This window comes from Plectrocnemia conspersa, unplaced genomic scaffold (assembly GCF_051122295.1).
Source record: "Plectrocnemia conspersa isolate PC_06_02 unplaced genomic scaffold, ASM5112229v1 ptg000006l, whole genome shotgun sequence".
Classification (NCBI taxonomy): Eukaryota; Metazoa; Arthropoda; class Insecta; order Trichoptera; family Polycentropodidae; genus Plectrocnemia; species Plectrocnemia conspersa.
The window spans coordinates 11,734,466-11,847,718 of record NW_028277170.1 but is presented as its reverse complement, the minus strand read 5'-3'; the positions used below and the strand labels follow the sequence as shown (position 1 = coordinate 11,847,718).

General features: G+C 29.9%; 6 protein-coding genes and 1 long non-coding RNA gene across 11 annotated transcripts; 4 read left to right on the top strand and 3 right to left on the bottom strand.

Annotated features, from left to right (window-relative positions):
* Positions 1-4,648: 4,648 nt before the first annotated feature.
* LOC148234246 (transcription initiation factor IIA subunit 2-like) lies at positions 4,649-6,523 on the top strand. The gene is made up of 4 exons (XM_088187818.1): positions 4,649-4,811; positions 5,018-5,145; positions 5,209-5,315; positions 5,401-6,523. Exons 1-4 carry the CDS (start codon positions 4,740-4,742, stop codon positions 5,424-5,426), a joined length of 333 nt encoding a protein of 110 aa, XP_088043944.1. The 5' UTR covers positions 4,649-4,739; the 3' UTR covers positions 5,427-6,523.
* A 4,272-nt stretch (positions 6,524-10,795) lies between these two features.
* LOC148234245 (selenoprotein K-like) lies at positions 10,796-13,956 on the top strand. The gene is made up of 4 exons (XM_088187486.1): positions 10,796-11,014; positions 13,423-13,507; positions 13,574-13,651; positions 13,721-13,956. Exons 1-4 carry the CDS (start codon positions 10,996-10,998, stop codon positions 13,827-13,829), a joined length of 291 nt encoding a protein of 96 aa, XP_088043612.1. The 5' UTR covers positions 10,796-10,995; the 3' UTR covers positions 13,830-13,956.
* A 1,953-nt stretch (positions 13,957-15,909) lies between these two features.
* Positions 15,910-30,362, bottom strand: t (C45 family peptidase tan). The gene is made up of 8 exons (XM_088188074.1): positions 30,177-30,362; positions 26,547-26,741; positions 23,618-23,722; positions 20,520-20,621; positions 18,506-18,638; positions 18,191-18,431; positions 16,690-16,895; positions 15,910-16,618 (listed from the first exon to the last, which is right to left on the bottom strand). The coding sequence occupies exons 1-8, from the start codon at positions 30,261-30,263 to the stop codon at positions 16,512-16,514; spliced, it is 1,176 nt and encodes a 391-aa protein (XP_088044200.1). The 5' UTR covers positions 30,264-30,362; the 3' UTR covers positions 15,910-16,511.
* Positions 30,363-35,685: 5,323 nt separating this feature from the next.
* Positions 35,686-46,312, bottom strand: LOC148234243 (putative sodium-dependent multivitamin transporter). 3 transcript variants are annotated; one of them, XR_015809915.1, is made up of 13 exons: positions 46,225-46,307; positions 44,813-44,968; positions 43,677-43,898; positions 42,611-42,767; positions 41,992-42,172; positions 41,825-41,921; positions 40,542-40,642; positions 40,243-40,462; positions 39,948-40,172; positions 39,114-39,286; positions 38,709-39,042; positions 37,364-37,497; positions 35,686-36,699 (listed from the first exon to the last, which is right to left on the bottom strand). XR_015809915.1 is itself a non-coding variant. In XM_088187525.1 (12 exons), the coding sequence occupies exons 2-12, from the start codon at positions 44,930-44,932 to the stop codon at positions 36,655-36,657; spliced, it is 1,875 nt and encodes a 624-aa protein (XP_088043651.1). In that variant the 5' UTR covers positions 44,933-44,968; positions 46,225-46,312; the 3' UTR covers positions 35,686-36,654. The 3 variants fall into 3 exon arrangements, 2 of the variants coding, with proteins under 2 accessions (XP_088043651.1, XP_088043652.1); XM_088187525.1 differs by lacking the exon at positions 37,364-37,497 and having other exon boundaries at positions 46,225-46,312; XM_088187526.1 differs by lacking the exon at positions 35,686-36,699 and having other exon boundaries at positions 37,341-37,497.
* Positions 46,313-50,073: 3,761 nt separating this feature from the next.
* Positions 50,074-66,420, top strand: msl-1 (male-specific lethal 1). Of its 2 annotated transcripts, XM_088187522.1 has the most exons (9): positions 50,074-50,275; positions 57,519-58,198; positions 58,264-58,528; positions 60,854-60,948; positions 61,016-61,686; positions 61,759-62,346; positions 62,832-62,956; positions 63,037-63,270; positions 64,492-66,420. In XM_088187522.1, exons 2-9 carry the CDS (start codon positions 57,670-57,672, stop codon positions 64,583-64,585), a joined length of 2,601 nt encoding a protein of 866 aa, XP_088043648.1. In that variant the 5' UTR covers positions 50,074-50,275; positions 57,519-57,669; the 3' UTR covers positions 64,586-66,420. The 2 variants fall into 2 exon arrangements, with proteins under 2 accessions (XP_088043648.1, XP_088043649.1); XM_088187523.1 differs by lacking the exons at positions 50,074-50,275; positions 57,519-58,198; positions 58,264-58,528 and adding an exon at positions 58,809-59,876.
* LOC148234242 (uncharacterized) lies at positions 55,121-57,521 on the bottom strand. Of its 2 annotated transcripts, none has more exons than XR_015809914.1 (5): positions 56,736-57,521; positions 56,522-56,657; positions 56,313-56,445; positions 56,084-56,242; positions 55,121-56,021 (listed from the first exon to the last, which is right to left on the bottom strand). It is a non-coding gene; the product is annotated as an uncharacterized LOC148234242 (long non-coding RNA). The 2 variants fall into 2 exon arrangements; XR_015809913.1 differs by having other exon boundaries at positions 55,436-56,021; positions 56,084-56,253; positions 56,736-57,353.
* Positions 66,421-75,360: 8,940 nt separating the features above from the next.
* Positions 75,361-94,642, top strand: LOC148234240 (transmembrane protein 26). The gene is made up of 8 exons (XM_088188384.1): positions 75,361-75,554; positions 86,696-86,817; positions 86,966-87,115; positions 91,000-91,183; positions 92,519-92,678; positions 93,867-94,135; positions 94,199-94,300; positions 94,363-94,642. Exons 1-8 carry the CDS (start codon positions 75,361-75,363, stop codon positions 94,640-94,642), a joined length of 1,461 nt encoding a protein of 486 aa, XP_088044510.1.
* Positions 94,643-113,253: the final 18,611 nt, after the last annotated feature.

Genomic DNA, 113,253 nt, shown 5'->3' with positions numbered 1-113,253 from the left:
AAATGTTTCATAAAAAAAATTATATATGTTTGGATAATATATTGCGGGATTTATTGTAAGGAAACTTATCAATGAATTACATTATTAACTGCTTTAAAAGAATTCTTCACGAGAGACTAGTTTCATTCCATCTAAATTGCAATAACAATAATGTGCCAAATAATTTAAAGGTTAATTTTAAAAGAGGAATTTTCAATATCTAAACATATTTAATACAATGTTACATATATATTTTGATTATTATAAAATGTTATTAAGATTATGGATCTTATTATTTCTGATGGGATCGTTCTAGCCTTCTTTGGAGCAGATTCAATCAAACTATTGTTTTGCTTGTTGCTTAGTTTCCGGTGTATGATGGTGAATAAAGGTCTCATCGAAGCAAAAAATCCTTCAGATCACAGCTGCAAAGTTGAAAGTCGCATCCGTTTGTTGCCCCCTTCAAGCAATCACAGCACGCATCAGGCCGACAACTTTTTCATCGCTAACTTATCATGTAAAATATCAACTACTGTTCCCGTCGAAACACCTATGGCCTCTGCTACATAGCGCAGTTTCGTTTGACGATCAGAAAGAATCACGACGTGGACTTTTTCAGTGATTTCTTTGGTAACCATATTTGCTGGGCGTCCTGGGTGATCCTTATCAAAAACGAATGTTCGACCACGTTGTAATTCGTTGAACCAATATCTAACTGTTGTCGTTGATGTCGAAGAATGCCATAAACAGCATCCAGTTTCGCTTTTATCCCCTTACACGTTTTCCCATCCAAAAGCGAATTACTAAACGATACTGCACTTTCTCCATTTTAGTGAAAACCGCGTTGCACTGCTTACTGCAATGGTTGGCAAATACAAACTAGTCTATAAATCACTTTTAAATTTGTTTTTGGCGTCGTTTAACAGATGGCACAGCACAGTAGAAACAGCAACTTGCTTTAGCAACGCTATCTATCATAAAACAAGGGTACTTGTTGTACCACCCTCGTATTTCAATAACAAAGCTGTAAACTCTATACCAGTGGTTCTTAACCGGTGCACCGCGGTGCACCAGTGCACCGCGAGCTTATTGCAAGTGCACCGCGAGAAAATTGGTAAAAACAAAAATTCCGCAAAATAGTAAAATTTTAATGTTTCAATCAATTTATATTTTATTATAGCCGTGATACCCCACAATGGATAAATTTATTACCAAACGAAATTGTGAATCAGACCAAAATATTAATGAAACTGGGAGTACAAGTGGAAGAAGTAGTGAAGATGTTACTAGACATCATACGTCTCTTACAAAAGAAAATATATCCAATAAAATCAAAAAAAATAATGGACAGTATTCTGAAGAATATTTACGTTTCAGTTTTTCTAGCATCAATGAGGAAGGATATCACATTCCACTATGTGTTGTATGTGGAGAAAAACTGTCCAATAGCGCGATGTATACTGACAAGTTAAATCGCCACTTCACTACGAAGCACGCCGATCTTGCATCAAAAAGTAAAGATTACTTCAAAAGATTGTTAAGCATGCAAAATAAGCAAGCGAAATATTTTGAAAAAACTGTTAAAATTTCCAATAAGGCACAACTGGCGTCATACAAGATTGCTGAATTGATTGCTGTACAATTAAAACCACATACTATAGCAGAGTCTCTAATTTTACCTGCATATTGTGAAATAGGAAAAATTATGTTTGGTGATGAAGCAAAAAGGAAGTTATGAAAATTCCTCTTTCAAACGATACAATAAAAAAAAAATTATATATGTCGGATGATACTGAGAAAACAGTTAACGATAAACTTTCCAAGCGATATTTTGTTTTACAAGTCGATAAATCTACTGACATTAGCGGTAAGGCACAAATACTAGGATTCGTTCGTTTCATAAATGAAAACAAAATAGTGAATCAATATCTATGCTGCAAAGAACTTACCGAGCATACGACAGGACAAGATGTTTTTGATCTTATTTATTCATATTTAGAACAATTTAAAATATCATAAAAGTTATGTGTAGGAATTTGTATGGATGGTGCTCCTTCAATGGTAGGCTCATTTAAAGGATTTGTAACCCTTGCAAAGACAAGAAAACCTAATATTATATCTACGCACTACTTTTTACATAGAGAATCTTTAGTTTCGAAAATATTACCAGCAACACTAAAACCTATACTAAATCAAGTTGTAAATATAGTGAATTTCATAAAATCAAGACCTTTAAAAACACTCATGTTTAAAAAACTTTGCATTTCTATGGAAGCTATGTACGAGTGTTTGCTTTTTCACACTAAAGTCAGGTGGTTATCTAAGGGTAAAGTTTTATGCCGATTCATAGAACTTAAGAATGGATTGTTAAATTTTTTTCGAAATGAAGGTATGGATGATTTTGTAAAATGTCTTCAGAATAATGATTGGTATGCTAAAGTGACATATTTAGCAGATATTTTTAATTACTTAAATAACGTTAACACAAGCATTCAAGGAAAAAACGAAAAATTCATGACATCCATTGACAAATTGACACGATTTCGGAAAAAAATAACTCTTTCGAAAAATCGAATAATAGAAAAAAAAGTAGATATGTTTCCTTCACTTAACAAAAACATTCCCAAGGGAGTTATTTCCGCAATAATAGAACATTTAACTTTATTGAAAGAAAAAAATGCACATTATTTTCCATTCTTAAATATAGAAAATTATGACCGGATACAAAATCATCAAATAAGTCTCATTGTCGACTGATCATACTCTAAAAATTAAATTTTCCGAAATAACTATGAAGAATTTTTGGATTACTGTCCAAGAGGAATATTCACTTCTTTACATGAAGGCACTGAACATTTTGTTACAGTTTTCAACATCATATTTGTGTGAGATTGGTTCTCAACAACAACTAATATGAAAACTAAAAATCGAGAAAGACAGAAAAAAATTTAAACGAAGAATTCAGGGTAACTACATAAAATATTCGACGTAATATTTCTGATATCTGCAAAAGCCAACAAGCTCAGGTATCACGTTAATTAATTTTTGATTGATCGTATAAATTCCATTATGTTAAGCAGGAACGTCATTTTGGGTAAGCAAAGGGGGGAAAATGCACCACTTAGATTTGCCACCCAAAGAGCACCTTTAAATATTAATACAAATATTTTTAATAAAACACGTAATTAAAAATTTGTTCTAGGGCAAAATTAACTACCTAAATTTATTTTCAATACTAAACTTTTTTATATAATTTAATTTAAAAAAATATGTAAAAAATTTTGATGTAATTTTGTATGTAACTATTATGTTTTTAAAATATGTAATAAAAATTATGTCCACATATTTTTTTCGACCTCCTAAGGGCCCATACGCACTGTAGGCTAGCCGCCGGCGACTAGCCGCCCAGCGACTGTACTTTATATGGTTTTAAATGGGTGCATACGCACGCAGGCGCCGAGTTGCTGGAGCGTCAGGCGCGATCCTGTGCAGGGGTGATGCACAGGCGACTTGCCTGTCGCGGCAACCTATAAAAGCATGGGTTTAGATGAGTGCATTCGCACGAGGAGCGACTTTCGAGGCGACTTATACATCATTCACAAAAAATGGCTTCGACACAGAAACGCTCATCGTAGAAATTGAATCCCGAATCGTTTACAATAATTTTATATGAATATTGATAACGAAAAAAAAATATTGTGAAATAATATGTATAATTATTTTATATTATTTCTTGCTTCTCGATTTAAATTAATTTTATTAACATAATACAGATACATTTATAATTGCATTTGGGAAACAAAAAGCGTTTCATACGGGGAAGTTCAATATTATATTGAAATTAAAATATTTTTTTTTCTCTTTAAAATTAATATTGCAATTTCTTCGCGAATGTACTACCCGACCTCAAGTCACTCGGGCCGCCTAGTCTAGTTACCTACGTTTTTGAGCCGGCGGCTCGCCGACAGTGCGTATGGGCCCTAATTCTGGTGCACCGCCACTTTTTTCCATGATCAAAAGTGCACCGTGACTTTGAAAAGGTTAAGAACCACTGCTCTATACTATATAGAGCAATCCCCCGACTTACGCGAACTCGAAGTCACGCGGTTTTTGAATTTTTCGTTTGGTAGCATTGCCGCCCGCTATTTTTAGTTAAAATTAAAAAAATCATTGAATGGTGTCTAGAAGAAGCTTTGTTCATTTTTTTTCCAAAATGCGACAGAAAAATCGCCAGAAATTAATAATGTCACACATGTGATAGACGAATTTGTCGATCTTGCCAGGCAGTTAGATTTGGAAGTCGACGGTAATGATGTTAACGGGTTGCTGGAGTCGCATAGTCAGGAGCTGACAATCGACGAGCTTATAGAGATGTGTGAGCAAAACGATATTGAGAAATCTGACCTTTCAGATCCAACTTAGTCACAAAAAGATGACAATTGCAAGCTTGAGAGAAAGTCTCAGCTCCAAGTAGACCCGGGCGGCTCGTAGGGCTCCAGGGGAACCATGATTTTTTTTTCTTAACAGCAAATTGCTTTAATGTTTTTCTTATTGATAATTTTATTACGAAAACCGTAAAAATTGTATATTTTTTATCCCCCTTATTGAATAGGAAGATTTATATAAATAATTTATTTACTCACTATTTTTACTCTTGGCAACATTTAACGTTTGGTGTAATGCGTTGTTGACGGCTTGGCGCGTTTTTTCCGCAGATACAGAAAATCAACTAAAGCAACTTATACGCAGTGTAGTCGAAAATGTCGTACCAACTTTATAGAAACACAACCATCGGTAATACACTGGAAGAAAGCTTGGACGAACTTATTCAAGTGAGTATATAAACAATATGTTTCTAAAGCTTAGGATGGTTAAAAATTGATTACCACAAACCAAAGTAACCCTTATTTATTCACATTATGGTTTGCTACAATCTAAATTTAGATCAAATACGCCGATAATTCAGTTTCAGCAATATTTGTTTATAAATCAATATTTTGAGGTTATGTTAAATTTTGACAAAATGAATTGGTTTCAGTTTGGTCAAATAACTCCTGCTTTGGCTATTAAAGTACTCTTACAATTTGATAAATCCATCAATCAAGCTTTGTCTACAAGGGTGAAAAACAGGATTACGTTCAGAGCTGGAAAATTACACACATATAGGTAAACTTTAAAATTTACCTCTTATTAATGATAGATTTTAATGGTTTCTCACATTTCTTTTAGGTTCTGTGATAACGTATGGACGTTCATGCTGCATGATGTCGAATTTCGCGATATTCAAGAAATCGCAACCGTTAGAAAAGTGAAAATTGTTGCCTGCGACGGAAAGAGTGAGATTGAATGACATTTTTTAACGAATTTTATCATTACGTTTTTATTCAATAATCTTATTTCAATTTAATTGTTTTTTTTCAGATGCTGAGGAAGCTTCCAGACGTTAATATACACCAAAAATTACCATCTGCTGCTAAGATGATATCTTATTATCATTCCAAAGAACTGAATCTTATTAATCATTATGAATAGTTATTAATATATTATGAAAGCTCTTATATGAATAGTACATTTGAAGAACATGTAATGTCACGCAAATGTGAAATTTAGATATTGCTGATTAACCCTTCAGGCACGTATGACGTGCACCGCAGGCGGATCAAAAACCACCTACAGGGACGTATGACGTGCACCGCACGTGCATAAAAAATCTTTCAAGCACATATAACGTGCACCGCAAGCCCATCAAAAATCCCACACATATGGACAGAAGAAAATAGTGCCCTGTTTTATTATCTACTTAACAGAACAATGCTTTCATTCAAATAACTTGATTACTATAAAAAATGGATTCAAGCTTTAGATGTAAAAAAAAATTTTATTCGAAAAAATGTTCAATTTATCGTTTTTTTCAAAATAACGACCCCAACTTGTCGGCATACATAAAGGATTTCAGTTTTTGACACATTCAAGTCACATAAAGAATGATGTTTATTATTGTATTTCAAGTATTATTTTTTTTCGGTTTTTATACATATGTATGGCATCTTATTCGAAAAAACCACTATTAGAATCAGCAAAAGATCGCGATTCATATTCAGATATTGTACATCGAGTGAAACTGATGTTGAAGAACAAGAGCGCCACGAAATAGACAATTTTTTGATAAACCTCAAATATTAATATGAATTTTATCTTTATCTCCATTAAAAAAAAATATGACGTCCCTGGGACTGAAAATCTGTTTTAGGCATACGAGCCTGAAGGGTTAACACTAGATTTACGGTACTCTTCAAATTGATAGATTTCTGATTTGCTTTGTATCAAATCAGTATTTTTACGACTATATTTGAACAATGCAAATACATTAACACTATTTTTATTTTCGGAAACTTCTTATTTTTAAGAATCTGGTCACTGTATATATATTTTTAATGACATCGGTCAAATTATCGGGTTTATGTCCATAAATCTAGTGTTAAAGAGTGACTGAACAACAACAAAAAGAGCTGTAAAAATCAAAATAAATTTTGTACATAATTAATTAATGTTTTATTTAAAGTCCTTCTTTAAAAAACCAGTTATCCATAGAAATCCTGTACTATTATATATCCACCCGTTTTTCTGTAATATAATTGACATTAATTACATCCAGTTACTCCCTGAGCTAAACATAGAATTTTAATAATTTGCCAGTGAACTTCATTTAATTGATTTTGTCTAGTTTTGAGATTGAAGGGATGTGACTTCGCAGCTAGATATACACCGGAAAAGATGTTTATTTGATAAGTACAATCAACCACAGAATGCAACTCCTGGAAGTCAGTGAGTCTTTACTCTTGTGTTTGTCAGCTGAATATTGGTGGAGTAGCTAGGGTTGTGTTCTCAGGATGCTTTCTTAACGATCTGCATATGTCTCTGTGGCTCTGTCTAAGCCTTTATGCCTTGGTGTTTCTCCAGAGTCTGCATCGATGTGACCAATTGTCATTTATTTTATATTGTTTGTTCGAGACAGCTCTATGGATGAAGATATTTATGTACCAATTGCATCGCTTTTTAAGCACACCTCCAACTCTGTTCACGCCTTAAGAAAATACACAGCCTAGAAGGCTACTTCGACGATCGGTAACCAAGGAGTCTGAAGAACAAGTCATAGATGCAAGGTCGAACGAATTGTTAATGGCCTGCGTCTTCTCATACAAAGGGTTGTTTTTATTAACGGTGATAATGAGTGGTTAGCGTTATTGAAAGGAATGTGCTATTGTGTCATATCTGGTGTCCGTGCACAGTTTCTATGATTGATGCTGGTCTTTTGTGGTGTGGAGAACTCTCTTCCATTATGTAATAAGTGATCTTAACTTTCGAAACCGGGTTGATAATTTTCTACTGTACGAATTTATCATTTAATTTTTATGGTTATCTTTCAATTTGTAATTAACGGCGCAGGTGGTTGAAAACTCCATAATAAGCGGCGCCCCTGAAGCTCTACAAGCAGAGCTAACGTCGCCGCACCATACGTCACGACTTTGTTACTTTTGTGTCGCCAGCATTTAATTATCAGCAGTGCCAAGGTTCTCATTCTCTCTCTCTAGTTGAATATCGTGATTGTAAATCGCTAGGGCAGGAGCCGTGTGGGAGCCTAGATTTCTTATGGCCAAAACTTGGCGGCACTTGAGTAGCACTGACGTGACGGTTATGGGCTCGACTAGCAATCTTCGGGCGTTCGGTTTGTCTTAATCGGCCGCTGTAGCAACAAGGTTGCAAAAACAAAATCTCCCCAGTTTGTGAAAGTATATAAATACGACTATACATGGCCTAATTAAAAACTTCCGCTCAATGCACTAGCCCTACAACATCATAAAATACTTACACCAGAGCTATAACTCCATTTTTAACTAATTAATTTTGTCTAAGCTTTTAACTAAAGTCTGATTTACACGGTGTCAGTCGAAGTTGCCAGTCACTGGATGCCAGCGACTAGCACCGCCTCTGGCATGCTAGCAGCTGACAGCGCTAGTAGAACAAATATATTTTTTTTGCTGGCACGCCAGCTCCCCTTTCCACCACACTACCGTACTGGCGCAATGTGAGTAGCGCTTTTTCGCAACAATAACTCTATCACTTGCTGGCACTGTCACCAGTCAATTTCCAGCTGGCATGCCAGCAACTGGCAGCGTGTAAATCAGCCCTAAAAGTAGTCGACAACCAACAATAGATGGAAACGTTAAAAGAAATAACCACTTCCCTCTTTACGTCAGCAGCCTTTGATCCATCTTGACGTCTGGAAGCCAGAGTTTAACGATTTGTAGAGCCGATTGATCCTCCGAATGAAGACATGGGGAAAAGGACTCGTATATAATAAGATAAATATACAAACTTTACGTTAAAGCGATTAAAATTGTTGCACAATATTAAAAATCAATAAAGAATATTATTTTTGTCTGATGGTAGGATATTTAAATTTAACCAGAGGTATATGCTATTTCTGTAAATAAAACAGAGGGTATAAGCAGGCCCACGCGGTAATATAAGATAAGGTAAGAGCGTCAGGCCGCACGCTATTAATTTTCACTCACTCTCGTCACTTAGCACGCGAGCGAGCGAAAGAGAAAAGATCTCACCGCACGGACCTGTGTACGAGTATAAGGCGAATACCTCTATATACCTCCCTCTGATGTATAAAATATTTTACAGAATATCAAAAGAGTTTTAGTATTGCTATTACTTATCAAATCGTATGGCAAAATTGCGTAGTGTGCAGATCAGACTTTTAAAAATATCAATGGAAAAGACTGAAGAGAATTTTTTTATTCGTTTAGCAGGACGATTTACGATAAATATATTTCTTTTATCTTTAAAAATATTCAAATATGTATAATTTTTTTTGAAAATGCATGGCTGATATTTCGGCCCGTAAAAAAAATGTTTTGCCCTTCTAACATAAAAAGGGATAAGTAGGCAGGATTTTAATAACACGATTATTATTTTATATGCATGGCATATTGGCGGTGTGCAGTTAGAGGCTACATATATAAATTTAGATAAATAAATAAATATTTTTTTATTTAAATTTAATTTAATATAAAACAATTTATATTAAACCCTTAGACCGCCGACCGGTAAATTGTTAATTACTCGCTGTACGCCATGCGTTTTTAGCGATATAATTTTTTGGCTACTTACTCTGTTTAACACATCATTACAGGCAAAATACTCAATTTTTATATTTTAAAATTATATATGTATGATTAACATGGTTTAAACATTCTAATTATATCAATAAACAAACATTTTTAGTCGTATTGTTGGATATATGGAGTGAACAAAAAAAAATCTATTCGTCGGTCCGCGAGCTGGCTCGCGTACGCACACCTACACACACATGAACGCGCGCGGCACTATACAAGCGAACGACAAGCAGGGTCATGCTCACACTGAGACAATTTTAATATATAAATCTGCAACGCATTTTTTCTTCGTCTGAACTACATCCTGTTATAAAAATTTACAAATCGACAAGATTTCTTTGATGCATACAAAATCACATATATCGTACACAAAAATAACCCTAATAACCTAACCGTTTGTTTTTGATCAATGGTGTTTGCAATTGGTTGTTGTTGAAGGTTGTCATATTTCTTTATATATAAAAATAATAAATAATAAAACTTGATAGCAAGATACGATATTACATTTAACTATATATAATTATATGTATAATTTATAATATATACATATTCTTCTTCTTCTTCTTCCACGGCACTACAACCGGTGATCGGTTTTGGCATTTCCACCTAATTTCTTGTAGGGCTTCTAGATATATCTTGAGTTTTAGTATTTCTTCCGATATTGTTTGTATTTTTCCTGGTAGTAATATTGCACATTCCAGCTTCCAAAATTGAAGTCCAATCGTTTATCTAGATTTCGATCGTCTAGGTCATTATGAATCGGGGCGGATTTATTATTTCTTTGTAATTTTTTCATAACTATTTGGATTTATCCACGTTGGTTGGTTTGCTCCATGATAGAAACCCTCCTCCTTTATCCGGGCTTGGGACCGGCAAGAGTGCAACATATCTACACTCCAGGCGGAATATGTAATATATATTACACACACACACATATATATACAATAAATAATAAACTTTTCGACCATCGTGACGCATTGGGGTAACCTGTTAGGTCACGATGGTATTAATTTAATGTAAATAAATAGAACAAGTAAAATAAAATGATTCTACGACAAGGAATCGTTTTTGTTATTATTATTATTATTATTATTTAATATTTACTAAGAGTTAATATTGATATTTTATTAATTATATCTTATTTATATTTATTAATAAGAATTTAATAGTAATTATTATTATTATTATGTAATTATTACAAACAATAAAAACCAATCACAAAAACAGTTGACAATATTAAAACAGTCGAAATAACGTATAAATATATTCACAAGTATTTACAAATCACAATTATCATTGAAATATTGATGACATAATTTAATTTCGATTCATAAATTAAAGTATAAAAAAACGAATTTCCGCGATGCGTTTGTGCTAACCCTAAAAGTGGTCTAAATAAGCACGATCGAAACCACGCGCGAAATACAAACGACTAAAATTAAGGCGTGACTTTATAATTATATATACCACTGTTTCATCGCAAATTCTATAAATAAAATCACTGAAATCGTTTACTAGGAACTCAAACTGATTTTTAAAACATATATTGCCAACTTTTACCTTTCCGTTTCTTTAAAAAATGAAGGTTTTAACGAGCGCATCATATCATGCGCTTGGCGTTAGACAGTAGATTTAGTTGCGCATGATATCATGCGCTTGGCGTTGAAAGGATTATATATTGAATAATGTATATTTTAAATGGCCGTTTTAACTGGTGCTAAGGCCACACCCATCTACACGTCAGATTACACATAGTTTTGTCTGGTGGTATTGTTCTGTCTGGTGGGATTGGTTTTTCTTCCAATTTATTGCAAAGTAAAGCGTCATAATGGTGTACGTAAACTCGGGTGAGACATTTATTCATAATTTTCGCTTGCCAATGATCTGCCACAATCCAGAGCAGAAAACATTAAAAGTCGCCACTGACGTTTTGCACGACTTAGTTGTGATTTTTGTTTTTCATTCTGTACATTAAGTGTTGCGAACATATAAAGCTATGCTTTATTGCGTTTCTTTATTTTCATTATAAAATCGAATCATATATTGTTTACTAAAGATATGGAAAAAAACATTGCTTTAATGACTTCCTGTTTAGATTAAATATGCAATTTATAACAACATGTTTAGTTAATAGATGTTTAAACGTGTATATATTTTACTGTTTTGGCGATTTATTTCTGTTTATACGGATTTTTGTCAGATTTGACGTTGTTCTTTTTATCAAATTATTTTTATATTTTGCGTTGTTACCAACGTGTGAAATTAAATCGAAGATTTTGGAGATTTATGTTTTTAATATATATTTTTGCGATTTATGATTATAATTTAATAACATTGTTTAAAAACTTAGCGCATTTTGCAACAAAGTTATAATAAATCAGTTAATATTTAAAATTTCATGCCGATTTCAACTGTGTAGGGCTTAAGAAGTACGTCGACGTAATAAATAAAACAGCAAGAATGGACAAAACATTATACAATAGCTTGCATTCTCAATTACCATAAAAAGAGATGTCGCTCAAATAATCTGAAACAATCTACCATTTTTTATGTATGAGTGAAATCTTTAAAAGACACAACCTACCGATGGAAATATAAGTCTGGGGTAGTGTGTTATTCTTATCCACTTAAATCCAAACTTCCGCTGCGACTACATCCCATTATCTGAAAATAAGGGCCGATTTACACGCTACCAGTTGCTGGCATGCCAGTTGGAAGTTGACTAGCGGGTCACTTACCGTTTACACTGAAAAGCAACTGAAAGAATTATTATTGCGAAAAAGCGTAACTCACCTTGCGTTAGTACGGTAGTGTGGTGGAAGGGAGAGCTGGCGTGCCAGTAAAACAAAAATATTTGTTCTGCTGTGGCGCATTGGCTTTTCCAGTGATCGGCGTTAAGCGTTTACACGGTGCTACTCGCTGGCATCCAATGGCTGGCAACTTCGGCTGGCATCATGTAAATCAGCCTTAACAAACAGTCGCTGCTTCTTGAAGTGTCCTACGTGACTAACGTAGGACGTGTTTGTTATTTTCGCGTCGCGCCGCTTTGCATGGGAACGGCGCCGACACGATTTTATTACTTTTGATGTGGATTTCTGACTTCTGAGAAGGGATAATTGTTTTTGTGCCCTCCTATTGACCAAAATCCGGTTTGAATATACTATGACGAAGGCTCTCATATCAGAAATTCGTAGTAATATTAGTAAGGATAGCTATCATATTTTTAAAACATAGTGTAATATCCAAGTGCAGACAAACTATGAAACATTTTGTTTGTACTTCTTCTGCTTATTATTCCCCGAGAGATAAGTTGACTTAGTTTCTATTTTGGACTTAACCCAATGAAAGTTTTAAAACAATAATTAGTTTCAAAACTTTCATTAGGTTAGGTCTGTGTTTGAACAGAAAATGAACGTTTCTCAACTATCAAATTGAGTTCCACAGACATTTTAGAGCAGCATATAAATCATATTTTCATATCAGTTGAATTATATTTTCGCTAGTAGAAATATATGTATATCTGCTGGTGAAAATGTACATTGACTTCACTAGTGAAAATATAACTTCACTAAAAAATCCACACTCACTGTAACATGTGAATAAATAATGATCCATAATATTTCATCAAATGACATGCATTTTTCTGGCCAAATTTAATTTGGGTCAACTGGTCGCCAAGGTAATATATTCATAAAATTATCTCTGAGTAACTAATGAAATAATATACTGTAAATTTTATCATCAAATTATTTAAAATGGCTTCAGAATATATATAGATTCCTTTAGATTACAATTGAAAAACTTTTTTATGCATGACATACATGCCTTTGGACTTCTAAAAGTTAAAATACTTTTCAAGTATTTTTAATATACACAAGTTAAAACGATAAATTTTAGATTTTTTTTAAAATAAAACAAAACCATATTAAAAAATCTAAATATACAATTGAAATCGCCTTGTAATTTTGTTAGATTATCGTATTTTTATGGCAAAATATTGTGCAATGAAATAGTTAAGAATTATTGTAATTTATATATTATAATGATGCTTGTCTTTTTTAAATATTGTCTGAACGAATGTGCATAAATGCTCGGCATTTGTCAAAGGTCATTGGTTTTCAGGCGATAAATCATAGTTATGATATCAATATATTAAGTATATATATATATAATTTATTAAGTATATATATATAATTTATCGCCGTGATGATAAATTATATATACATATATACTTCAATTATGTTTTTTTTTAAAGATGGTACCGTGAGTAACGAGCGTTCCTTCAGTCTCTCGTCTATTTCTAACTTCATCTGGGGATTGTTCAACTTTACTTATATGTTGTGAGTTAAATTAATCAAATTAAATAGTCTGCATATATATTTCATATAATATAAATATTTTTTCAGCGTATGGACATTGTTTAATCCAGGTCAATCAGCAACCGGAAATAGATACTCGACTGATTACCGTCCACCAGGCAGCGGGTAAATGTGCTTTATATAAATATGACTGTTTTATGGAAAACATAAAAGTGTAATTTTTTATGTATTTAGATATAGACCTGGTGATAGATTCCGAACTTTCCCACCATCTGGTTCTCCCAATCCTCCACCAACAGGTGGATGTGCAGGAGGTGGATGCTCAGGAGGTAGCTGCGGTTAAGATGTCATTTGCAAATTCCAATAATAACTTGTTTAATACAAAATATTATTATGATAAATTCACTTATATATCTTTTTTTTTAATCAATGTTAACTAAATAACGATACATTAAATTATAGTAACTAAATGCTATGTTTCATTTGTAAAAAAGGCGTAATATGATATAATACTTGTTGAAGAAGGATAATTAAAATGGTACTCCATTACAGCTTGGATTGACACACATTTGTCTGTGCATTCTTCTTTTACAAAGAGTATATTGTGGTTTTTATATTAAGATTGGAAGGTAAATCCACATTGGAAAAACCTAAGTAAAACCATGTCGTGTTCCAGTGGTAGATTTACTCAAAAGTAATATATTTTCTTAAGAATCATTTCAAAATTTTCAGACATATCCACATTTTGATAAGGATAAATAATGGAAATAAGTTAAAGACAATGAAAGATTGATATTTTAAGTTATACTCAAAACTGGAATTCCTCAAGAATAGTTATATAATCAACTTCAGTAGTTTGAAGAAATGTTTAGCGGCAGACAACTCTGCAAGAATGCAACTAATTGTATCCCAATGCTCCTAAATGAAAGAAAATAACGTAGGAACAATCTAATGCCGAACAATATCAAGAAAGAAGATACAGTATGACACTAAAGGGCAGATGGTTGTTGGAAGCCCATCTTCATAGTAAATTTAAATCACTGTAGAGAGAAAGAATCTGCAACAAATCGAATGCATCTAAACAATTTAAAATCATTAGCATACGGTAGAAATCTGGAATTCGTAACTGTTGTGCTTATGTCATCAATAAATATCGTAAAGACCCGATGGACATTTGATGAACCCCCTAAAGAGTGAAGATTTCTTTCGACAATTGGTCGCCGTAGGTTTGAGCTGTACGATCGTTTCAATAACTCTGACAATTTTTTATACTAATAAACCACGACAACCTTTAATCAGTATATGTGTACAATTTCTCTTGTATTCCCATATCAAGTTATTTCGTCACTGTTTTAATGAAAGTTAGTAATCGTGGAACGGGAAGAACGAAAGTCATGCTGTTGATCCAGCAAAAATATTTGTTTTACTAGCACTCCACCACACTACCGTACTGGCGCAATAGTTCTTCCAGTTGCTGGCACTGTGTCTTCTAGTCCAGTCAAATAAGGCGAAATAAAGGCTAAATCTCGGAATGAAAGGTAGAAAACTGAAATTTTGCATAAACCTTTGTTTTGACGTTTTAAAGACAGATGGGTGTCACATGCAACAAAGAAAGAGATTAAGAATGCAATTTCGTGTAACGGTACTTCGTACAGACGACACGGGAATCTTATGAAGCAAACGGTAAGGCGCCAGTGATCTGGAATGTCAGTCGCCGCATGCCAGTGACCCTTCAGTAGACCAGCAACTGGCAGCATGTAAATCAGCCCTTATTATGAGAAGAAGAAAGCGACTGAGCAAAAGGAAAAAAGGTTCCTCGAAAATAAAAATAAAATATTGCGTGAAACTTTCAGGTCCACTAAAACCGTTGTATCTTACTTTAACAGAAAAAGTCAGTGATGAATCTCCATCGAACAGGTATTAATCATAGCATCTCAAATGTGCCGCTTTCGGATTTACCGTTTCGTAGTTCAATTAGTTTTGGCAGACGGATAGCAATTAGAGACAGATTGGGCCACTGCAGTAGTAATTTATTAAAATTTGTAGAATAGTTACACAGTTATAAAACGTTATGAATGATGCGCCGGTCGTCGTCTTCCTTCGTGGTCAACCAAAGAACAATGTTGCTCTCGCCGCCACCACGTCATTGTTACCAGAGTGCTGCCAGTTTGTGGCCAAATAAATCGGCTCCCACATTTTATTAGAATACAACCATAGGACTGAAGGCTGAACTTGATGTTTAACTCTCCCATTCCTCAGGGGTATATGAAACAGCACTTTGTTGTCACTTTCGTCAGGAACTCTCATAATAACTTCAAATGTACAAGCTAAAGGCTTTCCACTCATAATTTTCTCATATTCACGTCACCTTTTACTGTTCACTGTTTACTATAAAGGTATTAAGGTCGTGTAAAATAAACAAATTTTTTCGTGTTAATAAATAATTTAATTGTTTAATATACTGTAAAATCACATTTTATTTGATTAACAAAGTAACATATTTATTACAATGATATGTAATATATCTTTACTTGCAATATTTAAGTAATATTGCTTTATATTAATATGCGTTACACTAAAAAAATGTAAGTTATTTATATTATGTACTACGTCTCTAATAACAAAGACGGCTGTATCCACAGAAAGTCAAATATTAGCTAAATGGCACTTAAGTCGTTCAGTTGCTAACGAAATTGCATTTTAATTAAATACGAATATTTTCTAAATTTGGTAACCACGAAACAACAGGTAATCAATATTAACAAGAAATTGGGTTTACATTTATATTTAGTGCTTAATATTAATTTAAAATTTTATTAAGAAAATTAATATATAATAAATACTGCAGTTTCCATCTATATTGGAATCAAATGTGATAGTTTCAGTGCATAAAAACAAAAACATAATAATCATGTTCATGATAAAAATAATAAATAACTAAAGTGTGCATGATAAAAATAATATTTAACTACTATTATATGCTTTACTAACAACTTCATTGCTATTAAAAGTATGTATCGTTTCTTCATTTCGTAACAGGTTTGACTTGCAACGGCAGAACTACCATCGGTTCGCTGCAATTCGGTTTATCAGCATACAAACTCCACGTCTTATTGCACAAATCAAATATACCTGTAAGTAATTAAAATACATTAGCTTAATTTTGTAATACTAGACCTTGTGGAGATTAATGTATGCCGTACCAGCTGCAATTGTCTTCACTACGTTATCTGGATTACTACTTTTGATGTCTTGGAACACGTCATATTTTACTCCGCTCTGATCGGACAGCATCTCTATAAGATCTTCTTTTCTTGTGGGATGCGCATGTTTTTTCAAAAGAGTCATTCTTTCTTTACTGCTATCGTACATAAGTTGACGCACTTCTGGAATCTTGAGTCTCAAATACCTAGAAAAAATGTGGTACGATTGATTCTAAACGAGACGCACTATTAAATTTGCCGCATAGAATAGTACAACAATTATCGTTTAGTTTTATTCGTCCACAAAATACTAAAAACATTCGCAAGCAGAAAGTTCTGGGTCAGATATTTTGGCAGAAATAAGATTAATTGCTCTAAATATATTACAATCTAAAGTGGAAAATGCAATTAAAAAAGCTAAAAATAAAAAATGGTAATATATCTGCAAATTTATTAAAATTACTGGACGAAGAAGGTATTACACTATTGAAGATTATTTTTAATCAGAAGTACGAGACTGGCAAAGTTCCACATGAATGGTTACAGTCAACGTTTGTTCCCTTACCGAAGAAAAACAAACCGACCAGTTGTGATGATTATAAATTGATTTCAGCAGCATAAAAAACGTTTTTGTCGCCGGAAAATGTCTGTAAAATTATGTTTGCAAATTTTACACTGCTGTGTATGGTCTGTATATAATGTATGGATGCGAAACGTAAAAATTTCTAGTGGCAAGCATAAACAGGATTTATGTAGTCTTTTGAGAGTGGTGTTACTAATTTTATAAAAGTATTTAAATAAGGGTTATTTAAATTTATTTGATGATTCTACAATTCCATAGTCAAAAAATTATAATATAATAATTTGCCATACAATAAAAAATGGCATTATTAGTATTTTGCGGCAATAACATAACACAAGAATCGTGAAAACTGAACACGATTCTCAACATTTAGATAAGTTACTTAGATTATATTCAAAGCGTGTCATGGTTACTCAGGTTTATATAACTATTTAAAAACATGGAATGTAATATCCGACTAAGCTAATAAAGATTTTATCCGATTAATATGTTAACGTTTATAAATATAAAAAAAAAACATATTAAAATAGGTATGGACCACATATAAGGAAAATATAAATATAATGTTATTAATTATCTGTCTGTAAATAAATTATAAATTTTAAAATGTAATATTTTGACTGTATAAGCTTAAGACATAGTTAGATATTTTTAATAATATACAGATGCGGCTCGTCTTTAGGGGTAATTAGGACCGGGCCCCACATTTTTATGCTTACCTAAAATAATAAATTTAGATATTCACGGGAATATTCTGTTTTTGTGTGTACTTTGCTATTTTTAATTAGAAGCAATAAATTTGTGGCGATTTATTTGGTCCGGTGAGCGTTATTATATTTAAAAAGTATATGTTTTCTAAAGCTTGTTTTCCTTTTCTGCTATTAAAAAGTTTTATGATGTAGAATTTAAAAGTCTTACATGTTGCAATGAATCATATACTCTCCGGGGCTGAGTGTCAAAATACTGAGCTGCGAGCTATCCTTATTCTCCAAAGCAGGACCCATTTCGATGTTTGAGAAGAGTCGGTCGCCTTCTTGGTTCAGGAAGGTCATATTAACTGAACAACCGTCGGCGGCTCCGCATCCCTTGTCTGTCAGTATCTGTTCCACTTGCACAATGTTCTCGGCCGACAATAGAGCCCTGGTCAGGAAAGTCCTGGCTGGAAAGCGAAAACCATATTTGCCAAGCCCTAAAAAGCAGCGAATCGATAGAAGGTTTAAATTTGGTCCTTACGCATTTTACCAACGTTGCACTTTTTGGCCGACAGGGTGTTTATCGAATAGACCAGTCCATGGTGGTTATAGCCCATGGTGTATCCGGGCAATTGGCCGGCGTAGCACAAAGACGTGAACTTTTCCTCTTTCACCTATACATTTTGAATCACATTATTGTTATCATAACAAATTTTATAATATACAAAGAGTTCATTAGTCGCTTCACCATTTAATACCTTTAAATAAGGTCTCGTGTTTTAGAAGGTCGATTTACATTTTTTTTTATCAAATAATTCGTACTTAATAATTTTTGCAAAACGACTAATATCTTATTCTAAGAATTAGCCAAAACGATAGTGATAAAAGCCGCAGACTATTGACCTGAAAGTTTTAGGTACGAATCCCATATGAATCTTAGTGTTTTTAACTTCTATCGTGTCTGTGAGATCAGAATTAGCGAATATTATATAATTATAATTTCGATTGATCATAACCGATTAGGTTTACCAAGATTTTCCTAAGCTTATGGATGAATATCGGGATGATTACTTAAATTATAGCTAGGTTGTACATATTAGGTATTGAAAATTCTCTAATAATGAGTTATTTCAGCACATAGAGAATATGTTAAAAAGATTAATTGATGATTTTTGCATTATTGCAATTATAAAATATCTCGAGTTTCAATTGTATGTACTTGAAAGCGTTTAAAAGGTTAATAAAATGCAATGCTTCAAGCTGGTGAACTATTAATGAATGATGGAAAAGGAAAAGGAAATAATGTCGCTGCAGTAATTGATGACAATTACAACTTGTTAATAAGACTTTTTTCATATTAAATTAGACTCACAGCCATTTCAATCCATGATTGATTTTAATTATGATTATTAAAAGAAACATCTGCTAAAAAGATAGAATATAAATATTATTAAGAAAAAGAGAAAACCTGTGTGCTAATATCATGAAAGAGTTACTTAAAATTATACGATGATTTGGCCTTTGATAACCTTTAATTATATGAATTTTCAAAAAGGGTATTCTTATAATAGCAAAAAAGTGGTCAAGCAACATATGGACTATTTTATAGTAATAGTTTATAAAAACACTTATCTTGTAAATACATACATAATATAATAAATTAACTTAATTATATAATACACACATAAATAATACTGCGCATAGATTAATTTTAATCGTCTTGCTAATAAAATATACTTACTAGACGGTGGTATAATTGATATATTATTCATAAATTTATAGCTGTTGCAATGTTGTAATTCTTATAAAATTCTTATACAAATATAAATCTTGATAAGGAAGTTGTCATTAAAAATATATTATATAACTGCAAAAAAATATTTTTTATAAAATAATGACTTCCTCTATAGATTTTTATTTTAATAATTATTTTTTATCGTATATTTATTGTCGTGTACTTAATTTATATTTACACATATCTATAATCATAAATACAATTGAAAGGTTTGCAGAAGAAACGATTTGTATCATATCGTTTATTAACTATAAATGCTATTTTATATATTATAGCATAATCTTTTGATAAGTAAACTTTATGATAAATTAAATTCATTTGCTGAAGAATTCAATTATATTTCCCTGTGAGAAATATGAACGAATAAACGATACGGAATACGTAAACTTTTAGCAACGTTTATCATGTGTCCTTTTTGTATTTACCCACTCGATAGTAATTAAGCATTTCAACTGTCATTAAAAAACAAGGTTCTTACGAAATTACCAAATAACACAAATTATAAATTATCTACATATACACATTGTTGAGGTCACTCATATTATATATTAGTATAACGACCTTGCGACCACGCGATTATCGTACTATTATTATAAATTTATGTCGATAGTGATGACTGATGACTAAGTCACGCCGAGTTACTCTGTCAATGCGCATAGCAATATTGTATTGTTTCTTTGCAAGGTCGCGGTAAAGAAACTATAGATTTCCGTTGTGCAATCATAAATGGTAATTGATGATACATCTATAATTGTTATACCTTCCATTTACCCATTGGCTTTTCGTTTATGATGTGAGCTGATAAGATATAGTAGCGGTTCAAAGTTTCGAAAAGAGCATCTTCAGTGTGCCCCAAGAATTCCTGAAATGAGAAATTATGGTAAATTAAAGTACCTACTATCAAACACGTAATTTTAATCTGTATACAATGGTCGATAAATTTGATTGATATTTTACTTAATAACATTTGTGATAATTCATATGATTGACTATGACGATATTTGTCAGATAAAATAAATATTTAGTTAGTGCTCAATTGCCAATTGATTAATGTTAAATAATTCTGTACTGGAATCCGTAATAACATAGCACTAACAATTTATTCTCTTTACTTAACGTGTGCTTAGTATAACTATTAGTACTAGCTGTCGGTCTCTCACTATCATGAGGTACCACAGCTGGTGGATGAACAAATACCGGACTCTCAACTTTTCAGGTTATAAATATTTTTTTGTGATTTGTTCTCATTTTTTTAATATAGTTTTTAAATTTCTTTGCTAAACTTATATATTCTATCCACTATATAGCTGTGCGCTATATTGTGGAGTATAAATTTTATGAAATGGTACACTATATTGCACACCTTTATTGTTATTTACTGATTGGCTTAGTTTTAACACATTAAAATATAGTGGATGCTCAAGTAATTACTTATTACCAAATTGTAATTTTTGCACAATAATAAATAATAATATTAAAACAATTTATATTATTTAAAATTTTTTAACGAAATACTATTATGAACCGTTAAAGATTATATTTATTTAAGGTTTCATACAAATATACAAATAAAATAAATTTCTAGTACCGGTAGCTCTGTATTTTAAAAATGCAATACTATTTTATGATACTATATTTGATTGCTATTTGTTGTTTGTGCGATTTACAGTTTACAGAATACGTAACGTTAAACACACTAGTATTCTTTATTTTACTTACAAAATCGAAGGTAAAATAGGAATATAATTAGTACTAAACACATAATTCTAGTCGTCGCATATGTATTCATTCCATTCCAATCCGCATTCGGATTTTCTTTCGCAACCTCCATTTTTCTAAATAGGAGCTCCAAATCATTAGGAAAATTGCTTATATTTAATTGTTCGTATCGGTTAATGTTTAAAAAGATATTATTTTATCTCTTAACCATTTTGCTTTAGGTTTATCATATTGGTTATTAATTTTAGTTGTATTATCTGTAAATAGTATGCTGGAAAGGTTTTCTTTATTTAAATTGTAACCACTAACGTTTTATTTTATCTTATTATATGGTAAGTAATAAAAAGATTTGTAAACATGATTAATTCTGTAACATGTATTGTACATAATAGTATGTTTGTAACAATAATTATTTTGTTAAAATAAACGTTTTATTAAAAAACTAAAAATTGTTTTTTATATTCTTTTAAATTAACACACTCGCATTGCCCTCAAACAGCTAAAATATTCGGAACTAAATTATTTATGTTAACAGGTCACATGTATAATACATGACTGCACTATTCTTTGGAAGCCCAATATATTATTTATGGCAAAACATGTTCTTACCATAAATACGTTCGCACGTGGTTTTTCTAATCGAGAATGACTTCATGAGGGAAAAAACTGTTGTTCTGTTTTATGAATCCGTGAATGAATTAAGTGAAAGATGAATTTTGACATAAGAACCAATTAATAACTGAATGTGCGATATTTAAAAATCAAAAAAAGTGTATAAAAAATAAAAATCTCGTGATAATGCCAAAAATATTTTGGCGAAATATATCGAAATTGAGACTCCAAGAAAAAATGCAATCTTAATCACGTAATTATAAATATATTTATCGCGTATAAAATAAACAATTTACAGTACATTAAACTATTAAATTACAAGTAATTTTGATGTCACTTTAACGATCGTTCAAACAAACGAAAAGAGATGACGGAAGAGAGATCTCAATAATTGGAAATATTGCTCGGACCAACTAATAACTGATTCGTCCGAAACGCTAACCGCCGAAAAAAAATTATTTTGGAAAGGATGCGCGTGAGACAATACACCTCGCCCACATTACTATTGTTATTCAACTCTTTGATTACCAGTCGCTGGAGTAGACATATGTGAGCACATTTTGGGGATGTATCCAAGAAGCGATACAACTGGATCACAGACATCCTCATCTGTGATCCACCAGAGCTATCTCGAAGCAGCATTATAAAAGATGTGACTCTTGGTCACAGAGGAGAGACGCCACGGAGTCACAGCAGCAGGGACGAAGCAAGAAACGACACGAGGGACATCAGCGAATCATCCAAAGAGCATCGATAAAAAACATTACGACAATCCTAACCGTTACGTTACAAGACCTGCTATTTGAAATCCGCCGCCTGATAGTGTCATTTACATTTCTCTATATATGTGCTAATTTATATATAGACTTATCAGCTTTTCCGGCGTCTATTTGGCTGTAAGAGGTCACGCACCTTTATCCTCAAAATCCGAAACTATATGATTTAATAAATTTCGACCACCAATCCTGTTATAACAATCACCATATGTTTTATATATTCTAATTTATATGAAAGTAAACTAGATAGATTCAACAACTATTCTAAATGCAAAAGTATAAGCGACTTATATTTTATTTTTCTGTCTAATGGTAATGCATAAAAATCAGTAATTTTATTACATGATTGAATTGATTTATAATAACAATATATATAAATTAGAATAAAATTATAGTAATACTTCTATAATATTAAAGCAACTCAAAAATGCTTTGATAAAAACATTCCCAATCGTTATTATTATGCTCATTACGTGACTAAATTATCTATTATTTATTTATTTATCATTAACCAAACAGCGATTATTTTAAAATATCACTGATCTTGACAGACGGCCTGTTCCTATCTACCAGAGATACGCTATCTCGACGTCATTCAACGGGTATCCTAATATTAGATTAACAAGACGTAAACGTTATGCAACGTATTCTATTTAAACGATCAATATAAAAAAGTTGTATGGTATCTTATTAAATATATCCAAACAAGTAATGGCAATACGAATACATGTTGAAATATGCTAGTACTTACGTTTCCAGGTTCGTTTACGCATACGGAAGAACATCCAATTGGAGGGGGGTTGACATCTACTTGATCCGCATGATTCGTTATTTCATCCATTTGTAAAAGGAATAGCTGAAACGAGAATTCATATTTAATTTTGGCATAGAGATAAATCTAATCTGATATATGCAGGGAGCAATTTTAATAATACATAAACGTTGTGAGTTAATTAACCACTTTTTTATACACATTAATTGTAACGTATCAAATAATATTTTTAGAAGATAGACGTTAAAGTTATTCATGTAAAATTTTAATTTCAAATTACCAAGATTATAAAGTCAAACGACATTAATTCCCATATGTAACGCTGATTATATCACCATTACCGATTATAGGAAAAATTAAGCCTAATTCAGATGCAAACATCAACTAAAAAGTGTACAACTTTTAATTAAGTCGATTCGAAAATCAAAGGTATAAATAATGTGCATAGTATAAATAAATAATAAATCCGCATTATATTGATTTCCGTACAGATTTAAAATGTATACAAAAAAATCGATAATGTTCTATTTATTTTTGTAAGTACATATATTCCCTTATATACAGGTATCTGAGAATCATTTTTCGGAGCTTTTTTATTAAAAGTAAGTGATTATACAGCGCATTGATTTGTCACGGTGCCATTCTTACTCGCGCTGTTTATATGGCGCTGTTTTGTTAGCGCTATTTTGTCTCGTGCCGTTTTGTCGGGACACCAAACTATAGGCAGTTATGGGTCAAATTGTATTTTAATATTTTCTGAATTATATTTAGATGTTTTTGTATGTTTGTAAATAGTATTGAGATTTTATTTTTTTCAATTGATATATTATACAATACATACATTTATACTCTGGCAATTTAAAAATATATCAATTTTGCAAATTAAATTTTATAGATAATTTACATATTTTATTAAAGTGAATTGTTAGCTATTGTATAAAAATATATGAAACTAATAAAAAAACTTGTTTAAGAAAGAAACTACATCCCCGGTTATCAAGGAGTTCTTGCAATTGAGTGGTTATTATTTCATATATGGAAACATGGCAACCTGCAATCCACAGCGTAATAATTAAATAAAACATTTTACGCATCAGACAGACAGTGTCATTTATAAATTTTCAAATTAGCTAAGTGCTGATCTATGCAGACCATATGTGACAATAGAGGGATTACAAAATATATTCATTTAATGGCCGTCGAGGCACAAATGTCACAAATTTGAAGGGATTATTCATCGAAATGATACCACATTTAAAATTTAGATTATTTTAAATTGGAACGTGTTATTATATATTATATCGACTATTGTGTTTTTAATATGTCAGTCATAAATTTTAAGAAATGTGTTTCCCATGCAACATGCGCGATAGATTAAAGAATAAACTATCTAAAGTTTAACCCGTTTTGGACGCATAATCTATAAAAGATTTGAGATAATTTTTCGAGAGTTATAACATTACATATTTTTACGAATATATAGACATCATTACCAGATTAAGGGTATAATTTTTAAAAGATTTTCTGATTTTCGAGAAATAGAAAATCGGTTGTTGTTTGTTCCTTAACCATTTTCCGTAGACGCTGAAAGCATACCAAGTGAATTTCAAGTTGAAATTACAGACCTGCAGTGTAATAATAATTTAAAAGATTTACATCACAATGGAGAAATATGTTCATTCTATAAATCGTTGGACTTGAATAGCTTTGCCTAAAAAAATGGATCGAGGTACATTTGCGAATAAACATTTTCAATTTTAAATTACAAAAAGTAAAGCATTTAAAATCAGTGTTAAATAGTTTAACAACAAAATTTACCCCAGATATCCGAAAAATTATAAGTAATACGTCAGCCATTAAATTTTGGTATGTATAAAAGTTGTATGTTCTGCGAAATATTGTGTTTTAAATTTCATTAGCCTTGATAAATTAGTTTTATATAGAATTCTTGTATCGATAATAAATTTAATATTCTTCATGCTACGTTTTAAAAAAATAAAATTCTTTAAAATTTAATTCTGGTCATTTTATGGTTTAATAAAAATTTTAACTTATTATAAATTCAATGTTATATACTTTTATATATGTAAATATCATTCTTTCAATTACATTTTGATAAAAGAGTTAATATGTATTTTGCAAAAAAATATTTATCTTGTTTTATGTTATAGTATTTTGCATACATTTTTATTAATCTTTTTGTTTTATATAAGAATTGTACATTTTGATAAATATCTAATTATGTTTAAAAAAAATCTTTTCATTTTTTTTCCATAAATTCTTTTACAAATATTGCTTTTGAAATTGATAAAATAGCCTAATGTGTCCCGCCGGCAAATTTTCATCCTCAATGTGACCCAGTAGCCAAAAGATTTGTCCACCCCTGTTCTATTATAGTTACTAGAATTAAGTACAATATAAGATATCATAATATATTAATAATTATTTGTTTAAGGCAATATGATATTATTAATTATATGCACAGGTGATTGCTATTATACAAACGTATTAATTGCTACAAACATAAAGTATTTAATTGGACTTGTTATTTACATACATATTAGTAATGTTCCTAAAAAGATAATATATCACATGTACAATACCCAAAATTATGTACATGTTTATATATTATAATTGAATTATAATTGTAAATATATACACGTAGTACATAAATTTAAAAAAATATAAAATACATAATTTCGTTTAGCAAAATATGAATATGCATACGTATGCTAATTGATGTACATTATACACACTTCAAATATAACTAGGTGTTATTTGTTGAAGACACGCTTCTTAATAAATTATTCAGTATAAATGTTTTGAGGTAGCTTAAAGAAAATTATCTTATGGAACGGTACTCAGTAGTCACGGTACAAATGTTTTGAGGTAGATTAAAGAAAATTACCTTATGGAACGGCACTCCAGCTCCGTCGGCTGTTCCTTGTATTTCTGAGACATATTGAGGAAAATTTGCTTTAGCCAGAGCCAAAGTGTCCTCATATGCCTTCCGGACATGATCCTTTTCATACTGTTCCAAATATTCGTCCAAAGAAGAGGAATTCGCTATGTAATCCTTTATCATACCGCTGAAGCTCCGACCCTATAAAATAAATTAACTTTAAAAACCCATCCTGTATGTTTAATTTTTAGTTAGATTTTATTAAACATAAATATATTTTTGCCACATTTTTATGGCGAACGAACTTAGCCTAGATATGTACAAGGTCAATTTTTCAATAAAGTTTTATGAAAATACGATCAAAACCCAACAGTTCTCATGTTAAATCCCATGTACGTGCATCTATACCATATATCACACCTTCATTTTAAAAGCTATAGTATATATGATACATACATTGTACATATATATGCAATAGTTGAATTCCACAAACGGTATATCGCCTAACAAGTGAAGACCTTCAACGGATCATTGCATAATCTAATTTGCCATGAATTAATACCGTCCGCCATATATTATGTTTTAACGTATGCTAATTTTTGTGATGGTGATAAGAATTTAAGTATCTATTTTTCACATTAATATTGCAGACTTATTATAAAATACTTTTAACACCTCTCATTTGCATATTACTATATAGTGACTAATAGATTTTCACATTCTGTTGTGTTTTTTATTTATTTTTAAAGATACTTTACAGTACATCAATTTCCAATTTCATTGAAAAATTCCTTAAATTTCATTTAAATATAATACATTTAATTATATGTTTTTTATTGCAAACCAAGTATTAAAGTGATAAAAAAAAATTGAAAAACTTTCTACTATAAATAGTTATTTTTTATATGATATTTTTTATCGGCTCAGTTTTATCACAATTATTGTAATTTTTAATAAAAATTTAAGCGCCTCTTTAGCGTCAATTGTACAAGTAAATTATTTTGATTGAAAAAAGAGACCCACTATAATATAACTGTGCTATATATCATGTAATTACGCTGCTTATAAGCTTATAACATAGGTCATTAAGATCGGAATAGCAGTCCGTTACGTCTCAGACTGGTAACCCAGAGGTTGCGGGTTCGAACTACGGAATCAGGCTCGAATTATTTTATGAAAAATGCGCTAATATTAAAAACCGGACCAGCTCCAAAGTGCCATCTATTAATTATAAATTATATTACATATATTAATTTATAATTAATTATATAAATGTCACCGATTACCAGACTTTCAGTCTAGTGATTAATATCTGATTGACTTTATATAAGTCCATCCAAGATGTTGGCGCTCATCGTCGTTGTGTTGGAAATAAGGGTGTACGCATGCATGCATACATATACAGTTTTCCGCGAATTTGTTTCACCAATAGGAGAACGTTACCAATACTAAATCAGGATTGTTTTAAGGGTAGAGTGACCATACGTTGGAAATTTAATTAAAAATTATAATGTGTTATATTTTTATTATAAATTATTGACATGTTGTGTAATTTTGTAATAAAAAAAAACAATTCCTGTAATATTTAAAAAAAATATTATATTAAACTAATATTCAACCTGGAGAGTGATTCCAAAACTGCTATCATGTTTTTGAGTTAAATATGTATATAAATAAGCAAAATAAATAAGAAAGTGATATTTTACACTTTCCTCAACAAATGAAATTAAAAAAGTAAAAATTATTTGCACTTGTAATTTTACATGTTCACCCTAATTTTACATGCGTGTTCATATCTTGGACGGACTGTACCTAGTTGTAACATATTTACTCCTTAGTAACGCATTGGGCTTACGCCTGTCAGGTTAAAATGAAAGAATAAAAAAAACTGCTAACGTTAATTATAATATTAGATATTATTACCATAGTTTAATTATTATTTATTAAAGATTTTATTAAAGAAAATATAGGTTTATGTGTGCATATTAACATATTAATTTTTAAAACACAATATTATTATCATGCATCATAATTGCCTTTAGAAAATTATAAAGTCCTATATTATAAAACACAACAATCCAGTATCAGTTTATATAATATATTGAAACAAGATTATTATTTTTAAATTAAATTAATAATTTGATATATTATATATGATCAAGAAAATATATTTTTCATATTATAAGAATAAAAAGAATACTACTAATATTTAATTTATATAACCCCCCTTAGGGCTTTCAACGGATACAATACATAATGACTTTTCCCCGTGGAAGAGTAGATGATGATTTTTGTACTTAAATCCTCCCGTAATGAACGAGTAGCTACGCATTGTCGTTTTAAAGATCAGGCAACGGAAAATTACAACTGTCTGAACAATGTCATGCTGATTAAAAGTCGTTGCTGATTGTTATATTCAGTATCAAGGGTGTAATCATGATTGAATGGATGTCTGCGGTTCAAACTAGAGCTTTCATAACCGGATAATATTTTAAATGCTAATATTTCGATATTTTTTTATAAATATAAAATAGAAAGTACTAATATTATGGAAAAACAAATACATTATTGAATCCATTAAAATGGTAAAACATACTAAATTAATATTTCAGTGTTATTTTGGGGCGTCTTTATTTCGATTTATAACGATAAATATTAAAAGTAGAACAAAAATTAACTTCTTTTTAATAAGTTAAAAAAAAAGATAAATGGGCTTTATCTACATCCCACCTACTGATAATAAAGATTTGCTGACTCGGAAAAGTCAATAACAAACGTTATATCTTTAAATAATGTTATCTGAATGTCGAAAGAATTCTAAGAATAAAACACAATATGTACTACAAACTAGCCATCTGGAAATCATATATCAGGTCGATTTAAAATCAAACATATACAACTATAAGTAAGGAATTTAATAATAAAATAAAATCATACAAATATTTATACAATTATTAAAAAAAAGTAGAATGAGAATTCATTATTTTTGAGTGAAATAAAAATTGCTGTTAAAATTTACAAGCTGTTTTGCCTCAAAACTATTCCTTCTACATACAAACCTAAATCTGAAGACGTTAGGGAATATATAATATCAATACAAAATTAGATATACAAAACTTTGAACATCTCATTCTATTTAAAATAAATATTATTTATTTAAAATAAATTATCTAAAAAATGTCATCTTTATTTTATTTACTTTACTTTCAACATCCTTTATAACTACTAAAAAACCGGTATTATGGTATTAAAAATATGCTTTTTAATTGAAGCCCTATTTGTATAATATTTTTTTTAAATCATCTTGTTACTCGTATGTATTATAAATTAACATAAATATTTGTATGTCAATTGTTTATATTAATTCCTATATTACTCATTTGTTTATATTATATATATATTTAAAATATATATCAATCCTGAATATATTTTATGTATATAATATAATGTATTTTAAAATATAAAACTTAATAAATTATATACCTCTAAAACGTTTGTATTTATTTTCATTTAGATAGCAACTATGTAATTTAAATGCTTAATTCAATAATCGTGTATAGCAAAATTATATATATTTCTGTCACTACGTAACAAACTATGTATACAACTGAAATAATAATAAAAATTGCTACTAACCACGCTGAATCCCACTTCATAGTTGGTTCCCTTTGCATAAATGACTGGAATGCTTTGCCTGCGATCATTGGTCTGTCCTTTTGACATTTTTGATCAATGTCTATTATATTTGAGAGATTTAGAGAAGAAAAAGCGTGCTAAACGAACGACTTGTTGACGTTGACTGGCCGCCGACTGGTAATCACCGGCGAAATTATCAGAATCGAAGCAATTCCATTCTCAAGGCAGTTTTTCTACTTCTATGTGTTGTGGGGCTTCTTCCTCTAGAAAAAGCTTTATATAAGTGTTTCTCAAACTTTTTTGTATAAATTTATGGACAGAGCCGCAGCTCTCACAAAAAAATGTGTATATAAATTATCACATATACAGAGAAATAAGATTAACGTCTCGGAACATATGTGCTATTGGTTGATACACACAAGATCCTTGACCAATCTAAGAGATTTTGCTTGGAACTGGAATCTCTGTTTTAGCTATTAAATATCTTAATTAATAAAAATTCTAGCTGTTTTAACATGTGCCTTTGTTTCGGGTTGCATAAATTTGTAGTATAACTACCTGCTATCCAAGAATTGTATATTATATACGCGGTTTTGAGTTGCATTTATAAGCGAAAAATGAAAAAGCGAAAATGGTTCAAATGATTTTTTTTGCAGCATATGTAATTGTGAATAAAGTAAAATATAACAATTCTCACCAAACTTAAGCTAATCTCTTTTTATAAAAGTTTAGCTGTTTAGCAGAATGTCAATCTGGATACATTATTTGTAACCCTTTTTTAATTCGAGTTAATTGGGCTGTAAAGGAGGTAAAACGTCGACAATATATATATTTTAGCCAGGGTGCTAAAACTGTAAACAAATTTTTTTTAAATACTGATATTTATATTCATAAACTTGATGCAGTTTCCTTAATAAAGAGTTTCCTCAAATTTTGCTATAACTCGGCAATTAATTTTAGGTTTAAAATAGATTATGCAACAATAGTATGTATAATCCATATGAATATCATCAGTGAAATTGTTTACTTAATAACAATAGCAAATTAGTTACTAATTATACAAAATTAATTTTGTAACAATTATAGATAGTTTCATATAATCGGTGTGATCATTAAACAGTTTAGATAAACTGTTTTGAACTATGAGCAAATATATGTTTTGTTATATTAGAAAATAACGTATCTAGTTATTGTGATATTACTATAGTTAAATTTTATATTATTTTTGTTTTATGTAATAGTTTTTTTCTTTTGCAATTATAAATTCATAGAATAACTGATTCACATGCAATATGCCATTTGCTAATAAATTAAAATCGTGTTATCATTGTTGAGCATTTAGATTTGTTGTTATACCTACTTATCTGCATAAGTATAATATAACGAGGTCAATTTACCACTATCAAATATGCTATATTGTCATGTTTTAACGTTGAATAGGGACTATCGTAAATTAGAATATAAAATATCATGGTCATTGATACCATATGATTGATAGGTGAAATGCGTGTATTTCTATATTGTCATATGAGACGAACGTACTGAAATAAATTAACAAAAAAACCCTAGGCCATTGTTTTTTCGAGGCCTGTCGTGGGTTGAACTATCGATTGCTAATTTTACTGACATGGCTTAGAACAGCGATGTCCAATCCGAAGCCCGCGAGCCGCATACGGCCCGGTCAATGTTTTTGTTCAGTCCAGCTTACTAGTAGTTTGAAAGATACAATTATCGGTAAAATATAAAAGAAGCTGTCATAAAATGCATGCATGACCATGGACTCATAGATTCAATGAACTGCAAGAATATTGGAACTGTTAAATTATTTATTGAGTATAGAGATACTAAAATAGAAGACTCGATTATTTTTTGTACCTTGAAAATTTATATGCCTGGGTATTTCATGTGAACTATACGATGTTATTTGTTGTTAAAAAATAATTATTTTAAGCATCGTCAGTAGTCAGTTGAGTAATAAGATATTCTTTTTTACTCAAAGATTCGATGGGTAAGTCACGGAAAATGCTGAAGAAATTTAAATTTATGTGAATGAAAATGACGAGAATGCTTCTGAGTTATACGATGAAAAATGACATTTAGATTTATATTTTATTACAGACATCACAATAAAAGTTAAGTTGAATACAAATTGATTACAGATTGTTATCAAAATATAAAATCATTTATACCAAAATTTACGCTTTATAAAAGTTAAAATAAAAATATAGGGCTCATTTACATTTTTTATATTTAAAGAATTACGAGAATATGTACAATATTTTCTTATCTTCATTTTACATTATTGTAGAATCAGCTCCAACAAATTTGCAGATAGAGTTATAAGAACTCCAGTCATCCTCTGAATTGAAATATATGTATGTATGTTTGATGTCTTAAAATAAATATGTATGTTTGATGTCTTAAAATAAATTAAAAAAACAGTCTTTAATTTTGGTTTTGGTCCAGTAAACCATTTCGGTTGGATACTACTGACTTAGAACACATTTATGGCTCTCAATAAATAAAAATCTAATTTAATGAAGATTAATATTGTTTATAATATATTTAATTTATAATCAATATAACTTCATATATTAATTCATTTTTTATTAATCATTTCAAACAATCTAATAATACATCAGAAATAGTACAGTTCGCTTAATTTTAAACAAGGTCATAAGGAAACGTGGAAACCTTACAAAAACAATGTGCTATAAAAAAAGAGCGAACTACGCTATAATGATTGCATTAATTTATTGATATGATATAATTTTTACATATTAACAATGTTGGTTTTCGTTTGTAATATAACTACATAGTTATTTTTAAAACTATTTACATTTTTATTAAAACTTTGTAGTGAATAGACGCCTTTTTAATCTACCAGCACATCTAAGTGTTTTAGTAGTTCCTCTCCTAACATTACGAATTTAGTTTATTATGAGAAAAGCATTAATTTCTTGTAAATTACTGTCACGTAGAGCAATGGTAGAGCAAAACCGTAAAAAAAGATTTCTAAGAATCTTTAAATGTGTCATGATCGTTTCCTCAATCATTATATTATATTCGTTCAATGCATTAACAACCAGCGTATCATTTAATAGTTTTAATATATTCGAATTTCTTAGCAGTATTATAGGGCTATTAAACAAAGCCTTGTTTGTGTTTTGTCGATTTACTTGGATACAGGTAATTTAAAATCTCCACTGTATAACTGCTAGCTAGTATAATATCAATTAAAATAAACGTGCTACAACTGGAATTTCTCAAATTGAAAAATATATTTCGTCGACTTTACATTGATTGGTTTTAGAGGTTTAGATAATTTTAAAGTTTAGATTCCTTAATAATTATTTTCGTGTGTTTTTATTAAGACAGAAAAACCTGAATATCGATTTAGTTATCAAGTTAGCTAGTAGTTTAAACTATTTTTATACACGTTTTTATTTTTTGTTAACATAAGTAGACTACGTCTACGTCAGAGAATGAAACTAATATTACTGGACTTATTTTGGTACATCTAAAGTAAAAAACAATTGTTTTTATTCGTATAATTTTTTTGAGATACATCTGAATTTGAAATAATCTTTACATTGAAATTAAAAACAATACTCTTATAGATACTCGTTTTCTTTAGTTTTATGCATATAAATAGTAAGCAAGCCATGAAAATTTTATATATCGTATAATATATTAAAATTCTACAGATTCTATTTCACATTATACTAAAAACGATTTAATTTTCTTGAAAAAAAGAAACCTTGTGCCACTTGTCAAATTTTGGTTAATTATTCAGTTTGACGTAACGAAATGTTTAACTCTGTGATACATCCGTTATTCGATATGCTATTAGTTTTTCGAGCGAATTTTTTATTGTAACACAATATTTGCCAAAAAAGTGCTTATTTATTATTTATGAATATGCGGTTTTGTCTTGACCCAAAAAAATACAACAAAACTAGGTTCTATAATAATTATATAACAAATATGATTAGGGTTAACCTCACATACATTTTTTGTCAGTTATGTTGTTGGACAACAGTTATTTTTCTAGCATTTTCCTACAACGCATAGTGGTTTGTACCAGGAAAAACGCATTACAAATATTCCATATCAACATCATACTCATTATAAAACAACAAAAACATTAAGCTAGCCGATAATACAGTTATACTATTATAAATAATATTTACTAATATAAATAATATAATAGTTTATCAACAAAACGAATTATTACATTACAGTTTATTAACACAATAATCAGTTCACGAATGGCCAAATTTAAATTAAAGATATTTTACTAAGAAACTTTCTCGGCTTTTATTACTAAAAAGCATTAACAGAAACATCAAAACATAACAGTTTATAACACGCTTCTAAAAATTCCCAGTTCCGTATTTTTTTTAGAATGTGAGACATACGAAAATTACAAAAAATAATATTTAATAAAATATAAATACAAATGTATTGTTTGAATGTGGATTATTACCAATTTCGTTTCGTTGATCTGACCCTTTGGGCTACGGCTCTGCTCCGTTGTAACGCATTGGGCTAACGGTTGTCATGGTGTAACGTAAGATTTAAAATAAATAAATAACATCAGCACTATTGTTCGAGCATTTTCATTTTTTAGTTTTCAATTCAATGAAAAAGTAATAAAAAAAATTAACGTAAATATGACAAATTACCTCAAGTGGAATTGTGGTACCGTATGTAAAAGTTTTCTTTCGAACTTTGTTTTTGTCTTATTGATTATAACAGGTGGATGTCTTTCTTGTATATCTGGAAACAATTTTTACGTTATGCAATGTTGCAATTCGACGAAAATATGCTCCTTTGTTAGGGATATAGTACTACGGTTTTAGTGCACATTCCTTGGCGCCAGCACTACTGATCTCTGCCAGGAAATGCATAGTTTGTCTATTATTCGCCTTACATTTCGGAAGACAGAGAACCGCTCCGATTGTTATCAATATTTTAACAGATCTTGCACAACTGATTTAAAAACGACGATTATGTGTGGTCCTTATTTTTAAATAAAGAAAATAGTTTGCCTTTCCATACTGATGTTACAATACCTACTCTTAAGTTTTTGAAACTATAAATATATATATACAATAATATTTTTCTTTCAATGCGACTTTAATGACTGTAAATAAAATATAGTAAAAACAATGATGATGTTCTACTTTTTTTAAGATTTCTGATTTTCTCTCACCGATCCAGGGATTTCTACCATATTCAACAATAAAAATTTATGTGAAAAGTATTTTTCTAAATTTATGTCGCAAAGCAATAATACTTTTCATTGACACACATATTTGACAGTTCTATAGGTAATCTATGTAATAAATAGACAATAAAATGAAAACTTTATTGATGTTTGATTATAATCAAATTAACTTAGGTTCTCCGTTACGCAAAACTAACATAACACAAACATATTATGTGTCATCTGCTTACGAAAGCTTTGTTGGGTTTCTCTCTTATATAATAAAATAAAAATACATTTTTTTTAACATTTATATTCAAAATATATAAAATTTCAACATGTGTATAGTTATTTTACAAGGATTTAAAAATAAAACATTTAAATAAATTAATAACAATTTTCTGACCATATAATTTACTGCATGGAATGGTTTAATTTTCTTATTACAAATTTTGTAATTTCACAGCCTAAAAGTTTATGCTAATTAGTTTTGATACATTTTTTAAAACAACAAATAATAAATATTACAATGGTAACAAGTAAATAATGTAGTTATAAAGCATTTTTATAGAAATGAAACATAAAATGTGTTAATTAAAAATCTTATTTTAATCATAAGATTTAACCGTTTGGAAAATATTTATATTTTTTTTGCTTTAACATTGTAGAGATACATTCTTAGAACAACCAGTGTAGGTATGTCGCATAATGCTCCAAAAAAATAAGTACATATATAGTGAAGCAGCATCATTACATTGAATGTAATATGGATATTAAATACTATTGAAAGTGTGATGGAGGACAAAATGTAGAAATCAACTGTACTACTTTCTGGAATGTGGTATGTAGATAGTAACAGATTAGATAATATCTTCAAAAAAATTTGTTTTAACAATTTACTACAAAAGGGCGGGACCCTCAGTCGTTAAATTTACGACCGAAGAAGATATGTCATGTTCATAAAATGTCTTTACAAAGTATGAAAAAATACACATTAGAAACTGTTACAATATGAATATGAAGTGGCATTAATGTGCAATTAAACATAATCCTACGGTCACTGTATATAAAAGCCACATAAGAATTGTAATGCATAAAAATAGTATACAGGTTATAAAGGCTACCATGTATGTTAGATTTCATGCTTAGAAATGGCTTATAATCATAGCTTCGTTACAAATGTGATTTAGTTCATGATTTAATTATATAAATAATGTTGTTCATAAAAGCTCTATTAATATAAATTGGAGTTCACATGTTAGTAAATCAATTTAAAAATCTTCCGTTGCTATTTAAAGGCGCATATTCCATCTGGAACATTACAAATGGGCACATGTAATAAAATTTGTATCATGTATGTATATCTAAAAATTGTCACAGATTAAAATGAGGTCTGTAAAATTATAAAGTGACAATAATAGCTCAAATTTTGTGCAAAAAAATATTATTTCAAACACCTTAATTCAGCGCCTCCCAAGCTTTTTCAGACTGTGGGTCTAATTTTTTGTGAATTTATTTTTAATAAAGATTTAAAATAAAAATGTAGGGTACAAAAAATATTTATTGGAAAAGAATAACTATTTTTTTTTCATTTCACTTTTAGAAAGTATTAATTATTTGAGAAACGCTGACTTAATTAATTAATATTAATAGCAATCAAAATAAAAAAGCACCTAAAAACCAATTTCCTTATCCATGAATTTTATATAATCAAAAGCAAAAAAGGTCTACAATAGGCATTTTATGAAAAAAAAAATATGTTACATTATTATGGCATAAAAAAATATTTTATTTTATTGCATTTTCAAACTTTTTTGGTGAAAATGTATACAAAATAAAATCACTAATCTAATATCACAAAATTCATATTATTTTCACCATTTTTGTAATTTTTGCCATATTATTTATTTATATACTATTTTTAAATGCACTATATTAAAGAATAAAAATTTTCAGTATATATATATATACACACAATTATAAACCATCCACCATTTTGTACACCGAGAAAGTGTTTATATAGAGTGAGTAAATCACACTGAGTGTTTATATAGAGTGAGTAAATCACAAAGTCCAAGCGAAAAATCAATTCTCATTGCCAGATGTCACCTATAAAAAAGATTAGAGTAATTTGTGATTACAAATTGATTCAAGTGTATAATAGTAATAAACATACATATGTATTAACATGCAAAAAAATTTAATTATACGTGGCAATATTGTGTAATATATAATGAGTTCATATATATTATATATAAAACACACGTAAAATACTTGTTCCATGAAACGAATTACTGTTGGACAGATTAGGTGTAAGCGAGCGGTAGCGACCGAGTATTGGTCAGTACAGTAGACCCCTTATGAATAACCCTGCAACGAATCCTTTTCGAAGAAAAAATCCGAAGATTTACCTTACATAAATGTACAAGCAATTCATTTTATGGAACAAATCATTTATTTAAAAGCACACATATCTTAAAATAATTCCCTGTTAAATAGTACCCGTATACAATGCAGTATAGTGTATGTTACTTTGAAAACCTTATAATTTTCAAGATTTAAAACGTTATGATTTAGAGAAATATCAATTTTTTATATAGAGACAAAAATAATGAATTTTTTAAAAAAAACATAAAATTCAAAAATTGAGTATTTCAAGTAGATGGATGAATCACTTTTGGTATGCTTACGAGTTAGTCAATTAAAAACCTTAAAAATGCGATGATAATTCAAGATCCCGCTTTATTGTTCTGTGAAATGGAAGCAACAGTATTGTGATACAAATCTGTTACTCCAGCAAGTGTACTAGTGATCTAGAACGTTCGGAATCAGTGAGTTCGTTAGTAGACTTCTTCACCTGGTCAGACACATCGAATAGTGAAATTTTTATGGTTTTTATTTGACTCACTATCGTATAAGGTTTTCATAGCTATGTGCCTTTATACTTAAAACTGTTTGTTCATTAATTAAAAACACTATTAAATTTTAATTTAGCTCTATTTCATTTATATAATATCTTAATAGTATGTTGAATATAGAAATAAATATAAGTTTAAGAAATAAAATAAAAAGATATCCTTTAACTAAAAGAAACCAATTCATATTATCACAAAATGTTTTTACGCTTGTTGAAATATCAATCATCTGAATTGTATAGTATTTTAAAAATTAAACAACTTATAAGCAAACTATTGTTATTATAATAATTCGTTATAACTGTATCTTGAATGGCATGTGATTTAGTTCCTTTCAATTAAGTGATTATTATGTAAATTGTTATTTATAAAAAAAAGCTGTTAACTATTGATTTAACTACTAACCTCAGTCTTTAGAGATTCTATATGAGCCAGATTATTTTTTAATATTCTCTTCGATAACAGAGGAGTGAACAAATCCGGATTGGGCAATCCGTGATAGTTACTGTACGCTTGTTCTTCCGACACAATTTCGCTGCTTCCATCTCTGTTTGAACTACTTTCGTTCTCTATGTTTTCAACGGTGCGTTCTTTCTTTTTTTGCCAATAATTTCCGAATGTCTGAGGAGAAATTCTGAACAGAACTAATGATGTCATATAGCCTACAAACATCGTTATCAAAAAACCGAGCAGGCCTGACCACAAATAGGACAATCTGTACAAATAGAAATAGTAATCTCTGAAATGATAGATATGAAAATTAATAATCGACATAAATTACGCTTTATATTAGATTTATAAAAAATTTACTCTTCTTCCAAGCTTTTTATTATTTTTTCTGCTACGTGCATCTGAGATGTTATTCTTGAAGTCATGTTACATCCATCTGTGCGAGTTTCCAAATATGGTGGTGGAGGTTTTGGTCCTCCAAATCCGATCCAGAGTGAAAATGCAAGACCCGTTAGTAGTCCAGTGACACAACCCTGTTTACATTTTTCAGATTAATTATTTATAAAAATATTATTTGTATATTTAATCTTTTATTTCATGTGATTGACCGTTTAAGCCATTAATTAACATTTTTTAATTGACAAATCGGGCTTATAACGTCTCTAGAAGTCAGCAATATTCTTGGCGCTTCATTTGTAAGCAGCCGCTATCTATCAAAATATATATTGGTGATGTATTTTATCTTTTCTTTAATCATCCTTATACGAAAATCTCAATGAATCGTCTTGTTTGTCACATACCATGAATGCAATTCAATGTTTTTGATTGGAATCTTTGGATTATTTCTAGGTTTAATTTCTATACGAATTCCATATGTCTATATTGGCTTTAAAAATGTTTTATACAGCAACGGTTTGTTTCTCAAAAGCATAAAAAACATTCTACAGTTTATATTTTTATAGATGTTCTATGATCCGATTCAACGCAAACTTTATATTTTTTCTTCTATATTAGCGGCTCAAGGTTTCTATATTTTAATTTAATAAGAGTACATCCATACTTATAAGCACAGTCAATCTGTAGTCTTTTATCTAAAGTGCAATACTATTTAAGTGTCAGGTTTTATTCTCAAGTGACGATTTAGTATAGCTAAAAATTTTAAACTTGAACAAATAAAAAAATGATAGAAATTACAGCTTCATTGGCCGACGTTGTGAACATTCCAAGAGTGAAGATGCCAAGGAGCGGTCCCCCGACTACTCCAAATATGGTGAGCGCTGCCTGCAAGACTCCGCCGAGGTATTGAGCGATGAAAGCCACCGCCAGACATATTAAGCCGTAAGAAGCTGCCAAAAATTTTGATAACACCGCTAGAGATGTTTCGGGGATTGTCCTCTTCTTCAACGATTTATAAAGAGGCTGTTGAAAAATTGATATTTGGTATATTTACGGGATCAACGTCTACTATAAAATCTTTTATAATACTTACTTGAACGTAATCTTGCAACGTGACGGCCGATAGACTGTTGCATGCAGCCGAAACCGTCGATAAGGAGGCACTGAAAATTCCGGCTATGAACAGACCAGCCAGACCGGGAGTTCCACCCATGGTGTCCACAACGTAAAAAGGCATAAGCTGATCGACTGAACTGATGGTTCCGTTTTTTACAGGATCACAGTTGTAGTATTTGGAGAATATTGCAAGGCCACTAAAATAAACATATTAATCAATAATTTTGAGGCCGTTAGGCTGGAATAGTTTTTAATTATTTATTTATAAATAATAACCTAAACGATGTGCTCAAACTGAGTAGTGTCAATATAGGCCAGTTCCACCACAAACATTTCTGAGATGTCTTAAGATCTTTTACTGTTAGAAGTCGTTGAACCTTAAAAGAATTAAAATAATACTTAAGTAATGAACTGTAGACAATTACAGTTGCGTTAAAATTTACATAACAGCGCTAGCAATTTCTTATTTCTAAAATACATTTCGCTTTTATTACTATTTGTGAAATCATCGTAAATTTAATAAAATTATTTACAAGTAACGAAAACTTCAGATAAAGTAAATTAACAATTAACGATGATAAATTTGAGATTGTAATCAAATGTATTTGTTGAAAATCAATGGACAATGTAATAGTTAAAAAAAATATATTTTAAATCTAAATCTATTTGATGGATTTATTATATTCTAAACTATTCTCTAAAAATTATCCATTAGCAACATATGTTAATTTTGTCAAAATACATAGGATATAAATATTATTATCAATATTAAAAGCAAATTTGATAAGATTCAATAAAAGCATAAGCAAAAATGACAGTTCTTTGACAATAAAATTATAGTATTTAGAGTTTAGGGAATTAAGAACATAAATCAAAATAATTTTCGTTTTAGTAGAGCATTTTAAAAATAATTAGTAAATTAAATTTGGTTTAGGTAACATATATAAAGGCATTAAATAATATTTGATTTTATGACTTGTACTCATAATTCCATCTAAATCACTGATATCATTCAATATCAAACACAAGAACTTGAAGATATTTAAAATTCTAACATAATACATGTATATTATAATAATAGCATTAACTCAATCAAAATTGAAAACAAAAACAATGTCAACAAAATAAATTCACATAAATAATTAATCTAAATCATTCTTCTTCTACATATGATGTATTTGCTGTAAAACATTTTTGAAATGCTTCTATCACAAAATAATAAAAAAAAATTAAAAAAAGTTAAATTAAAATAATTTCCATCAATGTATAATTTTAATGTCGGTATATTGTTGTAGTCATTCAAAACATCACAAGCAATATAATAAAAGTTATACTTTTAAATTATTAAAAGAACTGTTAAGTTATAAAATTAAAGTATGGAAGTACTCATTGATTTAAATTATATAACAGTCAAGAAAAGTATTTTACAAAAAAAATCAAAAACTATTAATGATAAAAAAACCTAAACAAAAGTTCATTTCAACTTCATTTAATAAATATGTTTGGCTTTTCTTTAGACATCCTGTACATATGTATACATATATAAATATATTTTGAACCTGTGTTTGGTTAACGGCGTATAATGATAGATAAGTAATCATCCCACCGATGATGAGAGACCACCAGGTGTGTCTTACAGTTGGATCAAAGCTGAAACTGATCATTTATCACAGTTAATAACTTATTAAACTCAAATTTAGTCAATAAGCATTTTGTTATATATTACTTATCAAACTCTATACGTCCTCCCTCTTCAGCTATCTTCCAAATTCCGTCAAATCCGGAAGCTATGACTGCGTAGATGATTATACTATAGACTGCGGCAAACATGAGGATAGATTGAAACACGTCTGTGATGAGAACAGCTTTCATGCCTCCAATAGTAGAATAAAAAGTACACACGAGTCCTAAAACATAACTTTATTTAAATAAAAAATCTTTTGCGAATAAATGAATTGATTATACATTTTCTTTATGTCTTTAAAAGTATTATTATTTTTTAATCTGAATGTGTAATTGATTGAGATTACTAAACATACATTTTAGCTTTTTATAAATTCACAACCTCTCCTTTTCATCCATACCCTCATTATAGATAATATGCATCATTGTCCGACACCCTTTTAAAGTTGAAATGATTGCGAAAAATTAACATCCACAATTACACACAAAAATCAATTACAACCTATTCAATACATCTCTTAACTGAGAGCATAATATATATATATGCATATATAACACTGCAGTTAACATTGGTCATATAAAATAATTTTTCATGCACATTGCAATGAGTAACCAAAATTTACCATTCGTTAAAAAATATTTATCTAAATTTGTTTACTTACCTATTAGCAGTATAGAAAACGTTTTAGAGAGCCCGGTAACGGCTTCAAGCGTTATCGCCGGAGCATACAGTACAATTCCGATGTATAAAACCATTTGTAGAGTGTAAACAATAGAAGCGAGCAATCGTATAGTTTGACCAAATCGCATACCCAAATACTGTTTAAAAATAAAGAAAATCATTAATTGTATATGACAATTTTTTAATTAAGTTAATCGGAAAGCAGTAGCCATAGATTTGTAACAATAAATTCTATTCAATAGATTCTAAAACAAACTGTCTTAGCAATAATTTTGTATAGTTGAATGATACTGTCGTGGGTCAGGCTTTGTATTATATGAAGTTTAGTCTATAGAAATTTTGAACAATCATAGTCGGATTACCTTTCAGATATTTTTGCAATGTGAATCTAATTTTTAGGTTGGCATCTGTTTCTTTATGTCAAAAGGTCATTGTTTGCGTTACTAGGTCAGTTAAGGTGATTCTGGGTAAACAATAAATAATGGTTTTGATTTTAGCGTTTATTATAGTCCTTTTGCCACGCAAATTAAACAGATGGGGTAAATGTTGTTGTTTCGTCTAATGGTGTTAAAGCAGTAGCATAAGAACACACGACTTGTTTTCTTCACTATGCATTGTTTATAAATTCTATACGTTGTTCTATGTATGGACTTTGCTCCTAATATATTTTCAGAGCTTTCTGGCTACTGATTATGCCATGGTGATTTATATTTAAGACCTTGTAGATCGATAGCAATTTATATCCGATGCAACAATATAGCAATTCTATGATTTTGTGCAAAAAACACGAAACAAAATAAATTCTAGAAAGTGTAATGGTTTAAACGAAGTTTTACGGTATTTTTTTAAAATAATTAAATTGTCCAATAATTACAATTTTTCTTACTTGACTCATTGTATCGTAATAACGTAACTTATAATCTATGTGCTATATTTAACTCAATTATCATTTTATAAAGAGCTTATATAGACATAATATATTCGTTAAAACTACAATTGTTTTCCCTTAGTGACTATTGCTCTCGATGTAATCCAACGATACATACCTCGTAAGCGCTGACTTTCTGTAGCTTAAAAAACACAGGCAGGTAAAGATAAGCAGCGATCGGCGTTGCTATTCCATACGAAAAGTTAATCACGACGAACTGCGTTCCGTACATGTAATTTTCGGTAGACACTCCCAACAACGTAATTGCCGACATAAACGAAGCCATCAATGAGAAGCTCACTGGCAAAAACGACATGTTTCTATCAGCAAGTAGGTACTCCTGTAAATCAAATTGATTTGCTTTATTGAGGTCGAACTTTTTGATCGCAGATTGACTGTGACAACGAAGGTTAAACAGTAGCCACTTTCAAGACGTAGACATTAAAATGATATATATAAAAATATATATTTGCATCATACCCGTTTAAAGAATCAGCATAAAACTATCAACGAGGCACGAAATATATTTTTTTTCACGAAATACATGTGTTTTAATTTATGTTAAAACTTAACTAACACTTCAGATAGTACCTATCCGTCACATTCGTTAATGTTAATCTATGGGACGGGTAAAATATATCTTTTTCGACATCTTATAACTAAGGATTTGATAGTATCTACACGCAAAAACTAAGGCTTATTGTGCTACCATCTATAGAATGAATGTTTGCACTATATAAAAAATATAAAACGCAAAAAATATGAAGCGCATTTTTGTACACACGTAGAGATCGTAAAGTGACAACGAATTTTTTTTCTGGAGTGACAAAGTTTTAGTTAGTTTTGCGTCCCACGAAATAATTGCAAAATTGTCTGTTGCTATGCAGTAGGTGGCGAAAAACGATACGTCGATTAAGTGTCAACATTAAATTTAAACATTTTTTTCAGTTCAACATGCATAAAAATTACTTTGAGTTTTTATACCAATTGTTTGAAAATAACAGTGGTAATTTGTTATTATTATCAAAATTAGGTGTATAGTAATATTTTTTAAAAATCTAGCTTATTAGCCTATATAAATGTATATTGTGATGAAATTTAGTTAGTTTATAATAATACTTTGTACCACTCATACATTATATGAGCTAAACGTTTAATTACTGTAAATATTTACTTTACGCTACTTCAAACAAGTTGTAAATTGTACGTAATTAACCTTAGGTAGATATCATTAAGATTAGTAAAATTTGTAACCTGCGTCGTCTTCTGCTTTCCGCCTGTGAAGCGATAATAAACTCCTATCGCGACAGACACTATTAACATTATGACCAGTATTGTATAGTCCCAAGCGTCAAACATAAGGTTCACAGCCATCTTTGTTCAGTTGATTCGATTACGAAACAAACAGTGCTGAAATAAACAATAATCAGATTATTTTGAGATAAATTTACAATAAAAACGATAATAAATCAAAGGAACCTAAGAGATTTTCGCATAAGATATGATTTTAAGAGCCATCGTAATGTCAAATATCTAATTCTGGCACGACCTTGCTTCAATATATCAAAATAAAACTATTTTTGTAAGATTTCATATTTGACTTCATAAAATATACGTTCTCTAAGAATATTAAATTTAAAATAAATATGAAACTTCAGTGTTTCAACTGTATTACAATACAAAAGTTTAGGACCAGTGATAGTTAAATACATATATAAACACGATAAGAACAATTTCGTTTAATTTAACACTTTAATTAATGAAGTATTCAATTCAAACCTTTATTTATGATAGTTTAGGTAAAATACTTATTAGCAAATAAGGTTTGCTTTATCAAATCAATTTTCATAGTTACTACATAATGATAAACAATATTAATCATTTAAGTAAAAAAAATATATTTCATATTGCCTATTATTAATTGTCGGTATAAACATGTGGGTAAAAAATAATTATTAGCTAATATTGAAATTATAATTGGATTACTTAATTTAAATATATTTTTATAGTAAAGAAATGCAACATCTGTACAGTACGTAAGAAATGAATTTATTTTTAATAATAGATATAAAGCATATAAAACAAATAATTTTATTTTTAATAGTGAAATGATAATTTGATCTTGAACAATATTGACATTTTAGATAAATAGGGAAACAGTTATTATAAATTACAGATATACATTAATGGTAGGTTAATTTATCTTGAGGAAAATAATAAATATTATGCAATTTCACACATTCTATGACACACATTTTATTAAAAGTTTAAATATTTTAAATGTTTTTTACAGACATTATAGTACAAAAATATTTTAAAGTAAATAAAAAAATGTTCAATTAGATATGTTTGTTTTCAACTCTTACTAAGATTTCTAGAATGTTTGTATTACCACTGCTAATCATAATTACATAAATATTGCATAAAATTAATAAATAAGATTATTCTTTATCGCACAATTAAATGTAAATACAGGTATTCCAATAAAACCCAGATTGCGAAATTTTTCCTTGACTGATCTTTTCCGCAAATATTTGCAATTTTACTATAAATCTGATTTTATCGAAGGTTTTACAAAATCTCATAAATAAAACGATGTTTATTTTCAAGGTTAAGTTATTTTAGAGAGGTTATGAGTCAAAATTTAAGTGTATTTATGAACGTACATGAATGTTGAATAATGTCGACCGTCTGACAGGTACATGTGTTAACATATGCGGTCAAAAGTCAGATACTCTAGTGTTACCACAGTACAAAACAATATCAATGTTGACATTCAAATAAACTAAAAATTTAGTCTAATTTTTTTTTCTTATTTTCAACTAAAATATAATAATAAACATAATAGTTTAATAAGTACTATAGCGTATTACATCTTAAGTAAGTAAGCTTCACAAAATATAAGCTACTTCATAACCGTCGACCACCCATAAGGCTGATTTACACGATGCCAGTCAGCTCGCTAGTCGAGGTCACTGGATGCCAGCGACTAGCACCGTGTAAGCGCTTAACGCGTCACTAGAGAATCCAGTTCGCCACTGGCACGCCAGCAGAACAAATATTTTTTGTTTTACTGGCAAGCCAGCTCCCCTTCCATCACACTACTGTACTGGCGCAAGGTGAGTAGCGCTTTTTTACAACAATAATTATTTTAGTTGTTGGCGCTGTGTAAACGGTAAGGTGCCAGTGGACTGGAATGCCAGTTAACTTCAAGCTGGCATGCCAGCAACTGACAACGTGTAAATCAGCCCTTAGTGTTATTTTAACATATAACATAAATTGTGAATTCCACTACAACTAAATTCTTCAATAGATTCTACTACAACGGCACAATTTGTATCTAATTGCCACCTGTCACAATCCGTCCGCTAAGCCCATAACACAAGGTAAAACTGATTATTTTAGCAAAAACCTAAATATTAGTTTCATTATCAATTGAATTATTACTCAGAAATTAAATTTTGAGGACTTTTAAAGTAAGAAGACACCATATTATTATAATAATTTAGTATTTACTTGCTTTTTAGTGCTGAAGGGGGGGTGCTATTTATTTACTATGGTCAAATAAACTAAAAAATTATTAAAAAAAACAACAACTTTCTTATTTTTTTGTATAGTAAATGTATAAACAAAAAAATATTCGCAAATTTTAATCCCTACCTCATAGAAATTATAGCCATATTTTTATCTTGCTGAGATTACATTTTATAAGAAATTCACGAATTTATAAATTCATCTACTGATTTTTGGTGTTCTGGTTACGAGCACAAAGAACGAACTCGACAATATAATATCTATCTCTCTCGTACCTACACAGTAGTTACGAGAGAGATAGATAGCTGTTATCTTCGCCCATATATAAAAAAAATAATCTCATTTTTCTCGAAATTGTTATTTGTCGAGTTCGTATTTTGTGCTCTAAGTGCCTTATATTTACGTGTTTAGTTTTAAAGATAAACACATATTGCTTATCATTGGTGTATGGCAAACATAATTCAATATTATTTCTTAAAAAAAGAACAATTTTCGTTATGCGCCAAATAAAGCCTCAAAATATCTAATTGCAAGATATTAAAATTAATTAGATATAATAATCCTTCTGAAAAATATATAAAACGTATAAATAACTATTACACACGATTACATAAATTAAATGAGATCCAATTCAAACCTCATAAGAACCTCCCAATCAAGGGTATCAGAAACATCAGATCAGATGATGAACAACATCAGATTCGACTAAATGACCGGTTGGAAGTTATTTTTACAAAGTCCCGCCTAACTGTGCTAGAAATAGAAAAAATAAACTTAACTTTCTTTTTGAATATGTATTGTGATATGTGCGATAATAATAATCATCATTGAAATATTCATTGTTATTCTGGTTATGCTTTTAAAATCAAAATATACTTTAAAATCTAAACTCAGTTTGTATAATCATTATAATATCAATATAATGAGATATTTATTTATATTTATGGATATAGAGTCTTATATCAGTTGCGTAGCTATGGGGAGGGGGCGAGGGGGGAAATAAGCAATTAATTATTTTAAGAAAAGCTGATGTTATGACCCTGCAAAAAAAATGATGGGGGGGTGGCAATTTTAAGGATCGTCCCGGGCGGCACATACCCTAGCTACGCCACTGCTTATAATAAAGTAAATAGTAGTGTAAGCTTGACAAAGGCAGTTTAAAAGGGCATCTGATTTTACCATAATTTAATTACCGAAGTAATATCACAGCATCGAATAATTTATTATTCAATATAGCTTTAATTTTATTACACAAGCAACCTGCTGTTGAAGAAGTACGTTAAAAAATAGTTGCTTTAATTATGTTTATGGCGAAAAACTTCAATGGGACTAAGTCACATAAACGTATAAAATCTTATTAAAGCGTTGTTAAAATTTCTGAACATTTTGTGAAATCAAATACGTGAAATTGCAATTTCCAGAAAGAATGTATTCTATCCAGAAATACACGTATATACAAAAATATCAAGAGAATATAAACTTAAAGATAACGCAAACGATCTAACTCGGGCTGAATATTTTACTACTTTTGAATTATTCTTTCTTTTTAGAAAAGTTGACTCTTTTGAATCAGAATCAAAGTTTTCAAATAGTGACAAGCCGTTTTCCTCAATTAAAAGTGCTCTGTTATTGATTTAACTAGATTTTTAAATTAACTATTTTTTGGTTTCTACGATGAAGTTTTTGCATTAATGCATATATTATTTTTTCCCTTTTTTTAAATTAACTTAACATGATTTAATTTTTGTAATAAATTTGTTTTTCTAGGAGAATTGTAAGCATCAGTATTCGAAATTGACGTTGACGGGAGTGGAGCACATGGTTGGTTTTGTAAAGGGACTGAACTTAGTTTTAAAATTTTATGAGAAAAAAACAATCTGGGTTAAAATGGTTCGAACAGATGACGCTTTTTACGGATAGCTTCCATAAAGGAGTAAAATATTTTCAAGCCATATTTTTCGCAATTTTAGTTCTAAATGAAATCTAAAAACGGTGTATATTATTACTAACCTTAATATGTGACAAAAATTTTTAGTAATGAAATATTATTTTCATAATTTATATTTAATTTGAAGGTAAATTAAATATTAACTCGAAGTATGGAGTGCGCAACCCTAATTCGCACGTGTAGAATGACGTGTTTTGTACGCGTCTCTTTTAATATAAAAAAAATTAAAATAACACAAATAATTGCAAAATGTAACATGTAAAATGATAAATTACATTCCCTCTGCTGTTTTGCACTGTTTTTACATGGTAATACCGAACAGGATGTCATATATATATTATATAAAGAACGAGCATTTTTGTATGATATGAGTTACAGTGGTTATAAAAACAATTTTAAAAACGATGGCTTGGGGAGAGATTACAAATGAAAACGGGCCAACGTCCTTTTAAAATTATTTTTATAATCACTGTAAATCATATCATACAAAATTGCTCATTTTCTTATATCATAAAAATAATAATGACTAATAATAATATTACTGTAACAAAATAACTAGATTCAATTAACCCGTGTACAAATTTGAAATGACACCTGGGCACCGTAATTAAATCCTACCAACATCTAAAGTTTATTTAATTATGTTGTTTTAAAGGTCGAAAAATAATAAGATTTCACTGTCGGCTAGCGCTTCGTATCGGTCCGGTTTCGTTTCGCTTTCACTGCAAAAAGGTGTGCTAAGGGCGTTATGTAACCCACCTTACCATTGATATGCTTAAATTTTGAATATTAATAAAACGTCTTATTTTCATATTATTATTTTTCGACCTTTAAAACAACATAATTAAATAAACTTTAGATGTTGGTAGGATTTAATTACGGTGCCCAGGTGTCATTTCAAATTTGTACACAGGTTAATTGAATTTAGTTATTTTGTTATAATAATATTATTATTAGTCATTATTATTTTTTAAATACTTTTAATCAACGAGTTTTAGATCAGAGTATTAATGTATAACAATAAAATTTTCGAGGGTACTGGCTGTAAAGTGAGCCGGGTCACCGGCAAAGCTGTCAATTCGGCGTCGAATCTCCGTTTGACGTTTCGCCGTTGAGAGCGAGGCTTTGCGGGGCCCATCCGTTGCGTCGGCGTGACGATGTGCGGCCGGAGCGGCGGCCCCGTGAGACCGGCGCTAGCCCCAGGAGCCGCCGTCGGAGCCCTACGCAAACGCCGGGTCAGTACGCGCGCGCGCTCATTGTCAACGCGCACAACATTGCACGTGCGTAAACGCGCTATACGCACGCACTCTTACCTATGTGCCGATGAATTACGCGCGTTCGACGTTGCGACGCAATACTTCTTAACCAATAAACAATGTTTTTCGTTGTTTTTATTTAGCGCAAAATGCGACGGCGTTGGTTACATGAAGCGTTGCCGGCCATGTCCGTTAATTCATACGTCGCTTGCAAAACGTCATTTTTACTTGCGCTGCCATGGCAACCGTAAATTAAAAATGGAGAATCAATGTTTACAACTATCTTTTGTTTGTTTAAACTTTAAAATGTTTTATTGCGCAACTGTTTCTTCGAAACTTATTCTACTGATAATTTTTAAAGTAGATTAATTTAGAGGTTATGTTGGCGAGGGATTGATATGGTCATACAACTTTGCCATAAAATTGAATCATTTACTCGCGTTCATACTATAAAGTTGCTTGGAAAATAATTGCGGTTACCTCCAATGAAAATATAATATAATGTTCATAGTATTTTAAAGTGCAATTTTCGTACCATTTCGTAAAACTGAAATTACATAAAAATATAATTACAGTAAATATTTGGTGGTCTGTGCATGGTGTAATTTAGTATATTTTTTAAATTCTTGCGAAAGGATTTCAGATGAGCGTTTTTGATTGTCTCATCAAAATTTGAACAAGTTGTGCTCGCCATGTTGCCTTATCCACCATACAGTGAGTATGGTGGATAAGGCACTAGATGCCTATTATTTGCTTAACCCTCGCGTACCAAAACCTCGATAGTGAGATTGAGAATCCGTATGGGGTACTAAGTAACCCCAATTTAAAATTGAATATTACTGAACTAAAAGTTAAGGTAATGTAGGGTTTTAGAGTCCTTTATTATTATACTGGTTTAGTTGGCATCACTTCATCACTAACACACACTCATTCGTAGTTGGATGCTTAACCCGTTTTGACCTGTGACTTTATTATAGCTTTTAAATCTAACCATAGCATATGAATGAAGAATAATTGATGAAGTAAATAAAATAAAGAATTTTATATTGTTGGTAATTTATTATTGGTAATTTTCTTTAACCCGCCGTTGGTCGCACGGCGGCGCAGCGCTCACCCTATCGGTTTTTTTGATGCTGTTTTTTTTTGTATGCATTATATTAACTTGCGGGTCCCTCTACTTTTCAAAAATTATGTTTTCTTCAATATTGCAGGCTCAAACACGTGTTTACTAATTCGATATACATTTGGTTTTGCGTATTAGTTGTGTTATATCAAGGATCGAGAGAAAACGTTATTTTCGCGGGTTAGATTCGTGCTGGAAAGTTTATTTTTTTTTAGTTTCTTTTTATTATTATTTACTTTTTTGTTGTTATTATTATGTTTTTAATTTATTTTATAAATATATTTTATTTAACTCTATTGATACATAGTATAAAAAAATATTTAAAAATTTTTTTTCGATCCTTTAGATAATTTAAACAAATTAAACAAATTTATCGCAAAGTTTGCAAATAAAAATATAGCATTATTTAGGAGAGAAACCTGACACTACGATAATTCATCACACAAAACCAAGTGAATAGAATCGTCCAAAAGGTAATTTTTGCCCTAGGAAAAAAATCGCAAAATCACCATAAAATGCCACATGTACTATAACCCAATATGCAAAGAATATTCATCGGCATTATGTCCAGATTGCATAACTAAGTAATAAAGTAATCAAGATAAAAATAATATATATTTTTTCATGTTATTTTTAAAGTTTTAAACATATATCTAAAAAAATTATATTTTACTTTAAAAATATTTATAATTTTATTTCTCTTCTTTCGTTATGTAAATAAAAGTTTTAAAGAATTTATTTATTTTATATATACAACACTAAAATATACCAAAAATAAAAAAAATAATAAATATTCGATATTTAAACTTAAAAACATAAAGAACTGAGAGGCGGCTATTCGCTCAGGCGCGACCAACGGCGTATGCAATACTCGCGCGACCAACGGCGGGTTAAAAGTTATAATGAAATTTTTGAATATATCTTCATTTCGATAATTATTTCTGTACACAAAATCATGCAAGTACGATGTGAAAAGTCCACGGCTGATTCCAAATTGTCCCTTCAAGTTTCTCATTCATTCACACATTTTTCTAAAAAATATTGAACTAAGAATTATATATAATACAATTTTTTCAATATACAAAGCTATATTATCTTGAAAAGTTAATATAAAATAAATTAAGCCAAGCTATAACTATAAATAACGCATTATTTCGGTAAATTATTCGAAAATAATTGTAGTACACCGACGAAAAAAATTAACCCCTTAAAAATTAAACCATTAAAGATTATTGTATTTATTTTAGTTTTAAATTGTTTTATTTTGTAGTATAATCATTCATAAATGAATATTTCTGTTATTGTTTGTGTTCGCTTTCGTATATAAATCACTTAAAAAAAAAAATTTTAATTGGGTCGAAGCGGGTTAAATGTCAAATTACAAATGTGTGTGTATGTGAATAATGCAGTGAGCCAACTTAAACCAATCCCTACGCTAAATCCCTATAGTCCAGTCAAAAAAGGAAAAATAAAGGCTAAATCTCGGATGGAAAGCTGAAATTTTGCATAAACCTTTGTTTTGACGTTTTAAAGATGGGCTGAAAAGTCTCATAAGATCGAGTGTCCGTTTTTTTTTTTTTTTTTTTTTTTTTTTTTTTTGTTGTGAGGAGAGGAAATCTTCTAAAGACTTCACCAGCGTCCAGATTGCTAGTGATTGTGCCGGATTCCGCTGCAAGCAGCGACCTACCGGCTAAAATCGAGTGTCCGTTAGTCAGATGTCAAAGGTCATAAAAATCGTTTTTTGCAAATATCTCGCTTCCAATACATTGCACGTCATTAGATATTTCACAAGACTTGTAGAACATAAAATTTTCTATAAGTTTGGTTTCTGGTTAACTTTATTTCTTTGTATGATTAACCATTTTTGAGATATAGCGCGGAGAGCAGGAAGCACGCATCCGCTTATTGGATAACGCTATATAAACTTCAGAGCCTGATGCCTAGTACACTTAACAAAGTTAATTATATAATAAAAATATTATTATTTATAAATAAGAAATTTATTAGATTGTATTAATTAAAATTTTAAATTATTATTTTAAAATTAAATATTTTAAATTTGACAAACTTATAGAAAATTTTATTCTCTAAAAGTTTTGTGAAACATCTAATGACGTGTATTGCATTGGAGGTAAGATATTTGCAAAAGAAATTTTTTTTGCCCTTTGACCTTTGATATCTTAACTAGCGAACACTCGCTCTTGAGACTTTTCAGCCCATCTTAAGAATGTCAAAACAAAGGTCGGTGCAAAATTTCAGCTTTCTATCTTTCATTCCAAGGTTAAGTCCTTATTTGATTGGACTACTGTTATTACCAAAGTTAATATCATAGTGATATTAATTTAGATTTTAATTTTGTGCATGTATAAATGCATTTTATGACCATCGAATTTATCTATAAATAGCTTTCTCCGACCATACTCTTAGGCCCTTTGTATACAACGTAACGCAAATATCCGATACCAATATAGTATACTCTAGCCGCAAACATTTTGTCGCGCGCACTCTGTACACGTTGCTACTTAAATCACGAGACTCGCGTTGCCAACCATCAGTCAAACCTAGCAAACGTAGTGATCATACTCGTGGCAAAATGTCTGACACAAGTGGTGATGAGCCGCTCGATGCTCACAGTGTGCTCCACTCGAATGTCAGTTTTTTGACCAATTCCTTTGATTGTTACATTAAGTCGGTACAGGTCGCATATTCACAAAATGCACGCTTTAGGGCGAGACCGCGACGTCACATCTCGCGTCTCTTTCTAGCATTCACTCGTCTCTTTCTAGCGTCTTGGTGACGTCGCCGGGCCGGCGTCACTCGCCGTCTCCAAGGTTGCCAGCCATTTGAGCGGGACTGTACCGAGTTCAACAGACAAATTGTTTATAAAAATCCCGATTTAACAAAATGTATATATGTACAAAAATGTAGAAAGCAAACATGAAAATCGAATTTTCGTCTATTGAATAATTAACAAACTTATTTAATAATAGTTGCGATATTGACTTTCTATACGAAGATGTCTGTTTAGTAGATAATTTTTTACTGAATATGACCGAATAGAAACAAATACTCGCAAAATACTGGAGGAATTTTAATAAAAGAAAAAAATCATATCATAGTCCAAGACATAAGCTTTCGAATAGTATGTAAATATGATTTACGACGAACAGTCAATTAATATCTACGTAATAAATAAATAATCAAGTCAACATATCCATTGGCTTACAAGATATTGCGACATGTCAAGTCAACTTTAATACTTTTTCAACTATTTAATAATATATGAAATGACAATTTCGTTATTACTACCTCTGTCTCTTTATTATAAACGATATATGCTTTCTATTTGGGCTTACGAATTTAGAGGCACGCTGGCCTTTAGCAACAACGTAGAGTACAACTTCAATTTAATAAAGTCATATCACTTTTTTTCCTAAATATACCTACCTATAAAAATGAAATTTGATTTATAACGAAAATCTCAATAATTATATCAAAAACAAACAAATCAAATACTCTTTAAAATATCATATCAGTAATGCTATTTTAATTTCAATTATTCAAATAAAAGTGTCAGTTTTTAAGAAAAAGAAAGTGCGAAATTACATTCTAAATAACACTCTTAGTTTTAGAATTTAAATTTATATTATCCAAATTAAATAGTTTACAGTAATATGCAAGGGAAATAAAACATAATAATATTTTATTAAATTATTTATTATTGCATGTATAGTATAAACAAAAACTAGTCCGAATCCTCACCTTTACTATATTATGTAAAATTAAATCTATATAAAGCAATTACATAATATAGTTAAGTTATTTAATTTATACAAAACAATTATATACTTTAATATTAAATTTATATAGAAATAAATTAATTTTATTATAGTAAAACATAGCTAAAAATTATATGAAACACATGAAAAAATAGCTAAGGCTGGAAAAATAAATTAAAATTTACTGTGTTTAGTTACATTTGGTACATTGTTTTTATATTTAATGCTAGCAATCTATTTTTTTTAACCCTTTTTTGTTTATCCGTAAGTTCTGGACGACCCGCAGGCAATCTCTTACATCCTCTAGTAACCCCAGGCCTGCGCCGACTAATCGAAGTTGGTTGCACTTTAATTACAGATCTAAATTTTGCAGGCGCAGGCCGTCTTGAGATATCAGCGATTATATTATCAAAACTTTCTAAGGAATTAATAGAACAAAATTTACTCTTAATTTTATCAATAAAATCCTTATTTCTGAGATTTGTAAATTGTTTAAATTTATAGCTATAGCATCTAATGCTTCGGTCCAAGATTCAGTGATTATATTAAGTTCATTACCATCTGGTTCAATAATATTTGAAGTAGACAGTCCGGCACTTTCAGATATTTCTGTATTATTATTTATATTATCTAATATTGATGAAATTTTTGGCGTTTCCTCCACCAGTGGATCAAAATGAGCCAGAGGTGGAATATTATCCTCTCCAAATGCCAAACGGGCAATATCAATTCGCGATTCTGTAGTGACAGGCGGTGCATTAGGAAGGGATTGATCGAGCAATACAAAAACGCCCTCATAAGCTGGCATTTTTGATTCTAACATCTGAAACAAAAATATTAATTTGTTAATATTGTAACAGTTTTATAATATTTAACAATAAGTACCTTCAATGTATTTCCAGAACGTGGACCCAAATGTGTAGATCTCCATGTTGTGTACCAATACAAAACAGATCTATATTTGGGGTTGATAGATGAATTAGCCATTTCTGTTGAATTCATTCCATATTTTAAATCTAATTTCTTTTCATGTAGATTAATTGCCTGTGTGATGTCTAAGATAATAAATATTTATAGTTGTATCATGTTTTTTGAAGTAATAAATGTGTAATACCTAAATTATCGTTGAAACATGATTTAAATACATCTCTAGTTTCAGAAGTAGGTTTTAAACGATATAACACTGCAGCAGAATCAATAGTATGATGGTGCGTAAAATCGAGCTTCATAATAGCAGGATAAACATTCTGTAAGATATAATATATGTATTGTACATAAATTTATATTATTATAATGTATACCTAAACATGCACAAAAACACACCTTGACGTATTTATCACTTTTTTTGTATTAGCTGTAGTAAACTTGATACGAATATCGTTGCTAAGCAGTTTGTTTTTTAAACGTATTTGTTATCACAATTTTCCGATGGTTGTTGTGATGGCAATAAAACAATTTCCTAGAGTTAATATATATGTTATCCAGAGTAAATATATATCATATATTAAATTTGATTATTATAAAAATAAAAACCAACCTGCAAAGGATACGCGACTGCGTATTCGTCTTTCGAATGATCGTCCACGCGGTCTTGGAATTGTCGGCATATTCCTTCATCCATTGATCCAGGTGACAGGTGTTCAGTATTCAACAAATTAGCTCGATAAGTATTATTATCGAGCTGAATGTGTTGAAAAGAAGCAGGAAGCGTGTCCATATTTTGGCGATGAGCAGCAAAACACGCGAGCGCGCGCGCAGAATCGATGAATGTGCGCGGACACGCCGCGCCCCCACCTCGCGATCGCAGCGGCGTATTAAGCGACGCCTGTGAGTATTTGTGGAACTGATTTAGGCGACGGCGTGAAACGTCATCGTGACGTCACGGTCTTGCCCTAAAGTGTGCATTTTGTGAATTAGCGTACAGGTCGCAACCGCGTTCGTTCGGTTCGGAGCGTTGTAATGCTTGAGACGAGTATTACATTACGTTTAGTTGAAAGTCAGTTCCTGGCTTTAAAGTCCAAATTTTGTGTAATTATTATTACTTATTTTTTAATAACTTCACACTGATGTTCAATTTTCTGACATTAAACAATTAGTAAACTTCACAATTTTTTCACTTTGATTTTTTATATCTGATGTCGTTGATGCTCCAACACTATATTTATTAAACAAAGAACATCCTGAGTCACCATATTGCAAAGCTTTGATTATATCCAATTTGTCTTTTAATGATAATACAACATGTTTAATTAAAACAAGTGCAAAGGGTTAATTCAATATATTTTTTAAAATATTAAATATTTTATTTTTATCTTTTCAGGTGGAAGATGATCAGGTGTAAATTTGTATGTTCTTTCAACCAGATTAATAAAAAGTGAATAACAAAGTTAAACGTTTGAGATAATATATTAATAAACATATTAATAATATCTCATTGGTTACTTATCGGCTATATTGCTGATTTTATCACTATGGACCATGACACTCAGGATGGTATCTTGAGCTTTCCGTTTGATCATATTTATGCGTGCCATTCTGACAATGTGGAAGTCGGTATACCGAGTGACAACCTACTACACAACATACAAAACGAGCAAGCGCAAAACGAAATACTGCAGTTATCCGACAAGCTAAGCGATGCGCAAAAAGAGATTTGCCATCTAAAAGATTTGATTTTAATACATTTAGATCTGATTCAGCAGCAGAGCGACGAGTTGATCCAAAAAGACAAACAGATCACTCTGTATTTGAAGGAGATAGAGAAACTTAAGGCCCCGGCATCTCAGCCGGAGAATACGCTAAACTTTCACATACAAAACTTGACACCGCCTCCGTTGATACAACTTGCGCCAGCACAGACGCGCGTCTATCAAGAGGGGCCACCTCAAGTGCAGATCACGAATCTCAGGGGACTTATTACAACCACAGACAATAAAACCTTTGACATCAAACAGGATGTGCCCGAGACTTATACGTGTTTTAGTACCATTACAAACAAAGGTATGCTAGTATTGAGTTTGTTAAGTAAGAACATTGAGTCATTATCGATATATTATGTCTTTCAGATCCATTGCCCTTTGCAAACGTTGGAACTTTAATTGACGCTAGGTATCTACAGTGCAGTGAAGCTTCGTTCGTCGACAATCAGCAAAGCTTGTGTTTGCAGCCGGTCATTCAGCCAGTGATTCAGCCCGTTTTGCAGCCGTTGACTATCCAAACATCATTACAGTCAGTGGTGCAGCCAATCGTTCAGGCTACCTCTGTTGTTCAGCCCAGAATGCAAACTGTGCAACCTTTAGTGCAAACTACCGATCAAGTCTTAAGTCCAATGTAAATAATATTAATTAACTCTGAATGCCACTCTTTCTTTAGCTAGCTTAGTCTAAGATCTAAGTCTATCTTTTTATGTATAAATATAAAATTACTTCCTTTTTTTTTACCAATATTAAAAACGACAACTGAAGTATAGTATGCAGTAAAACTAGAATAATTATTATTAGAGATTTAATTTTTTGCATCCCAATTTTGTTTTCACTATTTTTAAAAGGGAAACGTATGACTGGTGATTAAGGGACAGAAAGTAAGAAAGGGAAATAGAATAAGGACTTTAGTAACAGGTGTGAAAATTTAAATACAGACTAAATACAAGTAGTGATATTATGAGGGCGAGTCAAATGAAAACCTTAAATATGTTTTATCTTTAAGGAAAAATAATACAAAAATTTAATACAATTTTTTTAGTGCTTAGAAAGTAAAAGAAAACATATATTATGGCTAGTGTGTAGCCACTTGTGAATCATGTTTTTCCTCTCACAGCCTCTGGGCTGTCCAAAGACGTGAGAATCAGTGTAAAATAGTTTGCCAGATGTTTAAAACGGCTCTTGGATCATTACAACGGTTCAAAACGTAGTAAGAGTTCAAGTGTTTTTAGTAACAATATTTTTAAGAAGCTGTTCTTTCAATTTGAGCTTCATGTTGAATCCACCTTGTATTTTTAGTGTTCCTAATCTGGTAGAGTACTTGCTAAATAAATATGCTTTGCCATACTCAATTTTCCTTTATTAAAGTGTTTTCATAGGCTTAATACATCACTACACAAAAAATAAACTACAAAGCGCTCCTGTACCATGGTGTATGTTGCAAATGCGGCAGTTATTATAAGCTACTGCTACGCCTTTGTGTTGTATGCTTGATTCCTGCTGAAATTTGCCATTCACTCTTCGAACTCACTCACTCTGCTGCAGTGAGCAGTGTTTTGAATTAGTATTGCACTTTTAAGGTTTTCATTTGAATCCTCGAGCCGTTTTAGTCTATAATGCTAATCATGCATAGATTTGGCATTAAATTGTTACATGTACATTTTTATAATTTAATTTTTTGATCCCTAATTCAATATATATGTTTTCAGTTATTATAAAGAAGAAAGACCTAAGTTTGTGGTAATGTATCCCTCTCCTATTTTTCATAATGCGTTTCTTGAAAGTTTATTTTTTTATATTTTTTGGCGAATTTCACCGTATTGTGATTGAGGTTAAACGTATTTGAAAAGTTTATTTAAAACCATGTTGAGTGATCAAGATTTGTCAATGGAAGTGCTCAAGAAAACTAAAAATATTATATTCATCTTGACGTCAGGGTTGTATAATAGTGTACTTTTGGTTAAAACTTACATACTCAGGTAAAAATAATTATGTTGAATTTGGGAGTCCTTAACATAAGTTATACATGGGCCATTGCTTGTTTATGTTGCATGTATTATATATAAGCAATTAGAATTATTTCATCCAACTAAGACATTCATATCATTGCTATAACCTCTTTTTTTATTTGTTTTAACATCCATTTTTTTATGTAGTTGTCAAATATTAAATGTCATTTCATATATACAATCATATCTATTTATTATACAGTCATACCTCAATTTGCGCAGTAGATAGGTTCCGCGAAACTTTATATAAATTGGATTCGCATAAATTGAGGCATAGAACACATACAAAAATGGAATATAGGTTATAAAAAATATAAATCCGCATAAATCGATACTTACAAGTATGTGTTCGCTTTAAGCGAATTTTTTATAACTTATCTCACAATTTTATAAGTGTTTAAGTCTCGATTTATCTCGATAAATAATTTATTACCAATTTTTGCGTTTTATTTTTTTTCAAATCTTTGTAAATTTCCTGATACTGCCTGCAAATGATTTTTAAATTTCGCTGAAAATTAGTAGCATTTTGTTGACTACGTTAAAGCGAAACCGCATAAATCGAGGTATGGGTGTATACTTTGAGCTATTTTTTATAACCATATTAACCAATAACTATTTTTTATCCAATATTTATTTTGTAAAAATTCTGTTAATGCAAATCAAAGTCATTCTATATATACGTAAAAAGCGTTCGTGCATAGGAAAATCGTATTATGAATTACAAAAATCAAATATATATATGTATGTATGTTATGTAGTGTGTTTTTGACATAATTTATCATGATACTTTTATTGGGAGATTGGAAGGTTTGCATATTGTGCCTTTTTTCTTCCCTTTTGCCAAAAGTGACTGAACAGAAAAACATACTCTATAATATAATATATCCTATGTTAAATTGAAAAATATATATAAAAACTGGGTTTTAAATGCAACTTTTAATTTTTAGCAATCAATTTAAAACTGTTCCTATGCACATGAATAAGGTTTCGCCAATACCAGTTAGCATTATTGAAGATAATAGAGTTAGCAAGACTACTTCAGGTAAACTAATAATTTATTTATATATTATTAAAGATAAATTTATTAATTATGTGTTTATCTATTTTAGATTTTTACATAAAGAAAGAAAATGATTCAAAAATTTCAGAAAACACGTTGACGATGAATAAAAAGTGTAAAGCCTTATTCACATATGAAAACACTCCGAAGAAGATCATAAGGAAGTGTCAAATTGGTACCCCAACTACGACTTTTAACACGTTGAGTAAGCAAACTTACAAGAGCAATGATTTGTACACAAAGTCAGTTACGAGCATTTGTGAAGAGAAACCATCTCTGACAGCGATTAAAAGCCGTTGCATTAGTCCTGTCGAGATGAAGCCGAAACCGATTTATAGTAAATTTTGTAACACAAACGATAACAAAATTTGCAAAAATAACAATCAGACTACTTCTGTTGCTAATAACAATGATAATGTTTCCGATCGGATTAGTCCCATTAAAGTCATCAAACAGGAAAAGGTGACTCCGGCCAGAAAATTCTTTACGACTGGTCATAAGGAGAAGACCAGCTGCAGGGACTTTTCATACGGCGAAACCATAGGCAACATCAACAAATACATAAAATCGGATATTTTAGAATATTTGGAAGGGAACAACTCAAATAGCCAGACGGACATGGACTTAATGGATACGAATAGTTACTTGTCGAAGATATTTCATAATTCATCACCGACGGCCAACTCGGTGCTCAACTTAACCGATCTTACCGAATCAATAGTATGATAGCTTTAAAACTTATTTATAGAATTTTTGCACAGTGAAATAAAATTTGCTTGTTTTAAATTTTAGGAGGAAACGAACATTTTAGACATTAAAGCTGAACTAAAAGACGATGAAGCTGTGAAAGACATTATTTTGGAAAGTCAACCCATCGACGACATCAGTAAGATTGACCTGTATGAATTCCAATCTTCCGAAGAGTTTGATTCCAACACTAATCAGTTCGGTTGCAACTTGGTGTACATGAGCAACGTGATGACGGATAGCGGCAACATGTCGTCGAGCGGAAAGACAGCCAAGAAGCGAAATTTCAGAACGACCAGTATGTGTTTGCCGTCTCAGTCGACTGATTCGACACAGCCCGCCGCCGCTCAGCAGCAAATGCCACCTTATAAATCAAACACAAACAGAAAGAGGAATGTTCGCAGAAAAAGAGCGCTCAGCTCGGCGTCTAAGCTATCGAACTTGTCGCATGGAGAGTCTCCTTTGCCGTATTCGTGGTCATTTTCTGGTCAAGACTTTAAGATGCTGTCTGAGGACATCAAAACTGACTATTTCACCGGTAACTTTGGAACGAATCCGTCGTTTTTCACCGTAGACGATGTAAATCAACCAAAACCTAGCGAACAGGTCCAGACAGATACTGCCAGTTTGGAGGTAATGTTAAAGTAGTGTAGAAAATTATTGACTTTTCATTTTTATGCCATTTCTGCGAAGATGGAAAAATTTAGATGTGAATTATTAATATTTTGACTCTTAAGTTAAAAAATTAATATAATTCTAGCACAACTTTAATTTATATTTCATCAGATTCTATCTAATTAATTTAAACACATTTCAAAATGGAACTTCATTTGGTCACTACTGCTAATCTTAATACACAAGTTACTTTTGTTTCTATTAGAAGTAGTGTTTCGCAATGGCAGAATCATTATGAAATAGAAATTCAAAAATGTCATTTATTTCTTCTACTAACTATCTAACAAATTCTAATTTTGATTGACCATTGAATAATATTAGTTGATTGATAACATTTTTGAATATTTTCTCGCTGTGAATTTATCTATTTTATAACTAAAATATTCTTAAATCACATTACTAGTTGGAGGTATTATTAATACATTTTTATTAACATTCATTAGGTTCCGAGCTGGCGCATCAAGTGCTATAGTCCTGATGCTTATGTAGAAAGCAACGAGAATGTAGACGAAGATCTGTTTTTAAAGCGTCACTCGAAGATGGAGATGGAAGAAAAGCGAAGAAAACGGTATTGCGATTAAAAATCATTCTAATTATCAATTACTTATTGTTCTTGTGTAGCAATTAAATTTATGATCTATTTTGCAGGTGGGACTTTCAAATGATACGTGAACAGAAGCACATAGAGCGGCTGAAACAGCGCCAGGAGCGGAGAAATTCGAGCAGCTACAAACCCAACAGAAACTCCAAGTGTATGACGAGTGGATTTGAAGAGCTTCCCCAGTCGCTCTATCCCACCGTTGACGACATATTCTCTATTGAGATCATGGACACGCTGCCTCTAACGGCGTTTGGTGAATGTATACCCGATATGAACTTACGGTATATCTTTTTTAATATTTTTAATTTTGCTCGGCGTTGTATCAATTGTGGCGGTTGTGCTATATTTTATCTTATGTATTTTTATTTATTTTTCTCTATGAACGTTAAAATATTATGGTGTTACTTATTTACGTTAATGCTTTATTTAGATTCCATCATGAAAGTATCTATGATAAGTTATTTTAATTTGTCCTCTTTAATGAAAATAACTCTGTAATTTGGAGAAAATAATAACAGTTGAGTTTAATTTGAAACACTTAAAATTATAGGTATTTTATAAAAATAATAAATGCCAATTTTCTCATGATGGAATTCAATCCGTAAAAGATATATATATATATATATATATAAAAATAACTAAACCAGGTCCTCACAATATATTCTCATAGTTTGAGGTATATTTTTCCAGTTTTCCTTTTCATATGGATGTTTGCGATTTGTTTCTGTAACAAGATTTTAAAATGTGCTAAACAAAGTTAATGACCAATCAATTTCATTTGAATATTACACATTTTTAACTATTTATTTACTAGTCCATGTATAGTAAAATCATTCCAATCTATTGTCAAAGATCTAGTTTTCTTAAAATATTAAACCCAAGTGTGGAAGTACAATTTTTAAATAGGACGATATATTTACTTTAGGATAATTTTATTCAATCATAACATTTTTTTTCGTTACGTATAATGACTACTGAAAAAGATTTTCATTATATAATTTTTAAAACACGGTAAATATTTGCCCCTTCTTATCACATCGAATTATTTAATCTTATGCAGTAAACATCTCTAGAACGAATAAAACGGATTTTAACGATTGTTAAAAATAAATTATGGCTTAATTTGTATTTAAAGAATTATTTTATTATCAACCTAAATATTAAATATTTAAATTAATTTAATATTATTTTTATTACCTAATCACCCTCTTAAATACAAAAGTTTACTTTTAACTAAAATCAGTTTTTTGGATTTATGTCAGTTTTCCAAGCATGGGTTAAATTTATTTCTCTATTAGATATTAGAAAAACAAATGGAATACATTAAAAGATTAAAAACTGTATTTAGCACAGCGTTAGCTAAACGATGGCGTTCTCTGTTCTGTTATATGCGAACGAGCGAGGTTGAAAACAAGCTTTTCATCATAAATTAACAATTAATATAAATTCATATATAATCTTGTGTACGTTAAAAACAATTACTCTAACTGTTTTATTTATAGTTTACCTTCCAGGCACTTCAACTTGCCATGGTGTCACTCAAAATCGCATTCAAGTCGGAAGAGGATCAAACTGGAGAGGCTGGAAGATGAATGACCCTTGCTCGACGACGTCTTCGAGTTCCGCTTGGACAGTCCGTTGCCGAACGTGGATGCGTTGCTGTGAAAAACTGTTTATCCAGTGTTTTTATGTATTTTTGAACTGCCGTCTCCTGTGGAGGCGAGTAACGTGTGCATTTTGATTTTGGATGGAGATGGTCGTACACAAACATTGTTGTTGAAAGGCGAAGATCTTGAGGGCGCTAGCGGCAATTGTGATACTTTTTTTTATTTTAAGCAAAGTGATACAATATTATTTATGAAACCTTAGCGTTTGCTTTTTCCATAAGTAGGTTTTAAATGTGTCGATAAAAATCGAATGTTAAAGTTTACGTTTCAATATGTTAATGTGACGAATTCGTCAACAGTATTGTAGCAGCTAATTATTTATTTTATTATGTATGGTTAATATTAGAAATTGATTTTTTTTAGATAGAACAAATGATAAAATGTACTTCATACTTTTAATTGATATTTACTACTTACCTAAAATTTTCTTTTTACTGTGTGTTCGGAAATCAACAAATTATCACATGTTTGTCTTATTATTATGATTACCTCAATATATTTAGGAATTTTTATGAACATTTCTTTCCTAATATTTTAAGAATTAGCGTTTATTTGCACTGAATACCAGTTACTTACTTTATACCTCTGCTTTACATATTAAAATAATATCTGTGTATGTATATACGTATATGTATATATTTTTTTTATCAATATTGACTACAGATGCCATCGCGATTTCACTTTTTATAGTTTGACGTTTCGAAGAGTGTTACTCTTCATCCTCGGAGACTATCGAGCATTTGACTTATTGATGAGTATGTTATTCTTCATCCTTGAAGAAAAAAAGTAAATCGCAATGGCATCCGTGGCTAGTATTGCTAAAAATTTATAACTTGCGATAAAAATATAAAGATCGAATATATATATATATAAATTCGAATATTTATATATATTTAAATTAACGTGTTTTTATGTTGTTTAAATTTTTAATGAATTTATTTAACATGCTACTTAGCTTTTTGAAATGTGAGAACTTGCATACCGCGCCTTTTTTTACTCTCATTTCGTTTGCCGACGTTTCGACCACCAATGTTGGGCCATCATCTAGGGCGTAATCTTGACCTTATCTCAACCACCGTAAACTTTTCAGATGCTTTGTATTTGATTCGATCTTGTGTTTTTAAAAACACAAGATCAAAAAAGATAGGGCGAGTACTTTTTAAAGAGTGTTAAATTTAAATTTTAAATCTTATAATAAAATAGAAACCATTCTACCAAATGGAAAAGACAAAATTTATAATGAATCAGAAGGAGTATAACAAATTTGTTGCGGCAATTGTGACAAAATTTACGTTGGTCAGACAAACTAGGATTTTAAAAAGAAAAATAGATCATGGAAATGCGATAAAATGCTTTAATGAAAAATCAACTTTGACAAACCACGCTTTCGATGAAAATCGCCATATCAATTTTGATACAACCAAAACTATGCAAAATTAAAAACCCAATTGTAAAAAATTATAGAGAAGCTATTTAAGTCTAAATCAAATGAAAAATAGCACAAAATAAAAGTGCCGACGTGAAACTAAAAAAACGTCGTCTTTGATCCGATTTTGGATATTCAAAGAACGCATCAAAGATGACGCAGCTGAAAAATCTACAGCGGCTGAGATAAAGTCAAGATTACGCCCTGGTTGATGACCACCCAACAACATTGGTCGAATCTTTGCAAACGGCATGCGAGATACATACACACACACACATATCTACACACACACACACACACACACATATATATATTTATTGTTATACGTATATGTATTACATTCCATGCATAAATGTTGCAAAGATTATTTTTTTAATTTTATATAATGGTACATTACATTTACACAGTGAGTTAACATAAATAGAGACCGCTAGTCACCTTTATAATTTTGATTGATTATGAATTAAATATATGTTTAACATAGGTCTATTTTATAATTAGATCTTTCACAATCAGTACAAGTATGTTTATTTTAATTTACTAACAAAAATAATTTAAAAAGTATTATTTTACATTAAAATAATTCCGAATATTTTCTAAATTCACTCATAAATGTATACTTTAAACTTTAATAAAAATATTATAAATATATTTGTGTTTAACATAAAATCTGTATTTTTATTTTAGTAAAATTGTACCTCATATTAACATTGTTGTAAAATAATCGCGTGTTTGTGTTGTTTTCTAATTTCCATTAGGTTTGTTACTTGTTCTGTAAAGGTTTTTTTTTGCAATGTAACAATAAAGTATTTTAACTCATAGAGCTCTCTAAATTAAGAAGTGTAAAACACGATGGATGTAAATATTGTAAATGATTTTAGCTGTACGATATTTTGAGGCGCTCCTTTTATTTTGTAAATATTTAAACATTAAAAAAAATAATAAACCTCAAACGTAATTAAACAAACGGACTCCAAAAATATTTTTTTAATAAGAATAATTGGTAATATTGTATTGATATTTTTGTAAAAATTTGATTTTTTATTTTTGTTTGCAATATACTAAATAAATATATATGATACATCGTTGGCTTAGTTCTAATCCCAAATTCTTTTTTATTCTAAAATGAGAAGGTGGTGTGAAAATTTTCAAGTTTTACTAAAATTAACTTGGATTGAAATGGAATGTAAATTTAGACACACAGAACTCGAACATAAAAGAAAAATTAATGTTAATGAGTTATATAGGTTTAGAGTTGAGCCAACATAGTGCATCTGAGCAACAGTGACATGATTCTAAGACAATTCATTGTCATATTCTACGGCAATTTTGTCATAAGCATAATTTTGTCTTTTAAAAGTTATACAAGCGAAATACTTATCTTTTTTATTTTAGATAATTAGTCAAGTAAACTTTTAGTAATATTTTTGATTGTCATTGTTGTGGATAAATTATATTTGTATATTTTTTTTTAATTTATAATAAATTAGCACCTATTTTATACATAAATATGTGTTGTATAGATTCCAAGGGCGTTTTTAAAAAATGTAAATCCCATTATATGATGGCATTGTGATGGATCTCAAAACGCTTTTTGAATGTTAAATTATGAAAAATAAATGATGAAAAAAATATTGTTAGCGTTATCCTAGTTAACGGGTGCTCTAAATTTAATTTTCTTTTTTACTATCTAATGCTTTTGGTATATTACGACATTTGAAAATGTTTCACTCGAATTGTTGAACCTGTCATCATAAGGTGTATTATTATGCATACATAAAATATATATGTATATAGTGAATATATTATGATGCAAAATAAAAATCACCATCAAAAACTTGACTTTTATTTGTTGAAAATGCCGCTGATCTTTGGCCCAACGACATAACATCCAGACTACAATTGGGCCAGGCGACTATTGGCCCATATGATATAACACCCACAAACAAAATGTTCAGAATGATTTTTTTAAAAACGTTGAATCAATAGTCACTCATCATTACATTGATATTAGAAATGGGCAACTTATTATTTGGTAAGTAAATAATTCTATAAATGATCAGTTGAAAAATTAAAAAAAATGATCAGTATTAATCCAAATAATAAAAGTGAACAGTAAAATAAAATAAACTTTCAGAAGAATAAAATAAATCGTCGGTAAATAAAACAATTTTGATTAGTAAATAATTCGGCTTTTGACCAAAAAAATAAATTAAATGGTCTGTGAATATCACTGTGCAAAAAATATCCGACATTTATTCTTAAAAAATACTCGTATTCCGATACAATAGTCTTACACTAATTTCTTTCAAAGTAGTCTCCTTGGGCTGTCGTACACTTTTCACAAAGGTTCTGCCACTTTAGGAAGCAATGCTGGAACGCCTTTTTTGAAATGGCAAATGTCCGTTGCATTCTATAATACATTATATCTTCTCTGGAATGAAATCTGGTTTCATTCAGAGGTATTTTTAGTTGGGGAAAAGCCAGAAGTCACATGGAGCTATGTTGGGAGAGTAGGGAGCCTGACAAAGCACTGGTGTGCTGTGTTTAGCCAGGAAACTTTGGATCAAACGTGCAGAATGGGCACGTGTGTTATCGTAATGGAGATTCGAATTGTGTCTTACAGCGTCACGAAGGCAAAGCAGAACCTCTTGGTAGTACTTCTTATTGATGGTTGTACCGTGTGGTGCGTTCTCGTGATGAACCACATCGCTGGAGTCAAAGAAGACGGTCAGCATGACTTTGACATTAATGCTAACCTGCCTTGCTTCTTGTTGGATGCTTCCATTGTGATGACTGCAACTTGGTTTCTAGATTGTACCCCTAAAACCCAGGACTCATAGTCATTGATTATTGTGTCAGTGAGGAAGATGGGATCACTGCTTACAGTCTCCAGCATGTCATGTGCAATCTCCAAACGAAGTTGCTTCCGCTCGATCGTTAACAGCTGTGGTATGAACTTCGCTGAGATTCCTAGTCAAAATAGAATGAACGGATCAAATGCTCATGCTCGCCTCATCTGCAAGTTCTCTGATCGTGATTCGACGATCTTGCATGACCAGGGTCCTCACTTGGTCAATGACGATCTCATTTCTGAATGTCTAGGTTTTACCAAAACGTGCTTCACTTTCCAATGATGTGTGGCCATCTTTGAAGCGGTTGTACAATTCTTTTATTTTTATGGTGCCCATTCCTTCTTCTGTTGAATCTTGCGGATCGTTTCCATTTGGGAATCGGCAAACTTTATACAAAATTTAATTCAGTAGCGTTATTCAAGTTTTTTGTCAAAAACGAAAGTCATTTTGTAAAAAACGAAAATCCTACAGTGCTTACTTCCTCATTACGTAAAGTACGTATAACTAAATGATCGGTATACATTAATTATGTTTACTGATCATTTAGCTTAACAGTTGATGTTTCGCCCTTTGAAATCTTCAAACGTAGGTTTGAAGATTTCAAAAGTTTGAAACCTACATTTGCATATTTTGTAAGCCCATTTATTTTTGATATTTTTAAAAATAGATTTCTGATGCCTGAATTATTAATACTTGTTGAAAGAGGTGGTGCGGAATTAGTCATTAAAATTAAAAGAAGATCAGGTATTAGTAATGCAGCAAAACTCAAATACCATAATTGATTTTGGAAACTTGTGACAGAATTCAAATATCTTAATTAGCCGATTATTTTCCATTTTTGGTATAGCATATAGGTGTGAATCCTTATACTCCTCTATGCAGTTTGTAAAATCAAAACATCGTTCGCAGCTAACAAACGAGAATTTGACAGAATTGCTGCGAACGGCTGTAACAAATTTTAGAAATTTAGCTTAAGGAGATAAATAAACTTTTTATTAAATTATATTTTTTTTTTTTTCTCAATTTATATTTTCTAATATGTGTATTTTTTACACATTATATAGCGTTTAGGATTTGTGTAGAATATGTAATTAAATTTGATTTTGTGTATTTAACACTACGTGAGAACGTGACTATGGTGTGGCTCTTTATATACTACATATACGAAAATCCAGAACGTGGCTCACGTTGACCTCATGTATGCCAACCCCTGGTATATTACGTAAAATTCCACTCCATTCTGTTTATGTTCATTCGAAAAAGTCTTTTAGTTCAGTTTTTCTGTTGAGCTAAAATCAATAAATATTTTAATAACAATAGACTCTTATATCAATACTCAAACAATTGCAAGGTCTCATAGCAGTGTTATGCAGAATGCGTAAAATACAACCAGCAGGTAGTAAATTTTCATTATTATTTTTTAATGCTACGAAAACGAAATATTATTATTGGCGTTACCTGCTCTATATGCAGTAATATTTTTGAGAGATGATTTATTAAATGTAAGCTGTTGGATGAGAGCATTTGAAACAGTTTCAGTATCTTCTTGTTCTAACGAAATATATGATATCAAAACATGGTTTTGATCAAAATATCTCACAACCAAAGGAAAAGTTTTTAGGTCTTCTTTATTAGAAGCGTCTGTGCTTATAGGAAAGGGCTGATTATTCTTCAGATGTTTCAATATGTAATTTTTGAATGCTTTTCAAGAAATTTGAAGTTTTCTCATAATAATGTTTTGCTGCAATTCCAGAGTCGAGAAACATTTTTTTAAATTGAGCTAGCACAACCAGCTAAGACATATGAGAATGCATAACAGAGTGGTATCAAAACGACACTTCTGCAAATGCGACATTTTCATGAACCTTGTTTAGCTTTGTGTCCAAACATTTTTTATCCACTTTTTCAGAAGTATCCTCCATTATTTCAATATCAATATCGTTAACTTGTGGATATAGTCGTTTTATAATACTAATTGCATATTATATATTATAACAATATATTTATAGCTACATATGCATATACATACATAGCTTCATAGAATCTAAAAATTGCTTTTGGAAGCAGAATATCAGATGAAACTAATGTAATTTTTATAAAGTTGTATCCAAGAAAGATTTAATTTTAGTCTTAATATATACATTTTAAAGTCCACAGTCAAGATTAAATTTTGTCATGAAACTAAACTAAGATAGTAAAAATGTCAAAAAAAGATTTCATAGCCGTTCTTGTTTCACATTTTGTCCGTGGATGTGGGACAATTTTAATATACGAATTTGCTTATCGTAAAAACCTCATGAAACGGCTCACCTGTCGCAATATATTGTTGAAAGCAAAAATGTGTTTATACTATGAGTCAAAGAATGAACAGAAACTTTATGAAGTGCCGACCATTGTCAACTTTCACCGATTATAAGAGCCTAATGAAATTTTTGACTTTTTGAAAGTACCGCATATTTTATTTAATCTCTAAATAAGATTTGTGAAATAAAAGAATATCCGGATAATTTTGGATCCTGAAAACTTATGTGAGAAATATATTTCATATGGAGAAATCAAACATTATATTGAAATTCAAATGACCGGATATCCGTTAAAAATAACGGGGGCTTTTGTTCCCTCAAAAACGCGCGTTTAAAAAAGCACCGCCTGTATAATATAGGTAACAATTCATACCGAAGCTGAACTGAATAGATGCTCGAGATACACCTAGCTTTGATCACCAGACGCACCAGACAGCACTGACATCGTTGATCGCACTATTTACGCCAGTGTGTGCCTCAGTGCGCACACTTTGTTCTTTTGAAAACTGAGTGGATCATGGGCCATACGTAGACTTACCATATCTATGAAACTTTAAAGGGGGACAGCTAAAAAAACGTTATTCCGAAAATTTTTACATTTTACATTAAACTGGAGTAATGATAAGTATATCAAACGTATATCCGTATCGTGTGCTTTAGAGATAATAATATAGGCGTACACCTAAACTTGCCATCTTTTTCTAAATCATGAATAATAATGAAATGGATAGCTCTCGAACTGACTGTGTTAACGCAAATATAATATATTATTTTTAGATTTGCAATGTACAGCTTCACATCCAATAAAAAAGCTGCATATGTTATTTTTTTTCTTATACTTAACATTTTTATATGTAGTAGGATCATTCATCGCGTCTTCAAAATGACACAACAGATTCAATTTTATTCCACACAGCCGAGACTGGACGAAAAATAGATCGGGTTTTAAAAACTCTTTTGATTTTTTGCACCTCAGCGCCTTGTGATTCTGCACATAAGGCTTCAAACTTGCATAACGTCTAATAGACATTTTGTAAAAAAATCCTAAAAATTGTCAACAAATATATGTTATTACGACGACCGCTCAGGCATGATGCGAATTTGACGTTACGATTGCCAAGGGAGCTAATACGTCATTATGAATTTCTACGCGTCTTGGGGTTAGGATGCAAATCTGCATCACTGTCGCGCAGTGGTTGGAAATCGGCATATTAGTCAGTGAAAGGGCAGAAACAAAATTTGTACTTAAAATAAAATATACACATCACATCAAAATATATCTAATACTGTAGTGAACGGTTTACTGCGCACTCTAAAATTACGAACAAAAAAATTGCGAACACGAAAATTCCCCACTTCTTTTTTTATTGTTCTTCACAAAAGTCAACAAAAGTTCTCATTGGTAAATATAACTAAATCATATTTAAATTACTTACTTTTTTGAATAACATTTAAAAAATATTGTAATTTTTATTAACAATAACTTTTTATCACCGATATATAATAACATATTTTTGAAAAAAGAAAGGGTTAAACATACCGGTGTATGGTAAATTACTGCAGTGTGAAATTTTATCACGTAACCAAACATATAATATTTCAGCAATTATAAGGTATGAATTTTTAGTTTTCTCAAACACAACTAGGTTGAAGACCCCTGCTTTGGCTTACCCAATACGTACATAACAATCTACATAAAGGTATCTATATATTTACATGTGTGGTTAATATTGCATTCAATTTCATTTCAAGTAAATAAATTTCAATATTATTATATATTTGTGCAGAATTTGTGTTCGAAATTTGGTGTACGCAATTTTCGTGTGCGCAAAAATCACCGAACCAATACTATAAGGGCCCATACGCACTGTCGGCTAGCCGCCGGCGACTAGCCGCCCGGCGACTGTACTTTATTTGGTTTTAAATGGGTGCATACGCACGCAGGCGCCGAGTCGCCGGAGCGTCAGGCGCGATCCTGCGCAGAGGTGATGCACAGGCGACTTGCCTGTCGCGGCAACCTATAAAAGCATGGGTTTAGATGAGTGCATTCGCACGAGGAACGACATCATTCACAAAAAATGGCTTCGACACAGAAACGCTCATCGTAGAAATTGAATCCCGAATCGTTTACAATAATTTTATATGAATATTGATAACGAAAAAAAAAATATTGTGAAATAATATGTATAATTATTTTATATTATTTCTTGCTTCTCAATTTAAATTAATTTTATTAACATAATACAGATACATTTATAATTGCATTTGGGAAACAAAAAGCGTTTCATACAGGGAAATTCAATATTATATTGAAAATAAAATAACATTTTTTTCTCTTTAAAATTAATATTGCAATTTCTTCGCGAACGTACTATCCGACCTCGAGTCGCTCGGCTTAGCCGCCTAGCCTAGCTACCTGCGTTTTTGAGCCGGCGGTCCCTAGTCGCCGGCGGCTAGCCGACAGTGCGTATGGGCCCTAAACAGTAAAATCCCACTGTCCTTTCCCCTCAAAGCACACATTTATCGGTTACACTCGAGCATGTAAATAGGTACCTATTGAGTCAGACAACAATAGAATTGGAATTTGGAATTGTTTTCATTTGGTAATCAAAGTTTGCGGTGTTGAGACGTATCTATAATTTTGAGTATTCTCTTTCTAGCGATGGTTACGATTAAAAGCTCTGAATTATCTGGTTCTACGAATTTAGAAAAAAAGATAGTTCTACGTATTTAGAAAAAAAAATATATTATTTAAATAACAACATTTTCAATTTGGTTTAATGTAAATGATTTCTATACAAAATAATAGTAATAAATTAAAGAGTATGAAATAAATAAGCATAGCAAAAAAATATGTTCTTTTTATAAATATTGAGAGCCCGTGAATTAGTATAAAAAATACCACAAAAGCCAATTATATTATATATAAGTATGTAAAATAAATTAACAAAATTTGTTAATAGAAAAGTGTTTAAATAAATTATTTAAACATATTAATACAAAAAAGAATGAATAAACGCAATAAAACATTGCGAATCGCTGATTTTTTTTATTATTTACTATAAAAGCAATATAAAATAATAATATAAAATAACAACAAAAATAATTATTTGAAAATATTTAAAACTAATTCACCTCTAGGTGTATGTTAAAAATTTCAATTAAAGAGATTTCTCTCTTCGTTGTTCAATTGGTCGTTAACGAGATCTCTCAATTGTGACTGATGGCGCAGGTAGTTGAAACTCACCACATGTATCTATTTTTATTAAATTTTAAATATGCCATTTTTGTTTAATGGCCATCATAACGTATTAAGAAAACGAGTCATAAGATGGTCAGATATGTAAAAATAAATAATAAATAACTTTTTGAGAAGCCTCACATCTTCGTCATCTATACTGATAAAACTTAGGCCCTCTATAAGATCGTATTTTACGCGATAAAATACTTTCTTAAAATCTATGAAGCAGTAATGTAAATAATATATTTGCTATGACAAAAATATACATTATATGAAAAATAGCTTACGACACTTTTTAATCTAGTGTTTAATTGTCAATATCTTTTGTACAATAAGTAAATTATCATATAATAATAAATTATAATTAATAACATTTTTATTAAAAAATCATAATTATTATTAGTCTAAGCCACAACGAAGTTCAACGCATACTACACATTATAGTTTATTACAATAAATTATATAAATAAAATAAAAAATATTTTTTTAAATTTATTGGTATCTTCGAAATAAAATCATATCAAAAAAATAATAATGACACAACTGAAATTATTCAAAAAAATAATAATGATACAACTGAAATGTATATAAAATTTATTTATTTTGTAAAAAATATTTTACTGTAAGACAATTTATTTTTAGTTTCACCTTTTCAATAAATAAATGGAAAACTCCTCAATTAATGTTATGTGTTTAAACATACTATGTATCTTACATGTACATATTTAGGGCGAACTTTTGATTCGTTCGCCGACCGATGGTGTCATTCTCCTACCCCTTTTTCGTTGGTTTCAAGGCATGCTTAGTGTTTTAGTGGGAGTGTCGGCGGTGGTAGTGTCTACAATTTTGGACTTGATGTGACGAGAAATCAAGAGCAAGATGGTCAAGTTGTTGGCAACCATCAAAGCCATCATAACGAGGGTTGTTTTCGCGTGCCACGGGGTTATAGCAATTTGGCAGGTGACAATTTTCAAAGGAGACCTCAACTTCTGGTATTTGGCAGTGCCGATCCTGTTTTTGTTCGCCGAAGGTCTCTTTACGTTGACCATAAAGGAGAATCAGGAATGGAAATGGTGAGTTTTTAATACATTTGGATGAGATTACACAGAGTAATAATCGGCTGATATAAATGTTCATTATAAGTAATAAATAAAAATATACATATAAATATAATGTCAAGAATCACAAAGTTCTCTTAAATTTTTAAACCACCAAATGATTCTAAAATATTTTATAACTTTTTGGTGTTGAGTGATTTGTGACCAAGATTTGCAGTATATAGTGTCTGTATACTAATGTTTATCTTTACGAAATTTGATTTAAAAAATGTAAAAGTTTTTAATAGGCTATCATTTTAATTAAGATTCACTCAAGATTTGAAGTATACAATATGATATTACAGTTCTTTGAATTGATTAAGATATAAATTTATAACGTTGGTAAAAAATAGATATTATCATTAAAAAATCCTTGAATTTCCTTTTCTTTATTTTTTATATGTATAGACTATTATATAATTATAACCAATATAATGCCAGTGTATTTAAAAAAGTAATATTAATTTTATTTTGAAACTTTTTCTAATATGTTTATGATTTTATTTTGTGATTTTATTACGTTTTAATCGATGTATTTAAAAGATTTTAAAATCAATAATTATAAAAGTGAAATAATATAAGTAGGCATATAAAATGAATATTTACATATTTTAAATTATTAAATTTTTTCTTGCATTTTATAAATTGCAGGTGTGTACGTTAAAGCTATTGAATAATTTCAAATATTGTATATGTTTATATGTATTGATTTTTATAATTAATATTACAATTATCATAATATAGGACATAATCGATTTGGCAAAAACTTATTTACGCCTTATGAGTTTTAAAGCTAATATCTCGCAATTCTTAAAATGCTACAATAAAAAAATCAATATATTTCTACCAATGTATCATATACTATTCATAGGAATAATGTAATATACATACCTTTTGTTTGAAAGAGTAGTACTTTCGAGCCATATCATAAACATAATTTATATTGACTGTAATAAATCCAGAAGAAAACTATGAAATACTAAGAAACTAAGTACTTTTGATAATAGGCATCAATTTAATATTTTTACTATCAACGAGATATATTATAAATATAATTTTTATGTATTTTATCGGTTGGTTTATTTTATATATCTAATTATGCAAATACAGTTTTTATTCTAGCGTTGAATTTAATAAATATTGAAATATCATTAGTGAAAGCATTGATCTTAAGAACTCATTTCAATGCAAGAGATTGATGAGTTACAAAAAAGAGTTACAGTTTATTATATAAACAGGCGACGAAGTTTAAATGTGAGGTCATGGAAGTTAAAGAATCTTCGTTGGCATGTCGAGTTGTATTATAGTCGGCTGTGATCTCTGTGGATCAGCTGGAGTTTGTCAAGATGTGTTCTCGTAATTTCCGACACGCCTGTGACTCCGTGATGTTTCTTCTTTCTGTAGCGAAATGTCGCATCTTTTATAATGCTGGTTCGAGATAGCTCTGGCGAATCACAGATGAGGATGTTTGCGAGTCATTTGCATCACTTCTTGGATATACCCAAGAAATGTGATAATGATTTAAAAGTAACAGTTCAGATCGCCACTCTGGAAATTAATAACTAAAGAATCGAAGAACAATAGTAATATGCGCAGGGTATTGTAGGGTAGTTTTTTGCCGAAACTTATGGGTAAATTACGTCTAAGGTCGGATGTATTATACTACTAGATGGTCCATGCAATATTTTCAATTATTATTATCCACTTTCAATAAGGGTTGATCTTTCTTTTCTTTTGTTCGAATGGTTTTGGCCTGTAAACAAATTGTGTAGTTAATTGAAAATCAGTTTGAGGTAAAAAAAAACTAAAAAAACCTTCTAAAATTAAGACTGAAGTTAAAAGAAGGGAAGTGCTAATTTAAGGATATTAACCTAAAGATCTAGAATCATTGTCTCTAGAGCAATATGTGCTTTGGCATTTTGTGCTTATGTCTACTAAACTTATTTTTATCGTTTTATAAGGTTTTAAGGGCATGATAAATCGTTGATTAAATATTACAATTTTATGTTCCTCAATTAATATATTATTTAATTTATTAATATTATATTTTAAAACACATTCCTGATTAATTATAATCATAATTAAAAACTATACAATTTGGATACAGACTATGAAAAATGTTTCGTATTGTATAGCTAGAATGAATACCCTTTATTTCTTCTTTGAAATCTTTTGTAGGCTTAGAAAAAGGGTTGGTGTATTTATTTATCTCAACTGCTGTCGAATTTAAGACCGATAAATAGTGACTTCGATACAATTATTTATTGCATAATAATTTCAAAAGATGATTTTTCATCAAAGCATTTTGTCACAATTGCCAGATTTTTTGTGAGATTTAAAAATTGTTCTAACACCCTATTTAGAAAGGACTCGACCCATATTTTCTGATATCACTCAAACATACGGCATATGTTCTAGAGATATCAGGATATTAGAGGGATATCATATATATGTATAGTAATATCTTCAGAGGCGCAGGCACACGAAACGGTGACATTATAATAAAAATATATCTTGCGTCGTTTAACAATATTATAACAAGGTAACCTCTGACACCTGGTTGTAATGATATTTCACAAAGCAACGGGTTAGGAAAATAAGCCATGAATGTGAAATTGTACGTTGAGTGGCTACTCGTTTAATTTTAGGCTCTCGAATCTTTTAACAGTACCTGAATTCGATACTAATTGGTAGTGATGTAAATAGGCAATTGAAAAAGGTACATATTTTAAAAATCGATAGTTTTATTATATTTAACTTGATCTATTGTATTTACACTGCATTTTTTTCCTAGAATCATGCAGATATTATTTCATTTTGCGAACTACACGAATGTATAGAATTTTATACAAATTTGATGTTGTCTATCTGTAATAATTTTCTGTGGAATACAATTGCATATTTAAACAAAAGGTCCGCCACACAATATAAAAATAGTATGTTGAATACGCGGTACGGATATTGCGAGAATTGGACATGTAACAGTAGATATACATAGAAATTATATTTCCTCACTAAACAAAGATATAGCGTCAGATTATTTGCGATATTAATTGCTGTTGATATGTTTGTATTTGCGAGCTATTTGTGACAATTATTGAAATATATGAGCGTACTCATTTGTAGAATATTTGCCGAATATTTTGCTATTAAGTATAGAACAAATTTAAATATGCACGGTATTAAATGTATAATATAAATTAATACAGCGCATTAAAACCACAACTCCGCTTCATATTTTACAGCAGGGGTCGGAAAACAGGTGTAAATTAGAATATGAAAAGCTCGGGTGAAACGAAGGTTCAATAAACATATAAATAAGACTCCAAAACAGTTTACTATTTATTATGAGTGGTTAAATATCAAAGGTAAATTTTTCATAAAATAGTACTGAAATTGCTTGGTTCCAATAATGAAGCACGCATTGTTTTTAATAACAACTTATTGATCATTGATAATAAGAACATAAATTAATTGAATTTTATATATATATATATATATATATATATATATATATATATATATATATATATATATATATATATATATATATATATATATATATATATATATATATATATATATATATATATATATATATATATATATATATATATATATATATATATATATATATATATATAAAAAGGTCATGAATCGCCGCCGCTGGAAACCCGCTACGATTTTAAGTGTTTCTGCGAATCATAGTCATAGTGTCGATACGAAAATGGGTATCGGTGTGACTTGCATTATCCGAATCCGAATCCGGCAAGGGCTTGTTGAATAAAAACGGCCGCGCAACCTTAATGTAAGCAATTTCCTCAGGAAACGGCGAACATTTCATAACGACGGGTCTCACCTAATAATGAATGGCTGTGGAGAATTTTTCGATTTTACCCCCTCCCCCACAACCTATCTACTATTATCTATCGATATGAACTGAAAAGTGCCAACAGCGAGAGTTGGCGGGCTAAATTTAAATATATATGTAAATATATTAAGTAAATGTATAAACTACCCTTAGATTTAGCACACATTTAGATTTATAACTTTTTAATTAAAAAATATTAAGTCAGATCGAAACGAAATTTATGTGTACATATATTGACTTATTCATTTAACGCCTTATTATTAGGCTTTTACAAAGGTAATTTGTAAATTAGATGGGGATAATATTGAGAGGGAGAATATTTTTATTGTGGATTTTCATTTTTAAATTAGACCAGAATTAAATTCGTATGGTGCCTTGTCTGGTCAGTGCTATTGTACTATGTATGCAAGATCTGAATTAATTAATCGGAAGCGTTTGAGATGTATCTATATAGACTAAGAGAGTCTCTAATAACCAAATTATTATTATGGTAGGACAGGAACGAGAACATCTTTCAACCATCAAACAGAGGAAGTTTGAGACTCATGATCCAAGGTACGAAATAAGAGTTTTTATATACCGCAATAATGAGAAAAATTAAAGGAACAAATGGACCGGATGAAAAAAGATTTATTGTTTGCGAAATATACACATATGGACAAGTATGGCAGCAAAAAAAATGTTTTGTGTAGTAAAGGACCGGGAGAGATACTTGGAATTAATCAACAAGGTGGTCGCCAACGTCCGGAATTGCACGTGACACCAGAGAACATCATATATAAGTATAGTTTATTAGTGCAAAATTAATCTCATGCTTTTAATTATTATAACTATTTATTTTGTACGAATTCTAGACATTGATCATAAAAATAATAATGTGGTCACCAGAAACGAGAATTAAATAAATTCAATTTGACTCCAAACTACGTTTGCGTACTACGATTTATCTGATCGATATCGTTTTAGAAGCTGTTTACTTTAATATTGGGAAAACATATTTAATTTTCTAACCCTTTTTAATTTCAAAGTATGCGCTATAATGGAACTGCTAAGCGCTCTGAAGTTACGCAATTATAATTTGACAGCGTCTTAAGTGCCACGTATAACGTTATTGCTGATATTTGTTTTTATTTTACGACCTGGTGTACAAAATAATACAGTATACGTCATTATTACCCGACTAAGCACTAGACACTTTTCACAATTTTCAGATAAACATATTTTTTTGCGAAAATAAAATATGAAAAATGAGCCTGTAAGTCAGTTCACGAGTAGCTAATATATTAAATAATAAAATAAGGCCATTTTCTGATCTGTAAATTATTAAAGTTGGGTATGGTTGTTACAGTCTTATTTCAATCTTTAAGTCTTTTGGTGAGAAGATTTGATAGACGGGATGAGTACGTTGTGAGTGACATCAATAGCCAATTTAATAAGAAGACAAATGGCTTTGCAAGATTTTCTTTGGCTTTACTCTCTCGACGCCATTACTAAACTCCCAAGAAATATAGTATCAAAAATTTAAAAATCGCTATTTTCACTTTAATTTTCTGCAGATATATTTCCTGAATTCAAATTGGAGTTTTAACAGTTTTTTTCGAATCTCAATACAATTGCATAATACTCGATTTTTTTTTAATCCATTCGAATGTACAATTGAGAAACTTTTATTTTACCTTGAATTCTGCAAAATGATGACATGCTAAAAGGCAAATTTGAAGAAAATAGACGAGAGAATTCCCTTAGTGTGTATTTCAGGTGATAAATATAGTCAATTAAGATCATATGTAGGGCATACAAATACCCGGCCTAATTCATTACCCGGTTATACTTGTATTTTTGAGAAAGAACCGGGCACCCGGTTCGGTTCCGGGTAATTTTTGAAAACTATTAAATAAACTACTTTTGTAAGCCGTTAAGATTCCAATTTTTATTATATTTGAATCTTTGATTAAATATGACGTGATATATTTAATTTTACTTTAATAATTATTATAATTTAAAAAAAATAGTTTATTGAAATAAAATCAATATATTATGTAATTATTAATACTTTACTCAATCGAAATATTTTTACATTCCAACGGTATGTACATATGTATATACATATACTTACATACTACATACGTAGAGTACGCTCGGGATAAGGATTCCGGTTTGTTATTGTGTGCGTGAACTGTGTGGCTCAAAACAATTTCGCTCAGAATATTTAATTTTTTTATTTAAAAAGAAAATATATGTTCATTTACCATACATACATCTGAGTTAAGTTGGAAATTTCAACGGACAATTAAAAATATATTATATAATCGAAGAAACCAGACATTGATGTCATTAATTAAATATTTGCAAAATTCAAAATCTTTCACTAGTCAAAAAAATAATGAAGTCTTTAGCTATTCTTCAAAAGCAAAAAGATATAAAATGGGGAAAGAAATTATTCGCAGATTGTTTAATGGCTCGACGACTCTATTAAATCATTAGAATCCATTGAATAAATTAAAAAATTATCATTGGCGCACCGATAAGAATAATAACTTTTTTAAGCCCTACAGAGAATAGTGTAAAAAAACCAACAACGTACGGATTAATAGAAAAATAATTAAAATATTTTAATCTATGGGTAAGAAAATGAATAACTTACAGTGTATATTTGAAGCCTTGATATAAAAAATTTCATTTATAAATAAAAAACAGTGGCACGAGTTTAGTGACCTACCCATGGGACAGTGGGCATATATGGGTTAAACTAATTATATATATCAACACAAAATTATTTAAAATAATCACTAGAGAATCACACTGCACTTTAATGATGAATACCAGCGTCGATGAATCAGCGACTGTCCTTAAAAGAGAAAGCGAGACAACGAAGTACACGCTACATCGCTTCTCTCTTTCATATACATGTACACGCACACAATAACAAACCGGCATCCTTATCCCGAGCGTACTCTACATGTGTAACAGTACAAAACCGAAATATTAATTTTGACACATATTTGGCAATAATAATACAAATTTCACATGAAAAATACAGAGGAAATAAATTTTATTACAATTATAAAAGAGATTAGATGATTGTATTTATTATATGTATCATATGTAGGTAGAGAAACAAAGTATATTTTAGTGATGTTCTCTTTGCAAAAAGTAGTATTTTAAAAACACTAACGAATCTAATGTGTTGTATTTCATTGAACCTCTAATTTTTGAACAAAAATTGTTGGCCACGGAAAATACATAAAAATAATTATACAGGTTTTACAAAACTGGACTTCTTTTGCCAGTGGATTCTAAATTTTTAAAATGTATTTTTAAATTTGATTATTTTTAAATCGGAAGAAAATATTTAAATGAAATAACCGGATACCCGTCGAAAGTTACCCGGTTTTCGGTTTCATGAAAAACATGGCGGGTACCCGGTTTTGGTTCTACCCGGTTCGAAAACCCTAATCATATACTTGGGAATTTATATTTTTATTTGAGTTAAGACATTTCCCAATATGAAATACATAAAATTACAATTTTAGATTGGAATTAAAATATGACCATATGCAATAAATTTTGATGATAGCAAGTAACGAACTTTGAACCTCAGTTCGATGAAATATTTTACATTATTTTTATAAGTAAACTTACTACTAGAAGCACGGAGACACGTATTTTCAGCAACTTGCGATAGATGGCGAAATTCATATTTAATTTGAATAGATAAAATTTGCAAATACGTTTTTTTCCTTTATTTTTTCAAGGTCACTTAAATTTAAATTTTAAAAGATCAGTTAAATATTTATCGCCAAGCTAAAAATATTTCTGATTTGCTCCTTTACAAAAAAGTTCGCGAATCCTTTTTTACATCATTAACCAATTAAAAATATATTATTAATAATAATAAATTGTACATATTATATTGCAGAAATTATTGAGGTTAAAACATTAATAAAATTAAGGAGTTTATTTTGTTCACTAAAATTTATATTCATTTTAATACAAATATAAAAGTAACTTTAGTATATATTTTAATCTAACATGTAGTATTTAAAAAATGTGATACCATTAAAAAATAATTTGACGAAGCCAACGATAGAGGAAGGACTCATTACTGTATGATAAACTTTGTGAGTTTAAAATTAATTATTCATTCTATATAAATATTTAATTTTTCAGGTTAACTTGATAAGTACTTAATAAACGTATTTTTAATTTAGTCCAAGATATCATATAAAATATAGAATACAACAACAATATTTAATTAAAGTTAAAATCGTTTCATTGGTAATGCACATACATATATTGAAAAATCAGAACATATATTTTATTGAATCACTGTTGTTATTTAAAATTCTACATGTTTCGTTATTATATCGTGAAAGATATTTTTGGGGTCTCGCAGTAATTTAACCAATTAATGCATGAACATGCAAACAAACGTATTCACATCATTACTATATCTGCAGTACATAATATGTACATACTAAGTAATTGGAGGGCTTTATAATCAGGCATAGATTTCAGATGTGATTTTGATTGCTTCGAATATATTCATTAGTTTTATCACTGTGATTTACTTCCTAAAGTAATATATATATATATATAATAAATACTGCATATAAGACATCACATAAATATTAAAAAATGTATACATTTTTAAAATTATAGCCTTAATGTATAAATGTGTTTCTGTATTCCATTATTAATATCAGTTTTAAAAAATTTGGTTTCTGCGGATTGTCCTTGGAATTTCATTATTTAAATTCACACCTCTTCACCGAAATATTCAGATCGGTCATCGTTCCTTCGGCATGGATGTTTTTTTTTGTATTCTATTTACACTTACATCCACGATAAAATACATATTTTTCGATTTTGTATGTAAGTACAATGTTTTCTACAATTATAATTTTAATTAATAATAGAATTATCTACAAATATATCTTATAATTGTTCTAAGTTAATTCTCTACTCTGTAAATCGTATCGCTTTGTATGAACGGTGTATAATAATACAGATAAACAAAGGAAATATATTTAATTATAATAATAAACAATATTAAAAATAAAAATTGACTTTGCTACTTTGCTTTCCGAGGCACCGGTAATGCGTTCTGTTGTTTCGACCAATGAAAAATAAGCATTCAAATATAAAACAAGATGGCCGACAGTACCGTGACAACAGTTTTAAATAATTGTTATTTATTAATAAAATTTTGCTACGCGACAATAATTTTCATTAATTCGTCATTTGACTGAATATAAATAATCGAATTGCAAATTATCTAGGTGTGTTATAGCCATTAAAATTAAATACATACATAATGTGTTGAGGATTAGAAGAATATATTGATTAAACTAGATAAACAACGATAAAACAACCTTCGTAATGAAGTCTTCAAATTTTGAATTACCAGCGACGGGCTCCAAGGCCGAAAAGTGAGCTTATCATTTTATAATACATACAAATTATCATTGTTTCTGATTTAATGCACATATTCGTTAGATTTTAAGAATTGAAAATAAACCAGGTACGTTTTAAACGTTAAAGTATAATTATCTTTAGTATGTATGTGGATTGAAAGTTAATGTTTGACAATGTTGACAGCTTATTAATGTGTAGTTTCTTGGGTGTTATCAAATAGACGACATTTTACAATGATTATCAATATGTGATTGTATACCTGGAATAATTGATAAGCAAAATATCTAAGAGTGGGTTATTTTTAATTCTGATGTGACAAAATATGTATATGTCATGGTTCTTATTCAATTTTTGTTCTGTGCCATCATACCTCTTTCGGAATAGCCAAATTCAAGATATTCAGTTACATCAAACTTATGTAGTATGTTCCTTATAAAATGATAATACTTGCTGACAGTGACTTCAACATGAGAAGATTCACTCTTTGTTTATATATACCAATTCTACGTTGTAGCCATATAGGTCATCAAATTGTTTCATTATTGCTTCTGAAAAATAATTACAAACAATAAGACCTTTATCAAGAGTTAAACATTGAACACATTATTACTACTAATATAATCCATAAATTAAATTTCAATGACAACCGAAGATCAAAATTTACGGAAGTTACTGTAGAGGAATAAACACGTAGATTGGCATCACTTCTTAAACTGATTAGTTGTATATCGTATTTTAATTGTTTGCCATACGTAAATGTTATTAGATCTCTCATTGCTTCTAAAAATGAACTATAAACGATACTATATAGTGGGTAAAATGTTACTTATGTTTTCACTAATATTAGATTTTTATTATTACTACCATTGTGCTATGTTTAATTAGCTTTGACATGTATATCTTTAATTGCCAAATCACTGCTGTTTGTCTTTTAATATTAGATCCTAGAAAGTCAATAAAGTAATTTTGTTAGAATAGCCGTGATATATTATTCATATAACCAAAAACTTTCTGGTAATTTAAACTTTTGTTTATATTATTTATAATTAAAAGTGCTACAGTATTTTGAATCATCTTCAACTAACACATTGTAAGAAAAATGCTGTGATTTTAAAATATTTCATTGTTTATTGAATCGCACTAAGCTATATCCCGGCGCACGCTTGACAGATCACGAAAGTGTCATATGTGAGCAAATCCCGGGTATTGGCGCACTTGAAAAGGAACGACGCAATTGATTTTATAGATTCAAATTGTTAAACACATATGAAAATATGTATAAAAATCATCAAATTAAAAAAATATTTTTTTTTAATATGTTTAGTTTATACGGGATTTAAAATATAATTTAAATAATGTGAATTTGTATTAGCTTCTCTATACAGAAAAAAATATGTACTTACATTTTGGCGAACGTTAGCAATTTAAAGAGAATTTTTAAAATTTCGCTTGAAAAAACATTTTCAATAAAAAGAGACAAAGTTTCAAAATAAATACTATTCATTAACAACCGACTGCTAAACACATAATGTTGCAAAAAAATCTTTTACTGACGCCTATGAAAAGAAGCTACACAAAATTGTATAACAATAATTTAAATATTTTTTAATTTATAAAGTTTCAGAATAAAATTTCAAGATTTATTCAAAATATTTTTTCAACATTAAAAATATTTTTTATTTTTATTAAATATTCTTAATTTATTATAGATTTTAAATATGTTTGGTTTATTATTAATTTTAAGCCGTAGCTATAAATAAAAGTTACGTCTGCAATATTATTTATTATATTGTTATTTATTAAATTATTTATTTTTATTGTGCTTAAGGTTCTGTCCGTCAGTTTTCATATATTTGGGAAGCGTGGTGCCGGCAATATGGCTCTTAGAACTACATAAAGTCGAGAAGAGACTTCAGGCTAGGGAAGATTTCAATCTGACGGCCGCAACTGGTATTGACTTCAAAGACTTGAATAAAATGCTTGGGGTAATGCTAATCTTATCCAAAATACCTGTCCATACAAATATGTAAGATATTTAAGATATAAATATAACAGTACATAATTAACAACGCTTTTTATTGTAATTTTCAGGGTAAAGTTCACATACCGGATATACCATTCAACACTGAGACTTGGGTGACGCTAATAGAACAATTCTTGATGTTGACATTAATCGTTGGAAGGTGGTTATTGCCCAAAGGCGATTTGACTAGAGATCAACTAAGCCAACTACTGCTTGTGTATATAGGTATAGTATTTATTATTATTTAATTTAATTTATTGTTTGATAAAAATATCTACGACTTACGTCCTAACTGAGTATTTACCCAAAAATATTGGATGACTTCAGCATAACTTAATCATTTTAAGAGACAAATAAGGAATACCAGACATATTCCTTATTTGTAGATAAAATTTGCCCAAAAGATAGATGATTTACGGTATAATTCTGTCGAGTTTTTTAAGCTATCGAATTCTTTAAAACTGATAAAGTGTCCTCGTAAAAAGGATTAATATATAATATGTGCATATATGTGTAAATATAATAATAAATATAAATAAAGTAATTCAAAATAATGTACATATTAAATAAATATGTGAAAAACATCCAGTGAATGGCAGTCGGAGAACTTTCCTAGAGCCCCAACCCTGCTCGAACGTCACTTCCGATTTATCGACGAAAATATTTCTATTTCAAACACATCCGGCAAAACTGCAAGGAAATCTGGAAAATGTGGCAACGTGACACATGGCGATAATGAAAAGTAATCGATTGTCGATCGAACATCTCTATAACGATTTTCTCTAAAAAGAGCTCACTCAGGTGAGAGACTTGCCTCAGGCGAACGATGAAAAGGGCGCTAAAGTGAATTGAAAAAATTAAAATAATTGACGGAATAAAAAGACATTAGAAATTTGCGAGTTTATGAATTTTATTTTTGTAACAAAAATTACAAGAAGGCCTCTCAAATTTTTTGGCATACAAGCCAAAATTTTCTGGTTATGTATTGGCTATATTTTGTGAATGCTTTTGCTATCTGTAATTGAAACGAGTTGCTAAAAGTATTTTAAATTTAAGAACTACGGCTTTGAACCCTTACGCCTTTCGTATTTTTCCGTCAGTCCAACGGAGCCCTTATTTTTTCATTTAAACATTTTTCGAATACAGTCAGTTCTCGAGTTACGACGGGGTTCCGTTCCACCACATTGGTCGTAACTCGAAAATAATACAAAAAAAATATTTAAAAACAATGCATACATGCGAAATACAAAAAACACTTTTATTGCTGACTTCAAGTTGTTAACTAAATACTTTTTAGCAAATATCTACATAAATAATTTATTTATAAGAATTGATCTTGAGTATTTTTATCATCTGTGCTACTGATATCCATTGTTAATTCTTGAGATTTTTCAGCGAGTGCAGTGATAGTGCTTGTTTTTCTTAAAAAAACGTCCAGGTTTGTTTGTACATTTTGTTGTTTCTTTTCTCTATAAATTTCATAATAACACGCAAGTGCTTGCTGAATAAGGCCGTGTACCCTCGAAGATCTATCGATGTCTTTGTCCATATTTTCAATTTTTTTAATAGCATCATTGATTTGGCTAAAAGCTGCAGCCATGTCTTTTAACACAAATTTTTTTGGTGGTTCTTCGAGTTCATCTAATTCTTTTAGCTCCATTACATTTTTTTCTGCAACTCGTTGTTCCTCAATCTCAATCATATCTTGGTTTGTGAGTTCCTCAATATCATTTTCCAAAAGATGAATTACATCTTCATTATCAACTTCCAGATTAAGTTGTTGAGCACATTTTACAATAATATTTGCTATCTCATCTATTTCCCCTTCTTTATTAAAATACATATTGTCATTATATCTTTTTAAGAGTTTGTTCCATATGCCGTTCATACAATTCATCGTTACTTTGGACCATCCTTTTGAGATATTGTTTATTGCATGAAAGATGTAATTTTTCCAAAATTCTCTCAATGTCTGATGTTTGTCTGTTCCTGCAATTGCTTGGACAAAAGTGATTCTTAAATAATGGGCTTTGAAGTTAGCAATACCCCCTTGATCCATCGGCTGTAGAATGCTGGTGGTGTTTGGAGGTAAATAAACCACTTTTATATTTGGATGTGATTCCCCTAAGTGTGGAGGATGGCCTGGAGCATTGTCAAGAATCAATAAAATTTTAAAGGCTATGTCGTTCTCATCACAGTTCTTCTTTACTTCTGGAATGAAACAGTTATCAAACCAGTCTTGAAATTATGTATATGACATAAAAAAAAAAAAATTTTACAACTTTTTTTTCGTCGTAACTCCGAATGGTCGTAACTCGAGAACTGCCTGTACACATATAAATCAAAATTATTCCTTTGATTATTTTTTTTTTTGTAATATCAATAAATATGTTTTTTTTTTAATTATTGAAAGTATAAAAAACTACATAGGGGCGAAAATTTCCCTTTTATTTCAGATGACAATATTTCTAGTTCCGGCCCTAAAAGAGAATGAATCTGAATTTATGCGATTACTCCGAATTTTTTTATCAGCATATAAAATATATTCGAGTTAATAAAATCGTTGATAAAGAGCAAAAAGTGCAGAGAACTTTATTTACTTCAGAATGAGAGAAGTACACAACAGAGCGGCGATTACAGCTCACATACTAACAGCGGCGATTTAAGTAATTCGAAAGAGCAGAAATTAACTAACTTCCGAAGTTGTAGCTCATAGTCAACTTTATCGAATGCTTTTTAAAAATCAGTATAGACTATATCGACCTTTGACACGAAGATGAAAATCATGCTGTTGGTACACTAGCGCTTGCTGACTGTGATTGTGGATATGTATGTGTATAAATATGTCAAACAACAATCGATACACGATTTATCACCTTTTTGGGGATCTGGGTGATCTACACTAATCTGGAAACGATGAAATAATAACAAGCACAATATTTTTATAAACATTTTTAAAAGTTTGTGTAGACAACATTGACATGAATTTAATACTCTAGGGATTTTTTCACCGCCTTTGAAAGACACAAGAGATTAGTGATCGTGGAATGAAAGAAATTATTAGCAGAACTGTATACTACTGGAAGCTCTGAGTGCGCTGGGTATCGAAAAAGAGAGCAGGTTCAAGACTTGCATTGAAGTATGTGGTGGCTACATAATCCAATCCTGCATAATTTAAATATAAATGATTCATGAAAATATTGAAAAATAATACAGCAATTATGGAAAAAAATAAAGAGTTAATTAAAACATCGCTTACGAGTACATGTTACCTACATGAGCATTAATGAGCACAATAAAAATAAAAAACTTGGAATATTGTATAGGTTACAGTGATGTTAATGTAGAATTACAAAATAACACATAAAAGAGCACTGTATTGAATAATGCTATAGTTTATAAATAACGTTAAGGGTGTCATATCTCGCGTTAGATAGCTTGTCTCACCAGAACACCAATTATGCACAGATATGGCAAAAATTCTAAAAGTTTTGAAACCTATAAAATTAGCTGTCGAAGCACTTTGTCTACGTGATGCTAACTTGTGCTCAGTCGATGCCATTTTAAAATTCATATTCCGACGATTGCGCGACTTGCAATTCACGCTAAGCGAATAAATAATAATTGCTCTTAAAAGCACCTAGAGAAACGAATACGAAAATATTACACTGATGTCTTTAAATTATTATTACTTTTCAATTCAATAAATTAATATCTTAACGATTTCAAGATTACAGTTACATCTTTAAACTCTTTGAATCTTAAATTGTGGAGGCTAACCGTGTTCTTAATAGCAATTTGCTTGTGTACTAAATTAGGTCAAGATTGAATAAAGAAACGCGAAGTATTATTCATAGTAAAATTTTCCCCTTTTATAATATTGTTTGCCAATGTTACATTTTAATTGACTTTTAAATAAATGTTATTTTAATTGTACAATAAAAAATAGTATCTAACTTTTTTTAGTCAAGGATTTTTTGCTCTCTAATAGTAATTACTTAAAAATCTATATATGTATATATTTATATATTTTAGATTTCTCGTAGATTTTTTTAACGAAATTTGGTAGCGTTAATTTTTATGAGGGTTAATAGTTGTTGTTTCTTTAGGGACTGCTGCCGACATAATTGAGTTCTTTGACTCTTTCAAAGATGACAAGATCGTCTCGGAGCCTCTTCTTGTGATGCTCACATTGGCCATATGGTCTTGGAGCCTCTTGCAGTTCACGGTTGTGTTGACGGCCACCAAATCTAGAAAATCAAGAGTTAGTTCTAACGGGAGTATAGTTAAAAAGTAAGATATTATTACTAAAATAATTTTAAGAAAGATTTTATGTTTTATAAAGTATCATTAATTTAACTTTATACGCTATTTTATTATTTTAATCAGAAACTTTACCAGTGTTTTTATGATTTAATCATAAATTGTGATGCTTTCTAAGTATTTATTTTTCTTTGTTTCTTTTTAGATTTTATCCACTATAGAAATTCTCAACTTTCAAATATAGTGCTATTCAAATGGTATTTTACAAATAACCAAGTAAAACGTGTTTATTTATTAAACGCCTTTTTATGGTGCTTTACAAAAAAATATAATTATATCTATTAATACATTTAACATATTACGTGCTCCTTTTTATTTGTATTGATTTCGATTTTATTGTAACGCGGCGACTATTTCATTGTCTTTGAAATCTATAAAAAAAATCTTTTTAAATGTTCATTACAATTAAAATATACATTTTCACTGTTTAAAACGATAATGTTATGATAATAAAGATCTATGTATACAATCAAAATAAGTCTCTTTACAAACATTTTTAATCGTATTATAATAAATAATATTACACGATTGCGCCATACACACATGTGAATATAGACTCGCAAACGCACACGTGCACGTACGCTCGATCAAAATGCGTAGGGCTGGCACAAACAATTATCTGTTTTTATTACTCATGCTTAAACGTCTGGAGTATTTTCTATGCTAAAAAGTTGGTGAATCGGAAACTTTTTTATATTTAAAAAAGTAATAAAATAGTATGTTTTTTTAAAAGCAACTGATTTTTTTGGGCAAAAGTAATAAAAATACTGACCAACGTTTTGAACAAATCTGACACATTTCTCTTTACAGTATCTAATATGTTTTTTAATTCACAGGTAGTTCTTAAGAAACAACATTTGGCATAATCAATACTTGGATAGGTGACACGTACCTATATTTTTGATAAACGGTTATGGTTTGCAACGATAAAACACACATTTCACAAAAACTTTTGTGTTCTTTTAAATTCTATTATTTATTGTATTTATTATTCAGAATCGAAATTTTACTAAAATTGAGTATGCTATTTCTTAAAATGAACATAAGCAATCTGTGTAAAGATATACTGTAACACATAAACACTAACATGATATAAAAATATATAGGTCCACCATATACGAGAAAATCTGAATAGCACTGACTCTGAAAGTCTGAATAGCACTGACTTTTCATCTGTAGTGTAATTTTTATTTATGGGTTTATGCTTATTGTGAAGTACCATTTAATAAATGTTATAAATATAAATAAAATTATTCTTATTATGATAGTACTTTTTGGTTATATCAATATTTTTATTGCTTTCAGTGGAACTACAGAAACATGCTGTTGTTCAATCGACGTATGTGCTATTGTGATGAACATAGCATTACAAGACGCGCCCTTTCTAACCTTCAGATTACTGATTATAATACATTACGGTATTGTTAGCTATATGAACGTGTTCTTCACCTGCAAAAATACTCTGGTATTTGCCTTTCTAAATAAAAATTTATAGTTTTATTAAATATGATTTTTAGCACTAAAACTAATACGGAGGTGGGTAGATAGATTCGTGGAATCGAGCTGAAGAAAATTATTCATGTTTATATTGTAGATAGCATCTCATTAAAGTGCGAGAAGTAGAGTTTTGCAACAATAAGCTAAGTCGTCAATTCGGATTTGAAAGTGCATAATGAAAAGTTTTAATTGGAAACTGTCGTCAAGTGTCACACTAAAGAAGGGAAATTACTGAAAATGTTATTTTAAAACAATGCTATACAGATAAGTTGCATGGGACGTTTAAATATGAGTATTTGAAAGGTCTATGATGTTTCATCGCTAGCTCCGCTGAAAATATATAAATTTGCAATATTTTATTTTTACTTTCACACTACATTTTATTTTACTTTTAAACAAATAATTTTCATTTATAATAAATATATCGCACAAATGGTATTTCACTATAAATAATTATATATCTATAATCAAACCAAAGTGAAATTAATTAACAACAATTTAAAAAAGCTTGTTATAAAATGTATTAAAATGGTAAAAATATGATATTGCAAATTTACATGAAAACAAATATTGTTGACGCAACGATAGTTAAAAAAATATATATTGGGTTATCCAATTGAGCATTTTAAATTATATGGGCATCTTGAGATAACAAGAGTTTAAGATAAAAATGTGAATGCTCACCCCGCTTCAGAAGTAACGACGTGTTGCTGAGTCGTGTAAATTTGCGTATCTTTCAGACAAAAATCTCACGCCCACTCCCGGGATATCGAGGTGATGAGTACATAATTGAAGAGTACTATGCTAATACACATACATATACATATGTCGAGTAAAAATGCTATCAAAGAAAAACGCAGCGAAAAATTGTAAACGTGGTTCAACACCGAGACAAGAGCTATACAGCAGTTCTAAAAATTGATTGCCTACCTCACAGTCTAGACTAGGCTTTAAGTGATATTTCTTATTTCTAAATATAAGAAAAGACAAGCAAATGAAAAATTCTCATATTTAAATTTGGTAAAAAATATATCTAATAAATGTGAATAAATTAAAAATAGAAATTATTCAATTTGCTATTACTTTCTTCTAACCTCGAACTCATTTACTGCTCCAGTACTTACATTTTATATTAATAATTATTACTTTTTTTAAGGTTATCTTATTACAAATATATCGTCTTTATGTGGTCCACTCGGAAACTAACAAGAGTAAAAATAAAAAGTCTTCTAAAAAGGCGGATAAAAAGGGTCGATCGACTAAATCTTCCAGAAGTAAAAAGTCTAAAAAACATGTGAAGCGTGGAGATTCTTTGGAATTGAAGCAAACTAATCACAAATCTGGTTTAGAAGTAGGAAACATTGCTATAATATCAGATCCGAAAGATATTCATAAGCTGAATAATAAGAAGAACATTAAAATAAAGTATACACTGAAAATACTATTACATATTTAATTTATTCTTATAATAAATATCAACAATTTCAGAGCTTTCATCTGCAAAAATAAAGACATGCTTAGGGAGTTTGAAGTTTTGAGAGCGTGGACCGAAAATGAAATTTCTAATTGTACATCTGAAGATATGGATAGGTAATATTGTTTTTTAGTGTATATTTAAAAAATACTGAATCTAATATTTTGTATTATTATAGAGAAAAGTCTAAGTCCAAGAGTGATAAGTTGAAGCAGAAGAAAAACGTAGAAGCATCGTCGAGTCGTAAGCAAAAGTCTGAAGATAAGCACGATAAGAAGAGCAAGCCGTCATCTTTAGAGAAGAAAAGCGAAGGTAAGTCGAAGAAAAAGAAAAGGGACAAGGACGCGGAGATATACACAGAGTCTAGCGCGTCTTCTTCTGAAGAAGACGCTTCAGATCGTGGAAACGAATCAGGAGATGATACAAGTGGCAGCAGCTCTTCAGACGCCAACGATTGACAGTTTTGGAGTTCGATGTTTGTGTACGCCTTGGCCTTTGGCATCGTATGCCTCTGTCTGTATTTCATCTTCTCTTCGAACATATTCAGGAATACCAGAGTTGGATAAATGAGTGTTTATCTAAGCACCAACAAAAAAATACGAAGTTTAAGGTGAAAATCATCGATAACAATGATGCTGATTTTGGAGTAAAAAACATCAAATTGATATTAATTATTAAATATTCTGTATTCAGTAACGTCTATACATGTAATGTATATTGTACCAAGTTAATAATGAAGTGTATATTATATAACAAGTCGGTTGCTCATATCTGATACTTGCATTACCGATCCGTTGTTAAATTACATATGTAATTTAACGAAATTTGCACGTGTATAAAATATCAAATATCAACTATTGTATTTTCACATAGAGCTTGTATAGTTGATGGAATAAGAAAATTTATTACTAAACGTACTATTCAAGCTAAAATTTAGCTTTAAAACCGCCGATATATAATTGAATTTTACAATCGTTGATCATTTTTGTGATAAATATATATAATTTGTAGTATCAATAATAGAATCGTGCATATTTATGGTACTATTGTTAAAATCAGGTACCAATAATAGTAGAGTCAAGACATGATCAACATTAAATAATTTATTATAATTACATACATGCTAATACTTACCAATTGTCGGTGCTCGCTATTGCTCGCATTGCTTCTGCAAGTCTGCCAGTAGCTGCTTTTACATTGCGTTCATAATATGGCGCGTAGCGCTCTTAAATATAAGTTTCACGCCTATATTAGAAAACGTATACAATAAAATTAACAGGTTCCTTTTCATTTCTACAAGTAAATAGTAGCAATCACTAGAGTTACATTGACAAGTTAAAGCCTAAAAGCATACATATATAAAAATGTTTAGTATATAAGGTCAGCATTATAGCTTTTATTAGAAGTTGGATTTATGTATATTTATAAAAAATGTTTAAAATAAAATTATCTATTATTTTAAATATACATATTATAGAAATTTAATTTAATATATAAAATATGTTTATTTTTGATAATTAAAAAAATGTACCCTTTAAAACCTTATTTTTATAAATTTAATTCCAAATATTTAATCAGAATAAATGTGTTATTATTTTGTAAAAAATATTGTTCTTAATTTACATTATACAATTTTAATTAAGTTGTACTATAAGACATATAATCAATATTATATTAAAAGATAAACTTTTCATCTTTTTGTGCATGCAGCATTCATTGATATTATATTTCTGTAATTGACAATATTTTCGAGAGTAATTCTTAGTGACTTTAATTTGATTTTTTTTATATACAATTATTCGTAAAGTATTCATTCATATCTGTAGTGGACTATTTAAAAATTTTGATTTTTTTCTAAAAACTGGTCTAACTAAAAAAAATACTTTTTGTGTATTATGACAACATGTGCAGCTATTTTTTTTAATGTACCGCTCCATTTTCTGCTACCCAATTTAGCCCTGTTTTGTGAATTTTTTTCATGTTATTTAAACCAGCCGTGGTCTCTCTTTGTAATTGCCGGATTTCCATAAATTACTCATATTTTTGAATTAATATTGTGCAGCTGTGGACTTTCTCAATAGCTAGTATTAATTATTTTATATATTTTGAAGCAACACGAACAAAATAAATGATCTTTGATATTTATAGGGATACTTTAATTAATGATATTATATTTTATGTAATAGATAAATATTTTATGCAGTCGCGTAGCAATGGGGGGGCGGGCCGCCCCGGGCGGCACTTGCTTGGGGGCAGCATATTCGCGATGGGTTCCTCTAGTGTGGTTCTTAACCCTGAATGCACTAAAACATATATAAATCCACAAATAACAAGAGCTTAATAATAATCAATTTATTAAATTAAGAAAAGTTGATTTTATGACCCTGCAAAAAAATGTATGGGGGGGGGGGGCGGCAATTTTAGGGATCGCCCTGGGCTTCACATACCCTAGCTACGCCACTGATTTTATGTAATAAATAATTCTAAAAACATACGGTACACAGGTAAATTTAAACTTTTTGTTCTAAAAAAAATAAAATTTTTAATTTGCTGCCGAGTAAAATTTTGACACAAATATTTGGAAAATTCGCTTTATTTTAATCGATCGATTTTTGAATTACAATCGATGGTTAAGAACTCTGTTTTTTTTATTACGTTATAAATGAAGAATTCATGTAATGAATAAATATGAGTAAATGTAAAAAAATCAGACCAATTAATTAAACTATAATATGTAATCATATATTATACTAATATATTTATTTGATTTAGATAAATATCTAAAATATAAAATAGTCCCGAAATGACTGTCCCTTTTGTGCTTTGTCCATTGATACATGAGCAAGTCTTTTAATATATCTGTGTCCACATTAAAATATTTAAAAAAAAATTGGGCTTCAAAATTTCCATTGGCAGAATTTTTACCAATTTATACAAAATTTCATGTTGTATGATTTTTAAAAAAAAATCAAAAACTATGACAACAACATATTCATTAAATATTTGTAATTTGACGGTATCCTGTCTGCAGAAATGGAAGCAAATCCTACTCAAACTATCCATATGATTTTTATTTACAAAAATGTCTAAGCCCAGGAAGACAACTATTTTCCAGTTCATTAACTGCAGAATTTGCTAAAATATAAAAAATAATTTTACAGTAAGTGAATTTTTGATTATCAATTTAGTTTTATCTACGTATATAATATTTATTTAACGGAATCTAAGCATCAGATTGTCAAAGTCTATTATTTGTTTATGCGTATGTGATACTCTCTCTATAAACTATATTTAGTATGTTATTAAAAAAATTTAGATTTACCATATGCATGCTTTAGTTCGATTGTAATTATTCGAAACGATTTTTATTTATAAGATTATAAAAATTACTAATTCAGATTCATGTTTAATTTGATCCTAATATGTATTATATTTATATTTTTATACTTTGATACGTTTTGTGTGGCAGACAGCAACTTTAGAGGCAGAATCGCAAACATTCATTAGATTCTCATATGGCTGTCGATATATGTATGTATGTATGCTTATATACATGTATTTGTTATATGCATATATAGCTGTTGATATATGTAGTATATACATACATGTATATGACTCAAAGAGTATTTCACTAGGAAATATCCTATACACGGAGAGAGCACGAAATACAAAACTAAATGTGAATATGTCCGGTTTGTGTTCCTTTTAATTTTATTAAAAAATAATTAATAAAACTATTGATTCGTATTAATATTGATATTTACTTTACATACAAAATTTTTCATTGACAGTGTACTGCAAAATATTTTTTTTATTTTACGAAATAATAGGCAATGATTTATATTATCATAATCAGTTTTTTAATAGTAGAATTAAAATGTATATAAGTAATTATTATATTTATTTAAAATAATAATATATATTTTTAGGCTATATTCGCTATAAAAAAACTGGGCCCAGTTTTGTAGTCGACCAGTCAGTCGATTTTAATGTATTTCTTAAACGCACATTATAATATTATTATTTGAAATATCTCATACCTTTAATTAAATCTTTAAAAATGTGAAGCGCTTGAAGAAGATCAGCCATAAAACCTTGTTGTTGTATATATTTTATTATAAATTAAATAAACATCTATTTAAGAATATTGTTCATGTGATATTTATATAATTCCTGTATCTCACTGTGTAGATAATTTTGTAAAATATTTTTATAACTTTTATTCGTAGAGCAAGTGTGTAATTTTAATAAAATAAAAATTATATTTTATATCGCAGGATTAAAAAATAAATATTTTTATATACACAAAATTAAAACCTTTATTATTTTGCTATTGATGGCAGCGATTGATATTATTAATTTAGTTTGTGTTTATGATATATTATATAGCAAATGCGGTTATGTTATTGTTGACGTGTATATATGTATTATACAAATAATTATTGCGTGTTTGTTTTAAATAAAAGCAGCGTGTACATGTTCAGATACATTTATTAATTAGATACATTTTATATTATATCGTAATATAAAAAATAAAGACACTTCTTCACATATCTTTCCATAGAATCCTAAACATCGTAATATTCTCAATCTCGCAAAATAACATAATCGTTTCTAATACTAACTCTAATCGTGCATTATTTTTTAATATTATATAATTTAATTTAATTAGTGCTGTGCACAATAAATAACATTTTTTATTATTACTACTACTTCAATTGATCTACGCATAAGGGTTTTTATTTTTTAAACGTCACAAGCGACACTATTTTCAGATCAAAAAGTTATATGGTAAGATAAACGTGTAATTATTTCGAGACCAATTAGTAAATTGGGTATATCGTGGGGACGTTTATCTATTGTATATATTTTTTTGTCATAGTTTTGACTAAAATGAACGAATTAGTTTACGGAAATTACGCTAATTATATTATCTAATTATAAAACAACTTTTAAATGCGATTTAAAACGTAACCTGTTTAAAATTTACCATTTTTAATAATTGCTATACAAACTATTGATAATATATAATATAAGTTTTCGACAGCTTAAAACCAAAATGTTTGTGCGTTACAGTCGTCAGACAAAGACATATACATATTTTAGATCCTGTTTTTACCACGCTTTTTATAAGAGAATAGATTTTATTAATTTTGAATAGATATATTGATATTTAATTTATAGTTTTTAACATATGATACTGGGTAATTATGCTACTCCAGCTTATAAGTTTGAAGCCTTAATATAATATTAATAATAAATATACGTGCCATTTCTACATTTCTTAGGTGCCCAATAAAGTGACATATATAACAATGTAAACCATGCTAAATAAAAAAAATATATTATATGTAATAACAGCGGTCTTTAAATTATTAGAAATACGGGATTAAAATTACATAAAATGTACAAAAAAAAAATATGTACATATACATATATTGAAAAAGCTCTCTATACCATACTTTCCTTGTATACCTCACAATGTTAAATTTACCTCACACTTTAAAAATCATTGCATCAATATTTTAAAATTTTATATTATATAATTCGTTTCGCTATATCAGTGAATATCAGTCGTAGAAAACATTTGGCCAGCGTACCGTTACAAGAGCACGCATTTAATTTGGCATTATCATTCTTAATAAGTTACATTTACATGCATTTAAATTTTCTATATTTATCAGTTACATCATTGAATAAATTGTTCTACTGTTGGAGCGACGTTAAAAATTTACTATGTTTCTCCAAATTTTTTATCTATTACCATCCTTTTCATAGCTTTCAATATTAATATATGATATTAATATTTTCAAATATAAAAATATATGTACTAGGTTTATATAATTTGGTTTAAAAAGAAATAAACTATATGATTTAAACAGTCAAATTTATTGGACCGATTATAAATAGTTAAATAAGTTAAATGACAAATTGTTCAATATTAAATTATTTTTAATATTAAATAATATGTATATATTTAGTATGTAATGCAACTAAATATTCTAATAACTTAAATAATATCTATTTTATAATAATAGTAATAAGATACATATACATGTATCTTTCACATCTGACAGTTTTATATATAATATAATATTAAAATAAAGCAATAATAATTTAAATAAAATGTTGTATTAGTCTAATTAGATCTAGAATACTGAATATATTATAAATAATTAAAACTCTGTTCCAAATAAAGCATCTATTTTCAGACATTCTAATTACAATTTTGATAAATTTTGCACAATAAAATTTAAGTGTTTTGATTTATTTAAATTTAAAATAATCACTTTTTTTAATATTGTGAGACTTTAAATAATTCTTTAATTAAATACATTTGCATATTTATTTCGAAGTATGCAAAATGTATTGTCATGAGAGGCTGATATATGATTGAATTTACATGACTGAGAAACTATAATATGAATATGTGAATCGATATACGTAACTAAACTGACACTAGATTGATTTTGAACGTAAATCCAGAATTATGATGCTGTTTACGCTTTGATCCGTGCAAACCGGACATACACATTCATTGTCTTTCAGATGGCGGATATGAACCTTTGGGTTTAGATCCTAAACAACGAAGTATAGTTTACCGTCCGGTGTTGCAGTTAATTAATATATCACTATTTCAAATAATTTATTTAGTATCTATGACACTTCAACAAGCTTTAAAATTTAGTCTATCGGAATTATGTGAAATCTGTAGAACATTGATAGGTGATGAAAATCATTGGCAATCAAAATATGTTCTAAATTTAAATGCTCGATTAACTCAGATACGTATAAGTAAAAATAATAAAAAATGCATGAAAGTTAATACGATGTAATGTTTACAGAATATAAACCTGTCTAATATGTGATTATAAATTGATGAATGTACATCAATACTGAACATGCCCATATATAAAGTATAATAATAAGTATAATAATATATAATAATAGTTGATTTTATATATATATCAGACCCAAAGCCTTGGAATTCTTATATATATTTTATAGGCTTCAGTTCTGCATTGATGTACAATATATCTAACTAAATTAGATATGCATTTGAAATTTGATTAAAATAAAAAATACTAAAGTCTACTTAGTACGAATGATACTACCTGTTTGCTTATTTCAAATGTATTTTACTAAACGTGTAATTAAATGAATTCTTGTCAAGTATTCGGCAACGGGAATGACAATTAAATTGAATATATCTGTGGACATAAAGAATATAATTTATAAGATCTAAGATGTTAAGAAGATCAAATATTTTTATTGTTCTACTATTGCAGTGTGAGGGATTGGGAAAATATGTATGTAATTTTGAAAATGAAAGCATTCGTAAATGAGATGCGAAAGTTGCGTAACAATATGATATATGTATGTTAATATTCATCATAGTGTATTCAATAGTCAAGGGTCAAAATTCAATCGTCATACATATTCGAAACCGATTTAGTTAAAAGTTTGTCGTTGCACGCGGTGGGTGTGAAGAATGCAAGAATCACGAGCTTGTACGGAATACCTAGGGGCGATACGTACCCTGATGTCGCTGCGTGGTCGGCGTGGTGCGTTAGTGCTGTACTTGCAGCAGCAATACTTGAATAGCTTCACATACGATTCCCTGAAGTTGTGGTTGGTCAAGCAGTAGATGTAGGCGGTGATGCAGGACTTAAACAGTCCGGTCCATACAATCGTGTAGAAGAACAAATCGGTGGAAGTCCTCAGAGCTCCGGCTGCCAAGATGCTTCCCATGGGCACCCACATGACGACGAATAACATGAAGACGGCGATGTTGGTCTTTAACAGTTCGTAATCGTTCGAGAAGGATAGCGAGCGTCTGACATTGTTTCTCTTGAACAGTTTGCGCACGTCCAACATCGTTTTGACATATTGATAGACGGTTACAAAGATAGGCATGAGGATTAACAACAAAGCGATGGCGAACTGATACGGAAAGACTCCGATGTGAGTGCGGGTACAATAGTCGAAGCCGACAGTCTGAGTGACCTGTAGCGAGGCTACCAATATAGCAGTGACCCATACCGATATAATAATTATTACAATACGGCATGGGGTAGCAGTGATTCCAGTTATTCCACCGATTTTGTGATGGGCGCGACAAAAGTTGGAGCTATTGTTCGTGACTGGGATTCGGTGGTGCACCCCACACAATCGCCAGTAGTTCTCGTCAGCGATTAGCTAAAAAAATACATACAAATTAAACTGAAATTTGAGAAATCACATTACACATAGTATTAATCCTGGATAATGTCAATAATCTTTTTAATATAATTTTTGTATTTTTTTAAATTTGCTTAATGTCTATCTAAACTGCTATATTTACTTTAAAGTTAGTATTTAATTTGCCGCGCAGAGAAAATTTTTGTTCATCAAGTATGCCCTATGTTATACTAAAATAAAAGTTACATATTTAAATAACAAAAAATTGAATTATAATTTGAAAACATTATTAAAAACACTAAAATTATACGTAATAAATCAGACTAGCTGTTCATAGTTGACACTAAGCAGAGTAATTAAAAGCTGGATGGTTACTGCCACTGTTCTAAAACCTAAAGCTAATTCCTGCTGGGCTATGATTCTCTCGAGCCGCGTCGACGAGTGTACTTAAAAAAGCGCTTTTTCAAGCTGTTGGTAGGTAATACACGTAATTTGTGTGTCTCATAATTACTAACACTTGCATTTCCAAGTATTCAAATTTTTAACCATTTGTCGAATAGTATTGATTTGTTTTCATCCAGGTACTCACAGTTGGTGGACGCATTATGTTATTTATTGTATATAAAATTATATAATTGTTTTGTAAATAAATATTCATAATATTTTATGTATTGTTTTTATAATTATGATTTATTGTACTATTTGTTGCGTCAGAAAAAATATTTTTTGCGACTTATAAGCTGCGTTTTTATCATGTTTTGAAGCAGATATTTTATAGCTGTAGTGCTCAGTAGTTCTATACTATACTAAAAATTTCATTTTGAATCTTTAAAACCAAGCAGTTAAGAGCGTTAACTCTTCTGAAAGTCTCATAATGGCTCGTATGGGGGTCCGATCGAATTGATAGATCGCCTGTTTTGAAGCAAAAAACTATTTTTTATTTATTTAGATGAAGTTTAGGCTTTTAAACGTTTCATATGTAGCGATCTTTTTGTTAAAATTTAAACCTACTGAATTACGAGAGCTTAAGTTTTTATACTTGTCACCATTTTGCAAAAAATGGACACATTGGATTTTGCTAACGAACATATACAGGATGCTTAAGAATTCTATACTGTTACAAAAATTCTATCTTAAATATGTATAAATAAGCTCACACTGTCCTTAACTATATTGCAAGTCTTATAAGCGTATGTATGGTGGGTCGATCGACTCATAACACTAAACGTGTCTTAAAAAAAAACTTTTTTTTTATTTTTAACTTTTTTAAACGGTATATTTAAAAGCTCTATTCTGCATAAAAAAATCAAGTCTATATCTTTAAAAGGAACCAAATACGAGCGTTAACTATATGCCAAGTTGCATAAAAGCTCTTATGGGGGCCCGGTCAATTTACCATAATACTCGTTTTTAAAAAAAAAAATTTAATTTTTTTAAATGCAAATTAAGCTTTTAAACACTTTTTGCGTACGACATTTTTCAGTAGGATTTCATTTTGCAAAGTTATGACACTTTAATTTTTTACATTGGCCGCCATTTTGTAAAAAGAATTTATATATTTTTTTCATACATACGCATAGGGGGTGCTCAGTAGTTCTATACGATACTGAAAATTTAATTTTTAATCATTAAAACCAAGCAGTTAACAGCGTTAACTCTTCTGACAGTCTCAAAATGGCTCGTATGGGGGTCCGATCGACTGATAGATCGCCTGTTTTGAAGCAAAAAACTATTTTTTTAAATTTTATTTAGATAAAGTTTAGGCTTTCAAACGTTTCATATATAGCAATCTTTTTGTTAAAATTTAAACCTACTGAGTTACAAGAGCTTAAGCTTTTACACTTGTCGCCATTTTGCAAAAAATTGACACATTGGATTTTGCTAACAAACATATACAGGATGCTTAAGAATTCTATACTGTTACAAAAATTCAACTATAAATGTGTATAAATAAGCTCACACTGACCTTAACTATATTGCAAGTCTTATAAGCGTATGTATGGTAGGTCGATCGACTCATAACACTAAACTCAATACTAAAATCTCCTACAATGATTTTGACTGCTTTATTTAGAAAATTGTTTACAGGATAGCAATATGAAAACATCTAAAGCCAAACGGTTAATTTGGCTAGATATTAATATTATTAAAATGTTCTAGTACTTCATTTTAAAGTATTTTTTCATGAATTTTACTGGCGAGTAGTAAATTAGAATAAAGTGTATGGTCCATATCCGTTTCACAAATAAATATTAATTATTTTTTATTACAAAAATAATTTATAGGAATATGTTAAGCTAATTTACAACCGCTGCTATTTTGAAAACAAGTAGTGGTCTTAAATCCACCGAATTGGCTGCTGCATTTAGAATAGAAAAGTTTTAAAAAAGGGACCGAAACTTTTGATTAACACTTACAAAAAAATGTTTGACTGTATGTATATAAGTTTTATGAATGATTTATTCATATGTTTAGTAAAAGTTTTATTTCAACAAAGCAAAAAAATAATAATGTTAAAATCAATGACTTAAGAATGTTAACTAATATAAGAGTTAATTTTTTTTGGTAAATGATAAATAATCATACGATAAGATGATGACATTTTGTGAAAAATATGAGTTATAAAATTATGTAATTGAAAGAGGCATTAGATATTTAAGCCAGAATATTATTAATATTTTTTTATATATTAATAATGTAATAATAAATGTTTATCATTTTTTGAGGTTTATTTTTATTGTTAGCTGTAATATAATATGTATGTAATCAGTACAAAGATTTTCCATATATCATACAAGTATATAAATACAGACTGCGTAAGATAAAAATGCTCAGCCAATTAATTCCTCTAAATTGTAAAATGGTAATTTATAAGTACAATATCTAATAATAACTTTGGAATTTCGAAATAATGGTCGACTGCCATCACTAATTAAGTTGCAAGTCGCCCGCGGAGCCTGGTTACCCCTATATATTGTACTATACCTTGTATAGAAGGTCGAGCTACTATAACTGCATCATCAAAACCAATAATTATTCATGTTTATACATTTTATTTTATAATGCTGAATTTCGTAGTTTGGTCCTTATTTTATTTTGCACAAAATTTATAACCGTGAGAACCATTTAATTGGCTCATTGCTAATATTGAAACAAGAGTTTTATGATCTTCGCCTCAGTGTAGGCATGCTTGATTTTCTTTATTTTATTTTATGTTCTTTTTCGTATCTAGACAAAGTTTTTGATTAATTTTTAAGGGATGTGATTTTTTACATTAATTTTATTTGTGGATTTAGTTTTCTTAAATCGACCAGTATTATGATATTTTTATTTATTTATTTATTTAAGATTTACTTTGTCTTGTGAAGTAAGCATTTGAGTTATATTTGAAGTAAAAGTTTCTTCAATATTTAATACACTCATTTGCAATATTTTTTCTAATATATATTCCCCCCCCCCCCACCATGATTTATATCATTTGTATTTTTTTATCATGACTATATTTATAAACTATACTTTTTATAATATTTTTTATCTGCTATTATATAAGTTTATTGCTTATCTTTTCCCAATATTTAATTTTTAAAGTATATGTTTACATAATTAATATACACTTAACTTTTTGATACGGAAAAAAATCGGAACCGCGTTAAGGCACGTGTACTTTTTAACCTTTCTGAAGTAAAGGAAATCTTCAGCGACACGCGTGCTTTCTATAAAGCAACTCAAGACACACTGCATGGGCAGTGGAAGAGGTTCCATCTGTTTTTTCTAGAATTTTAAAAAGTAATTTTTTTTCTTAGCCGCCTAAAACGAGTACTGTTATGCAGTACTCGTTTTAGGAATAAAACATTTTTTTACCATTTAATATTTCCGAGCATATATATTTTTAAATACATATCTGGAAAGAATCCACCTTTTCTTATGCGGAGGAATAAAAAATGTTTCGGTTGTAAAGCGATGTCCACGAATCCCGCTTTTATTGTCATTTTCCTGTCAAGCTGTATTCAAAGTCGCAAAAAAAAAACAAAAAGGCAGGTATCAAAGCCAGCTGTTAAAGCAAAATTAACGTTAAAAAAGGCGCTTTTGTCAGTGTAATTGAATTTCAAAGGAACTATCTGCTATGAAGTGCTTGAATATAGTCACACGATAACGGCTAAGGTTTATTGTGATCAACTCGAGTGTTGCAATAAAAGCAAAGAGTGCTGCTGTAGCCAATAGAATATGTTTTATTTAAAACATGGACACTTAATATTTAAAAAGTATTCGATGGAAATCAGTGGAAGAATTTCTAAGGCTGTATTGTGAAAACAGTCATAATAGGAAGTCGCTGAATAATAATTTTTAGAACTATTACCAGTAGCTTTAGTTTTATTTTTACAATTAAACGAGTCCGTAACACTCGAAATATGCTTTGAAGGATGATGCCAAAGAGATTTTTATCAACCCGACCAAGGAAGACATGCAAATGCCATTTAAAGCAATTATCAATCCTAATCGAAAATATGGCAGCACCGGGTCGCAAATCTGTCTGTCTATATACTACATATATGGAGTTTTATATGGTCGTAATAACATTAAAGTTAAACTTCACGCCTCGGCGAAGAATCCTTTGATACCTTTCAGCGCAGGCACTATACAGGCTGCACTCGACATGGAATATTTAAATTCCACGCAAATTAACCGATTTAATGCCAACGCGGATTTCCGATCGGTGTTGAAATGAAAGCGCATTTAGTAAATCAGATTTTTTTATTCCATAGAAAAACGGATTGGTTGACTGTTAATTATTAACTCAACTGGACCAAGAGTCGAGCATGATGACAGGTCGGTATGAAAGATTTAAAGGAAGAATTATAATTTTATAGATAAACTATTTGAAACAATAAAATAAAAAAATATAAAAATCAAAACCGGATACATAAAGATTAATACACGTGAATAATTAAAAAGAATTCTGCCTGACATTTGTACATACATATGTATGTCTACGTGCTTTGAATAAAACTCCAGCGAATAAAAGCCGACCGAAACCACCTTTTTTATTTTTCGCCAAAATCGAAACTGAAACTGAAACTTTTTTTGCAAATAAAAAATAATATTGTATGGAAATATGTATTATGGTTATAAAATAATCTAGGTAAAATCAGCATACTTTTTGTCAAACGAGAGAAAATAATTATTCGTTTTGAAATATAATATATATGCGTACGAGTATATAGAATGCAACTTTGTTTGCGAAAATTTGATTTAGAGATGAGCATAAAATAATTGAAACAGAGTTGGTTTCATATTTTTGTGTTGTGTTGCGATTTTTCATTCTATAAAAATCTTCGCAAAAATCATTTCATGGGCGGACTTTTTTCTGACAAAAAGTAATGAAAGTTAAGAAACTATATAATTGAATCAGACCAAAAGTTTTATTATGTAAAATTATTATTAAAATCGAAAATTTAAAAATTCATTGCAAAGAGTAAAAACATAAAAGAATCTAATCCAGTAAATGCACTTCCTCGACGTCTTCGTCTCGGGCACATATTTCGAAAATATCGTTTCTGTTGCGAGTTACTGAATAAAGATAAAAAATAATTTTACAAAATACGTGGTATGTAGTGCAACACAGAACAAATATTAAATCAGCGAGGGTTGCAAACCTATATTAAATTTTAAGAGAAGGTAAGTGACTAGTTCATAATATTAATCTATGTTTATTCGACCTCTTATGTATGAATTTCGTTAATCTATTAGAAAATAATGCCATCGACAATCCAGAGACCAAACATATGTATCAATATCATATACAATTTTAATCAATTATAAAAATAAAATTAGAAATGATTTTTTGGTGGAGTGGAGTGAGAGATATTTTTTTATTCTGTTCCCTATTCTATTATATATTAATATTTTGACAATCAATTCAATCAAAAGTTTGTTGTTATTCATTTTTTGTGCAGCAATTAAGATCGTCTGGTAAAGTTTGTACAAATTAGTTATATGCGAAGTTTTCCTTAGGTCTTCTCTGGATTCCGGACATCAAGTTGTACCAGGGAATTTGCTAGAAAAGCGTTGTCTTTTGCGATCTTCGATAGTCTAAATTTAGATCAGCTTCCTCATGGTTAAAGTTCATGCGAACTTAGTGGATCCAAGTTGGAGAGCTCTTAAAGTTATGTTGCTATGAACTCTAATATTGATGTTGAAGTTTAAATGCCATATACACATGACCGTTAGGTATTTTTAAAATATATTACCACAAGTCGTTCTAGCAGATTACAAACGTCATTCTGGAATAAAAATCCCGAATGCACGTGTTATCATTTAACGCATTTTCGATGGATACTTTTAATCTTTCTGATTCATAACAGGTTATACCGGTTGTTATCACATTATATTTTTATTCTTGTGATTTAATAACATAAAATTCCTGCGCCTATAAATTTGGCTAAATGCCTTTCGACCGTTCTTAGACTTGCTAACGTGCAAATATCATCTCAAACTGTGTATTTAATACCACTAACTTTAAGAATGCATTATTTAATTTATGTGATAATTTGTTTTTATTGCAGTTTACGCTTCACAGTGATCTTAGATCATATTAATCCACATGCAATCTAAAGATAATCCTACATACGAAGTTTTTATGGTATAAAAAAGTACCCCCACACTCTCAATAAAATTTGCATATGCAAATAAAACGAAGACAAAACCTTTTTTGACGCGCATGATAAAGATTCATTGTTTTGAAATTTGTCTCTGGTATGACAAGTTAGTCATTTGTGAAACAAGCATAGACAGGTTGGCTAAATTGTGTGGTACATGACCCGTTCGTACGTAGTTTAATAAACAACGACGGAATACATCATACATTACTGTATTGAAACATGATTTCTCTCTATTATATCTCTGCTACTTTAACCAATTAGCCTAATTAATGTTTTGATTTCGTTATTTTTATACAGTTTTAACATAAGTATATACATATTACATAGCCGGAATCAGCTATGACTAAAAAATCCAACCACAAGATTTTGGACTTGCAATTTGCTAACTCTAAGATCTCGAGACGCAACAACAAACTAATAAATTAATTAGTGGTTTTGAATCAGAAGTAAGAAAACTCAAGAAATCCAATGAAATAAATAAAAAAAAAGGAAGAGAAGCATAAACTATCAAAATTAAATGATACCAACTGTACGAGTATAGCTAAATATATTCAATGTGCAATGCTAACGTATTAAGGAGCAGGATGGTGACAGCCATAGCTGGCTCCATCCTGGCTCTAATGAGCATGTGTTTCTCGAAAACGTTCCGAAACCCAAAACTGGAATTTATTCGAGAACAGTTTTATTGCCATCAGTTTGAAAAAATGTTTAGCTGGCTATTATTACCATTATGCGAGAACTCAGCGAATCGTATGCGAACCGATACAAGAACAGATAATAAACAAATATTTTCTCGTAAAGGTATCTCTATAAATTTTTCTGAACTTTATAGATTAATAATGAGTATTGGGTTATTCAGTAATTACAAATTATAATAAATCAGTTTTAAGACTGCTGCAAAATAAAATGTTACACATAACTGATAGATCGTCAAAATGAAACGCGGTCCTCGTAACTATTATGTTTTATTTTAAAACACAAAATCGAATCAAAAATGCTGCGGCTGAAAAGTCCGCGGCTACTGAGATAAGGATAAGGCATGTCAAACTCGCGGCCCGCGGGCCGCATGCGGCCCACAAGCAATTTTTCATTAATTGTTTGAGTCCATGTTTGAGTCGCGATATTTTTTATTAATTGTTTGAGTCCACGCAAAAGGTATTTTTGGATCATATTTATTTAAATATATTGATTTTTAGTAATTTGTAATTAAAACTGAGTAAAAGTCGCGTTACAATATTCATATATTATATAGAATATTTCGTGATTCGCGCAAAAACAGTCTCATTAGAAGCGACTCGGATACCTAACCCCAAAAAATGTTTTATTTTATATAATGCCCCTTATTTATTTATTCCAGCCTTTTGTATTCAATATGTCAAAACGAAAAATCAGCGATGAGCAGGGAAAGTGGGAATTGGAATATTTTTGCTGTGAAGGAAAATATTAAATAATTTGCTTGATATGTAATAATACTATTAATGTGCCAAAGATATATAGCATTAAACGGCACTATGAACAACATAAAGCAATATATGATAAATTCGAAGGATTAATGAGAGAAGAAAAATTGAAAGAGCTCAAATTGGGACTGAAAAAACAGCAATCTATGTTTGCCAAGGTAGTTCAAGAAAATGAAGCAGTGATGCATGCAAGCTCGAATGATCGTCATGAGCGGGAAATCTTACAGTGAAGGAAGTTTCGTATAGCAATGCCTTGTAAAAACGGCTGACATTGTGTTCCCACAGAATACGCAGCTATTTAAAGACATATCATTAACTAGAAACACTGTTGCTGAACGTATTGATGAAATGGCGGATGATCTGAAACAACAATTGAAAGCTGCATCATGAAAATTTCAGCATTTTTCTATTGCATTGTACGAGACTGTTGACATCACAGGAACCGCAATGTTTATCAGGGCCTGTGACACTGAATTCAATGTTTACGAAGAACTCATCGAACTGCTTCCAATGCACGATACAACTAGAAGCGAAGACATTTTTGAAAAAGTCGAGAGGATCTACTGATGGTGCAGCGAATATGTTTGGCAGGCATATTCGCTGCATTTCAAAAATTAAGAACTTGTATCCATTTTCTTTGTATTATTCATCAACAAAATTTGTGTACAAATACATTAACATTGGACCGCGTGCTTAGTTTGGTTATTAAAAACAGTGAAATTTATCAAAGGAAATGCTTTAAACCATCGTCAATTCAGTCAGCTGTTAGAAGATATGGATAATGAGTTCATGGTTCGATGGTTATCGTGTCATAAAGTGTTGAAACGATTTTATTTGCTATAAGACAAGAAATCATTTTATTTTTGGAGATTAAAGGTAAAAACACGGATGAAATAAAGGATGACAGTTGGGTCCATGATCTGGCATTTGCTGTTGATATTACTGCACATTTAAGTGATCTTAATTTGAAATTACAAAGCAAAAATAAACTCATCACTCAGTTGTACGATGATATTAAATGCTTCATTACAAAAGTAAGTATGTAAATTAATTAAATATAATACGAAATGTTACAGTGATTCTTAAGTTTTTTGCTGTGGCCAAAATACCTTTGTTAGAGTTCGACACACCTGCTTTAGATGATGAGCTCAACATCAATGGTCGAAACGTCGGCTGAGTAAGAAACGGCGCGATACACACTGACATATTTTTGTATTTGAAATATGATTTCTTTGCGACTATTATTTTTTTGGAACAAAAATCATACAAATATGTATGGGTATCTTAAAAATATATTTTAACGGCTTATATGTTATAAAACATGTTTAGTCTATTTACATGATTAATTTTAAAGCATGATGGCAAATTAACTGATTAAAATTAATTTTATAGAAATGTTTGGTATGGAAATCCACACAGCATTAAATAATATGTACAAGATGTTCATAATGAGACATATTATAATTATTAAAAAAAAATTTAAATGTACATTTGAGTACGTACCATTGAACAGTTGACGCAGACTATGAAGTTCAGGATGGCGAAGAACCATTGCACTTTGCAGAGAAAAATTGTTCCGTCCACACCAGCCAACAGTACAACAGCCGAAGACGGGAAAATTACGCCACTGACTAAAAGATCAGCCAAAGCAATGCTGGCGATGTAGCTATTGGCTGTAACAAAAATATATGTTAAGGAGAGCGATATATAGATACGATATGAAAAAGTTATATGAATTCTATTGTACACATAATGGGTGTAGTAAATTGAATCAGATATAATTATAATAGTAGAAATAAAAAATATTATATAATATTTAATTCAATTTAAAATCGATGCAATGTGTATTATGGGGAAGCTAATTGGTCAAAGGTTATAGATCAATGTATAAAGCAGTCGGGCGAGCCTCGAAACGCCTTACCTCTAAATTACAATAAATACAAGAAAATGTGATTTTGCATCGTCAAACACTGATTGTTCTATAAAGAGGTTTCAGTTAGGTCCAAATATGCAACGGTTAATTAAAACTTAATTATTTCAGCGCACGAGGCATGCAGCATTATTATGTATAGTATATATTATTTTCTATACGAGTCCTTTGCAAAAGCAATTTCATAGGTAATAAATTAGTATCTAAATTACGTTTTGTATTTATTTTTAGAGAATTATAACATTATAATATTATTAAATATGTGTTAGTGCTTCTTCTATGTTCGTGATGTTTTTCATTTAATTTATCAAAGTGTTTGTAAATGTACATATATATTTTTAAGTATTGGTGTAATATCGATGGAGTGTATGAGATAATTCTTGACTGGGTTTGAAGTTTAATATAATCCTTTCTTATCTTCATTTTAATTAAATACATAGAAAGGCTTATATTATAAAAATATCTTATGATATAACCCTATGCTACGTATGATAAACAATTTATAATAGTAATCATTGTAAATATAGAAGATAACAAATTAATGTCTGAATATAAAGTAATGTTTCATTTTTGTTATTTTTGTTAAAGAATTTTAAATACTTAGTATGCACGACGTAATTCGATTTTAATTAATCATGGCGATATTCCTCCATGAGATTAGGAAAGTCTAGATAAATATAATCTGTATTGATTGATTGGAATTAAAATGATATAATAATCACTTATTCTGATCTCCCAGACACGATAGTCAAATTCAATTTAGTAAATTTATATTATTTTCATTTCTGAAAATAAACCTGAAATAATTTTCCATGCGCTTGCGTTTATGACAAAAATCT

What these genes read in the sequence shown, in the direction of transcription:
- LOC148234246 (XM_088187818.1), top strand. Translation starts at nt 4,740, where the DNA reads ATGTCGTACCAACTTTATAGAAACACAACCATCGGTAATACACTGGAA. An exon ending in GGAAAATTACACACATATAG is followed by an intron (nt 5,146 to 5,208) that starts GTAAACTTTAAA and finishes CATTTCTTTTAG; the next exon opens with GTTCTGTGATAACGTATGGA. An exon ending in TGTTGCCTGCGACGGAAAGA is followed by an intron (nt 5,316 to 5,400) that starts GTGAGATTGAAT and finishes GTTTTTTTTCAG; the next exon opens with ATGCTGAGGAAGCTTCCAGA.
- LOC148234245 (XM_088187486.1), top strand. An exon ending in TTCAACTTTACTTATATGTT is followed by an intron (nt 13,508 to 13,573) that starts GTGAGTTAAATT and finishes ATATTTTTTCAG; the next exon opens with CGTATGGACATTGTTTAATC. An exon ending in TACCGTCCACCAGGCAGCGG is followed by an intron (nt 13,652 to 13,720) that starts GTAAATGTGCTT and finishes TTATGTATTTAG; the next exon opens with ATATAGACCTGGTGATAGAT.
- t (XM_088188074.1), bottom strand. Translation starts at nt 30,263, where the DNA reads ATGTCAAAAGGACAGACCAATGATCGCAGGCAAAGCATTCCAGTCATT. An exon ending in AGCCAATGGGTAAATGGAAG is followed by an intron (nt 18,639 to 20,519) that starts GTATAACAATTA and finishes CAAAATGTATAG; the next exon opens with GTGAAAGAGGAAAAGTTCAC. An exon ending in TATATGATTCATTGCAACAT is followed by an intron (nt 16,896 to 18,190) that starts GTAAGACTTTTA and finishes CATTTTTTCTAG; the next exon opens with GTATTTGAGACTCAAGATTC.
- LOC148234243 (XM_088187525.1), bottom strand. Translation starts at nt 44,932, where the DNA reads ATGGCTGTGAACCTTATGTTTGACGCTTGGGACTATACAATACTGGTC. An exon ending in AGAAAGTCAGCGCTTACGAG is followed by an intron (nt 42,768 to 43,676) that starts GTATGTATCGTT and finishes ATTTTTAAACAG; the next exon opens with TATTTGGGTATGCGATTTGG. An exon ending in ATAAAAAGCTTGGAAGAAGA is followed by an intron (nt 39,043 to 39,113) that starts GTAAATTTTTTA and finishes CTATCATTTCAG; the next exon opens with AGATTACTATTTCTATTTGT.
- msl-1 (XM_088187522.1), top strand. Translation starts at nt 57,670, where the DNA reads ATGGACCATGACACTCAGGATGGTATCTTGAGCTTTCCGTTTGATCAT. An exon ending in TAGTACCATTACAAACAAAG is followed by an intron (nt 58,199 to 58,263) that starts GTATGCTAGTAT and finishes TATGTCTTTCAG; the next exon opens with ATCCATTGCCCTTTGCAAAC. An exon ending in GAAGAAAAGCGAAGAAAACG is followed by an intron (nt 62,957 to 63,036) that starts GTATTGCGATTA and finishes TCTATTTTGCAG; the next exon opens with GTGGGACTTTCAAATGATAC.
- LOC148234240 (XM_088188384.1), top strand. Translation starts at nt 75,361, where the DNA reads ATGGTCAAGTTGTTGGCAACCATCAAAGCCATCATAACGAGGGTTGTT. An exon ending in CAATCTGACGGCCGCAACTG is followed by an intron (nt 86,818 to 86,965) that starts GTATTGACTTCA and finishes TTCAGGGTAAAG; the next exon opens with TTCACATACCGGATATACCA. An exon ending in AAGAAGAACATTAAAATAAA is followed by an intron (nt 94,136 to 94,198) that starts GTATACACTGAA and finishes CAACAATTTCAG; the next exon opens with AGCTTTCATCTGCAAAAATA.